This window comes from Vicugna pacos, chromosome 12, assembly GCF_048564905.1.
Source record: "Vicugna pacos chromosome 12, VicPac4, whole genome shotgun sequence".
NCBI lineage: Eukaryota > Metazoa > Chordata > Mammalia > Artiodactyla > Camelidae > Vicugna > Vicugna pacos.
The window spans coordinates 62,170,619-62,311,738 of NC_132998.1; the positions used below are offsets into that span (position 1 = coordinate 62,170,619).

Here is a 141,120-nt window from a genome sequence, read left to right on the forward strand (position 1 = left end):
CGAACCGTCCCTGGGCAGGGGCAGGCTCTGACGAGGTCCCCTTCCGCGAGGACGCTGTGCCCCGCAGCTTCCTTCAGCGCAGCGGGGAGCAGAGGACCTGCGGGGGTAACTACCGGCCCAGGGCCTTCAGGGCGGTGACGGAGCCTGCGGGCCCCTGGGCGCGTTACCTGCGCGTGGCGGTGTAGGTATCCGGCCACCTAGACTTTGCTTAACTAGGGGCAGGTGGTGAGGCCGGGTCTGGCCACCACATGGCTTCCGGTGATCTCTCTTAGCCGGAGCTGCTGACTTCTCAGACACAGCCTGACTTCAGCTAATGAGGAACCATGGTGTGGCGCCGCCCTTGGAAGCTAAAACTGATAAAGCCCTCACGAGGCGGCCAGCCCGGAGCAAAGCGCTTGGCATACATGAACTTACTGAATCCTCCCAACGACCTCCTTAGGGGGGACTGAAGCCATCCTGTTTTACAGATGAGACCATTAAGGCACAGAGAGGTTAATTAACTTGTCCAAGGTCACACAGATTAAATGGTGGACCTGGGATTTGAACCCAGGCTGCTGAGGCCAGAGTTGGTGCTCCCTCACCACCTCACGTGGTGGCCACCTGAGAAGTCTGTGTGTGATGTCGTGCGGGGACACAGCAGGGGGCAGATAGCAGACTCTCAAGCCAGACGGGCACACGTTGCCCCTGGGCTCTGAGGATGCCTCCTCCACCTCAGCTGTGTGGCCTCGGACCTGGACTTCTCTGAACTTCAGGCTCATCTTTTAAAATGGGTCTAAGGATACCAACCTCATAGAACTGTGAGTAAAAAATGAGGTGACCAGCATCCAGTGTTTCATATATTGCCAGGCACACTGTAGACACCCAATAAATGATACATTTGTGGTTTTATTGTATTTTCTGGGCGTATAAACAGGACGATTTCTTAGGTTTGTATTCTACGTGTTTCATCTTTATCTCTCACTTGGTAAAGTAATGGCATTTGGAGAATAATGGCACATGTGAAGATGTCTTTAGGGACAGCTGGATAAAAGGGGCTATTGAAGTCCCTGGCGTTTGGGTGGTATTACCAGGGAATATTAGCAGAGAAGATTCCAGGCCAAACTAATAACATCAGAACAGACCTAACATGAGCAAATTCCATTAAGGACTTCGCGGGGTAGTTTCCCCCAATATCCGATCTTGTGTCTTGTGTCTTTGAAGAGACTGAGTGGGATTATATTAGCGTACGATGTGCTGGTGCTGGGATGACAGTGTTATCTCTGAGCACACAGACAGAACAGGCAGATATTAACGCGGCCCAGCGAAATGAGCCCGGTGCGAGCTCTGCCTCCTCCTGACGGAGTGATTCTGTCCTTAACCCTGTTTTCTCCAGCGCTTCTGTAGCTCACGGCATGGTGTGTGGTTTAAAGACTGAACTGAGGCCATTTCACAGAAAATGTGAGAGTAGCTCATTGTATGGAGCAGGTGCCACGTGCTAGGCGGCCAAGGCCTGCTCTGAAGGACCGCTGCCCCTCTTTACGACCGTACTGCGAGGTCAGGGAGGTCGTCCCCATTTCTCAGAGAGGAACCTGGGGCTCGGGGAGGTTGTGTGATTTCCGGAGGGCTACGCAGCCTGCAGGAGACACGGTGGGATCCTGCAGGCTCCCTGCCCCCAGCCCCCTCCTTGCAGTTTGCAGATGGAGTCATCCTGCTCCTGCTGATTGGACAGCTGAGAGGTTTCTTCCTGCACTTGAAGGAATTCTATCTCACTCCCAGCTCTCCTGCGGAAATGGTGAGTTTTCTCAAGACATCCCTTGCTGGTCTCCTTCTGAGTGGACAGACATAGGGAACTGGTATGACCAGGCTTTCTTCAGTTCCAGATGAAGTGAGAGGTAGAAGGAAATTTGTTTGTTTGTCCATATGTCTGTCCAGCCATCTACCAGTCTCACCCATCAACCCTCACACCTATCCACTGACTTGCCCATTTGCTCATCCACCCAACTCATCTACTCATTCACCTGCTTGCCCATTCATCGTCCACCTGCCCATCCATCCATCCACCCATTCATCCATCCTTTCATCCATCCATCATCCATCCATCCATCCATTCATCTGCCCATCCATCCATCCATCTATCTGCCCATCTGCCTTTCCCTGCCTATTCATCTGTCTATCCATTTATCCATCTTCCAGTCCATCCATCTGATAATCCATCCATCCATATATCCATTTATCCATCCATCCATCCATCCGTCCATCCATCCATGTAGCTTATCCTCCGTTTTCTGAGGTCCTGCTTGATGTCAGGCCCTGTGGGCCATAAAGACAATCCAATACAGCTCCTGCTTTTGAGGACCCCTCAGTCTACACTTGCTGAACCGTCAGTGATGTACGGTCTTCCAGGGCCGTGATGAAGTGCGTTGGTTCTTGGTGGGTGGCCAGCGGGGGACCTGAATGAAAGTGTGGTTAGTAGAACCTGCAAGAGTCAGGAGAGGCCTTGCATGGGAGGTGGCACTGAAATTGACTAGGCGTGGTTTCCAGAGTTAACTAGGGAGGGCCCCCCAGGGAGGGAACAGTGACAGCAAAGGTTCAGAGGTGGCAGGGGTTCCGGCCTTGTGGGATGAGGAGTCCTTGAATGGATCCTGCAGCCTGGGAGGCAGCGGTGCAGGCTCAGAACTGGCGTGCCATCACCGCCTCCTCGTTCACCGGCCAGAGCAGGCCCTGTGGCCTTGGTGGGGAGGCGGGGGAGCCCTGCGGTGTGCGGTGCCGTGAGGATGCAGAACAGGCCAGTGAGGTGCTCTCCCAAGGGCACAGTGGACGAACGTGCCAGTTCCTCCCTGCATCTGAGCAGGAACCAGCCTCACCCCCATTTCCATCTGAGGACGCTGAGCTCAGAGAGAGTCAGTAAGCTGGTCAACCAGTTTGGGTCAAGGTCAGATTGGCATCCAGGCTCATCTGTCTCCAAAGCCAGAGGGGCCTCCTCGTCTCCTTCCTGGGGAGCCAGGCCGAGCCCCACGGGAGACGGAGGGGGTGACACCCCCAGGGCTGCAGGGACCGTGCGAGGGCTTAGGCGTGTCACGGCGAGGCTGAGACCGGGGCGCTGACCCTTCACCCAGAAGGCAGGACGCTGGCATATGAGCGGCGAGGGAAGGTGGGAGGATGGCGCCCGTGGGACGAATGGCTCCGAGCGGGGACCCTCTGTGTTGCTCGGCTGTTGGGGCTTCCTGGGGCGCCGAGGCCTGTGCTCGACATCTGCACACCCCCAGCCCCAGTACAAGCCAGGGTCAAATGTCCTGACCTCTAAGGCCCCGTGTGCAGCTGGCTTGGTGATGCCGCTGATTTTAGAGCCAGCTTCCGAAGATGAGCCACATTGTAGACGAGGGGAAGCAGCAGCCTCTGCTCAGGCTCCTGAGAATGAGTTTACGGTGCATCGTAGGAAAGCGCAGCTGCGGGAAAGCATCGTCAAAACGCTGAAGAGGTCGTTGTGGCAGAGCGCGGCCCAGCGGCCCTTTCCGAGGGTGGGGCACCTGAGGGACTCTTATCTTGGCAGAGTGGCCTCTGGAAATTGAATTTCTCATTATCAGACCTTCCATGCTGGTGGCGTCTGTGTGAGATTGCCACTTGTTGAGGGAAGAGGAGAAGAGATGACAGAGGAGAGGCACCATCTGCTCGGCAGAAATGAAAACGCTGGGGCCAGGAATCGGTGGCTTCCTCCCACGTGCAATTCCTTCTCCCCAGGGCGGTTTGAATGCATCCTTCTGGGTCGTAACCTTTCCGCGGCTCCGTGGAACGTGATCGTGTTGCTTTCATCACCTCAAACTGTGCATGGAAGAAAAATGACGCTTTGAGTAGAGTGTGGTGAGATGGTTCTGGAGCCCGGGGCAGCGCCTCCAGGTCGGCCTGAGCACTGTCGAGGAGCGGGACCCAGAGAAGCGAGCTCCATCGTTGTCCTAGCGTCGACAGCAGCAGTCCACAAAGTGCGAACTCCTCTATGGCGAGGCCAGAGCGCAGGACACTCAATCAGTATCTTGTTAAATAAGTGAAAGAACGAAGTATTTCCAAAACACTGGACTTGTGAGGGGCTCTGTACAATGGATCCCATGGTCAAATCACTTGGGAAAACATGCACAGTTTCAAAGGCTCAGGAGATGCCATAATGTATTCAAGGCTCTGAGAAGTCCTGCAGCGAAGGACTTCCACATGACTTGGTGGAAGCCAGCCTTGGCGGAAGCCAGCCTTGGCGTCTCGTTCTCACTCTGACCTTTACTCTCTGTGCATCCTGTGAATACTGTTCATGACAAGAATGTGAATAACAGTGACAGTTGCAGCCCTTATTTTCTAGAATTTTCCAGTCTCGGAGAAGACTTGGGGACATAGTGACGGGATGAGTGATGGAGGTCTGACTGACTCACTCTGAGGTTTCCTTCCACCTGGTCTGGACATCCCCAGAGGTGTGTCCCACCTGCTTGGGAGCATTGCTCCTCTGTGACAGCCTTGGCTTATTCTTGTCCAGCTACAGAGCAGACAGCTCTGCTGGGCTGATGACCAGCCTCTGCCGCTCCCTCTCTGTCATCTTGGACCTACCCCCAGCTCAGCCACTCTGTCCATGTGATGCTCCAACACCAACTGTCCCCAGGAGAAGGATGCTCCCTCTGCCTTCCAAATCCCTGTGGTCCTGCGGCCACCAGGGAGCCGGCTGGCACGAAGGTCTCCAGCTCCGTGCCCTGGGAACAGTGGGAGTCCCTGCAGGTGGCTGCGGGTGCTCCCCTGGCCCCACCCTGTGTCCTTGGACCAGGGCTGTGGCCCACCCTTTCCCTCTCAGAGAGAGTTCTTTCTCGGGGGCTTCGGAGACCCACACATCTCACTTCCCAGCCCTTGTGGGAGCCCGGGCACTGGGAATTTGTAAGGATGCCCTGGCTGAGGCCAGCCTCCTACTGTGCCTTCATTATTCCAACTTCAGATCTTGCTTTGTACTTTCAATTCTGTCTCCATCATCCCATTCAACCCGCACGGCAGCTTGGAGAGGCAGCTGGAAGATATGCTATTTAAGACCAGGAGACAAAGGCCCAGGCAGGACGTGTGACTTGTCGACATGTGACTTGTGACCTGATGGGGGCTGGTGCACAGACATCCAACCCAGATCTGCCAGACCTACCAGGAGGTGACCGGCGGTGGCCTCGGCAGAGCTGGCCTCCTCAGATGGGCCTCCCTTGTCTGCTGCTCAGCCAGCCGGGCCTCTGGGCCCCTGGCTAGATTGCCATGGGAACTTTCTGGCCTGTTTGAAGCAGGCTTCGGGGCCGGGATGGCTGGTAGATGGGAAGATGGGACGAGCCCGGCCGGCCAGTCTGGGGCATCCGGCCTGCACGGAGGCCCCGTGAGTGGCTGAGCCCAGTGGCTGCTTGAGGTCACAGTGAGTCGGGGGCTCAGCTGGCTTTAGTCCTCGCTGGTCCTGCTTCGCCCCATACCCTCTCTCCACCACACCAGGCGGCTGCCCAGAGCAGGGCAGGGGTCTTTTCAGTTGTGTCTGAGGCCCCAGGGAGAAACCAGTTCTGAAAAGGCAGGACTCCGCTAACAGAAGAGCTGCTCTCAGCCGGGGCTGCCGGGGCTCCCTGGGGCTCCCCACCCAGTGTCCCTTATCAAGGCACAGGGGAAATGGTGGTGACCCCACTTTGCAGGGAGCAAGTGGAGGCCTGGAGGCGCCAAGGGGCTTGCTTGAGGTTACCTGGGGACCGAGTGGGGATCTGAACCTGGGTGGGCCTGACTGAGGCCCAGGCACCCTCCCCGGGGCTGGAGGCAGCACCAGGCAGAGGGGCGGCAGCAAGGACAGGCACCTGGGCGGGGGCGGCTCCTCCAGCCCCCAGCCCGCTTTGCACAGGCGTCAGAGTAAGACAGACCCAGTTCTGGCACTTTCTGTCCCGGGAGTTCAGATGAGCCCTGTGGAGACTCTGAGCCTCGGTTTCCTCCTCTATGCTTAATCTGTGGAACTCAGCTGTTTCTGCGGGAGTCTCTGTTGCTCATGGGTTTAGGGACTACATCCAGAAAGGTCAGAATGAACCTATGTTCCTTCCTCTGGCTAAGTCCCCTCACCGGGCAGGACTCACCCTCAGGTGTCACCTCCACCAGGAAGCCTTCCCTGATTTCTGGGCTGTGTGCCTTCATCGGGGACGGCCTTTACCATGAAAGGTGGCCCCCTTGAGGCATGCTGGGTGCTGGGTGGGGCTCCTCATCTTGCCAACATCTGATGGGGTCTTGTGATCGTAGCTGCACAACGTCACCCTGGCCCTGGAGCTGCTGAAGGATGAAGGTCTTCTCAACTACACCGTCAGCCCTGAAGGTGCGTGCAGCGGCCCCATTCCTGGGCAGCCAGAGTGGGCCGCAGGGTGTGGGGACGGACATGTTGGTGCAGCCTCTTGCCTAGCATCGTGGATAATGAATGTTTGTTGAGTTTTCCTGGGGGTAAGGGGTGTGCCCTCAATTTCCACCCACCCTAGTGCAGGGCAACCCTGGGGAGAGGGGATGAAGGACCAAGATCCCCGGGGGGGGGGCTGTCCAGAGAGGTGAGACCTTGAGGGGGACCCCACAAGAGGGTGTAGGGGAGGACTGGACAGGAGTTGGTGGTGGCAGGGCCCACGTGAGGGGTCCTGGAACTTGGGCAAACTGTCCTGGTCTGCCAAGAATTCTCCTGGGGTTAGCACTGAAGTCCGGTGTCCCAGGAAATCCCTCGGTCCCGGGCAGACCCGGACGGTCGGCCGCCGCCCGCACAGGCCTGAGTGCTGCCCTGCCCTCCCCCGGCCTGCAGACATCGTGAACAAGGACTCCAAGAGCACACTGCGGGTCCTCTACTGCCTGTTCTGCAAGCACAAGCTGGAAGAAAACACGGACGGGATGCCCCAGGGACCCCCCAGTTAACTGCCACTGCCTCCCAAAGCTGCCTCTCGGAGCCTGCCTGCAGGGCCCAGCTGGAGGGCCCGAGGGCCGCAGAGGGATGGTCCCGCGGTCTAGCTAGCCCTGGGGACTCCCCTGTTTTCCTGTGTGTCTGTGGCATGCCTGCCCCACCACCCCCTTCCCTGTCTCCTGTTTCCATCCTTCTGAACATCTTTGAACCCACTAGGCGTGGCTCCGTTCTGAGTCAACCTCTGGCCTTGCTCAGTTTATTTTAACAAAGGTATTTCTGGGAAGGATTCTGGGAGCCCTCTGGTGTCCTGAGAAGGACCCTTAAATATGCACAAATATGAGTGGACCCTCCACGCAGGCCCTCTCCCCACTGGGAGGGCATGGGAGGTGCTCAGGGTCCAGTCTCTGAGGACACTTCCCAGGACAGTGGTGCTGACCTGCCCTGGGGCTGAGGATCTGGTCCTGCGAGCAGAGGGTCTCTGGGTGTCAGGGCTGAGGGCCAGAGGGACCCCTGCCTTCCCACACTCAGCTGCTGCTGCCCTCTGGACTCTCACAGAGGGTGAAGGGCCCCGAAGTCACCCTCCAGAGGCAGTTCCTCATGGCTCCAAAACCAGGCCCCTGTGCCCCTCGGGGAAGTTAATTCAGTTACTTGGTGGAGGAACTGTGACCCGGGCCCACACTTACGGGCGTGATGGTGAGCTTTGCCCAAACGTCACAGAGAAGAAATCTTTGTGGTTGAGTAGTGGGTCAGACATCTCCCAGTCTGTCCCCAAGGAGCTGCTGTGTTGCTCCCTTTGCCATGTGTATTTCTCAAAAAAAAAAAAAAAAAAGGAAAGAAATTAAAAATGTCCTTGTGGGAAGACTGAGCAGGGGGTCCCAGGAGCTGACAGCTGGTGGGAAGCAGCCTGGAGGAGGCACAGCGGGTGGGGAGAGGCTGGCAGGGGAGGGCTGGGTGGCTGGTGCCGGGCCCCTCCCCTGCTCTCCCAGCTCCAAGCCCCCGCAGAGGACAAAGCCCACTGGACCCAAGGTCATCACAGTTTGACAGCCTTGGATTTGGGGAGGGGCCTTGGGGCACTGGCTGGCGTGGGCCAGGCCATCTTTGCCAGACCAGCTGCTAGAGCTTGGAGGATGCTCTACAGGGAGTGACATCAGGAACCCTTGGAGCTGATGTCTGGGTGTGAGATGAGCTTGAGTGGGCTTCCCTCCACCCCACCCCCATCCCTGGTCCACCTGCTCCCTTCACCTCCTGATTCACAGGTAATTAGGTGTAGATGAGGCCATGAGGGTGGGGCCCCCATTATAGGATTAGTGTCCTTGTAAGAAGAGAAAGAGAGAACAGAGCTCTCTCTGCCATGTGAGGGCACAGCAAGAAGGTGGCCGTCTGCAAACCAGGAAGAGAGCCCTCCCCAGGAACCAAATCATCTGGCACCTGCATCTTGGACTTCCTAGATGCCAGAACTGTGAGAAATAAATGTCTGTTTTTAAAGCTGCCCAGTCTATGGTATCTTATTATAGCACCCAGAGCTGACTAATACGGATTCTCAATACAATTAGTTATTAGGGAAATAAAATTAAAACCACAATGAGATCCCACTATACGTTCTTCAATTTAGAATGGCTAAACTGAAGAGACAGACAATATCAAGTGTTGACAAGGATGTTGAACAGTTAGAATTCTCATACATCTCTGGAGGGAATACAAAATGGTACATTTACTTTGGAAAACAGTTTGGCAGTTTTTCATAAAGTAATACATACATTCACCATATGACTCAGCCATTTCACTGCTAGGTATTTATCCAAAAAAAAAAAAAAAAGAAAAAAAGAAAGAAAACATATGGCTATACAAAGACTTACACACGAATAGCAATACTGTTCATAAAAACCAGACTGGAGAACCCAAATGTGCATCGCTGGCAAAGGCAGAAACAAATCAAAGCTTGTCCATAGAGAGGGGTTCTGCTCAGGGACAAAGAGGAAAGGGGTAGTAACACAAACCCAGCGAGGATGCTGTCAGCAGCGTCAGGCTAAGTGAAAGAAATGAGACAGAAGGCTACCAGCTTGTAAGAAATTCTAGAAAAGGCAGAACTCTGATTTCCAGGGCTGGGGACTGGACCAGGCAACTGACAGCAGAGAGGCCCAAGGGAACTCTGGGGTGATGGGAAAGTTCTCCACATAATGGATGTGGTGGTGGTTACGTGACTGTACGCATTTGTCAAAATTCATCAAGTTGTACACTTAAAATTGGGAAACCTTTTGTAGATTGTTCCTCAATAAAGCTATACAAATTAATTGAAACATTTTCTAATTTGCTGTCAAACCCAACAAAGGTGAGAATTGCCAACCAGGAGAGGGAGAGGCCTGTCTAAGGAAGGTTGATTTCACACTTTGGCGGAGCCTGGTGTGAAGACGGAAGTGGGGCCCCGGGGGGACGCAGCTGCTGATGCTTGCAGAGGCCTGAGCCCACAGGAAGGCTCCTGAAGGGAAAAGGTGAAATGTGAGAGGGAGCGCCTTAATGGAGAGAGATACCTGAACAGGTGGAAGGAGCTGGGCTCCAGGTACAGGGAGGAGCACGGGGGAGGGAGCCAGCGGGAAAGGGGCCGACATGGGAACAGAGCGCGTGCCCCCCTAGTGCCCGCCTGTAGCGCATGCCCACGGGGACTGTCGCGGCCTTTTGATGTCCTCTTTATCCTTTGTAATATCTCTTGCTCTGAAATCCACTTTGTGTGATATTAGAAGATATCTTCTAGTGTTAGCAAGTACTAAAAGCAATCTTTTGTAGTCTTTTCCTTTTAAACGATCTGTGCCTTTACATTTAAAAAGAGTTTCTCACAGTTGCACACATAGTTGTGCCTTCTTATCTGCTCTGAATACCTCTGCATTTTAATTGCAGGGTTTGGGTCATTAAATTTTTTTGTTGTGGTAAAATACACACAACGAAATTTTCCATTGTAGCCATTTTAAAGTGTGCAGTTCAGTGGCCTGAAGTACGTTCGCACCATGTGTAATCATCACTACCATCTCCAGAATTCTTTTCATCTTGCAAAACTGAAACTCTACACCCCTTGAATATTAATTCTCCATTCCTTCCTCCCTCCCGCCCCTGGCAACCCCCGTTCTCCTGCCTGACCAGCCTGGGGCGCAGCGTCCCCGGGGCTCCCACACCAAACTCACCAGGTCCAAGTCAGAACTCGCCCCTTGCCCTGTCCTCCTAACTCCCCGCCTCTTTGGCTCCTCCAGCCTCGGGCCCCCAGGTCCTGAGACCTGTGGATCGCTCTAGACCCTCGCGTTCTCCCCACCTGAGTACCAAATCCTTTCTGCCGCACCAGCCATCAGGTTGGATTAGTGACTCCCCAGCTGAGCTCTCTGTGTCTCTCCCCTCTCGCCCCAGTTCTGCACCAGCATTTGGAGTTTTTCTGTCCTGGGAACCTGATCGCATTCCTGTCTGCTCTAAACCTCCCCTGCTCCTCGGTGCTCGGGTCCTCCCGGTGCTGCTGGCTTTGTGTCTTCTTGCTGACTGTGTTCTAACTCCCCCCTCCCACCCCTTCCATACTGCTTTCAGTTCATCCCCTGAAAGCCCCATGGTCTTTATAGGCCTTTCTGATGCTGTCATCCCTCAGCCCACCCACCCTTTTTTGTGAGCTTATCCCTCACAAAGGGGGCATCTTGAAGAGAGACAGGAGGAGAAATGAACTCTGGGTCAGGGTGGACAACGGGGGCGCTGGTCCCAGGGCTTGAAGTGGGTGGAGGGAATGGCCAGGGAGCCCCCCACCCCCGCCCTCGCTCTCCCTCTCTCCTCCATCCCAGGAAATCCGAGCCCAGTTGGAGTTGCAGCAGGAGCTGGAAGCAAGATGGTTCTAGTGGGCTGAGCTGGAAAGCATCCAGGGTCTGAGAAGGAGCTGGCAGCCTTGGGCTGGAGTGCCAACAGCCTCGGAGTGATGGGAAATGCCTCGAAGGCCGGGGTGCCTCGGGGCTGAGCTGCTTCCCAAAATAATCCAGGGGGCAGCTGTCTCAGATTCTGAAACTAGGTCTGGCTGCCTGAGCGGCAGGAGGCCCCGGCCCCACACCAGCCTCCCTTTGGGAACAGATGGCCCTGGGAATATTTTTTTCCTTCCCCAAAGTCAGCTGGTAAGCGAACAGCTTGTCTGGAGAAGAGTGTTTCTCCCCTCCCTCTCTCCTTTGGAAACAGATCAAAGCTGCCACCCCCTCCCCCAGTCCCTGCCCCAGCGGGCCTTCCTTTTTATAAGACTTGGGCGGCCGAGGCAGAGGGACATCACTGGCCTTCTTGCCTGAGAGTTCACAGGGTCCTCACCTGCTGGCGGGTTTGACTCAGGGAGCAGCCGCAGCCCTTTGGTCTATGGGGGCCTGGGTTGAGCTGGGACAGCAGATTGGCTGGTTGGAAAATGGACAATAGGGATGTCCCAGAAGTGATTCTTCTAAGAGCCAGCCAAGTGACCTGGATTGGCCAAAAATGATATGATTTCGTTCATTTATCTATAAATGTTTCAAATCGATTGGGATGCTAATTGCAGGTGAGATTTTGCGTCTGTACAAATCATCGTGCACAAGCCATTCCTAAGGGGCCTTCCTAAGCACCCGTTGTGTACAAGCCCCGGGCTCAGAGCTGGGGATGCAGAGATGGCTCAGAAGGAGCCGGACAAGGCAGGTTGTGCAGTGGTTAGAGCTCGAGTCAGACTCTGAGGCGTAAATCCTGGGTGCATCCTCTACCTGCTCTGTGATGCTGGGTGGACCACTTACCTCCCTGAGCCTCAGTTTCCTTTTCTGTCAAATCAAAGCCATAAGGAATCTACTCTTTGTAAGGTCATTATGAAAGTTAAAGAAAAGAATCCATGTAAAGAGCTTGAAACATTGCTGGGCACAGAACATTCAGTAATGTCAGAGGACATCACCACCATCATCACCATCATCACCATCATCACCAGCATCACCATCATCACCATCATCACCATCATCACCACCACCAACATCATCACCATCACCAACATCCATCACCATCATCATTACACCTGTAAAAACTGAGCTGAAAGTCCTTCCCTTCGTGGGTCCTGGTGGGGATGCCATGAAAGAGGTCAGGGCCCCGGCACAGTTGGAGCTCAGGGCCAGGCACTAAAAGCTATCTCCTCAGGTGAACCCTGCCTGGGTTTTGTGTTTTCCCTGCCCTCAGGCTCTACTTGCTGGGACCCACAACACCCAGCATGTCAGAGGCACTAGGTAAATATTTGCTGGCTGAGCCACCGACACTGACCTCTTACCCGCCCTGGGGTGAGGCAGATCCAGACCCGCCACCCTGACTTAAGCCCCCCAGTTCAAGTCACCTTGACTCTCCAAGACACCAGCGTTAAAGCTGAGTTCACCTCTGGATTCACTGCTCTGACCTTGGGCTGGTTCCCTCAGCCCCTGGGTAGTGGATTCACCAGCTCAGCTGAAAACACAGAGGCAAATGAAGGACCTCCGGCTCCAGAACCTCTCTCCCTTCCCGGTGCCATCTGGAATGAGGGGCAGCACCATGACATCGCGGGGAGTCCGAGGCTCCATCCCATGGGTCATTTAGCAGCTGTGTGGTCTTGGGCAAGTCACCGCCCTTCCCAGAGTGCGAGTTTCCTTACCTGTAAAATGGGAATGATCGTCCCTGCTTAGCTTGGTCCCCAGAATAAGAATCGTAAAGATGAACTGAAACAACGACGAGCAGAGCTTTGAAGAGTGCTGCTGGCTGAATAACGGCCAGGGCTAATATTTGCAGGACCCTTACTTACCTCTCGAGTCGCCGTGGTCGAGACAGCCGGGCTGCTCGCCAAGCCCACTTCCTCTTCCTGTGGGCGCGCAGCTAGACCACATTTCCCAGCGTCCCCTCGCAATTTGCGTCGCTGAGTCCTCGTCAATGAGATGTGAATAAAGGAAGACACAACGCTGCCGGTCACCTGCATCGCCTCGCTGCCCCGTGATGCCCGGGCGATGCCAGCTGACGCCGTCAGGTGTGATGCTGGGGGGAGCCACGTGCTGAAGACAGTGAGGCCACAGGTGGAATGGCCCTGGGAGGAGAGCCGCCTGCCAGTCCGGAACACCTGCTTGGAGCTGTAGTCGAGCTGGGAGTGTCTGAGCTCTCATCTGTTTGGTGGAGGTTACAGCAGCTGGTGGCACGTTGACTCTGCTGTTCAGCCTGTATATTTTGTTTCAATTATATAGTTTTTGTTGTTGTTTCTAGAGGGTTTTTTTCTCTTCCTTTTCAACATTCCTTGGCCATTTTCTAGTCTCTTGTTCCTTATTCATATTTTTGATTGCTTCTTTGAATTCTTCCTATATACAGCTGTCTTTATTTTATGTTCTTGTCTGAGGATCTGATGCCCGAGGCCTGCCTCTGCCGCCGGACTCTGCTGTTCTTCGTCCGGACTCTCGCTCGTGGTGCTTCTTCCTGTGTGCCTTCTGTGAGCTCGGCCTGCGGTCCTGTCTCCTTGGTCACTGGCAATTCTTTGGGGCCTACGTCAAAAATGGGAACCTCCAGAGAGAATTCACGTCTGCTTCAGCCGGACACCGAGGGTCGCTCGAGCTGCCTCCTTTTAAATAAAAGTCTTAGCCTGAGACTTGCGGGCTGCAGGGCTGGTGTAAATCCTACACTGGGGCTGGCTGGTGGCTGTGACTTCAGGGAGCTTTTCCCCCTTTTCCGTCAGTTCCAAGATTGATGCCGGCAGTGGTCCTGCTTTTCCTGTCTTCAGGTTTTTCCCTATTGATTTACTCCGACAGTGAAAGGACAGCCCTTTGGAAGCCCACTGTTACGTGAGGCTCCCTGTCTGACCCACACTGGGCAGCCCAGGCTTCCCTCCGCGCCCAGAGCCACATGTGGCTGTGACAAAGGGAGCTCAGGTGACCGGCCTTGGAGAACGCCCTGGGGCAGCGCCAGCTGCGGCAGCCGCTCACCTCTGGGGACTTCCAATTTCATTCTCAGTTTTCTGGCCTGTGAGGATTTTCCTTGTTCTTGTTTGTTCAGTGTGATGCATTTTAATACATATATTATGTATGTATAAATGCGTGAATATAAAGCAGCTCCTGATCCAGGCAGATGGTGGGGAATGGTCAGCGTGTACCCAGAGATAACCCTCCCGGTCACAGCAGCACGTGCCACCAATGAAGGGCACAAGTTAGCGCTCAGTGTGCAGGGGACGTGGAATCTCCTCGAACACCTGGCTGTTCTGGGGGAGAAGCCCTGTCCGGGGGACAGCGTGGGCCAAGGCAGCCGTTCTGGAGGGGAGGAGTTGGCCTGAGGTCCCAGGCCGAAGGAGGCAGGAGACTGGTGCGGAGGAACCAACAGCCTCAGGCGGAGGAAGGCCCCACGTGCTCGCCTGTGGGAGGCAGAGGCCCCCAGGTGTCCCTGGCCAGGAGGCACGAGGCAGATTCTGTGCTGGTATCAGGCAGAACTTCTAAAGGCAAGGCAGGGCAGGATGGCAGGGGCTTCCTGAGAGGTGTGAGCAGAAGGAGGGCACCCACCTTCTGGGGGGTCTGCACAAGGTTTCAGCATCCCTGGGTTAGGCAGGAATCAGATACTCCTAACGGGCCGGGCGAGCACCCTGGCCCAGGTGTCAGAGCAGGCAGACAGCTAGATATGAGCAGAGAGAGGGGGACGCAGGCCGAATGTCAGGAATGGGCAAAGAAAGGGGGACACAGGCCAAAGGACAGGAAACCCTACATCATGTGAACAACAGGGGTCCTTTGGGCAGAGAAGGAGAAGCAGGAACTTCCAAGCTGAAAAGAAATCACGCATTTTGGGGTGACAAGTGGCCTGGAGGCCAACAAAGAAAGGTGGGAAAATGTGAGAAAAGGTGGGGATCCCCCATGTCCGAATGTAACTTTTGCTCATTATGCCTTCATTTCAATAAAATCAGCCTTGCAGATCAGAAGTACCCGTCAGGCACCGACGCCATGACCCTTCCCATCCAGACTGAATAAGGACAAAAATCCCTCCTCCCCTCGGGAAGGAGGAGCTGGGAGGAGATCAGGGAATAGGACCCCAAGCCTTTCCCTCCCCGGTGAGTGCTCCACCCATTCATTTTTACACCTGTGGAACCAGCTTGCCAAAGAGACTCAGGGCAGCTGCTCCCCTGAGCCTGCCCGCTCTCCCCTTGAGAGTGTACTCTCCAACACTTAATAAATCCTCACTTTATTTTCTTCTTTTTATTGAAGTACAGTCAGTTACAATGTGTCAATTTCTGGTGTACAGCACAATGTCCCAGTCATGCATATACATGCATATATTCATTTTCATATTCTTTTTCATTAAAGGTTATTACAAGATATTGAACATAGTTCCCTGTGCTCTACAGAAGAAATTTGTTTTTTTAATCTATTTTTATATATAGTGGTTAGTATTTACAAATCTCAAGCTCCCAAATTTATCCTTTCCCACTCCCTTTCCCCCTGGTAACCGTAAGATTTTTTACTATGTCTGTGAGCACCATTATGGAAAACAGTATGGAGATTCCTCAAAAAACTAAAAATAGACTTACCATATGATCCAGCAATCCTACTCCTGGGTGTACATCCGGAGGAAAGTCAAATTCAAAAGGATACATGCACCCCAGTGTTCACAGAAGCACTATATGCAACAGCCAAGACGTCAGCCTAAATGTCCATAGACAGATGACTGGGTAAAGAAGTTGTGGTGTATTTAAACAATAGAACGCTACTCAGTCACACACAGAAATAAAACAATGTCGTTTGCAGCAACATGGATGGGCCTGAAGATTGTCATTCTAAGTGAAGTAAGCCAGAAAGAGAAAGAAAATACCATATGATCTCACTTTACTTTCTTGACCTCCGCGTCTCGTCTCTGAATTCTTTCTGCAACGAGACAAGAGCCTAATCATTGGCGACACAGGTGCCTTGTTCAGACTACCTGGGCCCAGGGCTCAATTGCTTTGTCTTATCTGCCCTGGTTGTCAAAATCTGGGCAGTGGTGGTCAGCACAGCCCACCAGCCAGGGCCCCTCCACCACTCAGGGCCCACAGGGACAGGCAGCGCATCGTGGGTAAGTGACCACAGTAGGACCCGGAACCCTTGGGTTGTATATTACACACCAGGCACATGTTCTTGCTGCTCAGACCTTACCTGTGCGTAACTCACCTGGGCGTTAATGCAGATGCTGCATTGCTGACAAGCTCCCGGTGATCCCGTTGGATTCGCCTGGTCCTGGGTCCCCCCGACGATGTTCTCAGTCCCTGGTCCAGGTGCAGTTTAGACACTGGGAGTTCTGGAGTCTGCCCAGGTGATTCCAACATGCAGCTGAGTTTCAGAACCAGAACTCCAGGTCACAAAGAAGCGGAAACTCACGGACCTTCCTGGTTCATCCACCATTTCGACAGGGAGATGGGTTTGAGGAAACATCTGTCTTCTCTCACAGGCGATGCTAAGCAGGGACTGACTGGCCAAAGACAGGAAGCCAGTGAGAAGTGGAGAAGCAGAGAAGGACCCCCCGGCCTTGGATGGCCGCTGCCGGGCAGGATGGCAGGATGGCCGGGATTTACTTCCTTGTTGCACGTTTTAGGTTCCCTGACTCCTGCCATCTCTGGGCCACAGCAGTCACTTCCCGCTTTGACCTTGAACTCACGCTGCACCTTGACCTGTCTGATGCAGCCTGAGTCCTCACTCTGTGAGCACCACGTACGGGGGGATGTGTCTGCCTCCTTGCTGGGCGCCCCCTGCCCGCACAGGTGGGTGTGGGGGTGGTCAGCGAGGACCCGCTGAGAGAGTAACAGGGACACTGTGGAACAGGTCTTGGGGGCGTACTGGTTACCCCAACCTTCAGTCAAACCCTGCCTCTGCCCTTTTGTTTGCCCATGACCTTGGGGGAGGGGCTGGAGCTTTCTAAGTCAATGCTTCCTCTTGTAATGGGTGGGGATACTATTAATAACAACTTCCTCCCTTCCAGTTTCTGTGGCTGCCTGGAAACCTCGCCATTTCTTATGCTCCTGGCTTCTATGGGTGAGGAATTAAGCTCAGCTCTGCTCCCAGGGTCTGAGGCCTCAGAGGAAGGCTTGGGAGGCTGGGGTGGCCGGAATCACTCCCTCACCTGTCTGGTCCAGGCTGGGCTCAGCTGGCGCTGCTGATGGACCATGTCCCTGGATGTTCTCTGTGCCTTGGGCTTCTCATGGCAGGAGAGTGGGGCTCTGAGTGTCCCAAGAGGAAGCTGGTGGCCTTTGGTGACCCAGACTGGAAGTCACATGCAGGACTCCACGGTGCTCGGTGGCTGACACCATCTCACGCTGCTCGTGAACTTGTCCACCGAGTCTGAGATGCGTGTGAAGCAGGCACTGCTTATGTGAGACCAGAGCTGGGGATCCTGGAGGAGATGGGGACTTGGAGAGTAGATGGGACTGTCGAGAGTTCTGGCCCAAAATGGACCAAGCTGGTGAGCCCTGCAGGACAGGATGGCAGTGACCCGTGCCTCCAGCCTCCCGCCAGGATGTGTGGTTTGACAAAGGATGTCCCCCTTTGATTTGTGAGTGTTTTTTTAGGAAAAATCTTCAGCAAGTGTAAAATCCTTTAAACACACTTAGCTACACATTTTCCAGGCTGCCTCTGTTGATAAGAATAAAATTACATACAGAAAACACCAGCTTCAGGCAAAAACACCCCCAGTTGGCACGTGCCGTTTTGGTCACTTGCTGTGGAGATTGCAGGTGCCTGGAGGGGTCTGTATTTAGTGGTAGCTCCCTGAGCTCCTACAACTTGCCAGCTCCTAGCTGCGTGCGTGCCTCGCAAGTATCATTTTGAATCCTTGTGATAACCTGAAATGGGGGTTGGGCAGGCACTTGTTTGGTAGGAGCCCAGAGAGGGTGGTAACTTGCCCTGGGCCACACAGCATAACTGAGCCAGAAGGCTCAAGTGTGACACCCCGGGGTGGGACTCGGGGGCTGTGACCAGATTCTTGCGGAGTTAATGGGAAGAGAAAGCACAGGGTGAGGGCTGCTCTGCCCTCCCTGGGCCAGCCCCTCATCTACGCATTCCACACTATTCATGGGCTCTTGTCTCCTGAGCGGCTGGCAGACTTTGTGGGAGTTCCCTTGGGCTGCTGTTCGAGCCACCACACACTGGGCGCTTAACACAGCTGAAACTCACTGTCTCACAGTCTGGAGGCTGGAGGCTGAGATCAGGGTGCAGGCAGGGCTGGTTCCTTCTGGAAGCTTTGAGGGGGACTCCATCCCATGATTCTCTCCCAGCTTCTGGGGGCTCCTGGCAACCCTCGGTGTCACGTGGTTTGTGACTGCACCACTCCAGCTCTGCCTCGGCTGTTACAGGGGCTCCCCCTCGGGGTCCCTTCTGTGTCTGGGCCTCAGATCTCTCTCTTTTCTCTTTTAAGGACGCCAGCCATTGGGTTGGGGCTCACCCTACTTCCAGGTTGATGTCTCATAATCACAAAGACCCTGTTTCCGATTCAGGGCTCACTCATAGGTGCTGGGATTCAAGATGTGGGCATACTTTTGGGGACTCTCTTCAGCCCACTACCATCTTGGGAAAGGCCCAGGAAGGAGGAGATTGGCCTTCTTCAGGCCTCTGAGGGGCTGTCCCTGGGCAGGGGAAATAGTCACGTGGGCCTGGAGGGCAGGGCTGGGGCAGGGATGAGGCAGAGGAGGTGGACTTGGGTTTAGTGCCAGGAGGCGCTGCAACACAGTCCAATAAACAGAATAAGTCCGGGGCCTCCAGGACTGGCAGGACGGAGGTTCCCCTGGCGTGGGGAGCAGCCAGACCCTCCACTCTGAGCCCACCTCCCGCTCCCTCCCAGCACCACTCAGAGCAAGGTGGAGGCCACAGTGGGTGGGGGTGGGGACAGCGGGGAGGTGGTCTGACGGGGAGGGCATTGCCTGGGGGTAGCACATACCCATCTAGCCCCCTCCAGGCTCGAGAAGGAGGAACAGCTCCCGGGATGGACCCTCTCCCAGTGAGGACATGGAGGATGGCTACCTTCCTTGGGGGTGGTCCCTCCCGTCCTCAGAGGGCAGCTGGATCCCCAAGCTACATCCCTCTGTCCACAGAGCTTCCTACCAGGTATCTGCACACGCACCTCCTTCTGGACCCCGTTCTCAGCTTAGCTACCTCGGCTCCTGGTCACTAAAGTGGAGCAGCCCCGCTGCCAATCCCTTATCTGCCCAGAGTCTCTGCGTTTGTCACTAGTCACACCGCCCTCTGGTCTCTGCCTTGCTCAGCCCTGGCAGGTACCTCCTCCCTCCCTTCCTTCTGCTGTCTGTGCAGGTTCCTGTTTGTCTCTCAACTAAGGGCAGGGCCCCTTGGTCTTATTCACTTCACTCTGTGTCTAGAACAGTGCTCAGCCCATGAAAGGAATTCAAAAAAAGAAGTTTTGCAAAGGAAAACAAAATCTAACATTCTGTACCCTCTAACAGTGGAATGAACTGCTTGGCAGTAGTGAACTCCCTGTCATTGGTGGTATTCAAGCAGTAATTGGATGAGCCCTTGTCAGGGTGGTGGGAAGGCAAAGCAGGAGGCAGAGCTCAAGCTGAGGGCAACTGCAGCTCCCGCCCCAGGGGCTCTGACCTTCCAGTGCCCCCCACATCCTGCTGTGAGATGCTGGCGACACTCGTCCCCCCTCTGGCCCGTCTCTCCACAGTTCCCGAAACAAGAGGTGGCAGCATCTATTTGGTTGAACCACCCAGATGGAAAAGGAAAGACCAATATTTATTCATTACCATATTCAGAAATTAGACTGGGAGCCACAAATAGACTTTTCTAACGAGAGCCCGTCTGGCCCTGCCTCTCGGGCTCCATCGCAGATTCCACTTCATGTCACGTCTTGCCGCCTCCCGCACTGGGGTTTGGCTCGAATACATTTGCCAGCCACTTGGTTATTTTCCAAGGCGATTAATGGGAAGGTGGGGCTCCGAGTGTAAGCAGGATGGTCTTTTAAAAGGACATGAGCTGCTCCCGACAGGGACCCGTCTGAGCGCTGAGCCTCTGGGAGTGGGCGGGCAGGGCCGGGAGGAGCGGGGGCCGATGAAGTGAGGCTGGGGTGCCGATGGCTGGTAAGACCCATCACGGTTGAGGCTGCACGGGCCGGGCCAGGTCTGTTCAGTGCCCGCCTCGCTCTTGGCCCCTGCCCATCAGTGCGGGGCTCAGGAGGGGTGCTTAGCCAGAGTTTTCCCGACTGTTAGCGCCAGCATTCACGCCCCAGCTATTTCTCCCACCTTCAAAGAAGTCTTCCTCTCCCACTTCTTCTGGCCTCCCCTGCTTTCTCCTTCCCCTTCTCGATAGCAAAGCTCCTTGAAAAAGCAAAACTCCTCTCCATCTTTCTTCAGTCCCCCCAGTCCCCTCCAAACATGGTTTTCACACCACGGATTCCCAGAAGTTCCTAGAAATGAAGTCAGCACCCCCACCCCGAAAGCTAAAATTCAATGTTGGGGGTCAGACCTCAGCATCCTGACCCACCAGCTGCATCCGACTCTGCCGATAGGGCCCTCTGTCCTGGCTGCCCTCCCCGCCTGGCTTCCAGGACCCTGTGTGCCCTCCTGCAGTGCCTCCTCACTCCTTTGCTGGTCCTTTCTGTCTCCTTGACCTTGAACATGTTCTGTGTTCAGTCCTTGGACTGTCTCCTTTTATTAACCTCTTGTTGCCTCATCCTGCCCCATCCTGCCTGGTGGCTTTAAAACCCGAGATGACAGTGTCTCCCACGTTACACCTCCAGTCCTATTGGATCTATTGGATCTCTCATAGGTTTCCAGCTGCCTCCGTGACAGTTTCACTCAGAGGTCAAAGCCACCTCTTCTGAAGCTCAACACATCCACCACTGAACGTCCGATCTCTTCCCAGCCTCCTTGTCAGCTGGTATGAGCCTGGTCCTTCAGCTGCTCAGGCTAAGAGCCTTGCGTTCATCTGTGGTGACCCCTTTCTCTCACACCCCACTTTCCAATCTGTCAGGAAATCATTTTGGCCCTACCTCCCAAATGCATCCAGGGTCTGACCACTTCTCACCACCCCCACTGCTTCCCTCCTGATGTGAGCCACCTTCATCCGTGCCCCCCTACAGTCTGTTCTCAGCAAAGCTGTCGGATTAATCCTTTAAAAAACATTAAGCCGGAGCACGCCGCTCTTTGGCTCAAAATTTTGCAAGGACTTCCCGTGCCTCCTCTAACAAACATCACATCCTCCGCTCGCCCTCACTCGCTCCTTCTTGGTGCTCAGTCGCCCTGCTGTGAGGGAGCCCAAGCGGCCGCGCGCAGAGGCCCCCGTGGAGCAGAACCGAGCTCCCCGCCTCGCAGCCCCAGCTGAGCCCCCGGCTCAGAGCCGGCCCCCCCGCCCCCCGCCAGCCCCGCGACGGACGTCTGCCGATGGCCCACCACCCCAGCGCCCAAGCCGACACCCCTCGGAGCAGGAGACCCACACGCTCAACCCCCAGGACGGTCCTAGTAAACGCTTGTTGGTATTTTCGGCTACTAACTTTCGGGGTGATTTGTTATACAACAATAAATGGCCTAAATAGCTGTCCAGCTGAAGGCTGTGAAATGTGTTTGAGTGGCATGAGCACGTACGGGCGTATATTAGACACGAACGCCGAAATGTGTTAGCATATGCGTGGTTTGTTTTCTCGGCTGTCTTTGGGTTCTATTTTCCTGTTTTGCTTGGCCCCCTTTTCTCCTTCCCACACTTCCCGCTCCGTGTCCCCAAATCACGCTGCCTTTTTCTTCTGAATACTCAGGGCAGCATTTATTAGGAGGTGCACACACGTATAGAGACGTGTTGTGGTTTGGCGGGGCGGCGGGGAAGGACGGCTTTCTGTTACCAAAATATGGTCAATGTTATATTCTCTAGTCTATAATCTGCTCTTTCTTATTCGACAACGCTTTGGGAAAATCCCTCTAAATCCGCTGTAGAACTCCAATTCATTCTGTTAAACAATTGCATAAAAATTCCACTGTGTGGCTGCTGGATGCAGTCAGCCATCCCCGGGGTGTCCTGGAGCCCACATGTACTGGCTCGTGAAAGCCGATTGGAGGTTTCAGGAATTTTCTAAGCCAGTTATTAAATGCAGCTGGCAAAAAAAAATTAAATTCTATAAACTTATAATTAAATACATACATTATACTAAAAACACAGGTAATAGGGGAGGAGGGTACAGCTCAGTGGTAGGGAACATGCTTCGCATGCACAAGGTGCTGGGTTCAGTCCCCAGTGCCTCCTCTAAAAATAATAAATAAAGAAACCTAATTTCCTGCCCCTCCCAAAACATAAATAGAAGCAAAGGTAATTAATACTCCGAACTAATCACTTCCTCCTTATTTTACTATTATTGATGCTCCAGGTGATTTACATCTATTGCAAAATACAACACGATGCTGGCTTCGGTGCATCCTTTCCCAAGCCTGTGATCTGATGTGTCATGTGGGTGGTTTGAAAGCTGGCCGTGGTGAAAATACATGCACCCCAGAAAGTGGTACATGTGATGAGTCAGGGCTTGACTGACTGTTTTGTTGATTGTCTTGACTTAGGAAGCATTAACATTAATAATGCAAATTCAACTTAAAAATGAGTTCTGTCGGCAGCTGCTGCATGGGACCAGCAGGAAAAAAGTGAGGAACCATTCTTCCAGGATTTGAAAACTGTGATTCAATCCAACCAAGAGGGCACTCGGGCCATTGATAAATGAGTGAAGTTTCAATAAACGTCTTCTTCTTTCCCTTTTCATCTTATTCTTCAACAAAAATGGAACTATTGGTGGACATTCATGTTGGACCCACACTTGTTCATGGCTTCCAGCTATAGGTTGGCTATAGGTAACAGAGTTTGGCAAAAATCTACAGAAAACATTCTGTGAGAATCAGTTGACTACATAATATTTACAATAAAGGGTGCTGTATATTTTATTATTATTTGTAAATTTTGTGCCACACATAATTTATGATAATACATTTTGATAAATACAGGCACCGCGCACATATATATGCTTTTTTTTTTCCTGGAGAGTGGGTTGTTTCTCACTTCGGACGCCGCTAATTCTGTCCCCTTGTTGGTAAGCGTCATTCCATTTCTATTCAACAAGGAATTCCTTCCCATCCATGCCACGTCCAAGGATGTATGCATTTTTAATGTTAAAAGATATTTTCAGGTTGCTTTCAGCAACCATTCTAACAACTCTCATTTCTAGCATCAGTGCATAGGAGTGCCTTTTCCTGTACAGCTGCTAATGACAGATTTATGGATTAAGTTTTTCGCTCATCTGATGTAAAGCGGCGTCATTATTTCACTTTGCTCCCCTCCCCCATACATGTGTTAAATTATCACGTATGCTTGCTACTGAAACTCAGGTCTGGCTACTCACTGCTCAGAAGCCAATACAGAGAGAGGCACCTGTTGGTAGAAAGGAAAGTTTGCTTTATTCGGAAGCTGGCAGCCTGGGTGGGGGTGGGGGTGGGGAGGGCAGACTCCTGTCCAAAGGACAGCTCCCATCCCCGACAATCAGTGGGCGGGACATTTTAAAGGGGAGTCTCGGGGCGCACAGGCGGAGAGAGGGGCCACATACAGAACAGCACAGTCAGCCCTGACACCCGTCTCAGTCAGTGATGGTCTGAGCAGCGTCGTCTTGATTGCTTTACATGCAGTTAGTCTTCAGTTCCAGGCTCGGTTTGTTCCCGTTTCCTTGAGGCCAGTTCTCGGAATTGGGGCCACTTCCGTCATGGCTGCAGCCTGGTCATCCTGTAGGTAACTTCCTCCACCTGGAGGGGTTCCTGCAAAGCAGCTCAAAGGACGGGGCTCAGAATATGATCTCTAGCCCTGGGGGAGGAGCTAGAGGCCCTTGACTTTGTTTAATGATTTAACTATTATTGCTGTTCTGCTTGACTATTTCCCTCTGTTTCTGTATTTTCTTATTTCTCTAATTAAACTTATTCTTTGGTTAAAGCTTTTTACAGACAAGAGGCAGGTGGAGGATGTGGTGGGGGTTGCGTCCGGGGAAGGCCCCACAGGGTCCTGCTCTGCTTCATACTCACGTGTATTTCCGCATTCTAATCTGTTTCCATGCCAACAGCATATTGACCCAATCGTAGTGTCTTTATAACACGTTTCCATTTGGGGGTGTTTGGGAAGATGATTTATGACACTGTTTCTGGGACGAGGGGATGAAGAGTGACTCCTTTATCCTGCTAGGCCCCTTTCAGTGGCATTTAGCACAGGAGGCTCGGTGTGGACACGGTGGAGACACAGGATGAAAGCGGTTGGATCCCTGAGTCACTCTATGGAAGAGCATTTCCCTGGAGCCTTGCCTGATAGCATCATCTTCTCATGAGGGATAAACAACCCTTTGTTTTGAACTCAGCAGAGTCTATCCTGTCCTGGCTAATAATTGATGGTGCTGCATTTTAAAGCTAAAGTACAGGGCATTAGCTTTGTGGCTGGTGGTTGGCGCCGAGGACACTGATACTGCAGGCTGGGGGTTGGCGAGCCAGGTTATAAATGCTAACACATTTACTTCAATCAGTCTGCATTCATTTACAAGCTGACTGAATGTGCAACACTAAAACAGGAGGCAAGAAAGCAGGGTATTTGTCCTAAGTCTGTCTTGGCTGTTGACTTACCTGCAACAAGATTTGCAAGGAAGATGTGAATTCGGGAAGGAAGTGGCTAGTTTGTAACCAGAAATCAAGAGAACTGAGAAATTCCAGAAATTAGGGGCTTAGTGAAATTGGAAAGCCCAAAATAACTTGGTACAGGGTTGAGAAAGCCATTGAACAGCAAAGACTCAAACTACCTTGGGGACAAAAGCAGATTAAAAAAGGTCCCAATAGACTCAAGGTAGTTGTCACTGTATTGTGAGTGAGACTTGGGGGCAAAAAGGCAGATAAGCAAAGTGGAGATCAATATTTCCAAAAGAACTCTTGGGTGCAGGCGTGGAAGACAGAGCTCACTGGAAACAAACAGATCAGAGGCTTAGTGATTTTTCAAGGAAATTGTGTTGTGAAAGAAACCCAAAACTTGGTCTAAAATAAGGCTTTGACTGTTTATGACTTAAAACAAGCCTTGAGTCCCCAGTCGTCCACAAGCAGGCAGCAGCTGAGAGTTTCATGGTTCCCAAGGATGGCGTGTTCTCCCATGTCCACTTCAGAGGATGACAGGGTGACATCAAGGGCGAGAGGGAACAAAGAACAAGGGGTTCCTCCCAGAGGAGCCTAATCAAGAAACCTGCACCCCCGATGGTGGGGGCCAGCAGCAGGGTTCCGGCATTGCTGCAGGGCAGTGGCCCTACCTCTGCTCTCCCCATTTCCACATGGAAGTGTTGGCTGCGGCTCTCCTGACCTGCTCCATCAGGGAACCCTGGGTCTGTACAGGAGGCTGATGATGTCTGCTTCAGTTCATAGATCCCCAGACCTGGAAGAAGTGGGTGTGGACCCTCTGGAGGGCACATGCAGGCCACTCACTCTAAGATCCGAGATTTCAAGCCGGATTCAGGGACCCACGGCAGTTGGAGAAAGCATGAGCGTGACTCGGATATTTGGGGCACCACAGGAAGACAGCACTGCCCAGTCCGCAGGGAGTTAGTTGGGGCCGCGTGGCTGGTTCCGAACAATGAAATATGAGTGTAAGGGACACCTATACTTGCGAGCCAAAGCGCTGAAGGGCTGGTGAGTTTCCCTTACGCTCTGTCCTTCCTTGTCATGGCGACCCTGGAGCCCACGAGATGAGCTGATGAGGAACAGGAGGATGCCTAGATCCTGGGCACTATGTGGGAGGGGGTTCTCACCTTGCTTGAATGAGATGCATATTATGTTTTTTTATGCTTAGCCACTGGGTTTATTTAAATTAGATTATTTTTGATTTTTTATCTAAACAATCCTATCATCTTGAGAGGTGACGTTTTAATTTCTTCCATTTCACTTCCACTCTTACAGTCTTTATTCCCTGTCTTTACCTTACAGCTGCCAGGGGGTCATACTCAACATTGGACTGAAGTGCTGACAGCAGATGTCATGGGCTTGCCCAATAGTTCAAGCATTAAGACTTGCAGGGTGTCTTCTGTAAGTTTTCATAGGTGTCTTTTGTCTGCTTTAAGAAAGTTCCCTTGTCCTCCCAGCTCGTCAAGCATTTTAAAACTTGAGTTGAATTTTCTGTTTTTTTCTGTGTCTGTTGAAGTGATCGTATATTCTTCTCTTTAATATGCTGGGGCTATGGGTTCTGTTTATTGTTTTCTGATGTTAAACCAACCTGACACTTCGGTGATACACCTGCTTAGGCCAGGCTGGATTTTGCTTGCTATCTTTCAATTACAATTTTTGCATCTGTGTTGATGACTGAGACTCCCTTTGTCAGGTTTTGGTGTCAGTGATTGGTCATTCTGGCCTCATGAAATGAGCTGAGGTCATTTTATTCTCTTTTATGTTCACATTATGCTCTTTCCCCTGTGCTCTAGAAGCGCCTGTGTAAGACTGGCGTTACTTCTTCCTCAAATGTGCAGTCGAATTCACAAGGCCTGGGGTTCTCTTAGTGGGAAAGATTCAATTTGTTTAATAATCATAGGGTTCTTCAGATTCCTCTTTTTCTGGTCTTAGTTTCGGGAACTTGAACTTTTAAAGAAAACAATTCATTTCTTTTCCATCTTCAAATGTTTTAGATATAATTGTTTCATAATAGTCTTATCTTTTTAATGTTTTCTGGCTGTGTTCTGGTATCTTCTTTTTAATTTCTGATGTTGGGAATTTGTGTTGTCTTTTTTTTTCCTTGATGACTTTTGCCAAGAAGTTATAGATTTTATTAATTTTTTCTCCAAGGAATCAGCACTTTGCTTTGCTGATTGCCTGTTATGTTTGTTTTTTTGCATTAGTTTTGTGTTCCTCTTCAGTGTTCTTTACTTTTACTTTGTGTTTATTTGACTATCCTATATTTAATTGGTGAGAAGTATGGCTAAATCATTAGTTTTCAGTCAGTTAAATTTGTATATCAGTTTGGGGAGAACTGATGTCTTTACCATGCTGTTGTTTAAGCCATGGACACAGTATGTCTCTTCATTTCTTTAGACCTCCTTTGATTTCTTTACTAATATATTAGTATATATGCTCTTAAGCTTAAATTTCCCTCCCAGCACTGATTTGACTGCATCACACAAGTTTTAACATGCATAATTTCTTTTGTGCTCAAATATTTCCTAATTGCATCATGATTTTTTCTTTGACTGTAGGCTACCTGTTTTGCAAACAAGTGAGACTTTCCTAGTTATGTTTTCTCTTCATAGTTTTCTATCTTAGTGGCATTGTGGTCAAATAATGTCCTTTGAGGTTAGTTGAAACTTGCTTAGTTATCCAGTATATGGCAACTTTTCACAAAGATTCTGTGCTTGGAAAAAATTTTTGTGTTTGTTGGATGCATTGTTCTATGTATGGTCATTTGGCAAATTTCTTAATCATGTTCAGTTCTTCCATATTCTTACTGATTTTCCATCTGATCACCCTACCTGTTGTAAACAGAGCTGTCTTAAAGTCTCCTACTATGACTGTGGTTTTGTCTTCCTTTCCTTAGTTCCATCAGTTTTTGCTTTATGTATTTTGAGGCTATGTGTTATTAAGTGCATACAAATTTAATAAGGTTTTCCTATTGAATTGGCTCTTTATCATCATGAAATATTACTCTATATCTTTGCTAATACTTCTTGTCTGTAACTCTAATTTATCTGATATTACTATAGTTACACCAGCTTTTGGGGGTTTGTACTTGCATAGTATCCTTTTCCCCATCCTTTTATTTTCACTTTTTCGTAAGTCCTAATATTGTAAATATCTCTTATGAATAATATATAGTTGATTTTGGAGGGAGGGCTTAAATCCAATCTGATAATCTTCACCTTTTAATTTAAGACCATTTCATTCATTTATATTTAATGTGATTACTAAAATATTTGGTTTTAAGTATTATGTGCTTTTTTGTCTTATTTCTCTCTCTCATTTTTTTTTTTGTCATGCCTTCTTTTGGATAAGTACATTTTGTCATGTTATGTTTCTCTTTATATTAGCTTGGAAGTTATTTCTTCTTTTACTATTATTTCAATGCTTCTCCTAAAGATTAAAAAATGCATTCTTAACATATCCTAATATTATTTGGTACTTTCTTTCTTCCTGGACAATCCAAGGACCTAACCTTGTATCCTGTGATCTTGTAAACTTACTTACTGTTTCTAGAAGCCTTTTTTGTAGCTTCCTTGACTTTTTTTTTTTTTTTGGAAGCAATCATATCCTCTGCAAATAGGGACATTTTTAGTTTCCCTTTTCCATCTATGTGCCTTTTATTTCCATTTCTTGCCTTCTTTGCACTGGTTAGAACTTCCAGCAGCATCTCGAATAAAAGTGGTGACAACAGATCTCCTTGCCTTGTCTCTGATCTAATTTGCCTTTAAACCCATTCATGGAGATCTTAATTTCGGTTATTATACTTTTTACTTCTACGGTTTCTAATAAGTTCTTTAAAAAATTTCCTCTATTATTTTTTATGGCATTAGTTTTCAGACATACTTTTATACATTTTGGGCACATTAAGTAAAGCTGTTTTGGAGCCTCTCCCGTGACCCGTTTGTGCTGTTTCTCGTGTCTATTGCTGCCCTGGCTGCCTGGTTACCTCTGAGGGTGAGCCAGACAGAATATATTTGATCAATTGTTTGTAGAAATATTTTGAAGCCCAGGGTGATGAGCACTCTCTGGAGGAAGATAAGCGGATGGTGCTAGCAGTTACGTGGGTGTGCCAGCAATCTGGGATCCCGTTAATCCAATTTCAGAAATTGTGTGTCTCTGGTCCCCCAGATGAAGTGGAACGGAGCTGCCAGGGTGGGCCCACCCTTACTCCCATGGCACAGCCATTGGGGGGCCCAGTCCAACGTAGGGGTGCCAGATCCCTCCCTCCAGCGGTCGCAGACTCCACCCCCTCCCCCAGCCTGCCAAGCTGGAAGACCAGGGCTCATCCTCTCAGCCTCCTCATTCAGAACCAATGAGTCCCCAGGGAAAAAGCAGCCCCAAGTGCCACCTCATTTTTCTGAGTGCCCGTCCTCTCCCAGGCCTCAAATTCTGAATTCTTCATTACTGGTATGCTTTCTAATGCCTTCCAGGAGTGTTAAAAAATACACGTGGCCCAGGGTTTCTAGCTGTTCTCATGGTGGGCGGGGTTGTGGGGGAGGCACAGTCTGAAGACCTGATCTGGGGGGGTGAATGTTGGAGTGTGCCTTTCAGACTGGTGAAACGAAGGCATACTGGAATGCCGGCAGTGGTGGCCGAGCAGAGGGGAGAGCCATGATTCAGGAGAGAGGGAGTGTTGTAGATGGAGCCTGAGATGGGGCTCAGTGTGGACGGGAGCCTCAATGTGCCCCCAAGAACGTGCACACAGCAGCAATAGTGATGTCAGTGCTACGGCCCTTTTCTGGCCCTTTCCCTGTGCCCCGGCCCGAGGTTGGTGGCGCTGGGGAACAGAGTGTGCTGAAAGTCTGGGCCATCAGATGGGACTCTAGCAGAGGGGATGGTGCTGCATCCCAGCAATTGTCCCCGACCAGCTGGTGGGCTCACAGCCCCTCCTGCTGCCCGCCAGTGCCCCCTTCGTGGCTCTGTCTCCTTTCCGACGCTGCTCTTGCTGCTTGGGAGGGGGTGTACATCTGGCCTCTCGATCTGCTCTGTCCTTGGTGCTGGACCCCCGAGTCCTTCGGGAGGGACCTGTGTGACCAGCTGCCCCTAATGCCGCCCCAGACCGCTCTTCAGCTGAGACCCTGGACCCTGATCCTCCGCCCTCCCCGACAGAGTGACAACGAACATGACTGCAGGTTCCCAAGGGCACATTTTGAAACATGAAAGCAAATTTTAATACAGGGGACAGCTGACGTGACACTCCTTTATTAAAACCTAAGGACATCTTTATAAAAACTACTGTATATAAAGACAAAAGCAGTGCAACAGCGGTCCGTGTAAAACACATCATCATCATCATTACATTATATTAGTATTATTAGTATTATTATTATTAGGAATATTATTGGTTTTTGGTTTTCCCGGGTATCAGCTCTCAGAGAGGCCCCACGCCTGCTCACGTGAAGTGGGGGTTTACAGGGGAGAGGGACGAGTCTGCCCCACCGTGCGTGCGTGCCCTTGCCCGGCTGACCCTGGGGAGGACACAGCGACCTGGAAGGGGCCCTGATTTGTCGGGGTGACTGAGCCTCTCCCTCCACGGTCCCCACTCAGTTACTGCCCATCACCCAAACCCTGTTAGGTTCTTTGACTGTGCTGTATCCCATTAGCTTTCACCTAGAAGACGGGAAAGAGACAGGGAGGAACCGAGGTGAGAACCCGAGGCGGGCTTCCAAGAAGAGCTTCTCTCGGGGCCCAGTTTGGTTGCAGCTGTGGCCACACTGGATGCCTGTGGAGGCTGTGTGGTCTGTACCTTTGGATCACGTGAGTGGTGATCCCCCACTAGCATTCCCTGACTTTGATGGGATCCTGCACATTTTGGAGGGCAGTTTAGGGCAATTCATAGGGCACATCCCTGCCAAACCCAGGGTTGCTGTTCACAGCGCTGCCGATAGAAACGGTGCCCCTGGGAGGTGGGCACTGCAGCAGCCCTGAATGTCAGTCTGTCAAGGGCAAATGAGTTAGGGCTTTGATGTGATGATAGGAGTTTTAGGTACAGTGTGACTAATAGTCAAAGCCCCTCACTCACCAAGCATCTATCTAGCACCAACTCTCCAGCAGCATCTTGGACTGGAAACTTGGGGGCAGGGATGGGGGTGGGGACAATGCCACCTCCAAGGTCACTTATTCTCTTTGTGGATTCGAGCATCCTTAACTGTTAGGCACAACTAGTCATTTCACAAGTGATGCTAGCCTCTCCCTCAGACACTGCCTGTTCCCCGACATCTCCAGCTACAGCAGGAACTGCTCCCAGCTGGGCCCTGGGTACGGAGCTGGCTAAATATTTGTTGGTGAGATGAATGGATGCATGCATGAACAAATGGATTTTCTCAACAGTTGAATTTTCAGGCCAGGGGCCCCCAGAGCTGCCTGCACTCACCTGATGGCCGCCTGGTGCTGCGCTTGTGCTGCAAGGTGGGGCTGGGGAGCCTGGCGTGGCGTTGGCCACAGGGTAGGTGTGCTGTGTTTGTTTCCTGGAGGGGACAGGGCATCACCCCAGCCTGGTGATGTGTTCTGGGGCTGCAGGTGGCAGTGACCAGAGTGTCACCCACTCGTTGGGTGGTTGGCCACCCCTCTGACTTTTCAAGTCTGTGAGGACCAGGTAGCCCCTGTCTGATGCTCAGCAGGTGGACGGGAAGATAAGAGTCCCCCAAGGTGGCCTCTTCCATTCCAGGCCCAGAGAGGGGGGCCCAGACAGATGTCTCTCTGCAGTGACATGGCTGCCCCTCAGCATTGACCAGAAATGCCCCCAGCGACTCCATGTGGGGCTCTTATGCCAACTTGGATCGCTAAGTAATCTGCAAATTCACTCTGAAGGCCACCTCAGGCGTGACTCTTCCAGTGGGTGGGGACCCATCAGCCAAGCTGAACAAATTAAACCAATACATGTTTTAAACGTCAGTGACTCTAGGAAACTTGTCTTCTTTTACAGCACAACCTCTAGTAGACATGGTGAATGGGGTGTCCGCAGAGCCAGGGGACAGGGCCTGGGCAGGGACAGCGGTCTGGAGGGACAGCGAGGCCCGGGGTCCTGGCTGGCGCGGACGTGGGTCTGGGGATCTCCCGGGTGTGTGGGAGATGGTGCCTGGCCAGCCCCACTGTCTCCTTGTGACTGGAGTGGCTGAAACGCAGTTTTTGATTTGATGGGGAGCTGGGAGGCATCTCTCGGCAGAAGGAGCCTATTACCCCCCAAACCCCTGGTCATGTTTTCCCTGATGACCCCGCATCCTCCTTTCCAGGCCTGGTGCTGAGTTTGCCCAGAGAGTTTTTTGGATGATGAGGGAAAATGCCACCCCTCCACCAGGAATGCTAGCTGCCTCCCTGCTATTTCTTGAAAACATCAGATTGGACCATCAGAGAGACTGGATCTACCTGCAAAAACTCACGTGTGTGCATTTGTGCGTGCGCATGTTTGTGGACGTGTGTGTGCGTGTGCGTGTGTTTTCAGTTAAGGCCTGTTCCTTCCTGGTCCCGGTCAGGGTCCTGTGTCTGCCTGGCAGCTGGTGGCCCCAGGCCTGTCTGCACTAGTGAGCTGCTCCTTGAGGGGCAGGGGGACTACAGAGGTTCAGGGAGGGCAGAGAGGCCCACGGGGGCTACCAGCTATCGGTTCTGAGCAGAGAGTCCCAGACATACAAGACACTAGACACGGAAGAGAAGAAAAGCATAAAACTGCTCGTTAATAACACACAGTTCCCAGTGGGGAAAAGTCCTCACAGATACAGGGAGTCAGCGACGTGAGCCAGAGACAAGTTCCTCAGTGGACGGATTGCCAGCCTTTTCCTCTTTTTTTGTTTTTGTTTTTGTTTTTCTGTGTTATTATTGTTACTTTTACAGATAGCCAGAAGCTCACAGTAAAAAGTAAAAGTAGGCAGCTTGAAAATTCAGGTTAGGGAGTCACTAAAAATCGTGAACTCTGTAAATCTCTACTTGAACTTGTCACTACCCTGCGTCTCATCCTTGGGACACTCTAACTGGCACGTCTGCCGGCCGCGGTAGGATGGAGGCAGGTTTTCATTGGGACGGTCCGTGACCTGGGGTCTTGAGGGGCCCTTGACAGTGGGTGGGACTGAACTGCACCTGAGTGACTTCTGGACGTGTGCTCACACCCATGTGCACTGCCCTCGCCCCCTCAAGCACTCGGAGAGGCAACGAGTGTTGGCACCTCCCTCCCACGCCCCCACCTCACACACTTGACAGGGGAGGCTCAGAGAGGTGACGCGATTGGCCCGAGCCCACCCGGCCGGGAAGGGCAGTGCTGTGGGTCCCTGCGCTCTGTCTGCACCCAGGCTGCCCTGTGTTGGATTGCTAAGTCTGGGATGTGTGCTGAGCTACACAGTGCGAGGCCGCCCGCTCACAACTGAGTGTTCAGACCCCCAGCCTGGCGGTAACAGGACACCTCCACGGCTCGTCGGTCACTCCCGGAGAGACCGCTGGTGGGGCCAGGAGCAGCATCTCGCAAGTTCTCAAGCTCAGGGATGCAAATCAGAGGAATCCTGACCCCGGCTGGTCTCTGTGACAGTGACCTCTGGCTCCAGTGATTGGGTCCGGGAGGCAGGGCCACCTGCTCCTTCTCAGCAGATGAAGCGCCTTCCAGAACCGCAGGAAGCCAGAGATGCAGGCCTCCTAAATATCTGGCCTGATTCCTTCCTTTTAGTGTTAGGGCCACCAATGGCAGAGAAGGCACGGGACTTGCCTGAGGTCACACTGTTCTCAGTACAGAGCTGTTGTCAGATTCTGGGTCTGTGCCCAGTCCCCTCTCCCCAAGGCTTGGGTTCCTCTGACTCACGGGGCTCTGCACAGAGGATGCAGGTGTGATGGGATAGAGCTGGGCTGAATGGCTGCTGGGCATACTGTCCCCCCAGCGTCCCCCTCCAACCCGGGCCAACCCCAGCCCAATGGCTGCCCTGCACGGCCGAGGCCCTTGGGCAGGTCCTGGGATGACTCACCGTCCAGGGAAAAGGGAGCTGTGCCTATCCCCAATCAAGACCCTAAGCAAAGGTTCTCCCGCTTTGCCTCTGCCAAGCTGTATGCCTTGGGGGCCCTGGCAGCGCTGCCTGGAGGAGATGGGACTGAAGCCCTGGGCCTCAGCTTGCCCATGTGACCTTGGGCAAGCCACCTGACCTGTCTGAGTCTCCGTGTCCTAGTCCATGAAATGGGGGAGAATCCCTTCTTTATGGGCTTTGAGAGGATGAAGAGCCAGGCTGGATGGAAAATGCCTGACGCCCCAGAAAGTTCTTTCTGCCTTTCAGAGGATGGGCGGGTGTTACCCGCAGCCTGCGGTGACTCACAGCAAACCACAGCTCACAGGTTCTCTCTTCCCCTCCTCTCTTTCCACCCTTCCGCTGCCTCCCAGACAACCTGGGTCTCTGAGTTCCCTGAAACCATCAAGCCCGTGGCTGCCCCAGGGCCTTTGCACCAGCTGTTGCCTCTGCCTGGCGTGCTCTCCTATCTTCAGTGTCCATGGCTGGCTCTTGCTGACCATTCAGGTCTGGGCTTCACTATCACCTGCTCAGAAAAGCCTTCCCAAGCTCACCAGGACCCTTGCTAACACTGTTTGGACGGAATTCTCGGTCAGCTCAGTGCTCACCAGTCTTGCTGTCTTCCTTACTCATTGCTCATTTCTTCCCTGGCCTCTCACCCCAGCTAGAACACCAGCACCACGAGCAGGGGCCTGCCTGCTCCCTGCTGCGTCTGACGGGCAGACGGTCTGCGGGAGAACACTGGGTCCGGCTGAGTGAGATGCCTCGAGCAGAGGGGACACACGCTTGTGGAGGAGGGCCCGCCGAGCTGGGCGTCGGGGGAGGTTTTTGGCATCACTAACACCAGCGGAAAGAGGGTACTTACACTGCCAGCTTGGCCCTTGGGGATTTACGTGATCATTTCTCAGGTAAGGCCCATCCGTGGGTGTGCCCCGGGGGAGTGGGGTGCGTGGCGGTGAGCTCTGTGGATGGATGTTATGGGCTCCAGGTTTGTGTGGCAGTCCCAGCTTCCAGAACCATCCCCTCTGCGTTTCCACAGTGCTCATCACTCTGTCCAGCAAAGATCTGTGTCTGCCTCTCCCACCAGATGCTGGCTCTCCCTGGGGCAGGGACAAGAACAGCCTGGCACATCTCCCGTCCCCACCACTGCCCAGCATGGGGCCTGGCACACAGCAGGTGCTCAACCAGAATGTGCCATGTGTATGAGGGTTCTGGGGCAGTGACAGTGGAGAACTTGGGGCGATGGCCCCTCCACCGAGAAGCCACTGGGGAGACCCGGGCTGGGGAGCTTGAAGTTTGGGTTCTTATACCTCTGAGGTCAAACAGAGGGCCTTGCCTCCTGCCTGTGAGTTGTGGGCTGTTTTTGCAGGCAGTTCATCCCACCTGCCTCCCAGGTGATGAGAGAGGGTGTATGTGAAGACACGTCCCCTAGCGCCTGCCCCGGGGACGGCCTGAGAAGCGTCTCTCAGGATCACTGTCATTATGGAAACAGAATCTGTAAGAACGAGCCCCCACTGGCATTTGCAAATCCCCAGCACCCCCTGAGGCACAGTGGGGCTGTGTCCCGTGCTGGCCCCTCCATCTCGCTCACAGCCGCCAGCCGCAGCAGGAAGCTGGAGCCCGGACGCTGGCCCGGAGCCCCGCCACAAGGTGACCCATGCCCACGAGGGAACTTGGGGGCACCCCAGTAAAGACCAAACAAACAAAAAGGACACCCCAAATCACGCACCAGACACGCACACGCACACACACACACACACTCACAGTCGATGCTCTGACACGGATAGGCCCAGGGGCCCCTACGGCAGGAGCGGAGGCAAGGGAGCCACAGGCGCGACACGCAGGCCTGAGCCCTCCCGGCCTGGCTGGGCCAGAGCAGCTGTGCCGCCATCCTGAGTCCGCGAGGGCGCCACCTCTCAGAAGCCACCAGCCCAAAATGGGACTATTGCTTGCGGACGGGTGGCTCAGAAGCCCCTCCCTGCACCCCTGGCCCCCACCCCTGAGTTTGCTCCTCATCTTAGAAGTTCGCGGAAGGGGGTTTGGGCACAGGCAGCATTTCCTCCTCCGCCACCACCGCGGCCGCCTCGACTCTCCCTGGCGTCTCATTGAAGGTGCTCTTCTTGGAGGCTGAGCCGGGTGCTTCGGGCCTCACCTCCCCCATCCTGAGGCACGGCAAAAGGGTTTTCTAGGGAAGCAGAAGGAAACAAAATATCACATGGTGTCTCCTCCATGGGGACGCACTGGAGACACTTCTCTCGGGCCTCAGTGCCAGGAGAAGCCAGGTTTTCTCTGAGCACATGACCTGTCTTTGTTTCTGGATATTGAGAACCATTTGGCTTGAAGGCTGGAAGCAAGGCAAGCAGGCACGCCATCACTATGGTTCCGTACAGCACTAGCGCCCCGGCCCATGCAATAAGACAAGAAAGAAGCATAGAACGTCAGGAGTGGAATAGGAGACTCCTAATTACCATTATTGGCAGATCATGTACATAGAAAATCCCAGAGAATCAATAGGCTGATTATTAGAACAGAGAGTACAGACATAAAGATATAATTTTCCATCTGTGAGACATCAGATCAACTTATAAAAACCAACAGTGTTTTTTGACCTCAACAATTATCAGGGTGATTATATGTCTCGGCCTGGGACAGTCCCAGTTTACACTGTTTTGACATAATTTTTAATATTGTTCCCCTTTCACCCTCAAAAGTATTTTAATTTGGATGACAAACCATATGGTCACCCTTGCTCTAACAAACTAGAAAATATGAATAACAGATACAGAAATCCACTCGTAATAATAAAAAAAATCATTATGAATCTTGGAATCATATCACTGGATGTGACTGCATCACACAAAGCCGCGGAGAGGAAATCAGGACAGTCCTGACGCACAGACGAGCCAGGAGATCAGTGGGTAAGACGAGCCAGGAAATCAGTGGGTAAGATCAAGAGAGCAAACACCAGCCCATGGAGCACCTACAGCTTTGACTGGCAGAGCTGAGCTGCCTTTTCCCTTTCTGCTCTTGAGATCACCTCCAAACAAGGATAATGATACAAACTCCATCTGTGGCAGGCACAGTGAACCCCCTGGCCTGTGTCCATTTATACCCAGTCACAAATATTCACCTTCCCATACCCCCTAGCAGACAGGAGTGGTCCCAAGGCCCACTCTGGCCAATGTCATATAAGAGGAGGTCTACTGGGAAGGGGACATGGAGCCAGAGGACGAACATGAGAATGAAGGACCCTCACTAATGCGGGTGGGGCGGGAAGCAGTCCCAGGCTGCCCACCTCCGTACCACTGCAGCTGGGTTTCTGCTACTTGCAAATGACACAGCTATTAACTAACAAGCCATCTTCAACCAAGCTCCAGTGCGTGTTCCAGCGGCAAGTGAAGAAGCTGGGGGAGGGGCTCTGGCTTCACCAGCAAAGCCCAATTTTCCAGAGTGAGTGATATTTCAAAGGGCAGAGCCAACACCTCACTCTGCATCACTGGGCTCTGGGTGAGAGAGTCCAGGGAGCTGTCTCCTTTACTTCACAGAGCAAAGCCAGAGCCCCCATCATCCACTTTATCCTTCTCCAGAGACTTATCGCTATGCAGCACACCAAGGATTTTACTTACTGGTCTAGTTTATTGTTTGTCTCTCCCAAATCAAAGATTAGCTACACGAGGGCCAAGGTATTTGTGTGTTATGTTCAGTTTTGTATCGCCAGGGTCAGGTGCACAGTAGGGACTTAATAAATATTTGTTGAATGAAAGAATGAACCAAGAATTTAAAGCCCAGATGAGCCATCATTTAAATATGAGGTCAACAGAACAACTTTTTGAACACATTTTGGAATTCGAGTTCCCATGAGCCCTTCTTTATAATAGAGGATGCACTTAGGGTAACCAAGGGTACATGGAGTAACTCTGGCAAGAGCACTGGCGATGAGAATCTATTCAGTTTTAGGACTGTGTCTGAAACAAATCTAAGAATCGTGACTGCTGTAGAAAAGAACAGAAGAGAAAACAGAGAACTGATATAAATGATAGTAGGAGGGGTGAAGCTCTGAAGGAGGGAGGTAATATACGTAAACTATGTCTTATTTATCCACTGCTGGGAGTCCAAAAAATCATTTAGAGATGGAAGTAACATCAGAGGTAAATGGAAAAGCTAATAGAATCAGCTCGAATCATTTGGTGGAAGGGAGAGATGGGGAGGGAAAGCAGAAATATTCTAATCTGGGCATTGGTCATTAGTAGGAGGAAAATAAACATTGTCTAAAGAAACAGGATTAAAGGCGTCATAGCACAGCATAATTATGAAGAGAACCATAAGATGAAAACCACAGCTTTCCAAATTGTCAGAAGACATACACACAAAAAATAAAACAAAGAAAACAGAGACCATCTGGTGAAAATTGACAACCCCCACAAAAGCTATAAAAACAGAAAGCATATCATAAACTATGATGACAGAACTAAGATTAAATGCAGCTGCCATATTAGTAAATGTTAATGAGCCATACATATTTGCTGGAAAAAAGAGACTCTCAGACTAGATAACAAGCAAACCCACTGAAGGTAAAATGATTCAGAAAGGTTTCGTATGATTAAAAAGTTCTGCAGAAGGATGGAGTGATGTCTGTACAGCAATGTGTATGTATTTAATGCCAGTGAACAGTACAGTGCTTAAAATGGTAAATTGTATGTTATATGTTTTACTGTAATTATAAAAAAAGGATGTGTAGAAATACAACAAACACAAACCATGAGAAAGCAGGGATCTTGATCTGAATATTAGACAACACTGAACTCAGGGCAAGAAACAGTGAAAGAGAAAAAGAAGGCACTGTGTGGGGATCAAGGATGAGTCACCATGAGGACCTAAAAGTAGCAGGTGTCTTTGGACCAAATAACATAGACTCACATGTCATAGAGCAAGAACTCCCGGAAATTTTGGAATAAAAAGACAGCAAAATGCTAGTATTGGTGCATTGTAATTCAACTCTCTGCCCACTATATATTAATTTGACAAAAACATAAATAATTTATAGAGAGCCAAATAACCTTATTAATAACATAGTATTTGTCTGTGTATTAAACAGAATCTACCTTCTGTTCAAATGCTCCTGAAAATGTATACACACAAAAATGACTATCAGGCTACAAAGGAAGTAAATTCCAAAAAGCAGATATAACACAACATTCTCTGATCACAATATACTAGGATTTGAAAATACTAATAAAACCACAAAACATGAACTCTACTACCCAAGAGTTTAAAAACTCTTTAAAATAACTTGTATCAAAGACAGAGAGAAAATAAATCAAAGTTGCAAAATATCTAGACAGTAATAAAAATAAAAAGATTACATTTCAGAACCTGTGTGATGCAGCTAAAGCAATGCTCAGAGGAAAATTAATAGCTTTAAATATTGATCTTAATAAAACATAAATTAGCTATCCAGCTCATAAGCTAGAAAAACAAAGGCAAAATACCCAAGGAAAGCATAGGAAAGCAATTGAGAAATTAAAGCTGAAATGAAGTTAAAAAAGTAAAAGGAAGGAATGAATAAATCAATCCAATTCCTGGTTCTTTATGAAAAACAAGGAGATGTTAACTGTTGGTGAATCTAGTGAAAGCAGTTGGAGGAGATGACCATCTGAAAGTTGTCTGGACTTCTGTTTTCCAATTCCACTTCTATGCTCTCTCTTAATCCCTCTAGATGGGCTTTTGCCCGAACTGTTCTGCAGAGTTTGGCCTTGTTAAGATCACCAAAAACCTCCATGTTGCTGTATCCAGTGGTCAGTTCTCAGCCCTCCTTTTGCGTGTCCTCTTGGCAGCACTAAGACAGGTGATCACTTCTGCATCCAGGACACTCCAGGTCCCTCTCCGGGTCCTCCTCCTCCTTCTCTGGCTGCTGCTTCTCGGGCTCCTCTGGGGGTCCCTCCCCACCTTCCCAGCCTCCTCTTCTCTCCACCTCTGTTCCCGAGGACCCCGTCTGCTCCCAAGGATTTAAACACATTAATGTCTCTCCAGCCTCAAGCTCCCAACATAGCTCCAAACTGTCTACTTGACATCACCAACTGGATATTTCTTTTTCCCTTTTTCTTTGTAAATTGAAGTATAGTGTAAATTGACAGTGTGTCAATTTCTGGTGTACAGCATAACGTCCCAGTCATGGATATGTATACACATATTTGTTTTCATATTCTTTTTCGTTAAAGGTTATTACAAAATATTAAATGTTCCCTATGCTGTACAGAAGAAATTTGTTTTTCATCTATTTTTATATATAGTGGTTAACATTTGCAAACCTCAAACTCCCAAATTTATCCCTTCCCATCCCCTTTCCCCCAGTAACCATAAGATTGTTTACTATGTCTGTGAGTCTGTTTCTGTTTTGTTCATTAGTGTTCTCTTTTTTCTTTTTTTAGATTCCACATGTGAGTGGTATCATATGGTATTTTCCTTTGTCTTTCTGGTTTACTTTACTTAGAATGACAATCTCTAGGTCCATCCATGTTGCTGCAAATGGCATTCTTTTCTTCTTTATTATGGCTGAGTAGTATTCCATTGCAGAAATACACCACAACTTTTTTATCCAGTCATCTGTCGATAGACATTTAGAGACATCTCAAACTTAAAATGCTCAAAACTAAAATCCTGATCTTTCTCCCCAGATCAGCTCTCCCCACAATTTTCCTGAGCTCAGTAAATACAACTCCATTGGAGTCCCAGAGCAGCTTCGGCCCCTCCCTTTCTCTCACAACCACATCCAGCCCATCAGTAAACCCTTCAGCTGTGTCCATAAACCTTGCATTTCCTGCAACCTCCATTGCTACTCCCATGGCCCCCTCACTGGTCAAGTCTCCCTGTTCAACCTCCACACAGCAGCCAGAGGGATCCTGTGAAAATCTTCATCACATCATGTCACCCCTCTGCTCAAAACCCTCACTGGCTCCCGTCTCCCTCCAAGGAGAAGCCACAGACCTCCTCTGCAACCTCTCTGCTCACATCCCTTGTCTTCTCTTTTGTTCCACCTGCTGCAGCTGTGATGGCTTGTTTTACAGGGCCACTTGACTGGGCCGTGGGGGTAGCGCCCAGATATTTGCTCAAACACGGTGCCAGGTGGGTTTTGGTGAGGGCATTTCTAGATGAGATGCACATTTGAATCTGTGGACAGAGTCAAGCGGGTCTCCCTCCCCGATGCAGGGGTGCCTCCTCCAACTCGCTGAGGCCCTGGACCAAACAAACAGCAAGGAAGGCAGAATTCCCTCCCTACCTGACTGTCTCTGAGCTGGGTCAGTGGTCCTTTCCTGCCTTCGGATTTGGACTTGGACTGGAATCTGCTGCACTGGCTCCCTTGGTCCTCAGGGGTTCAGACTGGGACTGGCTTTGGACCACCAGCTCCCCTGGGTCTCCAGCTGGTCAACTGCACATCTGGGACTTCTCAGCCTCCAAATCTGCGTGAGCTAATTCCTTCTAGTAAATTTCTTTATATATAATCTCTTTATATATATAGCTATCTACATAGAGATTTTATACATTTTATATACATTATATACAGGTATACATTTATATATCTAGATTTCTATCTATCTATCTATCTATCTATCTATCTATCTATCTATCTATCTATCTATTTATCTATCTATCTATCTCTATCTTACTGGTTCTGTCTTTCCAAGAACTCAGGCTACTACAGCACCTACACCAGCACAATCCATCTTTTCTGCCAGATAAACACATGGTTTATTCCCTTATGTCCTTCAAGTCACCTCTTACTGAGGCCCCCTCTGACCACCCTACTGAAAACAGTGCTCCATCATAAGCTCCTTCCCTGCTCTCAGAAGGTTTTTCTCCCTCGCACTTACCACCACCTAACAGTCCATATCTTTTATGTATGTGTTTTAAATTGTCTCTGGCTCCATAAAAGTAGGCTCTTCATTGGTTCTGGCCCTCTACTGTACCCTCAGGACCAATAACGATGCCTGGCACAGAACGGGCGCCTGGGAAGGATGGGGAGAACAGACAAATAATGAGAGAAGGATAAGGGAGACTATGCACTTGACTCGGTCCAACGAAATCAGAAAACCTCGATGAAATGGGTGACTTTCCAAGAAAATAGAAATTACCCAATGGATCCAAGAGAGAATCTAAACAAACCGACTGCCAAGAAGAAAGAGAAAAACTGTCAACTTGCAACTCCAAAGTCTAAAATAAGACAAAGGCAAATTAAAGCCCTAATGAGAACACATCCCAGAGCACAGACAAAAGGAAGCTTCCACAGTCGTCCAGTCATCACATCGGCAGAGATCTAAAACACTGAGTGCACTGTGTGTCTGCTGGTTTGGGGGGAAAGCCTCTGCTTCATGCTGACGGGAGGGACATTGCGGTCACTTCTGGAAGGCAGCTGGATGCTCACCAAAGTTACAGATGCACACGCCCTCTGACCCAGCAATTCCACTTAACAATTCTCCTACAAATGTGCTCACAAGGGCAAAATTCATATAAGCACATTTATTGCGGCAATGTGGGCAAAAGTAGAAGACCAGGATCAAAGAGATGACCATCAGTAGGGCACTGGTTCAAAAATGATGGCTCCCCATGTGATGGAGAACAATGCAGAATGATGTTGCGGCAGAAAAGCCAGGCAACCTTCCAGGAGCTCAGTCTGCCGGCTGCCCCAGGACGCCATCCTCAGACACCCCACCATCCTCTGATGTCACTGGGATGTGTGGCTATGGTACCGTCTGCAGGCTGAGGCCTTGCCCCCGAACCTCAGTCTTGCATCTCCCACCGCCTCCTGGGTATCCCCCTTGCACGCCCCACAGGCTTCTCATCCTTAATGTGTCCAGAACCAAACTCCTGAACTTCCCACTAAACCCACTCCTTCTCGATCCTCCCCGACTCGGCTGATGGCAGCTCACTCTTCCAGAAGTTCAGCTCAGAAAGGAGTCCTTGACGCCTTTCCTCTCACACACAGGTCCAATCCATCAGCCAATCTCATTTATTCAAAACAGATGCAGTATCTAACACTTATTGCCATGTCTACCATCACTACCATGGCCCAAGCTGCCATCCTCTCTTGCCTGGGTATTTAATACTACTAACTGGCTTCTTTCTTTCGGTGGTGGGGAGAAAATCAGGTTTATTTACTTATCCATCTATTTATTTATTTTTAATGGCAGTACTGGGGATTGAACCCAGGACCTTGTGCATGCTAGGCACACACTCTACCACTATACCCTCCCGCCTCTAACTGGTTTCTCTGACGTCACCTCTCTCCAGTGCATTCTCCATAAAGGAGCCAGGGTTCTCTGTGCTTTTAAAAATTATGATTATATATTAAATCTCCTCTGCTTGAAACCCTCTAATGGCTTCTCATCACCAAGTCCCTGGAGACTCTCCAGGCTCCTCAGAACCTTTCTGATGTGGTCCCCTGTCAAGCCCCTCCTTGTCACTCCTCTCCAGCCACATGAGCCTCTTGGCTGTTCTTTCAATGTTCCTGGATACTCCTGCCTCAGGGCCTTTGCACTTGCTGTTCCCTCTGCCTAGACTGCTCTCCTAGGCATCTACGCACAGCTAATCTTATCAGCAACCTTAAGTCTTGGTGCAGACGGTGTGCCTGCACCCCCATGCACCCCCAGTCCCCTGCTTACTGCTCCCTACTGCACCCCCGCCAGCTGGCACCCTGCCTCCTTCGTTTGAGTGATCTCTGTCTTTCCCTGGCTCACAAGTTCCAAGAGGGCTGGCTTATCTGGTGGTCTGTTTTCTGCTCTACCTCATCCCTGAGAACCTGAATGGGTGGGGGTAGTGGGAGAACCTGTAGTAGGCAACCCAGACTCTAGCCTTGGAGACCCCACCTGGAGGTGTGGACAGTGACATCAGCTGGATGAATGCTGAGACAGAGGAAGATCCAGGGGCTGAGGGAAGAGGAAAGTCAGAGGAAGTCTGCGGAGGATGTCCAGGTGGCTGTCTAGTCTTTGCTTGGCTTCCCCAAGGGACAGCGAACTCACTACCTTACAGCCCACTCCAGCTGTTCAGTGAGCTGGAAAACTTATATAATGCAGACTGAATCTCTTCTCGTAATTCACACCCTGGCCCCCACTGCCCTTGGTGGCCCTTCTGGGATATGGTGGCGGCAATGTCCCTTCTCACTTGTCCTTGCTGTTCTAGGCTGACGTGGCCATGGGGCTCCCCATTCTCCTAGTCGAGGCAGTATCACTCCCCGCCTTGGCCGAGGGCTCTGTGTGGCTGTCCCTTCTCCTGAGCCCCACAGCCAGGCCAGCCCCTGCACTTCCCTGGAGTGACTTCTTGGGAGGGCAGGAGCTGCCCCAGTCACTCTGCAGGGAGACACCTTTTTGGGGGATGACAGGCACAAAATCCAGATTGGTGGAACCTTGGGGGAAGGGGCCACCGGCAGGGAGGGGCAGGCTAGAAGTCTCCCTGGTGCCAGTGTTGCTCCACTTCGCAAGCTGGGTGGTGAGGACCTAGTGTGTATGTCACATGGGTGCCTTATATGTACATTTTTAGATTTTTTTTGCACAACATGAAATAATTCAAAACCAAAAATGTTTAAAAATTCTGCCCTCTTTTTTTTAGAGGGTAAAGTTTGGCCGGCCATGCAGGCCTCTCACCGCCAGACATCTATGACTGTTTCTGCTTCTTTGCTCTTCACTTCAGAGGACTTTCTTTCCAGAACAGCCAAGTGGGCTCCCACATGCTGGGAACATCTTCCGCTTTCTCTACTTGACAAACTCCTACTCATCCTTCATGACCCTGCTCACTGCGCATCCCTTCCATCCATGCAGCTCGTCTGACTTCCACAGGCCTCTGGGACGGTCAGCACCACGTGGTACTGTAGAGGGCTGGGGACAGTCATCTCCACTGGCCTTGGAATCAGGCCTGGGTTCAGATCCCATGTCTGTTCCTCACAAGCTATAGTCACCTAACCTCTCTGGGCCTCCAAACCCACCTGGTGCCATTCCAGTCATGTTGGACCGGCCTCACCGCTGGCCCATGGGGAATTTCACTGCTGTGGACACCCACTAGCTGGTTGATTGCTATGGCTTGGCCTGTGGGGACACAGCCCAGAGCATCAGCTCCTGTGTGGCCCAGGCACCTCGCGAACACTCTCTGTGCAGCCTTCGGAACAAAACTGCAGCAGATGTCAACTTTTGTTCTGCTTTCATTGGCAGCTGTGCCTCGGCCACATTCGGAGCTGCAGCCCATGAGCGCAGGAAGCTGTCCCCGTGCAGTGGCAGGTCCCTGTCCCCCAGAGCCCACCTGCCCTAATCCTCCCAGCAACTTTGCTAGTAGACGGGCCGCTTCCTGCCAGACAGCCCCATGGAAACCAGCCCAGCACCATCGATGCTCCTTTTGTGTGGTGTCAACGTTGGCACCTCCCACCAGGCCTTCAGGGAGCCCTCAGTGATAGCAGCTTCTGCCAGGCCTGGGCTGGGTGCTGGGGCACAGACCTCTCAGGCGTGGTTCCAGCCCTTGAGGGCTCTGAGCTGGGGGGAGCCACAGCGGGACCCAAAAACAAGAGCAGCAGATCTGGACTGTCAGCAGTGAGGGCCTGCGGGGCACGGCCTTGGACAGGGGCGGGGGAGTCAGGGGAAACTCTCATGTCAGGAGAGGGGGAAGGCACTTGGGGGGTGGAGGGCCCACAGCCTGAGCCAAGGCCAATCAGAGGGGTCACAGTGGGAGACACAGGATGGTCCTTGCTGCAAGGCCACCCCTCGGGCGCAGGGCAGCAGCCTGGACGGGCTCAGGGCAGGCAGGCGGGCTGGACAGCGGGCACCACTGCCCTGGATAGAGAAGCAGGGCTGGAACTGGGCCCTCCCCGGGACGAGGAGGGTTCCCAGCTGGCATCTGCAACCTAACTGGGGAGATAAGACAGAGCACCTGGCAATTTGAATAACAATGAACGCTTTCAGAATGCTGAGAGAATCTGTAACAATAACTGCTCACGATAAAAGCATAAAAGCCAAGGAGTCACAGGCACAACATGACTAATCTCCAGGTGAACTGAGACAACGCTCCGCAGCACTGATAACAGCCCGCCCATATTTAGCACTGATAAGCCAAGCCCTGGGATAGGAGCCCTCGGCACGCTTTCCACAGCATCCTCAGCACCCCGAGAGGTGGAGACAGTTACCACATCTTACAGAGGAGTGGACAGTTCAGGACCACTGTCGGGGTCAAGATGGCAATCCCATGGAGGTGAGATCAGAGTCTCCCGGAGCAGAGCTCTTAGTCACCAAAGGTGTGGTCATGGGGGGCTGCACGGAGGAGGTGTGCTCGTGTAATGATGGTAGAAAGTGAAACGGAAGCATTGAGAGAAAGCAGCTTAAAATTGCAGGAAGCTGCCCTACACACTGGCTGAAACAAACCTGAAACTAACACTGAAACAGACAAAAAGACTGGTGAGGGGGCACAGCAGCAGGAGCTGCCATCCACGCCCGCGGGGAGGGCAAAATGGTCCGGCCACTTTGTGAAACTGGGGGGCAGCACGTGCTGGAGCTGAACCTGCACCTGTCCCATGAGGACACAGCACCTGTGTAGGCACAGTTCAGGCCCCCAAAGAGGTCCCTCTCCAGGAGCTGTGAATGTGACCTCATATGGTGCAAGGGAGTCTGCTGGTGTGAATAAGTTGAGGACCCTGAGAGAGCGAGGCTTTCCTGGGTTACCCCGGTGGGCCCAGGCCATCACAAGGGTCCTGTAAAGAGGGGAGCAGGAGGGTCACAGTCAGAGGAGATGTGAGGATGGAAGCAGAGGTCAGAGTGATGAACACAGGGCCATGGGCACAGGCCGCCTCCAGAAACGGGCAAAAGCCAGGGGACAGAGTCTCTCTGGAGCCCGCAAGGAACCACTCTGACAACACCTTGAAATCAGGTGTTCCTCAGGCTCATTTTGAACTTCTGCCCTCAGAACTAGCAGAGAAAACATTTGTGCTGTTTTAAGCCACTGAATTTGTGGTCACTGGTTGCAGCAGTGGCAGGACAGGCTACAATAATACCCGAGAGAAAGGTGTACACTGCTTTCCCGGGGGGCTTGGATGTAAGCGTTCAGAGCGGCTTTACTGATAATGGCCCCATGGTGGAAACAGCCCAAACGTCCTCCGAAGGTAAAGGGATAAAAGAAGTGTGATGCACCCATACGATGGCATACTACACAGCAGGAAAAAAGAACGAGCTTGTGCTGCACCCAACATCATGGAGGAATCCATCTTATTGATAAAATACCATGTGAGAGACTTGGACCCGAAGGGCCCACACCATCCAATTCCAGGCTAGGAGCAGCCCAGGGTTGGCGAGGCAAAATGAACTCAGGGGCTGACATCCTCAGGATGTCAGAGGAGCGGTGTTGAGCGGACGAGAGAGAGCCTTCTGCGTGTTGAAAAATTCACCGTCTCAGACTGAAGTTGATGGAGCCGAACTTTGTGTGCTTTAACTCGGACAGTAAGACATGAGCCACCAGTGCCTCCTCTGGGAAGCCTCCCGGGCCAGCTCTGGCAAGGGCTGCTCTGTCAATATTTTCTGGAGGAACCAACGGAAGCGGCTGCCTCTCAACACTCCCACGTCTCATTAAGTACACAGCACCTCAGGTTCGCGGCTCCCAACTGGGTGAAAAGAAACCCTCTGTGCGTGCAGCTTTGCTGATTTACAGATAATTCGCACAGACACCATTTCATTTGCCTGCCACCCCAAAGGCAGGTAGGCTGTCCCATTTCACAGATGAGGACAGGAGGTTTGGAGGACGGGGGGTGTGTTGGTTGCCGGACACTCCACATCCTTTCCCTTTTCCCCTTCTGAACTGGTCTCTGTATCCCTCAGGAATGACACCAGCCCCAGCTTTGGTGGGGGGCTGCTGAATGGATCAGCCCATTACCATGTCCCCCTGTGCCCCCTCCCTGGGATGGGCACATGGCCCACATTGGGATGATCAGGACCAGTAAGATGTGGTTCTGGGGCCTCTGTTTGAGCCACAGGGAGGCTGCTGCTGCCTTTTCTGATGGATTTGGACTGTGGCTCTGGGAGCTGGTGGCAGCTAACTTGTGGCCCAGAGGGAGAGCTGGGTCTAATCTCAGGGAAGTGCAGGTAAAAACTGTGAGGCTAGATCTTCATCAGATGGTTAGGGCTGCTGGATGAAGCCTCTCCTGAAGTCCATATGTCTCTCCAGCACATCCAGTTGCACAAGTCAAACGCTCTCTTTACTGTGTGAGCCACTCTGAGCGCGGTTTGCTGCTGCCCGCCAAGTGAGAACATTCTAACTGACAACTGTCACTGGCACCAGTGGCTAGAATCGAAGTGACAGGAACGGAATGTCACTTCCAAGATCAGGCCAAAAAGGTTGTGCCCTTTATCTTACTCGGAACCTTACACTCTATCCCCGAGCCCTCTTCTGGGGGACTCCAGTGGCCATGTTGTGAGCTGCCCCCCAGAGAGGCCCACATGGCACAAAGATGCCTCCTGAGGGGAGGACCTGGGGCTGCCGGCAGCCACATGCATGAGTTTAGAAATAGATCCTTCTCTCCCCACATTCCTGCCCCCTGACTTTCCTTCTGATGCCCGAATGCACTGGCTCTCTGCCTCGGTGCCTTTGCACATGCCACTCCCAGTGCCTAGAATGGTGCCCACTCCCACCTCAATCTCCTCCAACCTCGGCAGCTCACTCTTTTCCATCCAACAGGTCTCAGCTGCCCGGAGAGGTAGAGGCCAGATCACGGAGGGCCATGAATGCCGAGCAGAGGGCCTGTCCTACTCACACAGGCCATGCGAGCCTCAGAAGGGCTTACAGCTGAGGAGCGCTGACCAGGTGCCTCCACGGATGCAGGGCTGGAGGCTGCCCTGGCTCTGGTTGGCGGAGGAGGAGGGGTCCGTGGGGAGCTGTGCCTGGCTCTGGGGGCCTCGTTGCTAACTCCCCACATGGACCCTTCCTTCCTGTCTCTTCACCCACCTGCCTTGAGCACATTTCTCTGGGAGCAGAGGGTCTTTAAACTCCACATCTTCAAGGTTAATTTTTAATGCAGCTTTGGTAAATATTTGATACCATTGCTTCCATGGGCGCTCTTCATTCTGCATTAAATGCCACAAAGTGCTCAAGACGCTGTCTTTTTCATCCCCCTCCTCCTGCTGTATAAAAATAAAGACTCTCTCCCTCTGCTTCCTGCTATGAATTTTTCAAAGCACTTTCCACATCCATTCTTGTCCCTGATCCATGTTTCCATTAGACAGGCAGAAGGTCAGAGAGGCTTTGAGTTAAAAAGACACCACAGAAGCATTCTGTCCCTTCTCTCATTTGACAAGAGGGGAAAATGAAGCCTAGGGAGGGACGTGGCTGCCCAAGGTTAAACAGCGACCCAGTGGTGGGCAGAATCGAACAAGCAGCTGTGACTCCCAGACCAGGGCTCTGCTCCAGGTACTGGGATCCCCGGTGGGACTCAGACTGCCCTTGCCCTTGCCCAGTCCAGTGGGCACAGATGTGACAACAGACCACATGGTCCTGGCTGTGATGGGAGCAGGAAGCAGAGAGAAAAGTCCTCCAGAGGAGGGAGGGAGGCCTGGAGGAGGAGTGACCTGGGCAAGGTTTTGAGGGATGAGTAGGAGTTCGTGGGTAACTGGGGTAGAGAACCCAGTGGTGCCAGTCTTGGGTGAGCATCTCACGGGCAGAGACAGCATCTGACCCACTCCATTCTATGTCCCCAGACCTGGCCTGGGGCCCAGGCTTTGGTGCACGTTTTGTAAACCCTTTGGAAATTAAGGTGCTTCCTTGCTCTGGGGACATTTGTACCTTGCCCTTGGCCATCCATGGCTCCTGGTTCCCTGGCCCGGGCACCATCCACGTCGCTATGCTCCCCCCGGTCTGGATGCTGACCTGGCCCTGTGCCTACTTTACTGCATCCCTGGCTGCCTCGGATGCCCTGACCCCTTCCCTAGGCCTTTCCCACTGCCCTTGGGTCAGGACAGAGGCAGCAGGAGGGGGCTGAGGCCTGGGTAGGGTCACACCCTAGCTTGTGAGCGAGCGTGCAACACACACATTCAAGCACACACACGTCACACACTCTTCACACACACACATATGCAGACTACATCCTCCCACACATTGTATACACACACCCCCTCTAGGCTTGGCCTTCCCTGGCTGGCCCTACAGCCAGGGAGGAGGCCATCTCTCACAGGCAATGTGTCCCGAGCCATCCTCCCTCCCGGCCCCTCCCTCTCCCACCCACCTGTGACCCGCCCCAGCCCTCGGATGCACGCTTGCCCTTTTCACCCCACCCACCCTACCCCATGCCGCATCCCAGGGTGCCCCCCACGATCAGTGATGATAAACACAGGCCATGACCGCAGCCCTCGCCCCACCTCCTGAGTTGTCCTTCCTGGGCTGTGGTGACAATGCACGTCACTCACATCAGACCCCACAGGGGTCCTCGGCGCTCCCTCTGCCCTGCCCCCACAACACTCCCTCTGCAGGGCCTGTCTCATCTACATCCAAAATATTTCCTCATCAGTCCCTGACTCCATCACCTCCGCCCCCTCGCCTATACCACCTCGGGCTCTTCCCTGCAGCCTCCCTGCCTCCTCCTATCAGCTCTGCCCAGGGTAGAGGGGGGCACTGTCACCAAAACTCCCATTGGACCAAGTCACCTGATGCTGAAGGCACGTCACCTGCCCCACGTTTTCCTTAAAGCCGTGGACATGCTCTCTCCCCGCCACGAGGGCCAGTAGCGCCCTGCGTGTCCTGCTCTCCGACGCATCCACTGCGAGTCACACCAGCAGCCAGAAGAGTGGCTTTTCGGGAAAGAGGCGAGCAGGGCTCCACCACACGCCCATGTCGATCGGGGCACATCTAGAGGTGGGGATCTGCCCCTTGGAATCGTGTAAGTGACGGTGTCGGCCAGGGTCAGGGACACAGTCACTGGGTGTTACTATAGGATCTCGTGTGTCCACGCTTGTTGGCAGAGAGGGTCCAGAAAAGGCACCAGCAGCTCAGAAGGGGTCACTGGGTGGTGCTGGCTATGGGAGTGGGGCCTGTCTGCAGTGGGGCTGGGGGCCGAGTGGCAGCGGGGCTTCTGGATGCACGGAAGAGGCCTGCCTGGAACAGGCTCTCCAGGATGCCTCATGGGGTCTGCCGGCCTGGGGTCAGTGGTCAGGAAGGAGAGCTGGATGTGGACAGAGTGAAGACAGACTGGGGCCCGGGGCAGCTCTGCAGCCCTGCCTCCCTGGCCCTGAGACCACAGGGCCCAGTGATGGCTCTTTCCAGCCTCCTGAATCTGGACAACTCCAGCGGCCTCACCAGGTAGTGGGCTCTGGGACACGAAGACCCCAGGGTGACCATGCCCACAACAGAACAATCTAGCATGCCTTCTCCCTTGTCTTGTTTGGCTGGACGAGCTGGGACACAAATCCTCAGCCACTTCCAGCCGAGAAAAGGGGGCATGTGGCAGGGAGCTCTTTTCCCACTCACGAAGTGAGCAGAGACAGGGAAAGGGGATAACTTGGGGGTCCTTCCTATGAGAGGGGCGCTGGGTTAGGTCCTCCACACACCCTCTCAGATTCTGTCCCCATAATCTCCTTGCTGGGAGGGGATTATTTGCTCCCCCACCAATGTATACCTGGAAGCTCAGAGAGGTAAAGCCACTCGCCCAAGGACACACAGCGGGGCAGCCCAAAGCCCGGTGCCAGCCCAGCCCAGGGGACTCCCGGGCTGTAGCATCCAAGCCCCAGGAGGCAGGACAGGATGAGTCAGTCCCAGAGCTCCTGGCCAGGCCACTTGGCCAGCACCCTCCCGGCACCTTCGAAACAACAGGAAGACCATCCTGGAGGGCGTGGGTGAGTGAGGAGGGGGTGCCCTTTTGACCCACAGGTAAGTCGTTCTGACGGCAGCTGGAATGTCCCCGCTGGGAGACATTTGCTGCGCCAACAAGCATCTATTCTCAGAAGCAAATATTTGAGCAGTTAAGGCCAGAGTTTTAATGGTAGGGGTGGGGGAGCAGAACCAAGAAGGAAGTTTTCCACAATCCCCCCCGACCCACATGGATGGAGATAAATTCTTCCTTCTCTCTCCCTCTGGCACTTGATCTGGGAGCTGGGCCTGTGAAGAGCCCCGGGTCTAGATGGTTTTGGGGAGCGTAACAGCCTCGAGCCCCACCACTGGCTCCCTCCCCGCGATCTCGGTTCTCCAGTTACCCCGCTGCAGCCCGGAGGCGAGGCGCTTACATGGAATTTCTGTCAAGTTGACATCAAGGAGCATCCTCCTTTCTGGCGGTAACGGTCCCCCAGGACCCCCCAGGCCTTCGTGGAAGCAGCTCCTTGTTAATTGCTCACGCGAGCTGGCATCTTTGTTTACACAGCAGCCGCTGCAGTTACTGGGTGTGGGGATTTTAATTAAGATTCCAAACCTGGGAGCTGGGTGGGCAGTGTGGCTCTCCCCTCCCCGGCCAAGCGGCCGGATGCAAGGGCAGGGTTGTGGGAGCCCCTCCCTGGAAGAGACAGGTTTGAGCGGCCACTTGGTGGTGTGTCCCTGGGAACAGGGGTGCCATGGGGCTATGCACCTGCTCTGTGCCAGGCTCCTAACGGGCACCGTCTCAGTCCTCCCGACGCCCCCATTTTCATAAACAAGCAATCGGGCTTGGGAGGAGCGAGTGACTTTCTCAAGGTCACAGGGCCGGTGGATCTGCTTGGCTGGATCCAACGCCCTCGCTCTCCCAGCCCACGGAGCTGCATCCTGGGCCCAGAGACAGTGGGTCTAGATCATCCAGAAGCCTCTCCAGTGATTCTCCCAAAACCTTGTTTGTGGTGTATTTGCCCCAGGGCTGGACACATGGATTTTCCAGGCAAGTGAGAGGAGGGTCAGGATGGATTTTCTGCCCATCACCAGCCGGCATTCCTCGCGGGCAGGGCTGAGCCTCTCTCTTCTTCCCACCCCAGCACTCGCACGGGCTGTGGCCCTGCGCTGACTGGATAAGCACTTGCACAATAATGAGTGAATTGAGGGGGCCCAGGCTGCAGCCGCGCAGCAATGCAGACGGCTTCAGAGAAGGAAAAGCAGGATGGAGCGGGCAGTTTGCAAAGGGACGCCCGAGACGTGTCCTTGAGGACCCACAGCCGGACGTGCGATGGGGGGGTCTGACCAGTCTGCCTGCCTTCTCGCCTCCCGGCCCCCACCCGCCCCTACTGCTTTCTCTGCACTGGGATGGACCAGGATCAGGAAGGACCAGGTTCTGGAAAGGGTGGGGCTGAGTCTCCCTCCAGAACCACCCTGCTTCCTGTTCCGGCTACCCCTGCCAGGGCGCCTGCCTCTGAGCGTCACCGGGAGCGCTGGGCCCCAGCTCGCACAAACACCTAAGGACACGTTTGCTTGTCCCTGAACCCCTGGGGCGGGCAGATCGCTGGCGGTGCCGAGCATCTCTTCATGATCCACGTACAGGGGCGTGCCGGTAAGTACTCAGCGCCTGGTCCTCCAGGGGCACAGAAGTCCTATCCGTAGCATTTCCGGCCCATTTCCCTGGTGCAAATACTGCCAACATGACGTCACTTAACGCAGCGCTGGGGAGAGATGGGCATTCGGCACCATTACGCAGGTTTCCATCACACAGATACAGCAGACGTAAAAACTCGAGAGCAGAGAAAGTGGCCGATGTAGCAAAACCACTGGGAAGTGAAGAGGTTTATCTATTATCTTTGCGTTTAATACAATTTATTTAATTGGAAGTTACTATTGTTGAATTTTTAGAGTGGCCATGTTTAACAGCGGGCTCCCAAAATTTAACCACCAGGTCTGTTGAGACAGTGTGAGGTGTCAGATTTATTTATGGATTTGTTTTATGTGTAGCAGAAAAAAATGTAACTCTTTTTTATATTATTATGAAAGTGTAGTTGATTTACAGTGTTGTGTTAGTTTCTGGGGTATAGCAAAGTGATTCCGTTATACATATATATATTCTTTTTCATATTGTTTTCCATTATGATTTATTACAAGATATTGAATATAGTTCCCTGCACTGTACAGTAGGACCTTGTTGTTTATCTATTCTATCTACAGTAGTTTGTAGCTGCTGATCTCAAACTTTTAATTTATCCCTCCCACACTTTCCCTCCTGGTAACTATAAGTTTGTTTTCTATGTCTGTGAGTCTGTTTCTGCTTCATAAATATGTTCATTTGTGTCCTATTTTAGATTCCACATATAAGTGACATCATATGATGTTTGTCTTTCTCTGTCTGACTTACTTCACTTAGTATAATAATCTCTAGGTCCACCCATGTTGCTGCAAATGGCATTATTTCATTCTTTTTTATGGCTGAGTAATATTCCATTGTATAAATATACCACATCTTCTTTATTCAGTCATCTGTTGACAGACGTTTAGGTTGCTTCCATGCCTTGGCTATTGTAAATAGTGCTGCTGTGAACATTGGGGTGCAGGTGTCTTTCTGAATTAGAGTTTTCTCCGGATGTATGTCCAGGAGCGGGATTGCTAGATCATATGGCAAGTCTGTTTTTAGTTTTTTAAGGAACCTCCATACTGTTTTCCATGGTGGCTGCACCAATTTACATTCCCACCAACAGTGTAGGAGGGTTCCCTGGAAAAATGCAATGCTCAAACCAAAGATATGATTGCTCGCTGCAAGTCTGAGTTCTCTTTAAAAATGGCTTGACTTAAGGTCAATTAAAAATGTAGTAAGTAAATAGCACAGGGAGGACCACCTCGGAGCCGAAGTCTGGGAAGTAACTGTTGCTTAGGGAGATGGCTTCAATCATCATGTCTTTGGGGCACAGAAACTAAGTGGGCATCCCGCAGGAGGGGAAACACAATTAGTTAACAAGCAAAAGGGAAGGCGTTCAACCTCACTGCTAATCAAAGAAATGCAAACCACATAGAGGAGGGTGCCCTGTGCTGCAGGGGGGCTGGGAGGTGAGCTGCTGCTGGTGACAGTCCTCTAAGGGAGGGGCCGGCGCTGGTATACGGAGCTGTGAAACTGTCACTCTGCAGACTCAGTAACTTGCGAGCCTGGAGTCTACCCAGGGGACATCGTTCCAACAAGGGAAAACCACAAACACTTAGAGGCGCTTGTTACTGCCCCTCATTTTCTAGAGTGTATTCTTCCCCTTGTAATGTTTTCTTGCCACAGGAGAAAACTTGTAAGCTGTATAAACGCCCTGCTGTAGTGAATGGCCAGTGAGAGGCCGGCATGTGAATCCGGACTACTGGGGAGCTGTACAACGCTATTCAGAAAAATTAAGCAAAAACCTCAGGATGCTGGCTAACTTAACGTTAAGTGAATATAATTAGAAGAGAAATACAGTCGCCCCCGTAACCATGGGGACTCTGTTCCAAGACCCCCAGCGCATCCTTGAAACCGCAGAGAGAACCGAACCCCATGTATACTACATTTTTTCCTATACTTACGTACCTATAATAAAGTTTAATTTATAAATTAGGCACAATAAGAGTTCAACAACGATAACTAATAATAAAATAGAACAATTATAACAGTCCACCGGAATAAAAGTTATGTGAATGTGGCCTCTCTCTCCTCTTGCTCAGAACATCTTATTACACAAATGTAACGCCTTTTCCGTCTTAATTAAACAGGTAGCACGCACTGCGGCTGCTACTTTCGCGGTTTGAGGTGCGACAGCAAAACCGGCACAAATTTCTTTTTCCTTCTTCACAATTTCATGGGTACAAGGTTTGCTCTTACTGTAGATCTTAGCAAGCTCGGCATATGATTTTTTTTCTTTCCTTATTAAGTTGAGAACACTCATCCTTTCACTAAAGGAGGCACTCTGTGGCTTTCCCTGGGCACAGATGACTTGCCAGCATCGCTGCTGTCGCTCTGCGCGGCCATGGCTAGGTAGGTAAGGGTCACGTCAGCGCAAGCACTGCGACACCACGATGGTTGATCTGATCACCGAGACGGCGGCTACCAAGGACTGATGGGCAGGACACGCTGGCCAGAGAAGTGAGTCCCGCCCCGGGCGTGAGGTTTCATCATGCTACTCCAAATGGTGTGCAGCTGAGAGCTTAAGAATTGGTGATTTCTGGAATTGTCCATTTAATATTTTCAAACAGTGGTTGACTGCAGGCAACTGAACCCGGGTAAAGTGAAGCGTCGGGTAAGGGGGGACCAATGCCCCTACATCATTATTGGAAGGGTGCAAACGTGGACACACAGAAAACAGAAAATGCAAAGCCCCTGTGGTCCTGGTCCTGTGGCTTTTCCCCTCTGCTTTTACTCTGGCACGAACACGCCCCTCACTGTAATTAGCGCTCACTGAGGCACCTGTCACAGGCTGGGCTCTGTGCTGATCCCTGCAGTCAGCATGCAAGGTCCGTCTAGTGGGTCCATTTTACTCATGGGAGAACTGAGGCTCAGAGACGTTCAATAACTTGCCTGAGGTTCCCGCTAGCAAGTGGAGGCACAGTCTGAACCCGACTCTGACTCCGAGACCATGCGGCTCACCTCTCTGCAAGCTTACTGGAGCTCGGTGGTGAGAGTTTGGAGGCAGCATTTAATATAAACCCGTCTGCGCCGTCTTTACTTCTGTGCTGCTGGGTCCTTCTCTGAGGGGCAAGGTTTCCAGAGGAAGGAGGCAGGTGGGGAGCGGTGGGGTGGATGGATGGGGACCCCTGGCTGCCTCAGCCCCTCCTTGGGTCTCCAGAAAGATCCAGGGGGCCGGGAAAGACCATCCTAGATGGCGCAAGGGAAAGGATAAAGACCCAGAAAGCTAATGAAGCAAAACCAACCACGCAGCGCAACCACACGCACGTGGCAGTTGTCGATGGAGCTGGTGCAGGGTCTGAGGCCACACGGTCTCTGCTCAATACTGGGTCCAGTTCAGAGAGGGCTTGGTGGGCCAGTGCCTGGAGCCCCAGACCTCACACCCTTTAGAGTGTCCCTGGGGTCCTGCCCCAGGGTGGGTAAGACCTGACCTGCACCGGGAGCCCATCGTCGGGTCCAGCGCCGAGCCGGATGCTTTGGCTACCATCTCAGCATGTAGCTCTCACAGTGGGAGAAGTACAGGTAGAGACGCCGCCTCCCATTCCACGGATGTGGGCTTCAGAGTCAGCTGGACCTGGGTGTGAATTCCAGCTCAGTGGCTGTGCAGCTCTGGGGAGTTGCTAACCCTCCCTGAGCCTCAGTTTCCTTCTCCATGCAGGGAGCTCTGAATGGCCAAGCTGCTGTGCTGCGGGGGGTGTGGAATGGCACTGTCTGTGCAGCTGCTTGGCTCATTAGTTCCTCAGTAAACAGGCGCTCCTGTTGTTAACAATTATAATCCAGTTCATCCATTGGTCTGACACTTACTAGATGCCTACTCTGTGCCAGGCACCAGACAGATGAAGATGCTTTCAGTCAACACCTGCTTACTGAGCACCCACTAACAGCGCTGGGGGCACGGATGTGCACAAGACAGACCAGTCCCAACTCTCTCTCGGGATTCCTTACAGCAGAGGAGACAGACAGTAGACCAGAAACCAAACACAACAGAGGTGGTGAGCCCCATGCAGAAACCAAAAAGGAAAAGAGGGAGTAGAGAGGGCTGGTGGGCCAAGGGACTGTTGCTATTTTGTAAACCTTGGTCTCGGAAGGCCTCTTGGAGCAGGTGACATCTGAGCAGGTGTCTGGTGGAGGGGAGGGAGCCAGCCGTGCTGGTATCTGGGAGGAGAGCAGTTCAGGCAGAGGGAGTGGCAGGTGCAAAGGCCCTGAGGCAGGGGTGAGCTTGGCAAGCTCCAGGAACCGCAGGGAGGCCAGTGCGGTTGGAGCAAGCGGGGGAGATGAGGACAGAGGGACTGGGGAGGGGTATCGAATCAGGTTGTGGACCAGTGAAAGAATTTGGATTCGTCCCCTAGTGAGAAAGATATTGGTGGGGTTTGACTTATGTTTTAAAAGGATCACTTTGCTGCTGTGTATGTTTCAGGGGATGAGAGGCAAACGACAGAAGTAGGGAGAGATTCAGGAGACTTTGTCTCCACCCTGGTGAGAAGATGGACTGGAATGGTTGGTCTCAGTAGAGGGGTGTGGATGGAGGATTCTGGGTTCATTTTCTGGGTATCGCTGGCAGGATGTGTGAAGTGGGAGAGGGTGGGGGTCAGGTTGGCTCCAAGGTACTGTCCTGAGGAGGTGGCGGGAGGGGCTGGGGTCCCTGGACGGGCTGGTCTGCCCTGTCCACTGAACACTCAGCAACACTGCTGGAGGCAGACCCGGGAGTCGGGGCAGGTGGTCTAGATGGGAACTGTGGGGCTGGGTGGGGTTCTCAGGCGCGGGTTGAGACAGGAAGAAGAGGTTCAAGGAAGGGCCCTCCAGTGTCTGAGGATGGGGAGGTGAGGAGGGAGCAGTGAAGTGGGTGGAGAAGGGGTGGCCACTGAGAGGCTGGGAGCCACCAGGGAGAGGGGCACCCAGGACCTGGGGTTCCTGGGGGCTCCCCGCTTTTCCTCAGCCTTTTCCCTCCTCTGAGACTTTGCCGAGTTGCTCTCACTGCCTGGATTGCCCTTCCCCCCTGTCAGAAACCCCCACTTAGCCAGTGAAACCCTTTCTGGTGTTGGTCACCCTCTGGCCAGCTGGCACTCAGCTGAGAGGGCTGTGGGCCGAGGGGACAGCCGGCAGCTGTCTTCAACATTGCAGAAAGCCTGCCGTACCCTGACACGAAGCCGGGGAGAGATGGAAAACATTTGCATAGCAGTTTCTCCTCTTCCCACATCTTGGTTAGCCAGACAGCACCCCCTGAGTCCAACTGCATCGCCCTGCTTTCCCGGGAAAGGCAGTTGAGCTGAATCGCCTGCTAGAGGTCCTCTGGTGATTAGGAAACGGGGGAGCAAGACTTGAACACAGGTCTGTCCCTAACCACTCCGCTTCCTGCCTATAAAGACGCAGAGCTCCGTGTGGGCGGAGCCGTTCGGACCCAGGCAGCCGGCTTCTCAGGGAGGAGCGCTCCATTACCGGGCGGCGCTCGCCTGGGCCAGGATGCGGAGGGCGTGTCAATGCCAGCAACTGGAAACCCTCTCATCCTGGGGGCCCAGGGGCCTGGGCATGAGCTGGAGTGATGCTCTGAGAAGAGGATGAGAGGCTTTGCAGGGTGGGAGGTCAGGAGCCCCCAGCTGGCTCGAGATCCGGAATTGGGTCATGGAGTTCCGGACCATCATCTCTCAATGGTCAGTGAATGCAGCCATTAGAGCAGTGCTTATGAAAACGTCTCAGTAACGCAGGTGGCTCTCCATGACATAATGTTGAATTAAAAACCCAAGACACATAATCTTCTGTGCGAAGGCAACAACTATAATGTGAGCAAGGCGCTGACGACAAGAGACGGTTGGAGGGGATGATGGGCCGCATTTGATGCTGAGGCCGTTCTGTCCCCTCTTCGCATGTTCTCCGGTGAGCATGGCAATTTGATGATGGAAAATTCTGCATGAAAAGAAAGGAAATGGGACTGCTGCTTGGTGGAGGGCTGAGATGGAGGAAGTAGCTAAAGCAGGGAAATAATACCTGAGACCAGCAGTGAGGACGCTGTGCTCTGGCTCTGGGCGGCCCCGCCTCTCATGTGTCTCATCACCCCTCCCAGCGCTGGAGAAGACTGCCTGGGTTCAAATGCTGAGTCTGCGGGTGACCAGCTGGGTGATTTTGGCCCAGTTACCTAACCTCTCTGTGCCTTGGTTTCCTTGTCTGTAAAATGAGATTCGTCAAATAAGTGCCTGAGAGCTGGGAGAGAGGCACTGAACCACGCAGACCCTCAATCTTACATTCTGGCAGGGATGGGGCAGGAACACAGGGCATCCTATCTGAGTGTGTGCCAGGGCCGCCCCTGGGCTCAAGGGTTGCTGTTGTCTTAAATTCACCCAACAGCACCAAACCCAGGTGTTCTCTTTTGGGCCAAGCCCCCTGCTCTTCTCCACTGAGAAGTTTGGCTCTGAGCATCCCTGGGGTAAGGAGGGACGGGTCAGCTGGTGAGGGGTGAGAGGGTGTTCCCCGGGAATGGGATCAACGTTCCTTGAAGCCTCACTGTGTGCTCAGCCCTGGGCTGGGTCCTTTCGTGTGCCCTCCTTCACTTCTCATCACTATTGTCCAGAGGAGGTACTGAGACTCAGAGAGGGCCAGTAACTCATCCGAGGACACACAGCAGCTGAGGCCCCTGGTCTGGGCCTTTCTGTCATCCCCCATCCCTCATGGTACTCCTTGGTAGTGGGACAGCACTAATGGACAAATATCCTCCTGCGTTTTTGCCAAAGCCATTTGCACAAGATGAAAACAGGGAGAGCAGGTGGGGGCTGGCAGGGGTGCCTTCCCGTGTAGGCAAGCCCAGGTGAGAGGAAGCTAGGACCCAGCCAGGGAAGACATGGGCCAGAGTGTCCTGATCCTGCTGGAAGCCCCGAGCACTCGAAACTCCAGCCCCTGTTGGAACATTCACTGTCTTCTGAATCCCAATCAAGGAGGCCTCCTTGGTATTTGATGTGATGCCAAGGAAAGACGATCTCTGGTCCTCTCCCTTTGTCTCCTAATTTTCTGGAATTTCTCGCTGTTGGCTGGTGTCCTCCCTGCAGAAACCACACACCAGAGACTCTGGCCGCAGAGCCAGGAAAAAAAGTGACATCTGAGCTCTATGAGGGGGAAGGCTCTGGGGTTGGGTGAACTCCAGGGACCCCACAGGGAAGGCACGGATGAGTTCCGCCAGGGGCTAGAGGGGATTCTAGGTGAGGGAGGGAGGAGATGGGAGGGTGATGGGCTGAGAGGGGAGCCCCTGAATGTCGGCAAAGAGGGTCTGCTCCTCCCTTAGACCACACAAAATCTTCAGACGTCACATGATTTCAAGGGTCACCATGGCCTTTTCTCATGCTGCTCCCTCTGAAGTGACTTTGCCATTGTGTTCCAACTAGGTGACCTCCCCTCACCTCTGCAGGCCTGGCTCAATGTCACCTCCTCCTCCAGGAAGCATGCGTGGACTCCTCCCTCCCCTGCAGCTCACTGTGGGCTCTCCTGGGTCCTCTGGGCACTTGGTGTCACTGTGCTTGTTCTCCTGAGTGATGTGACACTTCCTGTGCAGACTCAAGCCCCTCCCTGACCGGGGCTTTCTTGGCCGGGCGGGTGGACCAAGGAGAGCTGCTCCTCTCCTGCCCAGGGGGCCAGGAAATTCAGCATCTGCCCTGGACTCCAGAGCCAGCCCCCACCCCCCGGGCTCCTTCTGCCAATCTGGGCCCTGAAGTCATGCAGCCCACCTTGCAGAGACACTCCCAGGTCTAACGGCCATGTCTCTGTCCTCTATTTAAGGGATGGTCCCCAGACTGGAGGCATCAGTGCCTCCCAGGAGCTTATTTATACAGGCAGAATCCCAGGCCCACCCCAGACTATGCACATCAGAATTTAACAAGACCCCGGAGGGCTGAATCCCCATGAAAGTTTATTAAAGAGATACACAAAATATCCCTCTCCCAGGCCGAGTCAGTTTTCCCTTGGGCCGGCTTGGGGGCTGGGCAACCTCCTCTCTCTCCTCTAGTCACCATTCGATCCCTCACCCGCAACCCAGGCCTCCAGACCGGATCAGGGTCCCTGACCTCAGGGAAGGTTTTGAGGGACGAATAGGAGTCTCCTAGGGAGATGTGGAAGAAGAGCATTCTGGGAAGAGAAATGTATGCAAAAGCAGAGAGGTGTGAATTGGTAAGAGTTAGGGGGGTGGAACCAGGCTTCCAGTGGAAGATGTGAGGCAGGGATGAGGTGGGAGGAGGCTCTGAAGTTGACAGGGGCTGCTGCAGTTGGCTCAGGGTCAGACTTGGTTCTGGGAGACTTTGGACCAGTGAGACCCTGGCTCAAGCCCATGAACTTACTGTGCAGCTTTGGGCAAGTCACTTAGCCTCTCTGGGCCTGAGTTTGGTTATCTGTAAAAGGGATGATAGAGCTGTGGAGCTCAGTCCCCAGGATGGGAGTTACAAGGGCCAGCGGGAACAACAATGGGGCGTGTCTAGACAGTAAGCATAACCATGGGTTCCAGCACTCAGCTGGCTCCATGCATCTTAGAGGGAGGTGAGCAGCAGCCTGAGGCTTCAGAGAAAGGGAGGTGGGCTGGGGACGGCCTGGGGGGGCCGAGCTAGGAGCGGAAACCCTCCTGGGGAAGGGGAGGTGGGGTGAATCAGGGGGAGGAGGCAGGGACAATGGGGGAGGGGCTGGGGTCCTCGGAGGGCAGCTGGAACCACGTCTGGTCCTCACGATCGCACTGTGAGGTAAGGCTGAGACTGTCCCCATTTTACGGATGAGGAATCCAAGGCTCAGATAGGTCTTGAGGAGCCAAAACGGGATTCAAAGCCAGGGGTGCCTGACCGCGAGCCCCTGCTTGCTCCCCTGGGCCGGCAATAGTGACAATGATGCATGGGAGCACGGCCACATGGCAGCAGGGGTGACACTGCAACTCGGGGACCCTTCCCCGCAGCTGCAGTGTGGAGCCTGGGTGGCACCGCAGTGCCCCAGGCCTCCCCTCCTTTTCTCCTTTAGCCCCACTTCACCCCGCGGTGCACAGCCTGACCGTTACGGGCATGTGGCTCTGCTGCTGCCACGTCAAGCAAATGGCATTTGCTGAGTACCTACTATGTGCCCTGAACACCAGAGACAAAGCCTCTGCGGCGGGCGTGGCCCTGGCTCCAGGGAGGCGGGAGGTGGACCCGAGCAGGGGCAGATGGAAAGTCAGGTGGAGCTGGGCTTGGGCGCAGGGAGAGCAGGAGCTCAGACTGGAGTGTCGGAGTGTCCGCTGGATGCAAGTGTGAATGTGGGGAGGGAGGGAGAAATGGAGGGGAGGGAGATGGAGGGAGAGGTAAAGGGAGGGCGGCAGGAAGGAGGTGCGCACAGCCGCGATCTGCCTTCCTGCCGCCTGTGAGCCTTCGAGTGTGCAAGGAGGGCCGAGGTGAGAAGTTCCCCAGGTTTGGGAGAAAGACTGCGTCAGGTGCACAGAGGAGACATTACGAGTAACGAAGCAGGGCAGCGTGTCACCACTTTTCAGAAGGAAATGAGCCAGGGCAGCAGGGGCGCCAGACTGAGCCCCTGGGATTCTAGCGGAAAACTGTGCAGTCCAAGGGCATTATGTCCTAAACGAAGGGAAAGCCAGCTTCTCCGCAAGATGAACTGAAGGCGGCTGCACTTCAGCCCTCGGACCCCAAGCCCCTGGATCCAGGCCGGGTCCGTAACTCAGGCGCTGTGAGTTTGGAGGCGGTGATGCGGTGATGCGGTGTGGGCCCGGCTCCGCTGGGCAAGGAGACGGCATTTTTGGTGATGGAGGTGGAAAGAGCGGGCATCTGCAGGGGCCACAGCAGCAGGCACTGCTCTGAGTTACGGCGCCACGGATGCACAGCCTCCGATACTGCTTTGTAAGCGGCAGCAGGGGGCTGCGTCTGCCCACGCGCCCCGGAGGAGTTCCTGACCAAGAAGCTCCTCCCTCCTCCCATGGACTTGGCCACGTCTCCAGTGGCTCTGCGAACCCCCCCCCCCGCAGAGAGGCCAATGGCCCTGGGGTGGGGCCCTGCCTCCATCTCCCTCTTGTGGGTTGACCTGGGCAAGACGGTGAACTCCCCCAAGCCCCCCAGTTTCCACATCTGAAAACGGGGCTCAACACTTCTACCCCACAGGGCCGGTGGAGACTAGACGAGCAGCACGTGGCTGCCCTGCGCCGGCCCAGGTGACTGCTGCCTCCGCCCTCCCTGTCTGTCTTGGGGGGGGCCCTCTACCACGTTTATTTACCCGAGTGCGAGATGACCTCAAGGATCGCCAACACGTGGGGACCAGCCACCAGGCCAAGCCCTTCACCAGGATCAACCCACTGAATTCTCAGGGTGCTTATGATCCCCGGTATTTACATGGGGAAACTGAGGCATGGGGCGGAGGGAATACATGCCGGAGGTCACGGAGCCTGCAAGTGACACAGGTGGGCCTTGAACCTGAGCCATCTGACTCCCGCCCCAAACAGATGTGCTGCTTCCAATAATGCTGATGGTGACAATGACACTAAAAATCATCCACTCAAGAAGGGCAATGGCTTTATGACTGCACTGGGGCAACCCCACTGACGGAGCCAGTGACAGGTGCCTAGTAACAGTCGGCGCTCAGCAACGGCTCCTTCCTTCTCCCTCCCGTCCTCTGACCTTGTTCCTCCTTGATAGGGTTCTGCGTGTCTGCAGGGCCCTGCCTGGTGCCTGACCCCACACAGGACCAGGCTGAGGGCAACGAGGGTGAGGCCAGTCCACTGCCGGGCCTCCCGGCCCAGCATTTGCTCCCGGCCGGCCGCAGGCCCTCCCTGCAGCACCCTGGGGCCTCCCCTCGGGGTGACTATGAGAAGCCTCCTGCCTCAGTCTCCCCTGGAGGGCTCCAGGGCTGGGTCTTGACTCCAGAGTCCCCCAGACCCAAACAAGAGCCCAAAACAGGCATGGGGGTCCCCAGAAGAGGTCTGCACCTCATGAGGAACCAAGCTGCTGAGTGTGAATTTGCAACCCTCTTCCCCCTCGGCCCTTCTTCCAAGAGGAAGGACTCTGGTCCTGCTCCCAGCGTGGGGAGAAGCTGGGCTGTGGGCCGGGAATGGAGACGCTCCCAGGATCTGGAGAAACTGGGATCAACCACAAAATACAGAGCTGGGGTGGGGGAGGGGAGGAGGAGGGAGAGGCCACAAAGGCCGGAGAGCTCTGGAGATGAAAGCAGAAAGAGAGAGAGGGAGAGGGAGAGAGACTTGGGGAGCAGGTGACGGATCCGAGCTGAAGGGCACGCGTCTCAGCAACGCCCCGGGAAGCGCCCCCGCAGCTGCTGGAACGCGCGTGTTTGGAAGATCCCGGTGACAATTTGGATTACAGCAGCACAGGCTCTGGCTAGCTCTGGGAGAAACACTGATTACGGCCCCCCCACCTCTCCAGCCCCCCGCCCCCACCCCCACCGTGGCACCTCCCCGCGACCGCACCCACCACCGCGTGGCTGCAGACGTCCCCCTGCCGGGCTGGGTGTGCTCTCGCTGGCGCACCTCCCCTCCTGCCCACAGGCAAGGCTTGTTTAACCTCAGACAGCGTGCGTGGCCCCACGGTCTGTGCCACCCCCAGGCGGCAGCGCATCATTCTGTGACGGTCACCCACGTCTTCACGTGCCCCGCTGGACTCTGTGCCCCTAGCCCCCGGCACAGAGCCAGGGTGGGCTAAAGGTAGACAGGCACACACGGGGCGGTGCGGGGATTCCTGCCGCCACGGAGGGCAGGGAGCCGGAGCCCGCCTCGCCCTCCCGCCTCCATCGCACACCGACCACACAGGCTGTGACCTCGGGCAAGCCTGTCTGTGCTCCGAGCGCTTCGCCCGTGGGGTGCGCGCGAGAATCAAAGCACAGAACACAGCAAGTGCTCAGGAGATGCTGCTGGAACCTCGGGGAACCATGGGCACCCACCAGGAGGCCCAGCAAGGTGACGTCTGCCCTGCTGTCAAAGTCCATCCCCTTTCCTCTGGGCTGGCGGCAGGCAGCCCAAGCAGGAAGCCCCTGGCCCGAGGTCACACAGAGAGTGGAGGGCAAAGCCGGAGCTGGGAGGCACCCTGGGGATCCCCCATCCCGCATCCCGTCCGTGGAGGTTCCTACTGATTGTTTCTGAATAAATGATCGTATGGTTACAGAAACACTGTTCTGAGGGTGCAGACAGCAGAACCAGGAGGGACACACACAGGCTCTGAGCTCCGGAATGAACCGTCTCCCCTCTCAGACTGCACAGCCGGGTGAGCTCAGTCTGTCACTAGATGCCATGAGCTCAGACTTCACGTACTGTCCCTACAAGCTCGGGGACTCTTCCCCTCTGCAGCTGTTGTCCTTCAACCCCATCTGGATTGCGTAGCGCAGTGCCGGACACACAGCAGGTGCACAATGTGTGCAACGTGGGAAGGACGAGACGGCAGAGACAGGCAAGGGTTAACAGCAAGGGAGAGGCTGAGGACCGTGAGGACCAGACTCAGCGACTCAGAAAGGGACCAGCATGGTCCCTTTCAGTGTGAGCAAACCGGCCACAACCGGCAGGACGGCCACAACCCAGAAAGGCTGGCTCACGTCACCGCCTTGTCAGGTGTGCACGGAGGGAGGGATGGAGTGGCGGGGGGACACCTTCGTTTACATGGTAGCTTCTCAGTTCTCAAAACACGTGGCTTCGGGTAATGACATTTTCCAGTGGTTCTCAAACTGTAGTGCCTACAGGATGCCTGCTCAGGAGGCTGAGGCCCAGGAATTCATTTTAACAAAAACCCCAGGTGTGTCTGTGACAAGGGATCCACCTTCCAGGAAACCCCACCTCCGGGGCAGGGTCAACGTGGATGTATGGCCAGTGGTTTTGGGTGGGCTTGTGAGTCTCCCCCCCAACACCTCCCCTCTCCTCACAGTGGAGAGCAGACTCTTTTGCACCCATCACCTCCGCATGCCCAGGAGCCCGGCTCGGGGCCCCGCCCAGAGGACCCGCTCGGTCCACATTTGTCAAACTGAACTGAGCAAGGCTGTGTCTTCATCTCTGCATGACAGATGGGGCAATTACTTGATCGATAAGCACAAGCTGATTTAAGTGCATCTTATTAATTATTCAAGTCATTCATTATTGAAAGGGTCACTCTCTGTTAGCTACTTAAAGGATCATTAACTAGCTTGGTTGCATCTCCAGCAAGGAGGCAGCCAGGATCACGTGAGCACCTACTACGGGCAGGGCAGTTTATTTGACTCTCAGGACAACCCTGGGGAGGGGGTGGGGGTGTGCACCCTCACTCTCCACGCCTTCACCGGAGTTGGAAGGTTAAGAGGGTAAAGGAACTTGCCTGATGTGACGGAGCTGGAACATGATGTGCTGGGACTTGAACCTGGGCTGGGAGGCCCATAAAGCTCATGGACTTGGTGGTGATCCCCGTGTTGCAGGTTTTTGCACCTGGGTCTTGCAGACCGGGCTCAGGATTGTGACATCCTGGATGATGTACCCCGTGCCCTGTGTGCCTGTGGCTGCAGCTTAGCCCCCACAGAGCATCTGAACCCCACACCTGACCTCTGGACTTGAGCATCTGCCCTCAGCTTGGCTCCTGCCGGGGGCTGATGCCCGGCTTTGGTGCACAGTGGTTCCTGCTCCAAAATGCACAGACCCCCCCCCCACAGCTCTGCACTGTCCAGGGACCCCCAGGTTAAGTTACTGCCTACATTTCACCAGCCTGGGGATGGACAGACATGAGAGTCACAGTAGAGGAAATCATGAACATACCCTTTGGGCACTGCTGGGGTAGCCACCTTATAAGGCCAGCTGAGGTCCCATCCCCTTTGCCAGCGTCCTGCCCTCCCCCTGAGCCATCACTGAGCAGCCTGCTTGCGTCGCCTCAGATGCCTTTCTGAGACTCAACATATGTGCATGCTGGAACCTGGCAATACGCTTATTTACTAACTTCATGCTGAAGAAAACCCATCCCTCAGCCCTGGACAGACCGACTCGCTTCCTTTGACCAGACAGTGAGAACTTAGAAAGACATCCAATTTCCCATTTTGCCTTGTTAGCCAGGAAACTCACAATCCATTTAATACTCAGTGGCAGCAGCTCTCACACAAGAATCTAAGGAAAAGAAATTTGCGAGCTTTGTTAGCAAGCATGGTTTCAACCTTTCATTTTGAATTTTCTGTTCCGGCACATGCAGTTACCACGAGCAACTTCAAATCCTTCATGGCAAATAAGATAAGCAAACAATCCAGTAATCGACGAGCCAAACACAGCAGCAATAAGGATCTGGCACCTTCCAAGCCCGTCAAAGACAAATGATCGCAGCCACTCACCAGGCAGACGAACTCTGGAAGGTCATCAGCGGTGGGCTGTGGCTGTCTCTCTGCAGCGTGTGCACGGCCTGGGGGGCTTGCGGCAGGGGCCCTGGGGGAGGCTGGGGCTGTGGGGCTGGCTGCCCTGGCCGGGGGGCCCGGGCAGGGTTCCCCCACCGCCGGGGGTCCTGTTTCATCCACCGTCCATGGATGCCCCACCGCGCCAGGTAAACCTTGCAAATGTCGTAGTTCATTGCCGAGTAATACAAAAGATCCAGGACCAGCAGCGTCAGCACGAAAAAGCCGTAGATCCACACTCCCAGCAGGGCGGTGTAGTTGCTGGGGGAGACGGAGAGACGGAGAGAGGCTGTGACAGTGACCCCAAGGGCCAGAGCTCATCAGGGAGTTGATCTTAAAATGTGGCACAGAGGCTCATTTGGGGTCTCAGAGAGGGGGGATGGTGAGCCCCTCTGGGGGGCAGGGCATCTTGCTCCCTCTGCTCATGCCGACCCCCACTTCCTCTCCATCCACTGCCCTGTGCCCCCTCCCCGAGCATCCCCTCCAAGATACCTCCCTGGGCAGGGGGCCCCCACACTGTTACACCCTCTGGAAGGAATTCTCAGCTGGGCATCCGGGGCTTTCAGGATGGCCCCTGCTTTCACCCTCATGCCCCCTCCCCCATTGGTGCCACTCCCGGCCCTGCCAGCTGTCTCCCGTGGGGGACCCCTGCTTGCCCACCCTCCTGGCCCTTGCTTATGCTGCTCCTGCCACCTGGGAGGCTCTCTTAGCATCCGCACCGCCTCTTCCCCTCTCCCGCCAGACCCTCCCCTTCTTTCTGGACCCAGGGCAAACGCAGGAAGTCTGCTGTCTTAGGACAAACCCACCCAAATTCCAGAGCCATCAACCTCCCGGTCTTCAGCATCCACACTGGGCCACCTCGCACCCCCAGGTGCCTCATGGAACTCGGCCAGTGCCCCCCAGCACCTGGGGGAGGCCCAGGGCTGGCTCCCTTCCAGCCTACTCCATCTTGCTCCCTCCCAGGAGCCCAGGGAACAGGGCTTCAGCTTAGCTGCCCTCCCCCCACGCCATGCAGCAGGCACTGGTCTGTCTGCCAGTCACATGCCTTTCAAACCCTGCTCTGTCCCCTCCGCGATTCCTCTTCATCAGGCACCACCAGACTGCGTGGCTGGGGTCTCAGAGTCAGCCCTGCCCCCCAACATCGATTCTCTTACTCCTCCACCCAACATTCCCACGCTGAGCGCTAGTCCGCCCTCCAGAAGCAGAGATGTTGAAGGGTTTTGAGCTGAGTGTACACGGCCCCTCTTGGAAGGGAAGCTGGCTCCCGGCCAGGCCGCCTCCTCCCCAGGGAGCATGCCCTGCTTGCCCGGACGCTGGGCCATTGCACGGGCTGTGCCTTCGGCCTGGCCAGCACTTCCTGTTTCTTGCCTCCTTCCTGCCCTCTTGGTCTCCTACCACTGGCTCTTGGAGGCTGCCTCCCCCAGGAAGCCTCCCAGACACGCTGCCCCTCCTGCACGCTGGCTCAGGTGCTTCCTCCGGCCTGAGTGCCACTCAAGCCCTCCCCTACCACCCGGCTGTGCTGCAGGGCCTGAGCCTCCCCGGCACCCGGGGGGGCTGCTTCCTGGACTTGTACTGCAGCTGGGCTGCTGAGCGCCGAACAGTGCTCTCCCGGGACTGCGGCTGTTTAAAGGGACCGATTTATTAATCACTCAGACGCCGCCTCCATCTGCTGCCTGCTGCGGGCATCTGCTCCGGTGGGTGTGCGCTGGCAGGTGGCGAAGAGGAGGCGCGCTGGGAGGCAGAGCCAGTGTCCAGCCTCGCTGCCCACATCCCAGTGGGAGGGACCTGCCCTGACTCTCACCAGACACCCCTCGGTGACCTGGGTCCCCACGGCAGGTCCCTCTAGGTGCTGGCTGAAGCCGGGGAGCACGAGCCTGAAGCCAGGAGGCCTGCTCTGGTTCCTCCTTGGCCCGGCTCTGCTGTGTGGCCTGGGGGGACCCCGTGTGTCTCTGGGCCTGGAGGAGATGGAGTGAAGCCTTTCCCAGCCTCAGTATCCAGATTCTGGATCTTTCCAGCTTGGTTCACCCCTGTCCAGCCCTGGCCTCTGCAGGGAGATGGGGGCTGCCCTCCTTGGAGCCCTCCAGCCCCCTGCCAGGGCTGGGCCCAGGCAGGGATGCTGAGTTTCACTCACACATGCCCTCTGCATGGATTGCCTCCTACCCCCACCCTGGGGGCTCTTCGAGGGGAGGCTTTTCATGTCCCAAGCACCTCAAGTGGAGGGACTGGCAGGTGCTTGGGGCTTGGTATCTGCTGGAGGAATGAGTAACCCAACAATTCTGCATCATGGCACCTTTGATCCCTTCTGTGGCTCCACCTCCAGCTACCACTTCTAGGAGGCCGGCAGCAGCAGCTGTTTCAGGGGCTTGTTCATACTAAAGTGTGAATGACTGATAGCTCAGGCCCCCAAACTGCCTTATTTCAAGGGGAAGCTAGCTTCACTTGGAGATATCTGGATGTAGAAGTCCTGCCAGAGAATAGAGGCCAGCAGCCCTGTCTGGCATGCTGAGGCTGGAGTCCTGGGGGACGTCCACATGGACAGAGGAGGAGGACATGGCTCCAGCCCCTGGCACTCTTGCTTTCCCCAGCATCCTCTCTGCAGCCTCCCCTGTAGCCCCCACAGAGTTGCTCTAAGCATCAGGTTTTCCTCGGTGGTTCCCATGGCAGCAGCCGCGGGGGCTGAGGAAGGGGAGCAGGGAGGGAGAGGTGGGCAGCTGTTTGCAGATGCTGCCCCACAGAGAGGGAGGCCATGACGCCAGCTGGGGGTGGGAGCTGGAATGCGGCTGGGCTTAGAGCCACCAGGACTAAGAAATAACAATAGCAACACATGCAGCAGCTGGTGTGCACGGCTGTAAACGTTTTACACATCTCAGCCCATTCAACACTCAAAACATACATGGAAGGAAGTATTACTGTCATCATCCCCATCCTATGATGGAAACTGAGGCTCAGAGGATTAAGAGGCATGTCTAAGATCTCACAGCCACTAAGGACTTGCACGCCGCAGTCCAGCTCCAGAGCGCACACCGTCAACCACAGCATCATACCATTTAAGGCAGGCACCCCCAGGGTTCTCTGGGCAAACAAGCCGCCTCCAGGCTTCTGTCTACATTGCTCCTCGGCCTGAAACTTGCTCCCTCCCTCCTGTGCAGGCAGCTGGCCCTGCCCCCCCCCCCGTCTCAGTGCTGCCACCAACTTCTCCAGGAAGCCTTCATTGATGTCCTGTGTTAGGTCCCATCCCTCCCCTGGGCTCCCAGAGCCACTGGGTTTCCCAGAACACACTCTGTCTTTGCTGCCTTGTAGGACTGCCTGCGTCTCAAGATCAGAGCTCCTTGAAGCGAGGGTCGGGTTATCTTTGCATGCCCAGCCTGGGCAGCTCCCCTGCCTTCCAGAGCCTGCCCTCCATGGCTGGCTGGCTGGAAGCATTCTGGTTTTTAAAATTTAATTTAAAAACGTGATCTGGAAGTTAACTTCGTCCAGATGCAGGGGTTTTTATTTTGTGTGTGTGTGTGTGTGTGTGTGTGTGTGTGTGTGTGTATACATTTTATAAAGGGCAGAAGAAAATGGAGGTTGTTTTATGGGGCAAGATGTGAAGCCAGCCAAAGCCACAGATACCAATTTTTCAGTGTATTTTGGGAGAGTTACAGATTCAGATTCTTTTGGTGTTTCCCAAGCAACAAACAAAACCTTCTTTGATGGAGGAATCTCACTGAAGAACTTCCGGAGGCAGGAGCAGTTACGTCAGCTGGCTGTGGCCAGATGGAAGTTCCATCGCCACCCATGGGCAGTCCCAGTCAAGGATGGAGGAGGTGAGTTCCTGAGGCCACTGTGTCAGAAAGGAATACGGCTGCAGGGCTCATGGCTGGGCCGGGGCTGGCCAGGAGAGGGCTGGTGGCCCCTCAGCCAACCTCACCCAGAATATCTGAGCACTGAGCCCACACATGGGTCAGTGTGACAAGCTGATAACCCTGGTGACTAAATTCCGGGCCAAGGAGGTCAGGCCTGTGTGGATTCAAATTCCAGCTCAGCAAAATTCTCTCTCCATGATCTCAGGAAAACGAGCTTTACTTTCCTCCTCTGGAAAATGGGAATAATTCGCCCTGCTTAATGGTGTGATTGTGAGGCTTAATGAGCTGACACAGGGCCTGGAGGAGAAAGGACCCAGTGAGTGCTGGCTCTTGGGATTAAAGCACAGAGAGAGTGCTCACTAGATCTAGGCCCAGAGAGGCAAAGTGACTTGCCCAAGGTCACACAGTAGAACTGAAATTGTCTAGTGCAGTGGAGGAGTGTGGGCTTGGGGCTAATGAATCAGAGTCCACTACCACCAGAATACTCATCATCCTCCCTGCAGGCCTGCCCATGGGGTCTGTCCCTGTACCTCTTCCTGCCCTGCTGACAACAGGCTTGACCACGTGACGTGCTTTGGCCAAAAAAAGGTCAGCGAAAGTGTCAGAGTGATTCTGAGCAGAAGCTTAAGAGTCACCTTGTAATTTCACCATCACTCTTCCCTCTGCCTTGGGGACATCCTGCCCTGGAGGGGACTGCTTGATCAGCCTGCTTGATCACAGAATGCTCCGTGCACAGAGCCACAAGGTGACCCGAGGAAGCCATAGGATATGAGTCAAAAATCAGCCTCTGTGTCTTGAGCCCCAGGGCCCCAGGGGCTGCTCATTATCTCAGCATAACTGAGCCTGGATGACTGATACACCTGCCCCAGACCTTGCTGTGCCACTGTGTGCTGTGTGACTACAGGCAAGTTTTCACCCTCTCTGTGCCTCAGCCTTGACCTAATGAGGCCAGTGGGACCTTCTTCACAGATAACACCTCTACTCAGATGAAAGGATTTAGTGCAAGTCAGGCCCCTGGAGGTCCAATAAATGCCCATAAACATTCATGTGTCCCCCACCCCTGGCTTGGTGGTGTGAGTTCAGACTAGGAAACCTCACGGATTCGAGAACCTTTTTAGTCTTTACAAGGCTGACTATGTGTATGTCGGTTTTATGCCTAACGGGGCTTGATAGGGTTGAGTGACTGACAAGAACATCCAGAAACTTCTGACCCAGCTCAGAGGCTGGATTCAGAGCTCAAAGCATGTTGGACAGTGATGTAAGGTCCTCAGGCCTGACCAGCTGCCACACGTCGGCCATCAGCGTGGCTGGAGCACCTCTGGGCACTGGGGAAGGACAGCGTGCGGGGCAGAGAGGCTTCACCACCGCCCAAGAAGAGTGACACTCCATCCCCTCCCCCTGCGAGGCCGAGAGGGCCCTTCTACTTCCTAGGATTCCTGCCCCGTGCGCCCAGCCCTAGCAGCCCGTCCGCCTGCAGGAACACCCACAGACTGCGCAGGACTCCCGTCTGCTCCACCTCTGCCCCCCGGGGAGAGCTGACCGCTGACCCCCCTACCCCCCTCGCCCTGTGCCCTGGAGGCCCTGGGCGGCCGCTGCTGCTAGCGTCCCTCTGGAACCTGGCACGGGGAGGTGAGCAGGACACTCCTGGACACCAGGGCCTCTGCTCGAGTGGCTGCAAGCGGCGTCTCGCCATGGCGGTGGGCTTGGCGAGGTTGCTCCCTTCGCTCTGCCTGTCTTTCTGCCAGGCAGCCAGAACCAAAACAGACCATTCTGTTCCTCCAGAAAACACAAATAAAGAAGTCATCAGAGCACTCTCCTTTTCCCCGCCTCCCAGCTGATTCACTGGTGGGGCGGGTGTGTGCCAGGCAGCCCTTGCGGCTGACGGCCCCCGTGTGTCTTCATAAAGCCCAGCGGGGGGCACGGCCATGCTGGTCCGTAAGGATGGGCTGCCGGCGGGCGCGAACCTTCAGGGACATTGGAACATCTGACCTCTCGGCTGAGGTCTGGCTCGTCCCCCAGCCAGACAAGCCCTTGCTTTCTAGATGCACCTGGGGGTGGCAGAGCCCACTGGCTGGAACTAGGGTCCCGGTGTCCCTTGACCTTGACAGGTGACTTCACCAGCCTGGGCCCAGCCCTTCTTCCTTCCTCGCAGAGTAGCTGTGAGGGCTAAGATAACACAGGCGTCCTGCCCAGAGTGGTCAGAGGCCCAAAGGGCAGGACGGTCCCAGAGGCAGACTCCACCTGGCTCTCCTCACATCCCCAGGGCACTCAGGACCTCCTGGCCATGCAGGCCTGTCCCACCCTCTTCACGGACCTATCCTCCTACTCCCTGTGGCCCATCCTCCAGCTGTCCCCTCTGTGCCCAAGCTCTGGCTGGACACAAGGCCCTGGTCCAGCTCCCTCGGCTCAGGCCTTCTCCACAAGGCCCCCTAACTCAGGCAACTCAGTGGGGGCCTCCAGCACCTCTGGTCTGAGCCCTGGATTGGTCATCTCCTGGGTGATCCTGGCCCCTCCCCTCAGCGGGGCCTCAGCCTTGCCCAAGTCACCCTCACGGCTTCTGTGGTGTCCTAGGTCCTTGTCCCATGCACCACGCATGAGCACAAATCCAGCTTAAAGCCTTCAGGGCCCTCAGGAGGAAACCCAAGCTCCTCTCCCTCTGCCCCCCAGCCCAGGAATCACCCCCCCACCAGCTCCTGCTGCCTCTCCCCACGGCTCCCCTGGCATTTCATATCCAAGCTGCAAGGAACTTGTCCCGGAAATGCTCCTTCCTCTGAGCTCTGTGGCTCCCACCTTCTTAAACACTTTTGGAGGTGGGAGACCAAGCACCACGCCTCCCTCACGAATCTCGGGACTGCAGTGCAGCCCGGGTGAGGGGCACACCCAGTTCTGGGCAGGCGCGGGCCCCCTCGGGGCCTCTGTCCATGTCTGAGGGACGGGGGGGCGGTGGGACGCTCTGCGAGGATGAATGAGGAGGGACCCCTCCAGAGCAGCACTCTCAACTGTGAAAATCCTGCATGCCACGTTCGGCAGCGTCAGGAGACGTGGCTGGTTGTCACAGCCAGTCAGTGGGGAGAGGGTGCGGCCAGGGTCCAGTGGGTGGTGGCCAGCATCCCACAACACACAGAGCGACCCCCACAAAGAAGGACCAGGGCCCCGATGTCCACGGTGCCGCAGAGGGGTCGCTGCTCTAGGCCCTCTATTGGTGGAAGTCCCAGATTTATTAAAGCAGCCTCTGGAGTCTGGTTGACTCCCATCTCCACCCTGACTGGCTGCCTCAGTCAGGCAAGTTACTCAGCCTCTCCAGGCTTCACCTTCCTTGTGTGTAAAGTGCACTAAGGGTGTGCTGCTAGGTGACATCAGAGGGTTGAGCACAGAGCCAGTCCCGTGCCATGCACTCAGCAAATGCTCACTGAGTTTCCAGAATAAAAACTAAGCTAAAATTCCTCAGTGCTTCCATGCCTCCCCAGAAAAGGGATTTGTTTTGTGGTCAGACTCTTCATTATCCGGAGACAGGACCCACTGTGCTGAAATGGTGGAGTATTCCGTGTGAGTCTTGTATAAATGTGCAGAGCACAGAAACCTGTGGGCTTCAGAATGAGGATCCCAGTCACCACCCACCGAAGCCTCGGAGAAGCCTTGCCAAGCCTCTGTCTTCTGCCTGGCTTTCAGCCGGCAACTACAACACTTCAGGGTCCTAACCCCAGTCCTGGCTCCGCCCTCTGCACTCAGGGAATTAGTCTTTGGTCTTATAAAAGGCTTAGGTCAAGTTCTAGGCTTGATTCCAGCCCTCGTGACAGACAAAGCTTGCTGAACTACTTCACATAGAATTATTCTAAGGTCTGAGCAGATGGCAAGATATTCAGGGGAAGCACCAGTGCATTTGAGGAAGGAAGGCTGGGGGAGCTGGCCTTGGTGGGAGGAGGAGAGATTTGGATGACAGTCAAGGGATTTGCATCTCCTGCCTGACCAAAGGGAAGAGGCAATTTCCCTCAAGGGAGCACGTCATGGTAGCAAAACATTCAAGCTCCAACATCAGAGAGATGGAGGCTCAGACCCCACCCCACCACTCCCAGTGGTGTCACTAATCCCTTCAACAGTCACTCAACAAACACTCCTTCCAAGTGAATTTTTCCTTATCATGAAAAAAATATATCCTTCCAAAGATTCAGCCTCAGGCTTATTGAGAAAATATCTGAAGCATCCACATTAAAGCCAGGAAGAAGGTAAAACTGCCTGACAATTTCAAAGATAATTTTAGAGGTACTAGCCAGCATGATTGGACAAGAAAAAGAAGTGAGGCACAAAAATCGGAAAGCAAGAGGTGAAATTATCATTGTTGCAAGATGGCGTAATTGGACACCTAAGAGAATCAGCTGAAAAAGTATTACAAAGATAAGAAATTTCAGTAAGGTGGCTGAGTGAAAAATTCATATTTAGAAGTCACAGGGTTTTATCATTTAAACAGCAGTTGGTTAGAAGATATAGAGGAAGAAAGACTCTATTATACAATAGCAGCGTGAAAAGAAGTTAAGTATGAATAAATGCAAAAGATATGTATAATACCTGTATGCAGGAAACTCCAAGACACTCCGAAGGAAAATTTGAACAAATGGAAAGACATACTGTGTTCTTGGATAGGAATATTTCACATCATGAAAAGTCCATTCCCCTTGAATTAATCTATGAATTCAATGCAGTCTCAGTAAAAGATGCTAACTAGATTTCTTTTGACAGGGAGATTGCACAAACTAATTCTAAACTTCTCATGACCAAAGGGCTGTAAGAACAGACTAAGAAGACATTCAAACATATCAAAAGCTAGTTAACCCAAAGAGGTAGCAATGCACATGTGAACAGACCAGTGAAAGCCATCACAGTCTACCCAGATCCTCAAATTTAGTATATTATAGTATATGGTAAGTTTGCATTTCACATCAGTGGTGAGGAGAAGATGGACAATTCAATAATTGGTGTTGGGATAACTGCCTACCCATTTGGGGGAAAAGAAAAAGTTGGATTCCTACTTTCCATCCAAATTAAAAACCTTACAGTCAAATAAATTCCTGACAGATAAAAGATTTGAAGGCAAAAAATGAAAACATAAAAGAAAACATGAGGGAATTTTTAATAATCTCAGAGTATGGAAAACCTTTCTCAGTATGATACAAAGCCCACAAGACATAAAAGAAAAAAAATGGGTACAATTAGATTAAATAACAATTACAAATTAAGCGTGATGAAAAAAATCATCATAAATTCAAAGAACACACTGAGAAAATATTTTCAATACATCCTATTTCCTTCATATATAAAGAATTCCTGTAAACAAATAAGAAAAAGGCCAAAAATTCAACACGCAACAGCAGAGGACATAAACAGCTAGCTCACAATAAAAGAAATACACACTCTCAGATGTGTGAAATATGCTCAGTTTCACTCATAATAAGAGAAATAAGTGGATCTTTTTGATCCTATGTGCCTTTACTTAGCATATTTCCACTGCTTTTCTACCATCAAACTCCTCCTCTTTCTTTACACTGAGAATCCCCTCCATCAGGGCTCTGGTCTCATGTGTTTTAATCACCTTAAAGAAAGGGGTTACATGGGATTAACCTCCGGGTCAAGAAATTCAACCAATATTTGTTGAACAAATAATGAGTGAAAAAGGAACTTAGGGCCTGTGGAGTCCAGGCCCAAGCACCTTCCACGCCCAAAAGCCTTCCACATCCTTGACCTCATTTAACTTCCACAGCAGTCCTGAGAGGTAGTTTTTACATGCCCATTTCTCAGACAAGAAGGCTAGAGTCCAGAGGGCAGAACAAGCCAGAAAACCCATCACCTGAAGACTTTCCCAGACTCCTAGGTCCACCCATCCTTGCACTGGTTACCCAACAGCTGCCTGGGAGCTGGGGTGTTCTGGCAGTAGCCTGGCTCGTTGCATGCCCAGGGCAGCAGGGCCGTGGCCTCGGCGTGGTACTTACTTGTGCATGTAGCCCTCGGAGCCGGCCGTGAGGTTCGCCTGCATCACCGCCTGGAACTCGGTCTCGTTGCAGCAGTATTTGAAGACCGTGTTGTTATGGTGACAGCAGAGGATGAAGGTTTTGTTGTCCGAGAGCCGGGGGCAGTGGAAGCCGAAGTGGTAGCGGCCTTTGTGGTCCGTGTATGGCTCACAGACCCGGAAATGCGCGGACAAGACTGGAAAACAGAGGCCCTGGGCTTAGTGGGGGCCCCTCACCACGGGCAGGACCTGGTCGGCCTATCCTAGGGTCTGGCTCACCTCTTCCCTTGCTGGGAAGACTTTGTGGTCCAGTGTGGCCCAGCCTCACCTCTGCCGAGAAGCCTGCTCTGACTCCTGTCACCTCCCTGATGTGCCTCGACTACAGACCTACTTACACTGTGCTGCCCGGACTGGGAGCTCCTCGCAGGCAGCACTGCATCTGAAGCCCCACGTGGATCACCCCACCAAGGGCTCTGCACACAGAAGGCACTTAATAAGGAAACAGCATTAACTGAGCACCTACTATGTGCTTCATAGGCTCAAGCAGATTTAATCCACTTGGCCATCCTAGCAGGCAGGTCTAGGATCCCACCTTACAGAGGGAGAAACAGAGGCTCGGAGGCCTAAAGTGACCTGCCTGAGCTGGCTAGTTGTAGTGGAGCAGGAATCCACCCAGGCCTGCCTAGGTCCAAGATCCAGGACCCTCTCCACTCCTCCATCGCCGTGTGGACTCACTGACAAGTCCAGGCTGGGTGGTGAGCGGCATGGTTGCCAGAACCAGGTCCTGCTGTAGAGAAAGCAGTGTCCCCTCTGGATCTTGGCTTCTACTAAGCTGGTGCCTGAGACCTGGAGGTCCCCAAGAGCCTGCCTCAGTGGCCCCAGCTCACGGTGACAAAGCTGTCTTGGCCTTGAACCCCCTTTCCTCCAGCTCGGAGGCCCCTATTCAGCTACCAATGGCGCTGGAAGCCCAGGACACTATTTACTAGCGGTGCCGGTGGTGATAAACAGGCGTGAAAGCCCGAACAAATACAACAATGGAAAAAAACCTGGAGCCGCTGTCTCCAGCTTAATTAGTATCTTCATAAAAAGGACTGCTGTATCTAATTTGTATCGCTCAAAAGGGGCTTCCCAGGCTGAATACATTTCTCCAACCACAAAGGTTCTGGTTTTGCAGAAGCGCCTCAGTTAGTTGAAATCTCTGTCTCTGCTGAGAGGTGATTAGACTCCAGCCCACACAGCTCCCAGCGCCCGGGGCTGCCGAGGGGAGTCCCAGCGGGGCTGCGCTGGCTGGTGGGCCTCTGGGCCTCACGTGCTGCAGCGCCGAGCCTGGCTTGGGGGGCCTTGTGTAATCCTGTGCCCCTTCTGCAAAGTACAGCATCCTCTTCCGTAGGGCAGGGCAGGACCACTGCAGGAGAGGGTTCCAGCCTTTCACGAGTCCGGAGGTTCCTCCAGGCCCTTTTCTCAGCCTCAGCCTTGGGAAACAGAAGACCCCCTCATGGACACAGAGGTCACTGAGTAAACCTCAGGTTGATGGACCATCTCATTTAACCTCATTATTCCCATTGTACAGAAGAGAAAACTGAGGCTGAGAGCAGTGGTCTCAAAACGTGGTCCCTGACCTGCCGCACCCATATCCCCCAGGGACTTGTCACAAATGCAGTTTCTCGGGCCTCTCAGCAGACCTTCTGAATTAGAAACTTGGGGAGGGGGGCGCAACCTGAGTCTTAACTTGGGGGATGCCAACAGCCTTGGTTTGGGACCCACTGGCCTGGGGGAAGCATGCACTGGAGGCTGGAGGTGAGGGGCAGAGGTGGGAAGCGAATTCCGGCCACCGTCCGGCCACCTTCCAGCCCCTGTGCAGGTCGAGGGGGCAGCCTTGCTGTGAGCATTCTCACACTCAGTTCGCAGGAATCTGGCTGTGCCAGCAATCCCAGGGGCTGGGCAGGGAGACTAGCTGGGGCTCTGAGGCCGGACTGGGAGGCCTGGGCCAGCTGGGCCGTGGAGAGGGAGGGGATGGAGCCGGGGAGGGGGCCTGAGAGCCGGGCTTCGGAGGAGCCACATGTGCAGAGACGGAGGTGGGAGGGAGGCCCAGCCAGGGAAGTGGATATGGAGAAGCCCCTGGCGGCTCACCCCGGCCAGCCCTGGATGGCCAGAACCACCTGCTTTGGCCATTTGGCAAATACAAGGAGGCCATGGCTGCTTCCTGAGGAAGAATGTGCCAGAACACAAGGAGCCCTGGGCCAGGAGCCAGGACAGCTGGTCTGAATCCTGGAGCATGCAGGGTCACCCGGCCGTCACAGCCTCTCTGTGCCTCCTTGCCGTCACTGATAGAGACCGGCGGTCCAGCGGCCGGGGGCTCCGAGGAGCATTTGTAAACAGCAAAGCGTAGGGTCTGCTTGGAACAGGGAAGGTGTAAGTCAATGAGTGGATGATGAAAGGTGGCAACTTTCGGCCTCCAGTCATGGGCACAGTATGGCTCTCGGGCCATGCCTGGGGCCCGAGGGCAGAGGGACTCTGTTAGGAGGCCAGTAAGTCCTCAGTCACCAGGAAAACCAGCCCAAGTGAAGAGGGAACACCAAGCGGAGAGTGACTCTCTTGGGTCCTGGGGTTTGGGGGTCAGAGAGAGGACCACGTACCACCCCTGTCTGCAGGGCTCGGGCTAGCATGGCCATCACTTCACAGACAGGTGACTGTCCACTGACCGTGTGGCCTTGGGCAGGTCGCTTTCCTGGTCTGAGCCTCAGTTTCCTCACTTGTAAATGGGTGTGGAGTTCTCTCCCAGGGGACAGCGAGGACAGGACAAGCTAATACAAGTGAAAACAGTGCGGAAAGAGTGCTGTGCACCGTGGCCCCAGACCCTTGGCCTTGGGCTGGCTTTGGCTTGGCTGTCCAGGGCCTCCTTCGGAGCCACACCCCCCAGCAAAGGGTTAAGGGCCCGAAGCTACAGGCCAGTGTCAACAGCTCTGCCAGAGCGAAAGAACACAAGAGGGACAGAGACAGAGAGAGACACAGAGACAAAGGGAGACAGACAGAGGAAGAGACAGAGAGAAAAGGCACCTGGCTCAGACCAGGGCTCGCGCTGGGCCACCCCTGCTGGCAGGAGGTAGGGTGGACTCCAGTCGGCCAGCTTCAGTTTGGAGCAGCCCAAGAACCTGGTCTATGTTCATCTCCGTAAACAGGAGAGTGAGAGCCACCTGCTGGGATGACTGCCAGCCTGGGAGACCAGTCCGGTGCTGGGGTGGGGGATGGGGGCGGCAGCCTCCCGCCACCTGGGTGAGAATCCAGCCCCAACACTGGCTGTGTTGTCTCAGGCTAGCCAGGTCCCTCTCCAAGTCTCAGTCACCTCATCTGCGGTGACTACAACCTTGCCTGACTCTGACCTGCTGGGGTCAGGAGAGAAATCACTGAATTTGGCCATCAGCCACCCTTAACCCTACAGTGTCCTCAAGAATCTTCCAGCTGAGCTCCCGTGGCAGGCATGTGGGGGCACAGCACACAGTGGCTTCTCACCAAACAGCATCGGACGTTAGCTTCTCACGAGGGGGACCCCAGCAGGGCAGGGGACTCGAGGCATCCCCATCAGCACCCAGGAGCCCCGCTGGGCTGGCATGGACCCCAGGAAGGGACCACTGTCCCTGCCCCCCTCACCCCGCCACCTCTCGCCCAAGCGTCACGGAGGGTCTACCTGCGGAAATGAGCAGCGAGAGGATGGCGAGCACGTTCAAGGGCTGCTGGCCACAGCTGGTCATCGTTTGGCTTGCATGGATCCGTCGAGAGCTGCCTGTTGAAGGAGAGCCAGGAGAGGCCGGGTGTGGGCTGTCTCGCCTGCGGTGCAGACACTGGCTCTGCTGCCCACGGTGGGGACGGGCGGGCGCGGCAGGGAAGTGGGTTTGCTGGGTGCAGGGGGCCGGGCTGTGGATGATGGAAACGCCACCATCCAATTTCCTTTCTGGAACGAATGACCTTCCCCCACCAGTCACCGTCACCTCCCTTTCTTTTCACGGCAAAATGAGACTTAATCAAAGGAGGACGGATGGCTCAGGTGGTGGAAATAACCGGTGGGCTGAGGGCGGCGGAGGCTGGTGAGCAGGCGCCCGAGCGCACAGGAGTGAGAACGGCTGGGGAGCCTGGCGACTGGTGGGGAGCTCGTGCACCTTTGGGGCCTTGCGGGACCCAGGTCTCCCTGCTGTGCCGCTAACCGTGACTTTCATTAACCCCCCACAAGCATGCATCGAGCCGGCCCCTTCCAGGCATTAGGGACACAGCAATGAACTAAATCAACTGGAAACAGAACTCAGTAGAAGCTGTCCCTGCCCCGGCTTACATTCTGGTGGGGAGGGCTGACAGCCCCAAACAGATGAGTAGTTCAAATGCTACGAGGCCCCTGGGGTTACACCCCAAAGGCTGAAAGCAGAGATTCAAACAGATACTTGTACCCCCCAGAGCAGCACGATTCACAACAGCAAAAGGTGGCGATGACCCATGTGTCGGCGAGTGGGTGACAAGTAAACACGACTCAGCAGGACGTCCTATAATAGTGGAACATTACTCAGCCTTAAAAAGGAAGGAAGTTCTGTCACAGGCTGCTGTACAGATGAGCCTTGAGGTTATTACACTCAGTGAAATAAGCCAGACGCAAAAAGACAAGTACTGTTATGACCCCACTCATGTGAGATCCCAAAGCAGGCAAGTCCCCAGAGGCAGGGAGGAGGGCTGGGGGAGGGGAGTGGGGAGTGAGCGTGTCATGGGGACGGGGTTTCCGTTTGGGAAGATCACAGAGTTCTGGAGATGGACGGTGGTGACTGGAGGAAGTGCTGCAGAGTGACGGGGCCGCAAGTGCAAAGGCCCTGAGGTGGGAGCAGTGGGGAGGTCAGTGGGGGGTAGGGGGAAGGGCAGGTAGCAGCAGGCCACCTAAGGCAGGGCCTTGGCCCTCGGTATCCACCTTACATCGGGTTGCTGAAGCCTCAGGACAAACCTGAAGCGACAGGTTACCTCCCTATTACCAGCCCCTCCCCTAAGGGGTTTGGGAATGGAGGCTGGGGAGGAGGCCCAAGTGTCGTCCGTGTGCACGGTGTGGCCCACTGAGAGCCCTGCCTGGGTTGTAGCTGCATGTGGCTGGGAATTAATTTGCTGAGCGCCTATTATGTGCCAAGCTCTGGGCAAGGCGAGGTGGTGCACACCACCCCCTTGCCTCACGGAACCCCTGGTCTGGGAGAGCTCTGGGACACCGGCGTGGGTCCAAGGCAGCTCTGAATCCTGCTTGGTGGTGGCAGGCAGAGGCAACCCAGGGTCAACCCAGAGGCCGGAAGCTTCAGAACAAGGAGACGGTGCCAGATTCATGGCCGAACACAGGATGCTCATGGCCAGTCCCGCCCTGCTCTGGGGCCTTGGTCTTCTCACCCACAGCATGGACAGCAGGGAGGCACCGAGGGTGTCAGGTGCTGCTCCTGAGTTTGGTAAGCAAGAATAAGAAAAGGGGGTGGCCTGGCAGTAAGATGCCTTAATATGGCGATTACTCATGGTGGTGACGTCGGTGTCAGCCCCTGGGGAGGGTGCCCCTCCTTCCTCTGCACGAAGGCCTCTCTACCCCTATGGACTGTGAGCTGTTTAATTGCTCAGAGCCTGGTCCTCCTCCCCCCCTCCCTCAGGGCCCTCCTGGGAGGATGAAGGAGATTAAAGCATTTGAAAGTGCTTAGGAAAGGATTTCATACTGGAGAAACCTAAGGATCAGCCCTGGAAAACGCACTGGGGTGGTTGGGGGGGGCTGCCCCCGAGATGCCTCTCCCCCAGCAATGTGGCCCCATCCCACAGATGGGGAAGCAGAGGGCCCCCTGAGGCCTGAGACAGGTCTCCAGACTCTGTGCCCTTCTAGCCCCTGAAGGCTGGGGCTACCCAATTTTTGAGCCGGGGCTCCAGTCTGAGAGCGGATTCCCTGAATAAATACTGGGGTGGGGGTGGGGGTGGGGGTCCACATCTGTCATGTGCCCTGCCCTCCCTCCTGCTGCTCCTACTTACAAGCCCTGCATGTATTGGGGGAGGCTGTCTAATCACACCTGGGGTGCCCTCCTCTTTCCTGTGAGTCCAAATCCTACACCACCTTAGAAGCTATGTTAATGCCACCTCCTCCAGGAAGCCTGCCTTGATTCCATCAGTTGGAAGAAATTTGTCACTCCACTGAGGCTTATCGTATTCCATCTCTTCTCTTATTAACATGTTGATTCATTTATTCATTCATGTATTCTCTTCATAAATATTCACTTGCAAGCCCCTACTCTGGGCCAGGGTCTCTGGGCTGGGTTTTAGGGACTCAGAATGTGCTGGGTGAAGGCATCCCCCAGCTTACGCAACGGATCCTCCTGCCCTCCTCTAGGGACCGTGAGAGGCCTGGGCCTGGGCCAGCCAGCTGGGGGCACCAGCCTCATGCTTGGACCAACAGCAACCCCTGGGCCTGTTGTGGATGTGTGGTCCACCAAGCTCCGGCGTGCCCCTCCTTGGTGACGCACTGCACGTCCGTCCCCTGTCCAACAGGGCGCTCCTCGTGGTCTGCTCAGTCGCCTCCACCCAGCTGGACCCCCCATGCCCACCCGTGGCTGCGTCAACAGGTGACAGAAGTCACAGCCCCATTTGTGGGACAGAGGTTGGGGTGGGGGCCTCCGGGTGGGGGTGGGGACTGCCCTACCACCCCAGGTCCCCAGGGCAGCTCAGTGCCAGCACTGAAGGCTGAACCCGTGGTGGAGAGAAAACCCCACTGTGCGTCACTGGGCAGTTACATAAAAATTCCATTTCAAACGACCTGAGACGGCAAAACTGGAAGCCAGGTTCTCTATTCCTGGCCAGGTCGGAAGGCTGCTTTAGAAACGCCATGGCTGCCATTTGTGCTGGGTTTCCATGAGAGGGCCAGCTGCAGGGTCATGCCATCAACAACACTGATATTCACCGCAGCCCCTTTAGGGGGTCTGCAGCGGGGAAACTGGGCATGTCACGCTGTCAGGTGCCACCCCCTGGGACCTCCCCACTGGTGACGTTTTGGGAAAGCCTCTCCAGCAGAGGCAGGAGTTGGGGCTGAAAGAGTGATGCCCCTCCTCGGGCCCCACTGGGCCCAGACCTGCTCTGGGGGCTGTAGCCATGGGGCTGCTGTCCCGGGTCTGGCTTATACCAGCTGAGTTCTTTACAAGTCCTGGATGCTGGCTTTTCACCGTGTTATCTCAGATAATCCCCCACGGCCTGATGAGGTAGACATCAAACTCCCATCTGGTAAAGAAGGACACTGAGGCTCAGAGAGGTGAAGTGACTTGCCTGAGGTCACACAGCCACTCAGTGGCTCAGACAGGAAGCAAGTCCGGCCTCCATATTTGCTCTCCCTCCCGGCACTATAGGAGCTTCCAGGGCCTCCCGAACCCTCCCCCCCCGCCTCCCCCCCCAGAAGCACGTTTACCGCGGACAGATTCGATTTATGGTCCCAGGTTCCATCTCTGAAAATTGGTAAACTATCCACAATGGTAGCTTGTGACCAACAATAAAACTCAAAGAACAGGTAGAACGTTCTGGATGAGCGGGACTCCCCACGCTCTGGCTGCCTCCAGGATCACAAGTCAGGCGCGCATCTCCGCGTCCACCCCTCGGGTCGGCTGGAGAGTGCTGTGCCCAGATCCGAGGATTATTTTTAAACACCGAATTTGGCGAGGCCTGAGAGGAGAGGCAGGAGGGCATGTGAAGAGAAACAGAGCCGAGAAAGATGAATTAAACCCCACCAGCAACAACAGCAGAGCTGCTTTCACGTCAGCCGGGCTAGGCAGGGCGGGGGGAGGGAGGCAGGGCTGGCTGGTGGGCCCTCGGTGCTGTGTGAGGGGCTCTGCCACGGACTCTCTGGAGCCCCCATACCTGGGGGCCATTGGCCCGATGCCAGGAGATCCCACACCCTCTCTCGGTTGCCAGCAGACCCCTTGTCAGCCCACCTGACCTCCCCTGGGTGTGGCCCAGAGCATCACCTCTTCCCTGGATAAGGCCAGGGGCCGCATGGCCTGGAGGTTGGGCCTTGGGCTTGGGCCACCCTGCCCGGCCCCGCCTTCTGTAACCACACCCATATGACCTGGGACAAGTCCCCTCAGTCTCCTAGGCCCCCAAAAGGAGATAAAAATAGTATCAAATCCACACAATCCTTGCGAGGACTGGATGAAGAAAGGCCTCAGAGCACTTGCGATGGGGCTGGCGCTCCAAAAATGTCTGTGGGGTGTGCTCCTTGCAGCCAGCTGCCTCTGCCCCAGCCTCGCCCACCCACCCACACCTCCTGAGGGGTCGGGGCAGCTGCAGGCTCAGGTCCACGCTCACTCCGGAGGCCCCATGTGTTCTGACCCTTGCTGCCGCCTCTCACTCTCTCTGCTCCTCCAATCCAGCCTCTGGGATCTGCCTCTCCCCTGGGTCTTTGCACACACTGTTCCTCAGGCTGGGAACACCCTTCATCTCTCCTGCAGGCGGGCAGCCTGGACCCAGCTTCTGGGGTCAGCTGGGTACCCGACTCTCAGAGTTCTTCTCCCTCTGATGCTCTTGCGCCCCTGGGTGGGCTCCGGAGGCTGGCATGGGCAAGAGCATGCTGCCTGCTTGGTTTGTGTCTCGACCTGAGACCAAACTGGGGTTAGAGAAAAGCAGGTGGCAGGCGGGGCATTGAGAACCCAGACCGCTGCTGCAGGGGACTGGCCTTTAGACCCTGCCACCTGAGCCTGCATTTCCCGACATCGAGAACAAAGGAGGGCACGTGACTAGTTACACACTGGTCACCCAAACACATGCCACCTGGCCCCTCCCCTGCAGGGCTGCAGCTCTGCGGTCATCCCCGTGGCGGGGTGAGGGCGGGTCCTGTCCCAGCCTCCTGGGTGCCGGTCGCTGGTGGCAGAGCCCAGGAGTCGGGCCCTCTGCTCAGGCTGGGCCTTCCCTGGACATCTCTCCCCCCGACTCTGGTGTCCTAATCAGAGCCGCCCCAGGCCCGGCCCTCGTGCCCGCAGGCCCAGGAAGCGGCCTGGGCTGCTGCTCGCCCTCCCCACCCCCACTGCCCGGCGTCATCTTCTGGATGCTCATCAATGCACACCTGACAGTCTCTACTGGGGGCCACGCCCAGGGCTGGGGTTCAGCTACAAACAAGATGGACCGGGCGGGTCTGGCCACCACGGGACTGTGGCCTGCGGAGAGTCAGGAAGCAATGGATTCCATGGTGAATCAGAAATCAAGCCTGGACATTCTTCTTACCATTCGTCACAGTGTGAGTGCTGCGAGTTAGTAATTCAACAGGGGCAGAGCCCTTCGAGGCCTCACAAACTGTCCTGTGGGCAGTAGGTGCCCAAGAGGCGGGGGCTGGAGCTAACGCTGGGGAGAGCAGCTGCCAGCCGGGGGCCGGCCCTGGGCCGGAGCGTGCTGGGCACTTGGCTCTGACAAGCCGGCTTGCCTACACCCTTAGGCTGTCCCACTGCCCTCCCCCGGGTGGGGACAAGGAGGGAGGGGCAGGCCAGAGCCAGGATTCAACCCCATGGTCTGCTCCTGGGCCCTGTCTCCAGGCACAGATGAGTGTGTTCACTCGGAAACCAGAGTCCAGGAATAGCACCTGTGGGCAGCAAGGCCAGAGTGTGTCCTCCTGACCCCCCGGTGCCTGTGGAGGGAGCGGCGGGGCAGCCAGGCCAGGTGGCCGGAGCACACACACGGAAGGACGGATGGACGCAGGCCAGACGGCGACACGTTCTCCAGCAGCCGGGGCTGCACGGCCAGCAGTCACTTGGCAGTTTCGGATGAGTCCCCCAGAGCCTGTGTCCTCCAAGGCCTCCCCTGACCCCCGCATGAGGCTGAGGACCCTGCCGTGTGTGCTCACGGCCTGTCCACCTTTCCTCAGAACACAGATGGCTGCTTATAGTTGCATGCTTGGCACAGGGGCTCCCTCTGAGCAGCGTCCATCGGCTCCCCTAGACTGTAGCCTGGACAAGGACAGGGACCAAAGACCGGCAGCATAATTCGCCAGGCCCAGTGCAAATGAAAAATGCAGAGAACCATTTCTGTTCGAAACTCTTCAGCAATTCAGCAACAGCAGAGCATTAAACTGAGCGTGGGCCCTTCCGAGCCCGGGGCCCTGTGCGACTACCCCGATCACGCGCCGTGAAGCTGGCCCTGCTGCCACTGCGTGGTTTGGGCTCAGCACCAGGCAGCATGGGCCCGGCACGTAGTAGGCACTTTATAAACACTTGTTGGATTGGTTGAATGAATGCAGGCATCGTCATCTCCATTCTTCTGATAAACAAGTTGCAGCTCAGAAAGCCGACATGATTTACCTGGAACTTGGGGGCTGGCAGGGATGGGATTTGAACTCAAGTCTGTCTGACTCCAAGCAGGGGCTCATGGCGGGTGCCGGTGTGGGAAACGACAAGGGTTTCTGAGTCGGTCTCCCCTGGCCTGGAATCTGAGTGCTGCCGCTAAGTAGCTGGCTGTTCTAGGCAAGTTATCTCACTGGCCTCAGTTTCCTCATCTGTAAAATGGAAACCATGCCTGCCCCTGCCCCCTCCTTGCTGGGGTACTGAAGAAAGAAAAGCCCAGAAGGGCTAGCAGGGCACCCAGCACATCTAGCAAGTGTGCTCTGTAAATGCCTCTTATCTGGTGTTGCCCACTGTTGTTTCCAAAGCCGATGGTTTAGGTACCTGAGATGTTGCTGGGTGCCCCCGAGCAAAGGAAGGTGTGCCTGAATGCCACGCCTACCGAGCTAGCCCCCTCTCCTGTCTGGCTGGTGCCTCAGTGAGCACTGCTTGCCTGCTGCCCCGCCTGCTGGTTAATTGCTTCCCTCCCAGGCACCAGCTCCTTGAAGTGGGAGGGGACTTCCATGCCCCCTATCCCCTGCAGAGGAAGCTTTGCACACAGTAGGTGCTGAGTGAATGTTTGCTCCCCAAAGAGCAACACTCACTGTCAACACTCTTTGGCCTAGATGCCAGGTTCACTTTATTGCAAAGAGCAAACTTTCAGATGGAACAGTGGAGATGCAGGCAGAGGCTCAGCCCAACTTCTACTAAGACAAGGTGTCAGCTTTTACTGCCAACATCAGCAGCAACCTTGGGCATCAGTCTCACGGTGGCAGCCACTCACCTAAGCCAAGAAACCCCAGCTCCAGAGCTCCAGAGGGCTATGTCCCCCAGAGTCCAGGGTAGCCCAGGTGGGACAGCTCAGAGTCCTGAGTGTACATCCTCTGACCCCTACTGTCCCCATATCAGGCAGACATGACACCACCTGCTCCACAGGGCTACTGCAGGGTCCACTCTGGAGGGAAGAGGAGAGTTTGCACACTGCAGCATGGGGTGTCCTTGTCAGCAGGACTGCAGGACATCGTGCAGGTCACCACCAACTCAGAAACCACTCCTGCCCCCCAAATCCCTCCCACAGGAGAACATTCTAGTTGATCCCCCAAAGAGCTCTCAGTCCTCAGTGACATCCCAACCCCCACCTCCGCCCATCAGGCTCTGGGTTCAAGCTCTAAACCCAGCTTGTTTCCGCAGTCCCGTCCTGGGCCCCAGCTGGGCCCCCTCTGCCCTCACCCAGGCCTCCGTGAGTGTCACTCTCCTGAGTGCTTGAAGGGGGCACAGCTGCCCTCCTCGTCTCACAGGTGAGGAAACCGAGGCCCAGGGAGGGGAAAGGTCTGCCTGAGGGCACACAGCTGAGAGAGGCTGGGCTGCAAAGCCCAAGGCTCGGATGCTCTGCCCCTCTTGGGGCCACACCAGGTCTCAGGGCAAGTGGCTCCCCAGGTTAAGGGGAGGGCGTCACTGAGACCTCGTGAGGCCCTCTGTTCTATCCGTTCTCCCAAATTATTTGGCTACACCATGGAGATAAAACAACCCTTGGAAATCCCAGGGGCATTTTTTTCCCACTGGAGAAACATAAAAATATCACATGAAGAATGAATCACTTAAAGTGTCAGGGCTGGGAGAGGAAAGACAGGCACGCAGGCTGTCGAAGGGCAGCCCGGGATTTCTCTCCCCATTCTCGGAGCCCCGATGCCAGCCTCCCTCCGTGGGGGGGGGGGCCTCGGCCCAAGGGACCCTCTTTCTCTGGGAAGAAGAGAAGCCGGAGCCCAGCCTCAGTTTCCCATCTATAAGTGGGGGTAACGCACCCACCTTGAGGGGTATTGGGAGGGGCCGAGGAGGTGATGGAGGCATTCATTCATTCATTCCACACTGAGTGTAATGCTGGGTGGCACTGGCTGGGGACTACAGATACTGGTGGTCTGGACAGACCCGTCCCACCCCTGTAAAGTCCACCTAATTCATACATGTGGTGACTCGGGGCGTCTGAGCTCAGAGGAGCACCCTGCCCTGGTCTGGGTTGGGGGTGTCCCGGAGAAACAGGAGATCCGACAGGTCCCCAGCTCATCCAGACCAGGTGGGGGGGCCTGGGGAGGGAGCTTGCCAGCAGGGAACTGGCACATGCAGAGGCCAAGAGGTGGGACAGCACTCCGGGATGGGGAGGAGTCCAGCACAGCAGGAGCGGAAAGAGGAGGGAGCAGGGAGACAAGGCCAGAGTGGCGGGCGAGGCCCGGTGAGTGCTCCCGGCACATAGTAGGTGCTGATGGGCCTCTGCGGGGCCCACCCCCACAGCTCACGAGGACCACCATAAACGGGGTCTCAGCCCTCTCAGGTGAGGAAGGGGCGGGAAGCAGAGCAGAGGACAAGTGAGGGGGGGACAGGAGAGCCATCTGAACCACCTACTGTGTGCCGGGACTTCTGTGCAGGTAGATCTTATGTCTGAATCTGACGAGTGAGGGGAGGGAGGGAGGGAGGCACTGGCCCACACTCGCAGGGGCCGGCCATGACCCTGAGGGGCCCCGGGGTCTGTCTTCCCCGTCCTCTGGCTGGCCACGCTGGACTGGCCAGCAGGGTGTGCATCTAGGGCAGCTGGGTGGGAAGAGGAGATGGGAACGGGCTCCAGGTCATCAGGGCAGGGCCCCGAGGGCAGCTGAATCTGGGGAAGAGCTTGAAGGGAGAATGGGAGGAGGGAAAGGGGGCTGGAGTCGGTCCAGGTGGGACCGGCATGCCCCTCCCTCCACTTCCTCTGTTCTCCCTCACTGGTCCATACAGCATGGAGCTTGTCCCAGCATCTGAGCCTCTATTCCCACCCGCCCTCAGTGTGAGGCTCTTGACGCGAAGACTCTAAGGCACAGGGATGGTCAGCAACTTGCCCACGGTCACACAGCCTGCGGCAGAGGAGCTGGGATTGAGCAGGGGGTCCGGTGCCAGCAGCCGTGCGCCGCACAGGGCTCCCGGCCCCTCCGCCCGGAGCCTGCTCTCCCCCCGCCTCCCCTTCACGGGGGACCCTCACATCCCTCTGGGCCTGAGGGTCTGCTGCTCTCCCCCCGCCCCCAGGGCACTTGTCCAGGGCAGGGACCCTGGCTGTGCCTGGCTTAATGAGAATTTGCTCTGCAAGGAGCTTGTGCCACCGTACGGCATGGCTTCGGGGACGCCCTTATCTGCCCAGCTCCGGGATGCAGAGACCAGAAACCCTGCCCCTCCAGCCGCCGGCCTTCCTCCATCACTATCAACCCTAAACCCCAATAAAATGAGAGCGACTCAGCAAGGCCTTGTATAGGCAAAGGAGCATGGTAGCTGGTCTGTGCAGAAAGCCACGCAGCTGGTTCTTCCGGGGCAGGGAGCACTGGGAGATGGCCCCGGCCCTCCGTCGGCAGTGTGAGCCCAGCTCAGGGCCAGGGCCGCCTGGGGCTGCCACGTGGGGACTGTCCCCAGAGCCAGGCTCAGGTCTGCCTGGCTTTGTGTCTTCACAGCACGTCATCGAGTCCCATTTCACAGGTGAGCAAACTGAGGATGTCCCCTCAAGGTCTCACAGCTCGGAAGCAGCTGACCTGGGGTTGCAGGGGCGCATCTAGGCTAATGCTTCACGCCACGTGAGACCGTATGTGTGAATTCCCCACAGGGCCCTCAAGCTCCTTGATCAAGTGCGGGTCAGTGACGCCACAGCTGGAGCCCGTCCTCTGCGCCAGGCACTGCCCCGGGAGGTGCATTCGTGAGCGCATTCAGCACCCTGCCCTCTGAGGATGGAAACAGACTATGGAGGGGGTGTGTCCACCTGACTCCAAAGCTGGGCTGACTCCCTAGGTCCCCCCTCCATGCTCCTCCAGCCCACCCCAGCCAGCAGCAGGGAACTTCTTATCCAGGCAGGGCTGCGCATCCCAGCGGCTGCTGGAAACACATCATGTGCACATCTGCACACAAAGGGCCCGCAGGCCCCACAGCTGGGTCTCCCCGGGCACCGCCCCAGCCCACAGCCGTCTCCACACTCAGGCTTTCTGTGTCTTGTCCCTCTGCTCCGCCCTCAACTGGCATTTCCATGGTGGCCAGTGCTACGATGGCATTTAAAGCCAGCCTACAAAGGAAGCTGGCTCTGTCTGCCTCGCGCCCATCGCTGGAATCCTGCCCGGCCTGAGCTGGGCCAGAGATGAACCTCCTTCCTTGTCCCCTGAAGACGCAGGTGCTCTGCTTAAGGCAGAAAGAGTGCCAAGTTCAGACAGGCCTGGGTGCCCCTTACCTAGTCACCACCCACGTGGACAGTGGCAGCCCAGAGTGACTGGTGCTGTGCTGGGGAAACCAGGGCGCCACGGGAGCTCAGGAAAAGCAGCTGGTGGGACTGGAAGAGTTGGTGTGTACTTAATCCTCACGACTGGGAGATGCTGTGATTAGCCTCAATTTACAGATGTGGACACTGGGACACAGAGAGTTTAAGTAACTTGTTCTGGGTCACCCAGCGAGTTGGTGGTGGAGCTGGGACTCCATTCAGGGGGTCTGGCAGTGGGCTCCAGGGGAGAGCGGGATGGTGTTCCTGGCAGAGGGACCAATCACACAAAGTGAGGCGAGGGTTCGTTCAGCGCAGTAAGATTCGGTACCAGTTTGGGGGCAGCGCTCAGCCAGGTAACGAGGCTTCCCCTCCTGCCTCTGGTCTGAGGTTCAGCACAGCAGCAGAGAACAGAAAGGGAGGGCCCTCAGCTTGGGGTCCGAACGCACAGGCTCTGCCATGTCTCAGCTGTGTGACCCTGGGCGAGTCCCTTCCCCTCTCTGAGCCGGGTGCGCCGTCATGTGAAAGTGCAGCCGCGTCACTATGTTTACTTCTGGTGATGCTGCCACGCGCGAGGAGTTCCTCTTTGCCTGGGGGGCTGGGGAGGCGGATCTGGAGGGAGCATGACCCACAGCAAGCTCAGGGAGGCCCAGGGGAGGCTGCTGTCACGGCATCCTCCTGCACACAGTGGGTCCTCCGTGACCGTGTGATGAGCAGCGCTAACGCCCCTCCGGGCTCCGCGAAGGCCGTGCTGACCGGCGGGCACGAGGTATGAGAATGTTCTCGGCAGCACCGTTTAGGAGAGGAAAACCCTGCAGACAGCCCACTGGAAGACGGGAGGACGCGGAGCAGGAAGTCCAAACACTGAACGCTCCGCAGCTGCCAGAGTGAACCACAGCCACACCAATGTCACAGGGCGTTTTAGCAACCTGGGGCTGGGGGAGAAACTTAGGTCCCCAGATAACAATCTGCACCATCACTTTAGGAAGCTAAAAAGAGCTGTGAAGCATGCACGTGACCAGGGCACGGAGGGCAGTGTGGGTAGTGGTGGGCCCTGCGGGGACTGGGGGTGGGTGAGAGCACGGGGGCCCATGTTCTGGCCGTCACCCTGTGTGGTGGGTTCAGGGAGGTGGATCCCCGGTGCTGGGATTTTCCGACTCCAGTAAGGATTTGTCTTCACGTGGACTCCCAGCCTCCTCCCTGTGAGCCCCGGTCACTCTGCCCCTTCAAGTGCTTCCTGGTTATAAGCGCTCGGTGACTCAGTTTCCTCATCTATAAATTGGCGGTGCTGGTCATGAAAGGTCCTCCTATACTCAGCAAAGTGCCCGAACCAGGTGGACCGACATGTCATAACCCAGGCACGGAACCCCACCGCCACCTGTCACCTGCCTGGGCAGGCCACCAGGCCACAGGAAAGCTCGGCTTTTCCTCTGTAAGTGGGTGTCTTGCCTCCCCACCCTCCCAGGTCACAGGAAGATGAGACATGAAGTGGGTGCTATGTGCAAGGTAACCTTGTCATTCACAGAGTGACATCAGTGATTCAGAGTTGGCAGCACGGGTCTCAGCCTGTTGGGGGTAATGACACCAAACACATGCTGGTAACTGAACCCACCACCAACTGCAGATGCTGGGGAAGGGGGAGGCAGCAAAGCCCCCGCCAGGCGCCAAGCGCTCTCGGCCGAGCCCTTGACATCCTGACTTCCCAGGATCACGCTCTCCCAGCCCAAGGAGAACAAGAGCACTCTGACTTGCCAAGGGGTCGCTGTTACTAACGGCAGACCCTGGTGTGGAACTCAGATATGGAGCAGACCAAGCCAGGTAACCCAGCGGGGGCACGGTGAGCCCTGGGGAGTGTTGTGCCTGGGGTGAGGTATTGGGTGAAGAGTGTAGCATGTGATGGTGAAGAGCCAGCGTTTATAAGCTCAGGACTTTGGAGAAGCAAGGGACCTCTCAGACCCTTGGCTTCCTCTTCTGTCTGATGACGATGATGTTTAGAGTAAGATGAGTGAATGGAAACTGCTGGGAGAGACCCCGGAGGCGGCTGGACCGCACATGCCCAGGGTGCGGTCTTGCGCTCTGCTTGGGAGCTGGTGAGAAACGCGCGATGTCCGGCCAGCTGGGACCTGTCGGACTAGAACCAGGGTAGGGGCAAGGGATTTGCATTTTACCAGCTTTCCAGGGGATTCTGGTATGCCCTCAAGTACAGGAACCACTGTGCCAGATCAGAGACTGGGAATTTTTCTGTGAAGGGCCAGACAGTAGCGGTCACGGGCTTTGTGGGCCAGGCGCCTCATCACAATGATTTAACTCTGCCATCACAGCAGGACAGCAGTCGGAGGCCACACGGACTCATGGCGAAGGCTGTGTTCCAACAAAACTTTATTAACAAAACCAGGCAGCCCAGTTTCCTAAACCCTCGGTACCCAGAGTGCAGCCCGCAGCCTGGCGCATCTCCTGGGAGCTGCCTGGAAACGCAGGCTCTCTAGAGGCTGCTCCTCCTGCCCCGGAGGCTGTGTGCTAACCTGTGCACACTCGGGGAGCAGGCGGCAAGCTCTCCAGGTAGCCAGCAGGCCCAGTGGGGTCCTTCTGGGTCTGATAAGGGGGGCTGGGCGGTGGGGGTGCTGGGAGAGGGGCTGCCGAGCGAGTGTAACAAACCCGGCACGGCACGGCGCAGCTAATTGGAAGCAGATGCTGTTGCAACCAGAGACTTGTCAGCTGTGATTAAGCGAAGTTGCCTTTAGGCCAATCAACTTCAAAATTATGCAAATAGGGCGGCAGCCAAGACCACAGGGATGGTGCGGGCGGCTGCCCCACCCAGCCAGGCACTCCTAACCCCCCTTGGCTGGCCTGGAGGGCCCACATCCACGCATCTCCCCCAGACCTAGCTCCACTTCTGGGGTGAACGAGCCTCCTGCCCACACTCTTGGTAATTGTTCCAAAGCCGCTGACCTGAGCTGGAGGAAACCAGCAGCCACCCAGAGCCAGGCCGGGCCTGGGCCTCTCTCTTCTTGAAAGTGCCAGCTGCCCCACTGGTGAGCCAGGCCGGGGTCACCGGCCTGGTCAGCCGCACTGGCCCTCAGTGAGCCAGGCCAGGCCTCACCTTGGAGGCTGCACCCCAAGAGGGCTCCCTGGTGGCAACGGCCGAACAGGAGACTTCCAAAGGTGGCTCTCGGCCATCCTCCCAGAGCGCTTATAGACACCGGCTCACCTCCCGCAATTCTCCTGGGCCCCAACCTGGACAGACAGCGGCCTCTTCCTGCTCAACTCCACCCCTGGGCCCCCGGATTTGTTGCACCTCAAACTGAACTCAGCCATCCGAGCCTACTGGGGGCTTTGCTGCCTCCTCTGGCGGCCCCTCCCACGGCCAGTCTCCCAGGGAGCCTGGGGGGTCTGCCACCGGACTGGTGTGAGGGGCAGGGGCCTGGAGACAGGGAAGACCCCTCCAGTGCCTGCCCTTCAGATACATCCCGAGTCCTCATCCTGGTCTCAGAGGATGGCGGCCTCAGGTCTTAGGGGATGGGAGGGAAGCCTGACTCTCAGGCCGAGGGGATCAGGTCCAGGCACTACCAGGTGTCTGGCGGGAGGCTGGGCTCTGGAATCAGACCAGACTGAGCCATTTCACTGGCGCTTCTCTCCTGCTGTCTGCTCCCCCTCTTCCCAGCCTGGGGCACCTCCTCACTGAAGCCAGCACTTCCTCTGTTTAATCTGGCTCCTGCTGTGTCCTCCCCAAGTTGGTGACCCATCCTGATGCTGAGTTTGCACTCTGAAAACAAACGAATCGCTCATAGATGTGTCTGCAGGCGTTCGGAGTGGCCAGAGGCCTCTGACCATCCCCCAGGGAGGCTCTGACACGACACCCTGACATTGAAGACGCTGAAGAGGTAGCACAGAGCAAGGGACAGGGCACAGAGCTGGCAGGGAGGCCCCGTCCTCAGCCAACACCCGCCCTGCCCAGCAGGGGGGTCCCCTGCCCAGCAGGGAGGGGCCCCGCAGACACTGGGGCAGAGCCTGGTGCTGGGAGGACGAACCTTCATCACGTGGGTCCTCCAGGGGCAAACGTGACTCCCATCCTAGCAGCCTTCCTCCTTTTCGAAAATGAACATCGCTTATAATGCAGAGAAAATTGCTAAATTTCATAGCATAGGTTGACATCCAGGTAAACAGTATCGTGGAGGTCTAATTAGTGTGCTGCTTTGGCGGATGCTGGCTCAAAAGTTTCTGGGGAATGGAGAGGTAACATCAAAAAGCATTTGCAAAGAGCCCTGTCGACAGGAAAACCCAATCAGAACTGGGACGCAAGGGCAGGACTCCGCCAGAGAGGCGGGTCTGGAGGAGGGGACACAGTTGCCCTGTGACTCAGGACACACGACAAGCCTCTCTGGGCCTCTCCCCGTAAAGCGGGGTGCTAACCCTAGCCTCACGTGGGTGGTGTGAGATTAAATGAAACCATATATGTGAAACCCAGCCTGGCTGGGAGGTCCAGGGGTGGTTACTCAATGGGGTTTCCCACCCTCTACCTGGCTAGGGGTGTGCTCAGAGCTGTCACATTGGTTTAAGTGAGCTGTATGTGACCCCAAGAAGTGGTTGGGGGAGGGTATGAGCCTCAGGTGAGGATGCGGAGGCTCAGAGAGGCTGTCATGTCTGGGGGTCACACAGCGCATACAGAGCAGACCCGGGGCTGGCACCTGGTCGCTAGAACCTGAGCGCAGGGCTCTCCCCACAACGCCAAGCTGGCCTCGCCCGGCACCATCCGCATGTCCCTGGCGGTGGCTAAAGGTGGACTAGAAGCCATTTGGGGCTCCCAGGGCTCTCTAGCTGTCGAGGCAGTTTCCCCTGGACTGAAGCCCACGGGCTCCCGCGTGCAGCCGCAGAACCCAGACTGTACATAATAACTGGTCTTCCACACCATGCCAGTGGGAGAAAGAGAGGATTCTGGAGCTCTTACTATGTGTCAACCCCATGATGGGCATTTGACAAATGCTGTCTCCTTTAATTAAAAAAAAGGGAGTTGGGGAACTGCTGCTTATGGTTTGCAGATGAGAAAGCTAAGAATCAGAGGGGCGGTGTCACCTGCCCAAGGTCACACAGCTGCTGAGCTACTGGGACGTGGGCCCAAGCTGGTCTCATTTCTAAGTCAAGGTTCTTTCTGGGCCTCAGGCTCTTGGCCTTGGGTATTTGGAGAGGAAGTGAGGGATAGAGAGGGAGCTGCCATGCCCTCAAACCAAACTCTCCCAGTGCCTCGGGGAGAACAGAGGAGACAGTCTGGGGAATCAGCTGGTCCCACTTCCCTCCTGGAGCTGGAGCCCGCGCCTGCCCCCACGCGCAGGACATCCCGGCAGACCTAGCCCCTGCTGGAACTCCTCTGGAACTCAACTCACTGCAGGCCCCGGGGAGTCCCTTCCCTCTGGGGGACAATTCAGACTGAAAAGCTGGGAGGGGGAACCTGCAATCCTGCCCACCTCTCCACCTCCCCCTATCCCTGCCCACCCACTCCGGTCTGGCCCCACACGGAACAGGTTTATTTGAAAACAATCAGCATTTGGCTCAAGTGATGAATGATCCCATTCAGGAATTGCACTGGGAGGAAGGAAAAGGCTCATCAGTGTGGGAGGCCCCACGATGTCTCAGGCCTGGCTCCTGGCCCCAGGGCTGGGGGGCCGGGGGCTACGGGGTGCTGTGCTAAGGGGACACATCGAGGTCTCGGGATCCCAGCTCTGGCTCCAGTCCCACCTCCACCACTAACAACGTGCGACCATGAGCAGATCACTTCACGCAAAGCCTCTGTTCCTTCCTGCCTCCCTCCCTTCCCCTCCTCCACCCAGCATCCCTGCAGGAAATTTAATGAGCACCTACTAGGTGCCAGCCCCAACTCCAGGCCCTGAGGATACAGGAGTGAACCAGACAGACACAGCTGGTCCTTCACACGGAAGGCAGGATGGTCTGGAGAGCAGGATGGGGGCGCTCCAGGTCCCCTCACCCACTGGCTGCACAGCAGAGACCTCCTCGGCTGCCTATCTTGGTATGTCCACATCTGAGGCCCCTGCAGACTGTCGGCTCCAGAGGCTGGAGCCAGGGATGCCACCTGAGACCCCGGATTGCCCAGCCCAGCACTGGGCACAGAGGCGGAGGTGGCAGGGCTGGGGGAATGATGGGCCAGGGCAGTGGCGGAGTGGGCAGTGAGGAGGTGAGGGGCCCTGGGCACGGCCCCGGATAGTCCACAAATAAACTCCAGCTCATGCCTCTTCCCAACGGAGAGAGAAAATAGCTTTCACACTATATTTTCTGATTTTTTTTTCACTTCACTGCTTCTAAATCGATCCAGAACAGATTGTCCAATTGTTTGAATTTCAGGAGAAAATTCTCCTAATCTTTCCCTAGTCCTGCCCAGAATTCTGCCAGGTCTCGGCCCTCCCCCAGTGACCCCACTTCTCAGCCAGGCCCCAGCTGGACATCCGGGGCTGCTCCAGGCTTACTCACTGGACTGTGGACAGGGGTGATAGACAGGGGCTCACCTGGGAGAGGTGGGTCTGCACCGAGACAGTGCTCAAGCCCAGATTCACTGGGAAAAACGGCTTCGCTTTCCCAGGAAGGGCCAAATTCGCCCGGCACTCGCTGCAAGGCAGCGGAGCCCCACGGGAGCCTGGTAGCTTGGGTGGAATTGGAGGCTGCAACATGCCTTCCTCTTCTACCAGGAAAGTACTCTGGGTGCTGGGTTGAACCATACAACATAAGCAATGGGGAAGAACGGTCATCATGCCCGTTGATGATGGCAGTAGCAAACAAGTGTCATCTTGGGCACTTACAGGATGGGCCAGTTGGGACTGCCTGGGGGGCTGTGCACATCCTGACTCCATGCTGTGATGGGTTGATTAGCAATGTCTGCCCTAGGCACAGCAGTGGCTAGTGGTGGGCTGATTAGCAATGTCTACCCTAGGCACAGCAGTGGCTAATGTTGGTACTTGAGTCACAGATCTGCCATCCCGGGTTTACAGAGTAAAGTCCAAACTCCTTAACTAGCCAGAGTCTGTGGAGATTAAGCCACTGCTGACTTCTACAGCCTCACCTACACAGCTTTCCACAAATACCAGGGGCCAGCCGTGATGTCCAGGAGTTCCTGAAACTTCTTCCCCTGGGTTCCATATGCATTGTTCCATCTGCCTTAATACCCACCCACCCCTTGCTCATCGACCTGGTCAGCTCATCCTCCATTTCCTTGGGGGCCACCTCCTCCGGTAAGGCCTCCTTGATGTATGGCCCCTTTCCCCCAGGCAGATCATTCCCCTGGCCTCTATTCTCACCCACATCTGTGCAGTCCCTTACGTGTGACTTGCACCTGGACAGAGTAGGTGACTATTCCCAGTCTTCCTGCAGAACAGGAGCCCCTGTGACCCCAACCAGGACAAACCCTGGGTGCGATCCTAGCAGTGAATAATCACATGACACAAACCCAGGCAAATGGTGTGCCCACTCCTGTTGGACCCCAGGCCCTTTCTGAGGAGGCCACAGGCAGCAGCAGAAAGCAGACTCTTGATGTGAAGGACCCCAGGGCCCTAAAGCTCCAGGCCTAGATGACACTGGAGCAGCCCCAGTGTACATCCTCACCAGCTCTTGCCAGGCCCCACCTTTCCTGAGGGGCTCACTGCCCCATGTCTCTCTCTCCCAAAGAGAAGGAATTCACATAACAGAGACAAATGAGTGGGGACACGTGGAGGGTTCCTTCCTAGAGCGCTTTGCCTCCGTGACCCTCCGTGACCCTCCGTGACCCACATCTCAGGCGGGCCTGCAGTGGACCCCACACTGCAGGAGGAAACTGAGGCAGAGAGGACAGAGGTGGCTTGGAAGGGCCACACAGAAGTGGGGGGGGGCAAGAGTGTGGTGACCCGCACGCCCATGCCAGCGCCCCTCCTGACCACTGAGGGTATTATGCCATCCCCCACTCCTCGTGGGGGAATCCCAATCCTGGCTTTGCTACTTAGCAGCTGTGTGCCCCTGGGGAAGTCACGTCCCTCCTCTGAGCCTCGCGGAGAAGGATAACCCGTCCTTGCTCAGGCGTGTTCTGAGAGTTAAACCAGGCGGGGTTTGCAAAGCACCCAGGCTGGGCTTGGTTTGGATGCAAGGACCTCCCCAGCAGGTCAGGGCTCCCGGGGCTTTGAGCCCAGCACCCCATCCCTGGGGCTGCTCCGTGGCGATCAGCAGACCTAATTTTGCCTGCAGGTTGGCAGGGCCCTCCTGCCCTGCCCCTTCCCTGACTCTGTGCCTGGTGCCCCTTGGGAAGGAATCAGATGGCCCACAGGCTGGTGGTCCCATCCTGCCTGCACTGGGCCTCCCCCCAGCTCCAAAACCTCCCTGCAATCTCTTTTCCACCATGTGAAGCCCAAACACCTCCTCCAACTTCTCCTGTACCTTTACAAATCACAAACCATGCTCAACACGTGATCTTTGTGCATCACCATGCCCCCAAAGGAAGACAGTATTCTCCATATTATGGAGGAGGAAACAGAGAAGCCCCAGAACTTCCCTGCCCTAAAAAGGAGGAAGCCACAGTCTGAACTCAGCTCTGTACAGCTCCAAAACCAAACTGTCAGGGACATCAAGCAACATGGGTCCCCAGACTTGGGCCACCATCCCTGGTCCCTGGAATGGGGACAACAAATATTCGTTCAGAGAAGAGAGATACTATCTGGCTACAAAACTCATTCCATCTCAATGCTCATGGCCCTCAAAGAGAAGCCTCTGCCCTAGTCCTCGGGCCCCTTCCAGAACTGCCCTGATCTTAGGCTTTGGATGTTTCCTGATCATTCATTCATTCTTCATTCACTCGCCCATCCACCCACCATCCATCTATCCACCCATCCATCTATCCACCCATCCATCTATCCATCCATCTATCTATCCATCCATTCCTCCATCCATCCATGCACCCATGCACCCATCCACCCATCTAACCATCCATCAACCCACCCAGCCATCAGTCCATCCCTTCATTCACAGACGTGTCCAAAACACACCTGAGCCAGAAGCTGGCTAAGAGCTAAACCAAAAACAGGGTGGTCCCTACCCTTGGAGGACAGAGAGCAGCTCCACTGCTTCTGTAGCCCCTGGGTGCTTCTGTTATTAAATGTTATTAAATGAGCCTGGAATGTTACAGTATTTACCCTTAGTCCTCAAAACCACCCTTGTCAGTTATTATGACTATTATCATCAACATTATCAAGCTTATTTTAAAAACAAGGACACTGAGGCTCAGAGAGTGAACTCAGCAGCCTGACACTGGCCACAGGTAGGGGTGGAGCCGGGGGGTGGGGTGGACCCAGGCGGGTGAGCTCCAGGGCTGGCTCCCTTGCCGCCCTGCTCTGTGGTTGCCATGGCACCGGGCAGGCACCAGAGTGGTCTAACGGCTCACTTGATTCATTTCCTCACTCAGTCAACAACCAGTCATGGAATCCCCTGCTCTGGGGGTTGCCGGGTGATCAGATTTGGCTTCTGCCTCCAAGGATGCTTCACCGAAGGGCTGGAGCAATATTAACAGAGTAACAGCGAAGTTCCTGTTCATAGAGGGAGAATACAGAGAACCGATATGTTTTTGAATACACACTATGCACTAAGCTGCAAATTTATCTTATCTGGTTCTCACAATAACCCGTTTTGCAGATGAGGAAGCTGAGGCTCAGAGGTTATGGAACTTGTCCAGGGTCACAGAGATAGGAACAAGGAGAGGGGAGACCTGTCCAGGGCGGAGCCCCGAGCACGCCTGGGTGATGCCAGGCTGCTCTCGCGGGATCTGCGCCAGGAGCTTCCCTGCAGCTCCGCTCGTCGCCCTGGCGATGGGCCTCAGCTCAGAGGCACGGCTCAGTCCCCAGAGGCCTCGCAGTCCCAAGGATCAGATGCCAGGCAGTTCCGCTCAGATGATGCTATAGTCCTGATCTGCTCCCGAAAACTCTAAACAGAAAAGCCCTTCAGAAGCCAGCCCATGGGAGGACGCGCTGGACTTGCCCAGCTGAGGGCTGAACTCCACTGGCCAGGCCTCTGGGACTCAGTGATGATGCCCAGCTTCCTGCAAATGGGCAGGGAGAGGCTCCACCCCTCCATTCTCTGGACGCAGAGACTGAGGCTCAGCTTTGGCATGGGCATCCCAGGACCACCATCCTGAAGCCCAGGGCGTCCCGTAGCCGAGAAGGAGGAGGGAGGCTCAGGTGGAGGGAGAAAGGGGACCTTCTAGACTTTGGTATTAATGTCTGTATTTCTTTGATTTAATTTTCAGAATTTCCCTCTAGCAGCTTATGATACCTGTTCTGCTACCCGCAGAGAGTCCATCTGATCCAGAGCCTTGGGGTCCAGAGCTCTGACTGTGACCCCGGCCACCTCTCGTTCCTTCTCTGGACTCTGTGCTCCTTAGGGAAAGGGACTCTGGAAGACTGGCCTTGGGTTGCCTGAGGGGGCTGGATGATAATGTAACAAAGGAACTTGGAAACATTAAAATTCGAAGATGCCACTGGGAGGCCATGCCTGTCTGAGACCCACTGAAGACTTTCCTCAGGGTGCTCCTCTGCCCTGCTCTGCCTGGCACACTCCTATCCACCCTCCAAGACCCAAGCCAAAAGTTACCTCCTCCAGGAAGCCCTCCCTGACCCCTCAGCTAGGGTGGGAGCTCACAGACGTCTGTTTTCCTTTCTTTCTCCTTCCCCCAACAAACACACCATAAACCCCACCAGGGCACAATCCTGTTTCCATGGTCTCTTGTCCCCTGGGTCCAGCACAGGGGAGGTGCTCCGGAAACACAGAATGAGTGAATGCTTAAATGCGTTTTCTGTTGGTCTATAAATCCAGCTGCACACAGAGGATTCTCCCGACAAAGGAAACGAGCCCGCGGTGAAGGCAAATCACCGTCGCCGTTTCAGTGACCTGCTGAGGGAGCCGCGGAGGAAATTCTCGCGCTGGATTATGGAAGGAATTTGCCTTTATTTGTAATTTGTACCAATATCTAAGAAAGCGGCACTTTATTTTCAGCCCATCGTGTGCCGAGGAGCTTTGAATGTGGCGCAGGAGACAAACTTTCCCAGCCCCATTTCCCAATGCAAATCTTGAAGCTGGCGGATCGGCCCTCCTGCTCTCCGCCGGGCACTTCTTTCAGGCTTGCCAGGAAGGTCTAATCACATTATGTAGCTGGGTTTTAAAAGATCACGGTTTGTCTCATTTTCCAGGGAAGTGTGAACAAAAAAAATATTTTTTTTTCTCCCAGGGCTCCGTTAAGAGCTTCCAGAACTTAATTCAGCGTTAAATGGGTGTAGTTGCAGTAACGCATGCATTATTTCTTAATTTCTTGTAGGCAAGTTTGCGCACATGGGCCGAGGTGGTCGGGGAGTGCGCCCCTGACCGGGGAGGAAGGGGCAGCCTGTCGACAGCACGCCAAGTGAGGGCTCTGCTTGTGTCTGAAGGCCAGAAATGTGGGACCAGTGGCATTGACATTTCATCTCTCGGCTTCTGCTTTTCCGCCTGGGTGGCCAGGGAGGGAGGGGTTCTGAAGGCCTTTCCTGATGGGAGCATCGTGGGGTTTTCAGAGTAACTTTCACAATCCAAGGAGTCTTTGCATCCCCCTCCCCCAGGCCTCTAGACAATGGTCACCAGGCCTGCATGACATCACAAGCATCCTTGGCCTTCAAGGATATGCAATTCACCATGACCTTGAGCATGCCACGAGCTCACTTTGGGCCTCAGTGTCCCCATATGTATGTGGGTAAACAGACAAGCTTCAAGCTCCCTCTCAGGCCCCGAAGCAGCAGCTTTTAGGATTTCTCACCATCACAGCACAGCACAGCACACGGGCCTTGGAGATGCAGGGGTTAGGTCCCTGACTTTATCTGTACCCCCTACAGCTACAGGATGTGGAGCAAGGGGGCTCCCACGCCGATGACTCTGCCAGTGCCTTTTCCCCCGACAACCCTCATGAAACGCATGAGATGCGCACAAGGTATCAGCACGCTGAGCGAGGAAACCCAGGCCCAGAGGGCAAGCACCTTTCCCAGAGAGTAGTGATGTCAGGAGACCCAGAGAAGGCCCTCCAAAAAAGTGTCCAACCTAGTTACAGCTAAGTAGGAAAGGAGGGAGCAGCTTGCCACAAATGGGCCAAGCTGGGGCGTGGGACGGGGGTACATGAGCAGAGCCAGGGGTGCTGGGACAGCCAATGTCTCCACTAGAGAGTTATTCATTCACATAGTCAGTCATCAAACAGATCCTGAGCCCTGGGCATGTCCAGGCAGGGAGCTCCCTGGGGCGGGTCTGAGGGGCCTTGGGTTCTTCTTTACCTTCCTAGGGGTTCAAGCATAGAGAAGGGGTCGAAGAGTGTGTGTGCTGGAGGAGGGAAGGCAGGGAAGGAAGAAAAGAGGGAGGGAGGGGGAGATAGGACTTCTCCCCCACCAGGCCCTGTGCAGGAAGAGACCAACACCAACGGAGTGGGTAGCACCTGATGTCCCCAGGAGAGCAGGTCCCAGGGTGGGCAGGGCCTCTGGTCACCCTCCTCACTTTCACTGGCTCCAGGTGTTCAGGACGCCACCTTACAGAAGAGTGTTTCGCAAACAAGGCCTCACAGGTTTTAGGAGTTGAGTACTGCTTCAGTGACTTCTAGAGAGAGTGGCGGGGCTGGGAAAAGCCACTCTGGGAGGGCTGGGGTCTGCGCTTATTCAAAGATCAATATGAATCTGCTGTGTGACTCGGCTGGGGAGAGGCTCAAGCAGGAGGCTGAGTTGATAGAGGCAGAGCCTCGTCAACATGGGAGGTGATATCTTTCATCTGAGCCTAAGACAGGCCACGCTCTGGATCAGTCCAGAAGAGAAGAAACAGGACAACTGGGACGTGAGACTCAACAGACCCTGCCCTGCAGTGGCTCACCGCGCCGTGTCTGAAGAGCCACCGCGGTCGCCGTCAGGCACAGGCTGGGCCGCAGGTGGTGTGGTTGGATGGCGATACTAGCTGGGCTATTTTTAACCTCTCTGGGCCTGTTTTCTCAGCAGTACCACAGAATCGATACTTGCCCGCTCACAGGGCCGGCGTGAGGATGGTGCGAGCTGATGGGGCTGGCACGTGCTCCGCACGTGCCCAGCGCACAGTAGGCCTCCGGGCTCTTCCTGTCAAGTGCAAGCGCGGGGGGCTATACCCTTATGCTCATGGCAGTGAAGCCATTTATCGTGGACTCGGACAGCTGAAGCAGCCAGATCTGGAGTCCACTGGCTACCTTCCCCTCCCAGAAACCATGGGCCTGGCTGGGAGGTAGCCCTCTCCCCGAGGGTGGCCTAAAGGGGGAAGCAGCTGGGAAGGTTTGGCTGATTGTCCCAGAGAGACTGGCAACCAGATTCATCCTTTTGTTCTCCCAGGCCTCCCCCTGCCCACCCCAAGCAGGGGCTCCCACCCATGGACCATGGCCATGTCCAAGCTCCAAGCCCGACCATCCTCCCCTCCTCCCTGCCCCACTGCTGCTCGCTAACCCACACCAGACTGGGTGCTGGCGTCCCACTCCCTCGCCTTACCTCCACTCCAGCTGCACCACCTCTCCCTGCTCCCCAGTCCCCAGCCACCCCCCACGCCCCCCTCCAAGCCCTGCCTCCCCCGTGCCTCGTGTGTGTCTGCCCCTTTGCCAGTGGAGGGGCCTATGCCCTGGACACCTCTGTTCCTCCCTTCTGGCTGACTCGTGCCTGCTTCCTGGACGGGGCTCCCCCCTCAAACACTCCTTGGGCTCCAGGGCAGATGCTTCCCACCTGCACCCCCACCACTCAGCTTCCCCTAGGCGGGGCTTCAGCCCCACTCACTGGCTTCTCCAGGGCCATTTTCCTTAAGAGCTGCCGAGGGCAGAGCTGATGCCCTTTAGTAGCAGACATGGGGGCTCACCGAGGTATCTGAAGAAGGGGAGTGAGCAAAGGAATGAATAAATGGAGGGATGGATGGATGGCATGGACCGAGAGAATGGCTCTCAGCCAGTCTCCCGATCCCCCTTGGGGACAGGCCTCGCTCCCTTTCTCTCTCACTCACAAAGGTCTGGGCAGCTCTGGCCCGGCCCCCACCCATCCTGTCCACTCCAGCTGCAGTGAGCTCCAGGCTAGGTGGCCTGGGAGAGTGGGGGTGGGACATACACCCCCCGCCACGGCATCAAGCCAATCTGCTTCCCCCACCTCCCCCATCAGTCCAATATCTGCCAGATGCCTGAGACCGAGTTGGGAATTCCGTGTGATGGTGACAGTAAAGAAAGGGGCAGAACCCCACCCCCTGCCCCCTCGGCTTTCAGCTTGAGCCACGAGGGGCAGGGGCCACCTGGCTGCAGCGAAATTTCTGGCCAACTCTTGCTTACACTCAACCCCCCACCAGGACAGGCACAGCAAGCAGCCTCTGGAGACTGAGTACAGGGAGGTGTCCTGCCCTGAGCAGTCACAGGTCGAGGGGGCGGTAGGGGAGGGATTCCCAATCCTGGGCAACCCTGACCGGCATGGGGTTCGTCCTGGGCTGACACCAGGGACTGAGGCTGGGTTCCCTGCTCCCCAGCCACCTTCAGACCACCTGACAGGTGTGGGAACAAGGGGTGACGGAGAAACCCCCCTTAGCCTGGTCTGAACCCAACTTGCTGGCTCAACAGTATTTCAATCACAGCCCGGGGTGAGATTCACAGGACACAAGTGACTAAAGACACACGGGGGCTAGGCCCTCATTCTACAGACTAGGAAACAGGCCCAGAGAAGGGCAGGCAGCTGCGTGGGGCACACAGAACTCATTGGGCTTTCTCAGTGTGACCTCACAGCAACCTTCAGAGTGGGAATGACTCTCGTGTTACTTTACAGATGGGGAAACAGAGGCTCAGAGAGGTCAAGCACCTTGCTCAAGGTCACACAGCTGGGGGAGAGAGGGCTGGAGGCCGCCAGCTGTGATTCCTGGTGCAAGGCACTTTCTGCTGTTCCCATCCCAGCCTGGGCTTCCCTGGGCAGGAGGAGCAGTCACTGAGCCAAGGGATCAAAGAGGCCGAGAGAGGCAGGGTAGACAAGAAGAGGCATTCAGACATACTCCCACGGCAGATTATATAATTCCCCTCTCCAGCCCCACCGCCCCAGGGATGCGGCCCGGGCAACCGCACAGCGCACCAGACCCAGGCTGGCCGGCTTCGCCCACCAGCGGGCACCGGCTCTCTCCAAAGAGATGACAGTTGGAGGTGCCAGGACACTCTGCCTTTTCCTCATTTCTGGTTTCTTCTGGCTGAGTAACAAATACTAACGCTAATAATGATAATAATAATTAGAATAAATAGAACCTGAAGACGCTTGGAGTCTCAATGCCATGGCAACCGCTGGCGCTAATGAGCTTCGGAGGCCGCCGCCGGGCCACCCGGCCCCAGGCGCAGATCAATATTGATTCGGCCCCAGAAGGCGGCGGCGGCTCCACAGGGGCCACGCGGCGGGTGGGGAGTGAGGGGCGCGCACTTGGAGGGGCCTTCCTCATTGTCCGCGCCGCCCAGTTGGGACCTCCAGAACCGGCCGGGTCCGCAGCGTGGCTCCGGAACCTTGCCCGGCGCGCCTGGGGCTCCAGGCTCGCTCCGCGCCCGGAGGAGCCTTCGGGCACCGGTCCACGCCTCGGACGCGGATGCGGGTCTCAGCTGCCGCGTGCCTGCACGATGCGCCCTGGACTGCTCCTCGGACCCGGGCCCGTCCTCTCCAAGGTTCAGCGACCCCGACCTTGGTGAGCCCTGGCGCGGACCCCAGTGCCAGGACACTGGCTGCCCGACACGGCTCCTGTCCCCAGACTTCCCTTGGGCGTCCCCGGACCCTTTCTACAGCACCCCGGACCCCCGATGCACCGAACTCGCCTCTCCCAGGGCGAGCCCACCCCTCCCCGCCCCGGGCATCCGCACCACTTCTCGGGAGCCAGGGCACCGAAGACCCGCCCCCCGCTCGCCGGGACCCTCCTCCGCCAGGAGCTCCGCCCCGACCCCTCTCCCCCGGCTCTCGGACCCCGGTCCGGCGCGCCCCTCCCCCGCGCGCCCCCCGCCCGGCCTGCCCGGGGCGCCGCTCACCTCGTGCCCGCCGCCCGCTCGCTCCTCGCTCCGCCGCCGGGAGCCGGCGCCCGCGGGGCTGAGCCGGCTGCTGGGGCGCGGGGCCGCCCACGCCCCCGCGGTGCCCCCGCCGCCGCCGCAACAGTTGTCCCGACTCCGGGGGCTGCGGGGCCGCGGGGACTCGGGGCTCCGGGGCCGGCGCCGGGAGGGCGCCCGCTCCTAGGCGCGCGGGGCGCGGGATCGGGCTGGGGCTCCGGCTCGTGGACCGGCCGCCGGCCGCCTACCCCGCCGGCCCGCCCGCCGGCCGCTACTGGGCGGCCCGCGCCGCCCGCCCGCCCGCCGGCCCCGAGCCCCGCGCCGCGCCCGCCGCTGCCGCCGCCGCCGCCGCCGCCGCGCTCATGCTCGCCGGCCCCGCGCTCGCCGCCGCCGCCGCCGCCGCCGCCGTGCCCACTTCACTCTTTGCCGCTCGCCGCTCGCCCTCTGCTGCCCCCTCTCCCCGCTCGCGGCGCCCGGCCGTCCTGCCCTCGCCGCCGCCGCCGCGCGCCGCGCTCCCCTCCCCGGCGCCCGCGGCTCGCTCGCTCGCTCGCGCGCTCTCTCTCTCTCTCCTCTTCTCATTTTTCCTTTCGCAATCTCTCTTCCTCCCCTCCTGCGCGCTCTCTCCCTATTCGTGTGTCTCTTCGTTTTTTCCCTTTTGCAGTCTCCTTCCTTTCTTTTGCGGTTCGTTCTTTCTTCTCACTCTCCCTTTTTCCCTTCCTCCTTCCCCCCTCCACTTCTTTCCTTTCTTCCTACTGTTCCTTTCTTTTTCCTTCTCTCCTGTTTTCCCTTCTTCCTTCTATTCCTTCCTCTCTCCTTCCCTCGCTCTTTTCTCTCCTCCTCCCTGCACCAGGTCTCCAGTTCTCCATTCCCCCCAACCCCACCGCACACACTCACCTGCCTCCTCCTGGCTGCTCCCCGCGCTCCCCTAGGCCCAACTCCGGGAGCTCCCCCAACTCGTCCCTGTGGGAACACCAGAGCCCCTTCTGCCAGGTGGCCGCCTGTTCTCGCAGCCCCTCCGGCAGGCTGCCTGCCACTGGAGGGCCCCACCTGCAGTGCGCCTTCCCCCGGCGGGTGTTAAGCAAGACATTCCTCCTGCCCAGCCCCTGCAGGAGGTGGTCAGCGGCAGCATTAGACTGGGGCGGAGAATCCTCTACATCAGACAAGATCCTCCGTCCAGTTTCCAGTGGGAAAACCCCAGCTTCCCTGGCTCCCTTGACGGCTGCGTGGGCTCCCCTCTCCTTTTCCAGTCCCCCTTCTCTCCACCCCTCGCCCCCAGCAGTCCCCGATCCCCCCCCCCCACTTCACCCCTCACCTGCAGGAGGATGCTGTGCTGCGGCCAACCTCAGTAAGCCTGCTTCCCCGGCTTCCCCGACACCTGTCCCTGACCCGGTGACCTCTGCTGGTGCAGATTAGGTATGAGGACGTTGCATCCTCTTCGAGGACCCCGCAGAGGAACGAGGGTGAGGGTGGTTATCACTTGGTTGTCTGGGGAGGGGAGCGACTTTGAGTGCCCTGGAAGTCAGCCACTCCCATGCCATCGGGTCTGGCTGCATCTTTACAGGCGCTGCTTGAACCTCCCCAGGAACTGAGCGGAGACCTTCACACACTTTACTTTACTTCTTCCTCCCACAGCGCTGGGCCGTGTCTTCCCTGTTTGGCAGATGAGGGAGCTGAGGCGTAGAGAAGTTAGGGTGCTTACCCTGAGCCACACAGCTGTGGGGGGATGGAACCAGGCTCCAGCCCAGAGTCCCCTCACCCCCGGCTTCCAAGCCCAGTTTCCCCACCTGGCCGGTTTCCTTCCCTAAAGAGGTCACAGCAGCATCTTCCTCAAGGGGTGCTGTGAAGACTAACTGAGGCAGGGTACACTTTGCCCAGCTCCTGCAAACCCTCCCGAGAGGGGGGATAATTCCATGGGATGATGGAAAACAAGGACCAGAGAGGCTAAGAAACAGGCTGAAGGGTCCAGTGCGGGAGGTGAGCAGGACTTGGGTTGAGAGGGGACTATCCTTTGAGCTCCCAGCAGCGAAGGCTGCGTCCTGGGAGTCATCACAGCTATATGGTGTGTGTGAGGGGTGTGTGTGTTTGTGTAAAGCATGTGTGTATGCGGTGTGTCTGTGTCTCCATGTGTGAGGGATCCGTGTGCCTGTGTGTGGCACTTTCAGGGCACGCTGAAAAGCCTCATATTCGGCAGAGTCCCTCTTTCCCAGCATTTGCATCACCGAGCAGGGCTCTGTGTTTGTCCCAGGTCTGGGTCTGGCGCTGGACACCCAGAGATGAGACACCCAGACAAGCTTGCAGCCTGGTTGGGTCACCACATGGGATGTTAAACCTCCACAAATTCCGATTTTCTATAGGATCCCCCTTCCTGGCATTCAGGACGCTCCTGCAGCCAGCTCCAGCTACGTCCAGCCTGTGGTTTCCCCTAGTTGGCTCCTACGTGGACTCTTGAAGCCTCTGTTACACACCTGCCAAGTGCTGGGCTGCCCTCACTGTGCTGCCAGGGCCCTGCACCTTCCCTTCGTGTAGTCAGGCTCCCCTACCTTGGACAAAGCCACATTGCCTCCCTGAGCCTCAGTTGCCTCATCTGCAAAATGGAAATGTTTGCACCCATCACAAAGTCACATGAGGGTTCAATGAGAGGCTGTATCAGATAGGAAGCGGTCCTGCCGATTATCCCAAATAAACCAATGTCTTGATCTGCATCAGCATCCCCTCTGTCCCCCCAGGAGGTCACAGAGCTGGCCAGAGAATGCACAGGCTTTGGAACCAGTTGAACTTGGGTGGAATCTCAGCTGGGCCACTCACCAGCTGTGTAATGGGGGGTGAGTTCACTTCTCCCAGCTCCTGGGCACTGCGTTCCTGTAACCTCCATAACCAATATTCGCAGACTGAGTGCCTTAAAACAACACATATTTATTCTCTTCCAGATCTGAGGCCAGAAATCCAAACATCAGTTTTGCTGGGCTGAAGGCACGGGCAGGGCTGCCTCCTTGGAGGTCCTAGGGGAGACTTCTTCCAGCTCCCGGAGGCTGCCTGCATCCTTGGCTTGTGCCCCCAACACGCCAACCTTCTAAGCTGGCACCCCCCACCTCTTTCTGCCCCGTCTTCACGTGGCCTGCTCCCCTGAGTGTCAGAGCCCCTCTGCTCCCTCTCAGAAGGACACCTGTAATGGCGTTTTGGGCCCACAGATAATACAGAATAATCTCCCACCTCAAGATCCTTCCCTTAATCACATCTGTGAAGCTCCTTCCTCCTTGCCATGTAAGGTGCCGTCCCCAGGTTGCAGGGGTTAGGAATACGAGGCTATCTCTGGGGGCGGGGGAGCATTCTCAGTCCTCCACACTCTGTGCACCAGTGGGAGCGGGACCGGGCGGCCTCCTGGAGCCGCTGGGAGATGGAGGTGAGCCCAGCGTGGAGCCCGGCAAACATGTGTGTCTCCGCCCTGGGCGGGGCTGGGGGAGAGGTGCCGGGGCTGGGTGTGTGGGCAGGTGAGTACCCAGACCACGAGGGAGACGTGTCCCCCATTGCTAAGCACCTCCTGGGAATCGTGAATCCTGGGAGTCTGCCGCGTGCTCCCTCCACCCTCTCCGGCTCCTTTAATCCTGTCCCTATTTACTATTTCTCTGCCTTCGGGAGGCCTGCTCCCCCGCAAACGCGAAGCTCTGGGGGGGGGGCAGGCGGGCGGCGATGACTCACCCTCTCTCCCCCTGCTCCCTGCTCTCTCCTCTGAGAAGAGCAGCCTTTTCAAAGGGCTGGCTGGGGAGGGAGCTAAATTTAAAGCCAGGCTTGCCGAGAAGATCACCTGCCACATCAGAACTGCTGCCGTTTAATTAGAAGTTGGGGGCAGCCAAGGTCCAGTGGACATTCAGCCTCGGCATCTTCATCTCCCACCTCCCTCGGGGAGCAGCTCCCCACCCTCCCAAGGAGCCCCTCCAGTTTGTCCTTCTCCCTCTCCAAGACCTTAGGATTCCCACCCCAAACCCCCATTTCCCAAATTCAAGACATAAGGAAGTTGTACGCTGGGAGGTTTGAAGACTCCACGCCCTCCCCAAGTCACCCACGGAGGATGTGGCCAGGCCACCTCTTGGAGCCTCTTTCCTTCTCAATCCAAAGGGACTGAAGTCCCCAGGCTGCAGCCCGCCTGCTACTGGAAGGCATCAAGTCCACCCTGTTTACCTGGGAGGAGACAGGCCCTGAGCAGGGGAGACTGGGCCCCAGGCCCCTGGAGGAGCCCGCCCCGCCAGCCAGCCTCTGCTGCCCAGCCCTGCCCCCCGAGACACAAGGCCTGTTAGCTCGCGGCCATCCTTATGCCCCCACTGCTCCCACTCTCCCAGCTGGCCGTGGTACCCACGTGTGACAGGGGAGCCACAGCCTCCTGGTGGCTGCAGGGCTGGATAACGTGGGCAACAGGATAGCCCAGGGTTTAGGCACAGTGGCTCTGGAGCTGGAGCGCTGAGCTGACCTCTATGGTGGCCTGAGCCAAGCCCTCAGCCTCAGCTGGCTCTTCTGTAAGAGACTGTGAATCTCAACTGCTCCGAGCCAGGTGCATAGTAGGTGCTCAGTGTGTAGAAGCAACTGCTGTGGCTCCTGGTTGTCTTGGAGATTTGGGAGACCAGATGGGGTGAGCAGGTTGTCTGGTCAGGAAGCCTCCCTGAGGCCAGACACACTGCACTGACACGAGCGGGGGCCGGGCCAGGGGCCATAAACTCACTAGGGCCTCCTCTGGACTCCTGCCAGCCTCCCTCCTGGCCACAAGATGTGACACAGTTTCTACTCTGGCCCTAGCAGAAGGCCTGGCAGAACCATTCACAGGCCCCGAAGCCAAGAGAAAATAGGGCTTCTGTCTGCATCAAAACATTGACAGACCCAGTTCCAAAAGGGCCCCATCCCCTTACCCCCCCAGTGTTACTCCACTGTGGCAAAAGAGGTTTTTCAGTTGTAATTAAGGTTCTTAATCAGTTGATGAATAAGATCGGGAGGTTATCTGGTGTGCCTAAGCTAATCACGCAAGCTCTTTAAATACAGAGACCATTCTCCAGCTGGCAGCAGGAGAGGAAGACTTAGAGATGCCAGCAAAAGGAGAGGTTGGACATTGGGGAGGCCTGTGCTCAGATGGAGGGGCCTTAGGGCAGGGAAGTGAGAGTAGCCCCCACCAACACCCAGAAGGAAACGGGGCTCAGTCCTGCAACCGCGAGGAACCGACTACACTCTGCCAGCAGCCTGAAGAGTTCGTGTCTCCCCAGACTCTCCCCAGAAGAGCCCAGCTTGGCTGTCGACTTGATTTCCACCTCGTGAGACCCTAAGCAGAGACCTAGCCGAGTCCACCCTGAATCTGACCCACAGAACTGCGAGATGATGAACGGGTGCTGTTTGAAGCTGCTCAATTTGTTACATGGCAATAGAGAAACCAGTACACTTGGCAACCGCTCGTGCGAATCAATTAATTTTTCTGGGGCCAAGATCTTTCAGCCCATCCCTCCCACTGCTGACCCCTGGGCTGGTCTGTGCACGGCACAGCCTGCCTTAGCCACCGCTCTGCCTGCAGACTTCCATGGCTACACCTTCTCAGGATGATGTCTGAGCTGCTGGTTTGGCATTCAAGGCCCTCTGTGTTCTGATCCTCACATCTGCACGAGTGGCCCTGCCCCACGTGTGCTGTTCCTAGAGCAGCCTTTCTCCCTCATCAGGCGTGAGTTACAGATCGTCACGGCTCCCCGTTCTCAAGCACAGCGCCAATGCGTTCCCAAGTCTCTATTTCTTTAAATACACCCCCCTGAGAGTGGCTTACGTGGATACTGGGGAGATGTCAGCCAACATTCTATGCACAGTTGCAAATTCCCCTTTTTGGAAAAATTTTAAAATGAGGAAGAAAAGACACAGTTCCCATCAGGGTCCTGCTACTTGCTTGGGGCAGCTGATTCAGGCAACAGGCATCGATCCAGAGAAACGCAAAAACTTGGAAACCCCCAAGGCTCACAGTTTCCTGGTCCCCATGAGTCAGGAACCGTTGTGTGGTCCAGGGTCCCCGGGAGCGTGTCTGCCACAAAAGGGCAGCAGGAACCAGGAAGGAAGAGCAGGAGTTGGGGGTAGTGGGGCACACCCGCTTGTACTCCCGAAACCTGAAAAACAGGAGACCCGAGTGTGTCCTTGGCCTCCTCGAGCCTCAGTCTCCTCATCTGTACCCTGCCACTGATAATAACCTCCACTCAGGTGGCACCAGGCTCTGTTCTCAGTGATGACAAGCCTACGGGATAGGAGCTGGTACCCAATCTGTCACTGTAACGGTTTTGCAGGCGGGAAGCTGAGAATACAGGTGACGCACTGTGACACTGGCTCTGGGGTTGCGGGAGGACCTGGTGAATGAGCGAGCCCTGGCTGCACAGCCACGGGGCCTGAATCCGGGTTCCCTCCTGCCAGCTGGTGGCCTTGGGCGGATGGATTCACCTCCCAAAGCCCGTCTCTTCATCTCTGAATCAGGATGACAGTGGACAGGCGGACAGCAGAAGGCAGAGAGGTTCTTCTGGGGGGAGTGAGAGAACCCCGCCCGTACCTCCGGGGCAATCACCCCCACCCCAAACCTTCGAGGCATCAGCTTACGTGGACAATGACAGGATCCTTCCTCCATGTCTATCCCAGGTTTGGATTTGGCTGCAGCTGGCGCCTCACGGGCTGAGTCTCACCAGCGTCTCAAACCCAGCACGCAGAGGAGGAGAACAATCCTACGCAAATGGTAGGCTACAGGCCTGCCAGCACTCCCCAGGGGCAGCCCCGGAATAATAACAACAACAGTGATAATCAGGATAATTGGCGTACGCAGAGAGCCACGTGCCCTCCACACCCATTTACACGTGGGGAGGGGGACGCAGCAGTAAGGGCACGGATCTCAGAGCTGCAGGAAGGGGGCCCAGAGAGGTCGTGTGATGGACCCGAGGTCACACAGCGCATGAGAGGCAGGCGTGGGCCAGAAGTCCGAGGACTCCGATGTGCTCTTCCCTGGCAGCCCTTCTAGGGGGGCTGGGGTGGGGGCGCAAGGCAGCCCGGCCACGACAGGAGCCTCAGCTTTGCAGCAGTAAGGCCCTGGCAAGTCCCCCAACCTCTACGATGAGGATCCACTTCCTTGCTCTCTCTTTTTTAATTAATTAATGTATTATTGTATTACGTTGGCAGGGGGCAGGTAATCAGGTTTTATTATTTGCTTTTCAGAGAAGGGACTGAGGATTGAACCCAGGACCTCATGCATGCTAAGCATGCACTCTACCACTTGAGCTATGTCTTCTCCCCTACCTCATCTCTTGAATTCGGGGAAATGCTGCTTGGGGCAGGAAGTGTGCCTTCTCTCTCCGCCCTACCTGGGTGGGCGCATGGTATCAGCTAAGGTGACACAGTCTTAACCGAGGCCAAGGTAAGGCTCCCACTGACTGGGTGCTCTGTGCCCCACGTGCCATGGGGGTGGTCTCCCTGAATCCATCCTAGGAGTTGCTTCTCCGTGTTCCTGCTGACAGATGACAAACAGGCCCAGAGAGGTCAAGTGACTTGCATAGAGTCACACAGCCAGGAAGTAGTACAGCTGGGATTTGACCCTGGGTCTGTCCCTTCCCTGCCCGAGCCCTTGGCCTGTGCTCTTGACCTCGATGAAGGAGGAGCAAAGTAGAGAGCCCTGGAATGGGACACGTCCTGGCTCTGCTGCCCCAGGCCTCAGGTTCCCTGCCTGCTCCGTGCTCACTGCCGGTCGGGCCCCTCTGGCTCCGGCAGTGTGAGGCTCTGGCAGACTCAGGCCAGCCCTGGCTTCTTTCAGGTTTAGCTCAGCCATTGGGAGGCAGGTTGTCTGGGGTTCCACAAATCAGGCCTGCTCGGCCTGGGTCGGATTTCCAGGCTTCTTTGATTTTGCTGAGCGGCCTCTCCCGATATTATAAATGGTTTGGCTTGGCCTCACAGAGCCACCTTTGTTATTGCAACATCTCGTGTTTCCACAGAGTTGGGGGAAAGAGGAGCCTTTGGTGCTGGGTTCCAGCATCTGGCTGAATTCTGTTCTGGGGAGGCTCCCAGCTGTGGGGAAGCCGGCCCTGGCCTGGGCCGCAGGGTGGAGCCTGTGGCCCTGGCCAGGTAGCCCCCGCCTGTCTGGCTGCCTGCCAGTCACAGCCTGTTCACCGGGCAACATCTGTGATGAATCAGAACCTCTGAAGGGCGACTCAGAGGGCTGACGGGGAGCGGCTGGAGTGAGAAATATGGAGGAGTTGTGCCTTCAGTGCAGGCTGGGACACCCAGGGCCTCTGTCCGAGGGCTCCCCCAGCTGTCTAGGGCCAGCCCAGCCCTGGTGCCTTTGGAAGAGGGTGAAGGGGAAAGGACCCTCCAGCTTCTAGAGCCTGGACAGGTGCACCTCATGCCAGGCCTGGGGCTTTGCAGTCCCCCATAAGCAAGGGCTCTTGCTTTTGCACCATTTCAGCTGAGGATTGGGAGAATCAGAGAGGGTGAATGCCTTGCCTGGGGTCATACAGCAGGTCAGTGGAAGCTGCTACCTGCCCTGTGTTAGAGTTCCAAGTTCAGGACCACTTATACCATTTACATCACTTTCTTGATCCAAGAAAATGTGGCCCCACTTTGGTGTCCTGGAGATGCCTCTGTCTCAGCCCTCCCCATCCTAGACCCAGACCATGTGAGGGCCCAGGCCCTCTGCAGTCAGTTCTGCTCACATATCGTTCAAAGGCCTCCCCAGAACATGATACCTGGTACTGGAGCCCAGTTGAAAAGAAGACGTGCTGCTTTCTGCCCCAGAGCACCATGGGAATATCCTGGGGTGCCACCTGCAGAGAGGGAACCCCAGAACCACGGCCTGCCAGAGCAACCTTCCAAGATTAGCAACATGAGCCCTAATTACAGATGAGGAAGCTGAGGTTTAGAAAGGTCCAGTGACTTGCCCAAGGTCACCTAGCACATGAAGCCTCCTTGCCACCTTCATGTCCTATTTTAACATGAAAATTACAAAATAAGCCCCAGCTTCGGTGTCAGACTCTTGGGTCTGCCTTGTATCAGTGGAAGTCACCTTCCTTCTCTGAGCCTCGATTTCCTCATCTTTGAGATGGGGACAACAGTTCCTAACTATCAGGGACCCTGTGATATGTGGTCGATTGAAGCCACATTAGTGTCTTTGCCCCAAACCTGGCACACAGTAGGACCTCTATTTTGCTAGCCCCCTCTACCCACTCTGGGAGCTAGGGCCTATAGTCTGGTGTTTACTGATTGTAATGCCAGGCACTAGGTCTTAAGCACCTACTGTGTGTGAGGCACTACGCTGAGCACTTTGCGGCATCAGCATCATGAAAATAACCACAAGCAATGCCCCTGAGCCTCGTGCTGGGCATTTTTCGATGTGTCTGGCAAGCATCACATCAGTTACTATGAGGTCATGCCCATCTCACAGACAAAGAAACTGAGGCTGGCAAGTAGCTTTCCTGAGGCCCTTCAGACCTGGGTCTGCCTGACCCTGGAGCCCAGCTCTCAAACCTGGGCCAGAACCTCTGGTCCGAAAAGCTGAGGTCTCATCCTCCACCCGTCAGGCTCCCCCCCACCCCGGGCCAGCGTGGGGAGGAGGGAGAAAGCAGAGTCATCATCAAACACAGCAGGGAGAGGGGCTGGTTGTGGACAGGCGACGGCTGCAGCTTACGGGCCGCGGGTGCCTCCCCAGAGGGGGAGCCCACAGGGTGATGACCCACCAATGCCCTTGGCCAGGCAGACAGTGCAGGATGGGGTCGGTGCTGCGGACACAGGGACCAACCTGTGTGGGAATTCTGCCCTTAACGATGTGGGCTACCATCTTTACCAGTTGCAGCCAGGTGTTTTGGCTCCATTAGGCAGAGCCCCAAGAACCCTCCATCTCCAGCCCCGCAGCCACTCCCCCTAGTGGGCCATCCTCTGATAGGAGCCAGAGGGATCTGTGTGGCGCTCAAATCTGACAGCATCACTCTCCTGCTCAAAACCCTGCTGTGGCTCCCTACTTCCTTCTGGATGAAATCTGCATTCACCTGCCACCAAACTCCATCTCCTGCCACAAGGCCACCCTAGGCTTGCTCTCATTTTCTGAACGGACCAGGCTTTCATGCTCCCAGGCCCCAACTCTCTCTGCTTTCTCTTCCTGGACCTTCTCTCTTGCTCTTTTTTATCTTTGAGGACCCAGGTCATTTGATTCCTTCTCCTGGAAGCCTTCTCTGAGCCAGGTTTCTCCGCCAGACACAGCCCTGCTCATGCTGAGTGATACTGTGCTTCCATCCCCACCTGGAGCTCTCTGAGGACTGGCCTGGGTCTCACCCGGCTCAGTGTCACCGACACCATCCGCTCAGGGCCCAGACTGGAGCGGGCCTCGGTGTGAGACATTGAGTAAGTGGTTCTCATGGGCTAGGCTCAGCGAGCTAGCGCAGGAGGCCAGGAGCAAATGACATCGCTCCCAGCTCCCCCCGGGACACCCAGCGCACAGTCTGGCCACATCTGCAACTTGGCACCAATATTTTATTAATAAGTACACTTGGCATTTGCCTCACACCTTTCATCCTCAGCTCAGCTCTCTGAGCGCATCCCCAACTTTAATTAATTCTCCCCACACCCCAAATAAGCTGCTCATCCCGCGGCAGATAATGATGTGCGAAGTCCGTAAAAGTGCCGTGATTCATTCCACGGTGTAATTAGAATCCTCTCTTCCTCATCTCCTGGGCCTTTCCCAGTTCTACTCCTCCCTCCCCTGGGCTGACAGGTGGACCCAAAACCTTCAGCATGGAGTGCTAATTTATTATTATTATTATTATAAAGCCATGCACAAGCTTGCCGTCTCAGCAGCTTAGTTTTGTCATCAGAAAAAAATAACAAGATAATTTTTGCAGTGGTGAGAGGCAACCAGAGAGGCAGTGGGTGGAGTGGAGCAGCACTGGAGCTTGGTTTGTGCAAACTAGCTGGCTGAACTGGTGCTGGGGAGGGCCCTGGGAAACCATAGTTTTAGGCAGCTCACCCTCCGTCAGGAAGACTCCCCTGAATAGTCAGCTCAGATCTGCCTTTTCTGCCTCCATCTGGCCTTTGGAGCCCAGATCTTTGTTGTGATAGGTGATTGCTCTGTGTTGGCCAACCTTTCCCAACGACACTAGAGTCCTTTTGTCAGATTCAAGTTTCCATGTGTTTGCATCCTGGGAAATGAGCAGAGAACTGGACATTCAGTAACGAGGATTTGTGGATGTGTGGAGGAATGTGGGAATGAGTGAAAAGATGGTGGGTGGGTGGATGGATGAATGGGTAGATAGATAGATGGACAGATAATGGGTAGGTAAGTGGATGGATGAATGGATGCGTGAGTAGGTGGGTGGATGATGGGTGAGTGGGTTCATGGACAGATGAATATGGGGAAGATGGCTGGCTGGATGGATAGCTTCATGGAGAAATGAATGGACGGGTTGATGGATAGACGGAGAAGTGAGTGATGGGCAGATGGGTGCTGATAGAAGTGTGGCTAGATGGGTTACTGGGTGAATGGTGAGCAGTGGGTCTTTGGATGGACAGTGACAAAAGTAATGACACTCTACCCATAGCTAATGTGTGTTGAGGCTCCAGGCACTGTTCCAAGCATATTAATAACTCATTTAATGCTCGTGACTACTACTAGAGGAGACTGCATGGAGGATGGGGAGATGAGGGCTGCTTGACTGTGTGTTTTGGTGGGTAGACAGGCAGGCAGGCGCCTGGCGGGATGTGTGCTTTGTGATGGGGAGGTGGGCGGGGCTCGGTCAAGCAGATGGGGTGCTGAGCGGACGGGGCAGGGAGGCAGAGGAGCAGTGGACAAGAGGTTAAAAGGATGGGCAAGAACCTAAATATTTTCTATCTGTTCCACATCAGGGCAGGGCGTCCCGTTCCCTAGACACTCACGTCTGGAATCTCACGTCATCCTTGGCTGCCGTCTCATCCCTCCAGCCCACCACCCCTTGGAGCGCCAACTATCTACACCTCCGACTTCAGACCCCACAACTCTGGATAGATTGGGTCCCCAGCCCCCCTTAGCTGTCCTAGGCCCTCCCACGCACCTCCCACGTGTGGCCAAAGGGATCGCGGCAAAACACAGTCCCAGTCCTGTTACCTGTCTGCCCCAAGTCGTCCTCTGGTCCCCAACACCCATGGACACCTAGCCTTCTTGGCATACCCAGCGCTTCACAGCCAGTGACCGCGGACACAGCGAGAGCCCCTGCTGTCCTCCCATGGCAGCCTCCTTCAGGGCCCTGGGTCAGGACTCACATGGTGCCCCTTCTGGATGCCAGTCCCACCACCTGCCTCGGGCCCAGTGAGATCCCTTCTCTCCTGGAGTTCCCTTCACAGCCCGCCATCTTCAAGTTAGCGCAGAGGTCTCCAGCCTGGCTCTGGAGTCTCTGCGGGAGGTGACCCTTGGCTTCGCCACGGCTGGCGTCCCCGTGTGTAAAACAAGGAGAAGCAGGGCTTCTGGCCAGTGTGGTTGCCACGAGGACTAGTGAGGTGCGAGGGGGCTTACTCTGGCAGCTGAAAGGCCCAGAGCTCACGACCGGTTGGTTGATTGTGATTATTATGAATACAGTGTCTGCCTTCCACCCGCCCCTGCCCCAGACAGTATATGTTTGAAAAATAAGGCTGGGGCCACTGAGCAGACTAATCAGCTTGTTCAACAAATGTTTATGGAGCCTTTCCCGTGTGCCAGGCGCTGTCCTGGGTGCTGGGGAGGCACCTGCGAAGACAGGCATCCCGGGGCTCATGCCCTTGGCACCTGCGGGCGAATGTGATCCCTGTGGATTCACGTGTCTGCCCAAGTGACCGCAGACTGGACTGGTGAGAGGTGGGGTGCGAGCCCACCTCGTTCACCCTGGCCGGTTCTCGGGACCAGGAGCAGCTTCCACCTTCCGGAGCAGGGCGGCCCCTCCGTCAGCATGTCCAAATCTGAGTCACTGCTCTCTCGGGGACAAGAGGGTGACCTTGCTTATGGACCCTGAGGAGCTAAGAATAGCCTGGGAAGTTGAGCACCCTGCCGCCCTCCCGCCCCTGTGTGTGTGTGTTGGGAGGGGACACACCCTGCCGCCCTCTCACCCTTGCGTCTGTGTGTTGGGGGGGGACATATCCTGCCGCCCTCCCGCCCCTGTGTGTGTGAGGGGAGTAGGGGGGACACACCCTGCCCCCACCACGTGGCCAGCTGCTGCTGGCGTCTCTGGGGCTCGGCTGAGCCCTGCCAGCTGTTTGAGAGGGAGGAGAGAAGCCGGAGGGAGAGAAGGGATTCCATCCCTGAAAGCACAGGCTCAGCGCTCAGCTGTTGTCCTTGGGGCCCTGCCTGCAGCACGGAAAGGTGTTTGCGTCCCTGCTGGGTTACTTACTAGTGGGTGACCTTCAGCAAGACACCTGTCCTCTGGTCTCTGTTTCCCAGGTGAGGAAGCAATCACTCCTTGCTTCAGGGTGTGGAGCTGGCTCGGGGCTGCCACCCTGATCCTGCCACCTGCCAGGGGACTTGAAGGGTGGAGGCCCTCGTCCCAGGCCCCTGCCCTCACCCTCCTCCACACTGCTGCCTTGGCCTCCCCTGTTTCCGTGTGAACAGGCCGGAGCATCTAGCAGCTCAGATAAGCATTGCTCTGGAATCTGATAGCCTCGGACAAACCCCAGACCAGCCACTCACAGGCTTTGTGACCTCGGACCAGTATTTTCTCTCCCAGTCCGTTTCTTTCTGTATGAAGTGAGAGTTCTGGCCCGTCTCAGGCGCATGGTGCTGTAGTGGGAGATATGTATGCAAAACGGCACATAGTAGGTGCTTTTGAGGTACATAGTAGGTGTGTGGTATTGGTGACATGCTTCCTCGTGCAATGGACTGGGTGTGGTGGCTGACACAGTGGGTAACCTCTGTAGGGCCAAGCTGGGAGGGAAAGGAAAGACCATGCTCTCTGTGACTCCGAGGGGGCAGGCGTGGGACCAGCAGGGAGACCGTTTGAGTGGATTTGGAGGAATAGCCCCTGGCCCTCAGGTAAAGAGCTCCCCATTCCTAGGGGTAATCAAATATAATCTGGTCTTCTGCCTCCCAAGGATATTGCAACAGCAATTCACACATACATGGGTGGGTTAGCAGCCCCCCTGGGGTTTCATGCCACTGGTGTTTATCTGGATCTGGGGCCAGTAGAGACAGACTGTGTAGACTGTGGGTTAAAAATCAGACCTGACCCTGCCAGGTCCCTGCTTTGGAGACTTCCATGCTCCCATTGCTCTGGAGGGCAGGGCGGGGAGGAGGAAGGATGGGATCATGGTGGCTCTGCACGCTCCCAGTCTCTGGCCACCAAACTGGGTGGAGGACAGACAGGAGGCTGATGCTACAGCTGGGTGAACGTGGATGGAGCAGGCGGACTTGTGACCCAAATGTGGCCAGAGGGCTGGGGGCTTCTGTTCAGGGGTCAGAGAGAACAAGGAAAACGCCGTGACTGTTAACAAATAAAACTGCCCCCCATTGTGCTGCCCAGAGCTCCAACCCAGCAACCAAGTCATCACGGCCACCTCCAACTACGATCAGACTCCTGCTCCCTGACCAGGAGTGGAGGAGGAGCCTGAGGCTCAGAGAGTTGAGGGGACCCTCCGCTGCTGAGTAGGACCCTGGGCTCCAACCACCGCTGCCCATCGCTGCATCAGCGAGGGGTCCTCATCTGGCGAGTTGGCCAGCATAGGTCACTGTGCCGGTGAATTCCCTGCACTGCTGGCCTCCAGCCCAGGGGCGATTCCCCACTGGGCTCCAAGCGCTGCAGCTCCAGGAGAAGAAGGTGCCATTGCCCTGCAGCGTCCCAGCCATAGCTCTCCGGCCCATCCACCTCCCAGCCCTGGAGCTGCACAGAGTCCTGAGCTGCTGGCAGAGCCACAGACCGGCTTCTCCTGGTGGAGCAGCTGGAGGTGAGCACACAGGTGTTTGCTGCCCCACCGCTGTGACCTTGCCCTGCAGGTCGGGCGCTTTCCCAAGACGGCTGACTTTGTGCTCTTCTCGCTCCTCCTGACATTCTCCTGATACCCAGTGGCCTCGGGGGATCTTATACAATCCATGTAATAAGGACCATTCTGCACTAAGGCCTCAGCTTAAACCCTCCCGCCACGCCTGGAATAAGAATTCACTCATTCAACCAGGGTATAGTGGTGAACGCTGTGTACCAGGAATTGCTCCCTTGGAGAGAAGGTGGCAGGGAGGAATTCTTGGTTATATTTATAACCTTGGCACTCTTGTCCATCTGTGGACCGCCAAGTCCCAAATCGCAGCCCTAGTCTCTCTCCTGAGTGCCAAACCTGCATTTCCAAGTGCTCAGGCCCCAAGTCCGCAGTGGAACTCTAGATTCTCCTGTCCTTAACCCCCTCCCGCAGGCCCTGGCTCCATTCTGCCCTCCAATCGGTTGCCTCTCCTTGGCTCTGCCAGGCTCTGTGGGCTTAGGTCATAACCACAGTTTGGACTGTCCACTTCCGTCCACAACAACCCCATTTGAGCCACCGTCACTCTTGCCTGGACAATTGCAGCAGCCATCCAGGGTCACCGTCTCCCGCCCCCCATCGCACCCCATCCCAGTTCCTGGCCGAGTGCCGTAGGCTGGTGTCTGCTCAGCACCTGTAGTGGACAAATAGAGCTGAAGTTTGGACCAACGTGTCAAGGACGTACCAGTGAGGCAGCTTCCCCAGACGCCGAAAATGAATGGGGACCTTTCCCCAACTCAGGCTCCCCAACGGATCAGAGCAGAGGGACACTGGAGGGACCAGCGGCTTCTGCCCTATCCTGTCTCCAAGGGGGAGGGGTCTGCCGCCTCCTTCACCGCCAGCCTGACGGGACCAGCTGGAGAGTCCGTCCTGTTTTGCTGGAGCTGTGGTGCCTGGGGGGCCCCGAGCCCACCTGGGAGAACAAGGGACCCCAGCAGTGAGTCCCCGGGCATGGGTGTCAGATTACCAGGGGCTGGGGGTGGGGAGCGGCCGCAGCTTGGAGTCGGGCTCCGCATTCGAGAAGCCCACCTTGCTGGTTGCAGAGGATGTAAGACAGGAGGCAGCCAGGGTGGAGTTTGTGTTTGGAGCCCAGGGGGCTGTGGTTCTGCTGACTTGCTTCCTTGGTCGAAAGGAAACACAGCAGAGCCCTGACTCAGCCCAGGGCCCTCACTCCCTCTCCAGCTCTGCAGGCTAAGTGGCCCTGTCCCGGGCCCAGACCACCATGCCCTGTGTCCAGGCTGCTGGAGCCCACTGCTCTGCCCATCAGGGTGAGGCGTGTGGGGCCCTGGGCCTTCCTCCTGCCTGGGCCTGTGTTCTGGGTCTTGGGGACCTGGAAGCATCTGTGTCAACGTGGAGACGGATGCATGAGCTGACCGTGGAGATTTCGAGACTGTTACGGGGCCCGGGCAGGGTCCCTTTCCAGCCCAGAGAATGACCCTAGGTGTGTAAGGCAGGGGACTGAGGAAGAAGGGGGAGGATTTGAGCCTCATGAAGGACCCGTGGATTGTACCTAAGTCCCTGTTCGCGGAGATCCCAGGTGGTCCCCCACCCCCACTCCCTGCGCCTCCCAGCAGGTGTGTGGCAGGTGCTCCGTGGGTGCCTGTCCATCTGTCCCTTTGGAGAACTCACCAGAGCCAGTCAGTGGTAGCCGCAGGACTGCTGCCCCCCACGGCCCCGTCACACCCAGAGCAAAGCCCTTCCCCGCAACGCAGTTGTCCTGGGACCCGCACGGCATCTCTGCTCACCTCTGTCAAATCTCTTCTGAAATGTCAGCTCTTCCATGAGGCCTCAGGGGGGCTCACTGCCCGTCCTCCTGCTAAGATTCCCATCCTCTGTTCTGTTTCTGTTTCCACCCTGTATGGCCGAAGCGCCTCCTGACCGGCTGTGCATTTTGTTCCTTTGTTCTGTCGTGACAAACCCCGTCCACCTGGAAGCTCCTCGCCTCTAACCCCCGAGGCAGGGCTCTGTATCTGCTCACCTTCTGCTGTGGCCCCAGGGCCCGGCACATAGTAGGCCCTCAGCAAAAATGCGCTGAATGAGCGAACCAACCAGGATTCTGCGGAGACACCGGGCAGACCACGGGCAGGGAGCCAGGCCTGCTGCTCTCCGCTGTGCAAGCGTTTTTTTTAAAAAATATTTGTGTTTCATTTATCAGAAATCAAGGCCGTGTCAAGCATGGTAATACATCTAAATTGGTCGATTCAAGCGTAAAGAAGAAAACGGTACTTTGTGGCAATTAAGCCACGGGGAGGTTGAGAAATATTGGGGTCCCTTGTGCGGTTTTTGCAAATGGAGTTTCTGTTCATAGTGAGGCCGTCCCCCTCTTTATTTCATGGTTTCTGGGGGCTCTCTGCACTGCTCCTCCCCAGGGTTTCATGATATTGCTATAGAAAGTGATTTCAATGAAAATCGCACACCGTTTGTTCTTGCGGGATTGGGAGCCGAGCTGTGCAGAGAGGATGGCTGGGGGGCCTGATGCGGCAGGACTGGGATCTGGGTGTTGGGGTTCCTCTTGCCTCCAGATAGGGTGCTCGGGCTGGGGCAGAGGTTGAGTCCTGGGCCAGGGGCGCCTGAGGTAACCAGCTCTCTGCCGAGGCCTCCTTCCCCCTGTCCTTCCCACCGACCCCTCCTCCAGTCCAGCTCCTTTGTCCTTCCAGCTGCTCCTGGCAGCAAGCGCATTCCTGCCCCAGGGCCTTCGCATTGGCTGGCCCCGCTTCCCAGGCAGTTCTGCTGCCCCCAGTCTCTCCGAGGCTGCCTTCCTCCTTCCTTCCCACCTTGGTTGATGTGTCGTTTACAAGAGGAAGCCTCTCTCAAGCACCCTTCACCTGTGACGCTTCCCACTTGCCTTCTTGGCTTCTTTTCCCTGAAGCGTTCATGGCTGTCTGCTGCCTCATACAGGCACCTGCTTATTTGAGAGCAGTAAACAGACTCAAGAATTCTTTAAGTGGTGGGAGGTCAGAACTGAGGGCTGAGGGAGAGGGAGGGGCAGGGACCACCCCAGGTTTCTGGTTTGAGGAGCAGGGTGAGGGGTGGAAACATTCGCCCTGATGGGGAACCAAGGCAACACGTCCCTGACCAGCTGCAGGTTTCCCACGCGCACTGGTGCCTGCAGCGCCCCCACCGGGTCCCTGCCCCAGCTGGCCTGTCCCCAGTGCCCACCTGGCACTCAGCCTGGCCCCCCTCATCCTGTGGCTGGCCCAGACCTCCTGCAGCTCTCCCTTGGATACCCTTGGGTTGCTGTTATGGGTTGAACTGTGCCCCCCAGAATTCACATGTTGAAGTCTTAACCCCTAATACCTCAGAATGTGGTGCTCTATTTGGAAATAGGATTGTTGCAGAAATAATGAAGCTGGGGTCACACTAGAGTGTGCCTAATCTAACATGACTGGTGTCCTAATAAAAGGGGGACATTTGGACACAGACACATACAGGGAGAAGGCAGTGTGAACATGGGGACACAGATGGGGATGTGCCTACAAGCCAGTGAACGCCAAGATCACCAGCACACCCCCAGAAGCGGGGGGAGAGGCCTGGAACAGACCCGCCCAGAGCCCTCGGGAGGAACCGGTCCTGCGGAAACCTTGATCTCGGAGTCTGGCCTCCAGACTGTGAGCGTATAAATGTCTGTTGTTCTTAAGCCCCCCAGCCTGGTGCTTCGTTACAGCAGCCCGACACGCGGATACCGTTGCCGAGTTCCGACCGGCCGGCCCCCAGCCCTCACCCTGTGGCCCCGCTCGCAGCCCCACCCCGTCTGGAACTGTCTGTCTGGGAGGGACGTCCTCGCTCATCAAACAAGAAGTCAGCTCTCCCGTCCCTGGTTCCTCATTTGAAAAATTAGGGTGATAACACCCACCTCCCACGGCTGTCACGAGCCTTCGGTAAAGTGCAGCGGAAGCGCACCTGGTCCGTAGTACGGCTCGGTAATTGGTGGTGGCAGGAGTGTCCTGGTTATTTTTATTGTTGTTATTATTAACACTGTGATTGTCATTAGCTGTCAGTTGCCAGGTCTGAGCTGGCTGCCATGGAGACCAGAGAGCCTGGCAGGGGGTCCTCTGCCCACCACCATGTGCGGAAGAGGGACAGATGTGCGTGCATTCATGCAGAGTTACTGTTGCCACCTCTGTGCCCAGAAGCATCTGTCCTCAAGGAGGGAGGCGCTGCTGCAGTGGCTGCAATGCAGCATGATCTGGGCTCTGATGCTAGGACCCTGATGTGCTGTGGGGGCCCAGCGGACACCTGATCTAGCCTGGGCAGTGTGGTGGATGCAGGGAAGGCTTCATGGAGGAGGTGACTTTTGAAAAAGGTACAAAAGGAAGGGAATCTGCACATCCTGGCTCCCAGCTCCAGCACCCACGTGCAGTGTGACTTCAGGCTGGCCCCTCACCTTCTCTGGGCCTCTGTGTCCCTGAATAAAAAATGCAGGCCTCCAAGTGCTCATCCTCCAGAAGAGTTTGGAGCTCACACCTAAGTCTCACCCCACCAGGCCCTACCCTGGGAGCCAGACCTCCCGCCAGGCGCTCGCTGCCTCATGGCCAACATTCTGGCCAGTTCCGAGAGCTGCCTGCCTGAGGATAAAAAGAGAAACTCTGAACAGACATCTGAAACATTTCACGACTCCCTGCCCTGCTGCTCCAGTTGAGGAGAAAACAAACAGCCAATTCAATCTCGCTGAAGACCCACGCCCCGCTGGGCCGAGTCGGGACCGTCCAATAAACTCCCAGTTCTTTTATTCAATTTCGGCTCTGCGGCCGGCCACCTGTCTGTCCTTTTGCGCACTGAAATAGCGCGATAAATGGGGAAGCGGGAGCTGGGCAGATGTCGCCGTTTCTGAGTGGCCCCTCGCACGCCACCCGGGATTTTGTTGTCCCTGTTGGAAGACAGAATATCCCAGTCACGTGCAGTCTTTCTTTGCCGGCAGATTTAAGGCATCTTGTACACAGGAGCTGGAGGAGAAAGCAAGCCCCGATGCAGAGCACCTGTTCTGCTCCGAGAGCTGCCCCCCGTGCTGTGCCTGTGGTCCCTCCCCTCCCTGCTCCTGCTTCACAGACGTGGCCACGGTGCCGGGAGCTGAGCGAGCCCGCCCGGGAGGGGAGCCAGGGTGCGAAGTCGGGGCTTTGACTGTCAAACTTGCTGTAGACCAAGACAGAGTAAGATCTTAGGGGTGAGCCGCTTCAGGAAGCTGGCCGGGCTGGTGGGGGCCGAGGGGCGTGCGATAAAGAGAAAAATTGCATCAGGCGCTTGCTAAGAATGGCTCTATTCAAGGCTACTGCAACACGGGGCAAGAGACTGAAGTCAACTTCCGAATACGGCAAGGACAGCTGGGGGTTCCCAGCCAAGGCCCAGAGTGAGGGGGTCAGCGGACGGAAACTTACTAAGAGGAACTTGATTAAGTATCAAGAGAAGGGGAATTCTTGCTAAACTGGCCCCAGAGGATTCTGGCTACAGGGTCAGGGACTTCGGTACCAAGGGTGGGGGATGAGGACATGGAGGAGGGGCATCCTTGATGAACTGACTCAGCAGAACTCTTTGCTCAAACTGGGCTTGGCAGGTCAAGGTCAAAGAGAAGACACTCAGGAAGCCTGAGGAAAGTTTGCTCCAGGAGGGAGTCTGTCATGAGGGGGTGGAGTGACAGTGTGAATATCCAGGCCTCCTGGGGGACTAGACAGGGCTTGGAGGTCCCGGGATGTGGCAACGGGGAGGCCGATGTCTGGGCTGGGAAGGAGGCGACTGGGCCGTGATTTGGCCCCCTGACTCGGTTTCTCCATCTGTCAGGTGGGGCCCCTTGTGCTGACTGTACCCACAGGGGAACAGCGTCAGCCCAGAGAAGGGGCTGGGTAATGATGCCTTCCCCGCCGGGCCCCCTGCCCTGGAGCCTGGGGCTTTGTAAACCGAGCTTCCACACAACAGGCCCACCGCAGCCAATGTCATTTGGGGGAGAAAATTCCAACTGAGACAAAGACCCATGTTCTTTGCTACTGCAGCTCCCGGCCCCGCGGGGCCATCTCGTTGGGCTGTTTACAGCTGGCAGCCAGCTGGGACCACAAGTGGGGAGGAATTCAGAGCTGGGGCCAGTGGGGCTTTTCATTCCGTGAGGATGTGTCCTCTCTGGGTTTTCCTGGGTGATGTGGCCATGGGCTGAGCTGCTGGCACCAATGGAGGCAGACAGATGCATGTGGGGACCAGGTTTGTCCTCTAGGATCCCACCAACCTCCGCTGTGACTCAGTTCCAGGACAGCTAGGGACTTTGGAATCAGCTTGGGCCCTGTGAGTAGATGTGCAAAGGGCAGGCCCCCGAGGCCATCGCATGGAGGTCGGCAGGGCCCAAACCAGAGGGGAGAGGCCGCCTGGCTCTTGGCTGCGTGTCCCCGGTGCTGGGATGTGAGGCTGGCTCGCTGCCCTCATGCAGAGTAAGTTTATTCCCCCAGGGCAGTGACCCTGCCTGTGTCACCCTCAGATCTGTCCGACAATTCCCGAACAGCAGCTGTGTGCCGGGCAGGGGTGGGGCTCCGTGGTGCCAAGATAAATAGGTCTGGAACTCCGTACCCACAAGCTCCTCTCAGGGCTGGGCCCTGGCTGGCAGGGTCAACTGACCGTGTCACAGCGCCTGGGGACAGCTTCTGGGGAGTCCAGAACGTTTCCTGACCAGTTCAGGAAGCTGCTGCAGCACGTGGAAAGTGGACAGGCTCTGGAAGGATCCAGGCCTGGGCCCACATCCTGCCTGGACAAGTCACAGTCTTGGTTTCCCCACTGAAGGCAGAAATCTCGGTGCTGTTGGGGGGGACTGTTTCTGTAAGGGTGGCCTGGGAAGGGAGCTATAAATTCTGGAATTATGGTGAGTCACCAGCGTCTGGGCTGAACTGTGTCATCTCCCAAATCCGTATGCGGGAGTCCTAACCCCCAGGCTGCAGCGGGCGGCTGTGTTTGGAGAGGGGGCCTTTACAGAGGTGACTAAGTTAACATGAGGTCATTAGGGGGCCCCAAACCAATAGGACAAGTGTCCTTATAAGACGAGGAGACCAGGACGACAGCGTGAAGACACGAAGAGAGACGCTTGGAAGAAACCAACCTTGCCGATACCTTGATCTTGAATTTCAAGCTGCCGGGACGACAAGCAAGTACATGCGTGCGGTCGAGGCCGCTCCGTCTGCACCAGCCCCAGCCGACGGGCCCGACCACACCGATGTTACAAGAGTGAAATGAAATGAAGGTCAGAGCCTCTCGGTTTTGAATCCATCTACCACCAGTACCCACTGTGGGACCCTCACTGGCACTGGTGGCGCCCCCGGCCCCTTAGGGCCAGCCTGAGCTGGGCCAAAACAGTTCTCACTCAGAGGGTCCCAAATGCTTTGCTCAAAGGAAATCTTTGAGAGACTTCCACTGCCGACAGGGGCGAAGCTGGAGATTGTGACAACTAGGCCCTGCCTCCACCTCCGGGGACCGTTCGTGGGGAGGCTCTGGGCCCAGAGATGTTTGCCATGGTCATGATGGTAGCAAATCATTCAGCGAAACATTTAAGTCAGACATGCGGGTCGGTTCAATAGTGTCTAAAGTCACTTCAACTCAGTCTGTCTGAGAATGACCGAGGGGAAGTGGGATGAGCTTCTGGGATGGCTGTATAAGGCCTGGCTCCGAGAAACACTCTTTATAGATTATCTTGTTTATTTTGCAGATCATCCTAAATAAGATAGATATTTTTATCCCTGTTTTATGAGGCTAAAAAGCCTGCCCACGACCACATGGCCAGTTTGTAGGAGAGCCGGGGTTAAGCCAGATGAGAATGGAAAGCAAGTTTTAAAAGGGAAGAGAAGTGAGCCCAAGACGGTGGCTGGAGAGGGACGCGCCCTAAGGGCGCCCCTGATGGAGAGGACGCCTTCTCCCTCACGCCCCTTCAATGCTCCTTTGCTATTCCATGAACAAGAGAAGAAAGCAAAAGTCTTGTTGTCTGATCACCAAGGCCTGGTCCGTGCCCTTCCTGTGGGCACCTGCTGGTTGACGGCCTGGTGTCCAGAAGGCAGACACTGCCCCTCTGTCTCTTTCCCTCCCAGCACCCAGCACGGGTTCCGTACAACAGGTGACCGTGACTGCGAACCCTGACATCTTGGGTCGTATACCAACCCAGCTCTGCCATCCACCTCCCCACCCTCCCACCTCCCTGCCCAATATCTGCGGCAAATGCTATGATCAGACCCATTTCACAGATAAAGAGATCGAGGTCCAGGGAGGTTCAGTGGCTTGCCCAAGGTAAACGCCTGGAGGTGGGGACACAAGGATCCACCCATGGCACTTTGGGCCCCCATGGTGGCCTGATTGACCACTGGGCAGCCCTGCCTTCAGTACACATGTTGAGTGAGGCAGACTCCACCTGGAGCCTGGCTCAGCGTGGGTGTCCTGTGAATGGCTGACAAATGACCTGCAGGTCTGAGAGCCTCCAGGTGTGGCAAGTCTCCCTGGCCCTCCTGTCCCTCCTTGGCTGGCCCAGCCATGTTAGGGAGCCTCCAGTCTGTGAGCCCAAGGGCTCTGAGGAGCAGGCGCAGGCCCACACCCAGGACATGAAGTCCCTCTGTCCAGGACAGCTCCAGCCCTCTGGAAGGGGAAGGGCCAGCCCGCTGGCTCAGGATGCAGCCCAGCAGTAACGAGGGTTCCCTGCAGAGCAGGTTGGCGGCGCCGCCTGGACATCACCCAGCATCCTTCCAGGGTGTTCTGGAATCCCACTGGGCTCCCTGGCTGACGTGCTGTGAGTCAGCGCTCCCGCCCAACACCTGCTCTGGGCTGGCCCACGGATAGAGCCACCGCGCATCGCAGGAGGGACAGGTGTGTGAGGGCACCCGGAGCCCCTGACCTGGAGGCATCCTTAGTCACATGGCCCTGACTCACTGCTCCATTTCACAGATGAGGAGAATGAGGCCCAGAGGAGGAGGTGACCTGCCTCAGGCCTGCCCTCGATGCTGCCTGTCAATCATGTGCTCCCCATGTCCCGCCCCTGTTCATGGTTGCAGGGGTGGGGACACCACATCCCACCTCCTGCGGGGGGCCTGGCCTGGTCTGAGGAAGGAGGAACTGGGTCAGGCCCCTTGGCCTCTGGCATGGGGAACAGGGACACGTGAAGCCTCCCGAAGCCGCAGGAGAGGTAGGGAGGGGGGTCCCACCAGGGAACCAATCCCCAGAGATGCAGCTGCTGCCCTCTGTCCCCCAAGGTCATGGCTCCCTGGCACAGGATGGGCCAGGGCTCCACTTCGTGGGGCATTGGCCCCTCACCAACGCACTCATTCAGCTGATATTTTTGGAGCCTCACTGTGCCCCGCGCCCTGTCCAGCAGGCCATGTCTGCCTTCTAGTTCTTGTATGGGAGCAGTGATCTCCAGGCCCAGTGGTAAATGTGGAGATGGGGGAGCACACTGTGACAAGGGAGCCTGGGGTGGTGGTGGTGGAGGGGGAGCCCATTTTACAGATGAGAAAACTGAGATTTGGAAAGGCTAGCTGGTACATTTCAGGGCTGGGACTTCAACAAAGCCAGCACCTCGGACTACATACCAAATGAGCCTTCCCAGTGTCACACATACCAGAACCACTGCCACTCCCCTCCCTGCACCAGTGGAGAGTCATCCCTGGCTCCCCTGGGACCCCTGGTCCACAGCCAGCCCCCAGGGCTCCCTTCCCATAAGCCCCACCCCTGCCCCCGGGAACGATCGGCATCTGGGGAGGGAAAGCCGGAACACCTCTGGGGCAGGGTAGTTGTCAATAAAAACCCGACCTTCAATTGTTCCTTGGGCTGATGGATGGAGATAATTGGGTGCTGACCGGGGTGCCTCCCAGGAGTGGCTCAGTGTGGGAGCGGTGGGGAGTTGGGGTGGTCTGGGCAACTGGCCCGGGCTCTTTCAGCCCATGGGGACATTTAGCAGCTGCTTCCAACCTGATTAATTCCTCAGTGCCTTGGTGGGACCTGGAGGCCCAGGCAGCAGCTGGGGAGCTTCTCGATCTGTCTGGGTGGAGTGTGCTCGGTGGAGAGGCGTCTCGAAGGAGTGTGTGTGTGTGTGTGTGTGTCCGCGTGCACTGGGGCACAGGGAATGCTGGGGTTGGGACAAATCTCCTTCCTCCTCCCCAGAAGGGCTTTGGGAGGCCGGGGCCACTGAGATGGAAGTCTTCCTCGGGCGGCACTGGACAGATGTGCTTGGGCAAAGTTCAGCTGCTCACTTCCGGCAGGGGCAGCGGCCAGCACCCATTCGGGCCCCTTCCAGGCTCAGCCAGCACTGCCTGCAGCCCAGCGTGGAGTGCCTCCCGCAGTCTGCTGCCCCCACTGGACTTGCCAGCCGGCCTCCGCCCTCACTGTTCCCTCTGCTTGGATGACCCACAGTCAACTTTTAGCTCTTCTTTCCAAAGGCAGCTATGTACCCAGGCACATCAGCAGCCCAGAAGAGCGCCTCCTGCAGATGTGCACCCATGTGGCAGCTTCCTGAGAGGCCTCCCGGCTCACTCTGCACCCCTGCCTGCTTTGTGGTTATTACCTCTCACAGCACTTACTGTCACCTGTTGTTTGGTTCTTTATTGCCAGCCCCCTCCCCCCGGATGCTAACTGCAGGGCAGAGAATTGTATCCCTTTTGTTCCACTGCTGTGTCCCCAGTGCCTAGAAGAGGGCGGGCACATTGTATGTGCTCTGTAGTTACTGGACAAGTGGGTAAGTAGAACAAGATGACTGTGAGCCCCACACTGTCCTCCTAGCAAGGCAGACAGGCCAGGACGGAGAAGCCCATCCTGCCAGTAGGAGGAACTGAGGCTCAAAAAAAGGGACTTGTTTGAGGTCACATAAAAAATAAGGGATGGGGCAGGCTGGAGCCCAGATCTGAGCCTGCCAAGGCCAGGGAACCCTCACATAGTCATTCAACAAACATTCATGGAGCACCCATCATGTGGCAGATGCGGGGCTAGTCGGAGGGACAGGATGGTGAACCCATTCTTTGCAGCCACCTCTCACTCGAGCTCCCTCTGTCCTGCAGCCCCTGCCCTGTGGGGATCTTAGCTCCACTGCAGAGGAAGCCTGGGTGGTCAGAGGGGTGTGGCATTTGCTGGGCTCTAAGTGATCTGGAGAGAGGAGGCGGGGGCGGCTGGGAGGGGCTGGCAAGGGGAGGGGGAGGGGGAGGGATGGGGGTACGCTTTGTTGTTGATCTAAATCCTGCACCAAGGGAGGGCCAGGTCCTAACCAGAGGTGGTGTTTATCTCTTATCTTTCTCCAGGCACTGCAAACACCTCCCCCATAGTCCCCCACCCCACCCTCCCATCACCAGGGAGAATCCTGCCTCTGGCACAGCCCTCCCTGGGTCTGAGAAAGCAGTGGGGATGCTAAGAATGTGGCCTGGTGAGGAGTGGGTGGGCACAGCCAGGAGCCAGGGAGATTGCCTTGGGAATAGCCTTGGGACATGCATGGTGACCCAGTTAGAGCCAGCTGCAGGGGAAACAGATGGGCTGGGACCTGGGGAGCACTTCCTGCGAAAACACAGCCTTACCACACCACAAGGCCCGCTGGAACGGAGTGGTTGGTCCCAGGTGCCTTTGGACCCAGGAGATACTGGTCTCACCACGGTCATTGTTAGACAAATTCACATTTCTTTCATTAATTTATTTCCTCAGTGACCTGTGAGCATCTCAGTACCAGGTAATGCCGGGAACACAGAGCGCCCCGCTGGTGGGGGATGGGGACAAGGACATGATGCCCACAGGGTGGTCAGGGCTATCATGGGGGATGCACATGGAGACGGTCTGGGCGTCCAGAGGGGAGCCTGCAGGAGTCTGGTGTTGATGAGTGTGTGCCCAGCATCTCCAAGGGACAAACAATCTGCATTCTATGCACTCCCCCTCCCTGCCCTAATAAATCACCACGACCGCATCCCTCTCAATCCATCTTCTGCCACCTCTCCTGCCACCAGCTGAGCTGAGGTCAGCATTGCCTCTTGCCTACTGTCCTTCCTGATCTCCTAGCAAAGCGGTAAGTGAGATAAAATGTAAGGAACATCAGTTTAAAGGCATGAGAGAGCTACAGAGGCAGCCAGGACTGAAGGGGCCAAATCCCACAGAGAAGGGAAACTCATGAAGGCAAAACGGATGGGCTACCCTGATTTTCCCCAGAGACATCTGCCAATTTGTAGGCAGCTGTTCTAAGGGGCTGAAGAGCCAAGAGAAAAACAAAACGCTGAAAGTGGCAGCTGATCAGAGCTTTTAGAAACCTCATGGGGCTGGGAAGGCAGAACTTGGAGTTGAGGGCTGTCAGTGCATCCAGGGCTTGAGGGTCTAAATTCCAGGAGAGGAGAAGCCCCGAGCTGTGAGCCCACGTCTGTCTCCCCTTTGGGAAACTTGCCGATTCCTGAGCAGAATGCATCTAGCAGAGAGTGGCTGCTAAGAGACGGAGAATCTAAGCAGAACTTTCAGCAGATTTATGATCATAAGAGAACAAATGTTGGAGTTCAGGGACCATAGAGGAGGAGTGTTCACACAGCTGGACCTCTGAAGGTGGCCGTGTCCTAGGAATGAGGGTAAGTCAGTGATAAAGACGGCCTGAGAAAGACTGAGACCCAGCAGAGAATCAGCTCAGGTCCTGACTGGATTAATGTTCTCTCTCCATAACCTAAATCCAGAACCTCAAGTAAACTCTCTCAAGAGGATTATAATGTTATACAGAGACTCTACACGTTTGTACTTGATGTTCAGTGTTCATTTAAAAATTCCCAGGCAAAATGTTAGCCACTATATATAAAAATAGATGAAAAAAACAAACTTCTGCTGTACAGCACAGGGAACTATATTCAATATCTTGTAATAACCTTTAATGAAAAAGAATATGAAAATGAACATATGTATACATATGCATGACTGGGACACTGTGCTGCACACCAGAAACTGACAAAGTCCATAGTGCAGTGCAGAGGGATGAAAGAAGGAACAACACAGAAGAGATGACAAAAGACATGAGAGTCGCTTCAAAGATCTGACATACGTGTAACTGCAATCTCAGGAGGGGGAAGAGGAAGTGAATTAGGCAGAAACAACACTTGACAAGATAATTTCCAAGAATTTTCCAAATTTGATGAACGACCTCAAACCAAGATTCGAGAAGCTTCATGAGTCCCCTAATTGCCCCTAACACATTGTTGAAAAACTTCTGAAAACCAAAGACAAGGAGAAAGGCTTACACACATCCACAGAGAAGACACGTGACTTTCAAGGGAACAACAGTAAGACCGGCAGGTGACCTCTCAGCCAAAATGATGCAGAGCAGGAGGCAGTGGAACAGCATCCTCCATTAAAGCGCTGACAGAAAAATAAACGCCAGCTAAGAATTACAGACCTTATGAAAATACCGTTCAAAAATTAACATGAAATGGAGATCTTTTTGTAAAAACACGACTCAGAGAATTTACTCCCAGTAGATTTTCTAGAAAAGAAATACTATAAAAGAAGTACTGCAGGCAGAAGAAAACTGACTTCAGGCAGAAATACTACGATTTAGGCAGGAAGGAAAAGCTGAAGAAGGGGTAAATGTGTGACTGTGCAGAACAGCAGGAAAATGAGGAAAATACACAGAAAGGGTAAATAAAGTTAAAATGCTTTGAAGCCCTTGCAGTTTTTGCATTTTCTCAGAAGTGGTAAAAATAGTCACTTAAATTACACCGTAACACATCAAAGATGCAGGGTGTTCCCTCTAGAGTAACCACTGAAAGAGTAATTAAAGGATGTATGACCAGCAAGCTACGGGAAAGGGGAAACTGAATAATAAAAAATTTTTGATTTTTTAAAAACAGAGACAGTGAGTGAAGGAGTAGAAAACAGGTGGGATAAACAAAAAATAAATACTTTCCTTAAAAGACATAGATCATCTCTCTTAAATTGGTTTAATTTTAACACAACCATATGCTTCTCAGAAGAGACATCTTAAATAAAAGGACTTATATGATGGGCTGAAAGTAAGGGACAGAAAAAGATTGTGCAAACTCTAACGAAGCGAGTGGGCTTGGTTGAAAGAACATCAGGCAAAGTAGACTTCAAGGCAAAAAATCATAAACAGAGGTGGAGAGGGGCAATTAACCAAGAAGAGAAACCATTCTAAATTTGTATTGACTTCGTAACTTGGTCTCAGAATAAATAAAGCAAAAAATGGACAGAAGTAAAAGAGGAGGGGGACACAGCAGCAATCACGTGGGGCAACAACGCATTTCTCTTGGCAACGGACAGAATGAGGAGGCAAAACCTTAGGGTGCAGAAAATTTAGACAATCTGGTGAATAAACCTGATCTACTCACACACAGAGAACATTATAAAATATAAGCAGCAAAATTCATATTCTTATCAAGTGCATCTGGAACGTTTACCATAATAGATTGCGTGCCAGGCCATAAAGCACATCTCAACAAATTTCAGTTAATTAGGATCGTATGTTCTTTGACTACAGGGAGATTTTAGTGAAATCAAAAGCAAAAAGGCAACCAGAGTATTGCCACCATCTGTAAATCAGTAAACGCACTTCTAAAGTCAATGAGTCAGACAAAAAATCACGATGAAAATGAGAAAATATTTTGCAACGGACAATAAAATAACGAAGCGTCAAAGTAAAGGATGAACGTACGGCAGTGCTTAGAGGGAAACTGATGGTCTCAAAACTTAAATTTAAGAGAAAGAAAGCTGAAAAGAAATTATTTCAAGAGGCAGGAAAAAAAGTTCCAACAAAACAAAGTAAACTCAAAGACTAAGAGGAAAGAAATAAGAGAGGGAAAGATCTTAAATAATAAAATAGAACATAAACAGGTTAAGAGTGAAGATCCACAAAATATTAAGTTTGTCTTTCAAATGCACAATAAAACTGGTAAATCCCAGCATGACCGCTCAGGAAAAGAGAAAACAGTATCAAGAATAAAAAGCTGACCGTGTGTGTGTGTGCACGTGACTGGGACATCGTGCCACACACCAGAAACCGACACATTGTAACTGCACTTCGATTTTAACAAAAGGAATAAAAAGCTGACATCACTACAGACCTTACCAACATTAAAAAAGGATATTATGAGCACCTCTTTGGGCAGTAAATGTAAAATTTCATTTGAGATAGACAAACTCCTAGAAAAACAAAACCAACCAAGAAGAAATAAAAAGTTTGAATAGTCCTATATTGACGAAAGAATTTTATCTGTAATTTAAAACCTTCTCACAAGGAACTCTCCAGGCCCACGCGGCTTTGGGGACGAATGTGTCCAAACATTTAAGGAAGAAATAACATCAATCACATGCAAGTTATGCACAGAATTTAAAAAGGGGGATATCTTCCTACCTGTTTTAGAGGCAAAGCAGACCCTTTGTGCTTAGGAATAAGAACTTCACAAGAAAGGGGGCAGGATGTATTTTCTAAAGGCAGGCACACCAATGTTTGCCCCATCTTTGCAATGGGGTTGACCCTCTTCTCACGTCCTCTGAGTCTGGGAGGAGTCTGGTTGCTTCCTGGACCAGAGGAGAGCTGCAGAAGTGACGTTGCACGACGTCTCAGGCTAGGTCTGCAAAGCATGAAAGAATGCCGCACACGCCTCACTGCCTCTCTCACTCTCTTTCTATCTCCTTCTCTCCCTCCTGGGACATTTGCTTTTCGACTCCAGCCGCCATGTTGTGAGGAAGCCCAAGGCAGGGCCCCAGGCAACAGTCGTCATGTAAGTGACCAAGACTTCATAGGAATCCTGCCCCCAGCCTTCAAGTCTTCCGGCTGAGGCCCCAGACGTTGTGGAGCAGAGGCAAGCCCCCTGCTATGCCCCGTCTGAACTCCTGGCTCACAGAACCCATCAGAGATAAGATTAATGTTTTAAGCCAGCATATTTTGTTTCAAGTGTTTATGCAGCAATACGTAACTAACACAAAAGAAAAGCAATGAAAGGTCAAAAATTAAAGATGCAAATATCTTCAATAAAATATCAGCAAGACAGACTCTGGTCATATACACACAGCGCAGCACATCATGCTCAGGGCGGGGTTACTGGGGGGTGCAGGGCTGATCTGAGGTCACAGTCAGTCTGCGAAATTCACATTAGAAAAATGTAATACATAATCACATGTTTATCTCAGTAGATGTAGAGATAACATTTGATAAAATTCAACATGTATTCATGACTTAAAAAAGTGTTTAGCCATCTAGGAATAGAGGGCACTTCTTCAATCAGATACAAGGTATCCATAGAACTTCCAGCAAACACCATCCTTAGTGGTGAGAGATTGAAAACATCCCCTTGAGGTCAGGACCAAGTTGGGGTACCCACCATCACTACATCTGTTCATGGTTAAGCCAGCACAAGAAGAAGAAAAAGTATAGGGACTGGGGGGAGGGGGTACTGTTAGCATATATCAACGAAACGATTGATTATGACAGCTAATCCAGAAGAATGTACAGACAAGCTACTAGAACTCATACATTTAGCAAGGTTTCTGGATACAAGGTCAATATGACCAAATCAATTGTTTTTCTCCATAGCATTCATTAGTAATTAGGAAACATTTTACGAGATCATTTACAGTAACGTCAAAAACACAAAGCACCCAAGAAGAAGTTTAATGAAAGAGGTATAAGTCGTCTGCATGGAAAATCAGAACATTACTGAGAGAAATCAAATAAGATCTTTAAAAAGGTGGAGAGACAGGTCATATTCATGGATGAGAAGACTCAATGTTGCGAGGATTTGAAATCGATGCAGACTGATGTGTACATAGAATGCCGTCCTCAATCCAGATCCCAGTAGGCTTGCGTGTGTGTGCAGCGGGGGTTGGAGGGATGGATTGATAAACTGATCCTAATATTTATATGGAAACCAAAATGGTCTATAGTATTCAAGACAATCTCAAGAAAGAAGAAGAAGATTGGAATGCGTGGAACCAGATTTAAGACATGCATTTGAGCAAAGGTGAGGATGTGTATGAGAGCATGAAAGGTAGCTGTCTCGTTGGGGGTGGGGGTGTCAGCATGACGCCCTGAACAAAACGAGCTCAGAAAGTGGCAGGTGTGGGGGCAAGAGCAGGGTAGGATGAAAAGGGCACCCGCTGTTAGTTGGGCACCATACTGAGCTCGCAACCGCCTTCTCTTTGAATCCCCAGTGCAGCGCTGCCGAGAGTGTGTTACTTCCCCATTTTACAGATCAGTAAACTGAGGCCCAGAGAGATGCAATCACCTCTTGCCCCAAATCACACACAGCCACGAATTCAAACATAGATCCAACTCTGTAAACGGTGCTTCCGCTAACGGAAGAGAGTAGGGGAGTGAGCAGGGGGGCCACATGGACGGCTCTGTGTCCTGGCAACGCTGGGCCCCCCAGTGCGGCGTGTAAGGCATCTCCAGGGCGGGGCTGCAGCTTCTGCAGTCCCTACCGGTGGATCCCGCACAGCCCGCACAGCCCGCACAGCCCGGATGTTCTCTGCTTACAAACAATGCTGTTTCTGGGGGTGGCCTGGGAGGGGAGGGGGCACGGGGCCCATGGCAAAGCCGCAGCCTTAAGAGCCGGTGAGTGAATTGGCTACTCTTCCAGCTGAAACTTGGCCAGCGCTCAAAGATGCAAAGTAAAGATTATTCTCAGCAAATTGGGTGCATTCGTTACACACCCAGCCAATTCCGATCATGCCAGAAGAACACTAACAAATGTCAGATCCAAACAGTTTTCTCTCCTTCTGTGCCTTAGGCTTGCGCGGGGCCCTAGGAGGAATGTGGCCCCAGAGCCCTGGGGATAAAAGAGTGGCTGTTGATCTGGGAACGACGGGGGGGACACCTCCAGGACCCTGGCCAGCACTGGGAATTGGGGTTAGCAGCGGGAGGGCTGGGCCGACCCCATCCTTGTCCTGCCTTAATGTGTCCCCTGGCAAGGCAGGCCTCACTTCCCTCTTCTGTGAAATGGGCACATCACCCACCACCCGGGACCGTTGATAAGGAAGTGGAAGACGGCTCCCTCCCGGTGCCTGCACACAGCGGGCGAGCGGTGAATAGCGACTCAGCCTGCAGGGACTGTCGGGGGCTGTGCACCGGGAGCTGCTGACTCAAGTCAAGGGCTGGGCGTGGGACCCCGAGCCCTCCTGTCACCTCTGACCCATGTGCGCTGGACTCTGGCGAGCAGAGCAAAGGACCTCTGGACTCTGTAAGTCCTCGGGGACCAAAGGGGTCCCAGCACCGCACAGGCCCTGCGCGGAGCCTCTGGGCTCTTTTTAGTAAACATCTGGCCTGGTGACAGGCACTGGACTAGGGGAATTCGGCTCTGCAGAGAAAGGTGTTGACATCAAGAGGGCCAGTTATCTGTATATCCCAGGAACCAGGAGTGGGAGCCAGTGCCGCGGGAGGGG

General features: G+C 55.0%; 2 protein-coding genes across 6 annotated transcripts in view; one reads left to right on the forward strand and one right to left on the reverse strand.

Annotated features, from left to right (window-relative positions):
- PARVG (parvin gamma) overlaps positions 1–7,108 on the forward strand; it is an 18,611-nt gene extending 11,503 nt beyond the window's left edge. The window contains exons 11-13 of one of the 2 annotated variants that reach the window (XM_072973658.1): positions 1,670–1,771; positions 6,241–6,313; positions 6,779–7,108. In XM_072973658.1, coding sequence (XP_072829759.1) covers positions 1,670–1,771; positions 6,241–6,313; positions 6,779–6,888 — 285 coding nt within the window. In that variant the 3' untranslated portion in view covers positions 6,889–7,108. Of the gene's footprint in view, positions 1–1,669; positions 1,772–3,717; positions 4,345–6,240; positions 6,314–6,778 lie in introns of those variants that run through there. The other variant, XM_072973659.1, reaches the window with a different exon arrangement.
- Positions 7,109–29,719: 22,611 nt separating this feature from the next.
- On the reverse strand, positions 29,720–108,864 carry SHISAL1 (shisa like 1). Of its 4 annotated transcripts, none has more exons than XM_015241689.3 (5): positions 108,712–108,864; positions 80,869–80,964; positions 77,167–77,380; positions 67,284–67,601; positions 29,720–35,690 (listed from the first exon to the last, which is right to left on the reverse strand). In XM_015241689.3, coding segments are annotated over exons 2-5 (597 nt in total). In that variant the 5' UTR covers positions 80,933–80,964; positions 108,712–108,864; the 3' UTR covers positions 29,720–35,689. The 4 variants fall into 4 exon arrangements, with proteins under 4 accessions (XP_015097175.1, XP_072829763.1, XP_072829761.1 ...); XM_072973662.1 differs by lacking the exon at positions 29,720–35,690 and adding an exon at positions 62,599–62,782; XM_072973660.1 differs by lacking the exon at positions 29,720–35,690 and having other exon boundaries at positions 67,050–67,601.
- Between the last annotated feature and the right edge of the window lie 32,256 nt (positions 108,865–141,120).

Excerpts from the sequence above, each read along its gene's own strand:
- SHISAL1 (XM_072973660.1), bottom strand. The coding sequence starts at position 80,932 with ATGACCAGCTGTGGCCAGCAGCCCTTGAACGTGCTCGCCATCCTCTCG. Across the intron at positions 77,381-80,868 it reads CTCGCTGCTCATTTCCGCAG|TCTTGTCCGCGCATTTCCGG; the intron begins GTAGACCCTCCG and ends TCTGTTTTCCAG. Across the intron at positions 67,602-77,166 it reads TCCGAGGGCTACATGCACAA|CAACTACACCGCCCTGCTGG; the intron begins GTAAGTACCACG and ends CGTCTCCCCCAG.